At 44.3% G+C, this 114,634-nt stretch overlaps 1 protein-coding gene across 2 annotated transcripts; it reads left to right on the top strand.

Moving 5' to 3' along the window:
- The first annotated feature begins 53,247 nt into the window (after positions 1-53,247).
- On the top strand, positions 53,248-88,062 carry LOC144510104 (golgin subfamily A member 7-like). Of its 2 annotated transcripts, none has more exons than XM_078239379.1 (6): positions 53,248-53,281; positions 65,372-65,497; positions 67,778-67,930; positions 71,593-71,694; positions 78,196-78,260; positions 83,680-88,062. In XM_078239379.1, exons 1-5 carry the CDS (start codon positions 53,273-53,275, stop codon positions 78,241-78,243), a joined length of 438 nt encoding a protein of 145 aa, XP_078095505.1. In that variant the 5' UTR covers positions 53,248-53,272; the 3' UTR covers positions 78,244-78,260; positions 83,680-88,062. The 2 variants fall into 2 exon arrangements, with proteins under 2 accessions (XP_078095505.1, XP_078095504.1); XM_078239378.1 differs by lacking the exon at positions 53,248-53,281 and adding an exon at positions 62,612-62,834.
- Positions 88,063-114,634: the final 26,572 nt, after the last annotated feature.

Genomic DNA, 114,634 nt, shown 5'->3' with positions numbered 1-114,634 from the left:
TTTGGGAAAAGATATTGACTATCTAGCTGATCTGTGCCCCTCATTATTTTATAGACCTCTATAAGATCACCCCTAAGCCTCCTACACTCCAGGGAAAAAAGTCCCAGTCTATCCAGCCTCTCCTTATAATTCAATCCATCAAGTCCCGGTAGCATCCTAGTAAATTTTTTCTGCACTCTTTCTAGTTTAATAATATCCCTTCTATAATAAGGTGACCAGAACTGTACACAGTGTCGAACGTTTCTATGGTGATGATGACCTACTCCAGGGCATTGTCACCATAATCTAGGCTGAGGGTGCCACATTGTCACATAACATATTGAACCAAAGCTCTAACCATATGATTCCAGTGTTATCAGTCCCATGACCATAGAAACATAGAAACTAGAGGCAGGAGTAGGCCATTTGGCCCTTCAAGCCTGCTCCACCATTCATTTTGATCATGGCTGATCATCAAATTCAATATCCTGATCCTACCTTCTCCCCCCATATCCCTTGATCCCTTTAGCCCCAAGAGCTATATCTAATTTCTTCTTAAAATCAGACAATGTTTTGGCCTCAACTACATTCTGTGGTCGTGAATTCCACACATTCACCACCCTCTTGGTGAAGAAATTTCTCCTCACCCCAGTTCTAAAAGATTTACCCCTTATCCTCAAACTATGACCCCTAGTTCTGGACTCCCCCACATTGGGAACATTCTTTCTGAATCTACCCTGTTTAACCCTGTTAGAATTTTATAAGTTTCTATGAGATCCCCTCTCACTCTTCTAAACTTCAGTGAATATAATCCTAACTGACTTAGTCTCTCCTCATATGACAGACCTGCCATTCCAGGAATCAGCTGGTAAACCTTCGCTGTGCTCCCTGTATACCAAGGACATCCTTCCTCAGATAAGGACACCAAAACTGCACACAATACTCCTGGTGTGGCCTCTACAAAACCCTATACAATTGCAGCAAAACATCCCTATCCCTGTACTCAAATCCTTTCGCAATGAAGGTCAACATACCATTTGCCTTCTTTCCTACCTGCTGTACCTGCGCGCTTACTTTCAGCGATTGATGCACGAGGACTCCAATGTCTCCTTGAGTATCTTTCTGCAAGACGGACTCAGCAATGAATAGATTAAGCACTGGTGTACTTTTAGGCGGGATTCTGTCTTCGAGGCGTTCAGTCGTAATCCCACAGATGGTCGCTTCGCACCATTGGCCTCTCAGCCAATACACCAAATGTCTGAACCTATGGTTCCTCTCATGCTGAGCAGGATTACTATTGCAACAACACTTTGTAATCATCAGAAGGGTAAAACTAACCTGTCCCATGACGGTCTAAACTCAGCTCACGTTCTGAGTATAAGCCGCTCTCAATTTACACCCATTCAAGTAATAATCTGTCTTCCTATTATTGCTACCAAAGTGGATAACCTCTCATTTATCCACATTATTCTGCATCTGCCAATGATTTGATTCTCTTGATGTCCTGGCCTCAAGCAACACCACCCAAAACCAATTAACTGGTCATTCGTCTCGTTGCAGTTTGGGGGATTTTACGATGCTCAGATGCATTTTACCTGAAACTGTTGACGCATTTCAGAACTGAGTCAATCAGTGTGAAATGCTTCAAGACGACTATGAGATATGGCATGGCGTGATAGAATTTCAAATCCTTCTGCAAGACAGACTCAGCAATGAATAGGTTAAACACTGGTGTACAATTACATTTTCAACCTACTGCACAACTGTGAGGGGTGGGTTTGATTTGTTACTTTCTGAAAATCAAAACCAGACCACGTCTCAAAGGCTCCTTCAGCTTTGCTTGTCCCAAATGCCAGGGTTATTGGAAAGCAGCATGGGCAGTCATGCTTATCACAGCAGGGTAACTTACTTGCATCATGTCAGCACGCTGGGAGATCATCAGTCTCCTCTCTAATACTGTGGCGAGGAAGCATTGCCCGCAAATCAAGCTGTCCTGAGTGGAACGTTGCTTGCTGTGCAATAATGATCCAAGTAGCAACCGATTGTAACGTTAAACTGCACTCACTGCTTGGCCCAGCCAAATGAATCAGCCCTCGCAACAAACATGGTTCCTGTTCTCTACCACTACTAATCAGAACCAGGAGCCGAGGATGATGCCTTTCCTCTTCCCCAGTCTATTAATACTGAGGCCAACTGTAGATCCACGCCCACTTCTAAGCTGAGGCCAATGGGAGACCTACCGTGGGACCTTCCTTATCTGCCGGGCGGCATGGTGGCACAGTGGCTAGCACTGCTGCCTCACAGCGCTAGGGAACCATGTTCAATTCCAGCTTTGGGTGACTGTGTGGAGTTTGCACATTCCCCCCGGGTCTGTGTGCGTTTTCTCTGGGTGCTCTGCTTTCCTCCCACACTCCAAGATATGTGGGTTAGGTTAGTTAGACATGTTAAATTTCCCCTTCGTGTCAGGGGGTATTAGCAGCGTAAAGATGTGGGCTTACGGGTATCAGGGGCCTGGGTGGGATTGTTGTCGGTGCAGGATTGATGGGTCTTCTTCTGCAACATAGAGATTCTATAACCCAACAACACAAAGGCAGATACAGATTCTTGAAATTATAAGAAGGAGGCTACTCAGCCCATTGCATCGATGATGGCTCTCTGTAGAGCAATCCAGTCAGTCTAATTATCCCACTCTATCCTTTCAGCCTTGCTTGTATAGTTCCCTCAAGTTCCTATCCAATTTACTTTTGAAATCATTGATTGTCTCTGCTTCCACCACCCGCTTAGCTAGTGAGTTTCCCATTCGATGTGTAAAATCGTCCTTCCTCACATTCGCTGGGCCTCCCTTACCCAAGACCTTGAATCAATGTTCCCTAATGTTTAACCACCAGCTAATGGGGCTGCACGATGGCACAGTGGGTTAGCACTGCTGCCTCACAGCGCCAGGGACCTGGGTTCGATTCCCGGCTTGGGTCACTGTCTGTGTGGAGTTTGCACGTTCTCCCTGTGCCTGCGTGGGTTCCCTTTCGGTGCTCTGGTTTCCTCCCACGATCTGGAAGATGTGCTGGTTAGGGTGCATTGACCCGAACAGGCACCAGAGTGTGGCGACTGGGGGAATTTCACAGTAACTTCATTGCAGTGTTAATGTAAGCCTTACTTGTAACTAATAAATAAACTAGATAAGCTAATGGAAGCAGCTTTCCTTTGACTACCTTAAGTAACCTTGGCACAGCCTCTGACCAATCTCCCCTCAGCTCCCTTTGTTCCAGGGAGAACAAACCCAGCTTCGCCAACCTAACATTATAGCGAAAAGTCGCTCAGCCCCATAACCATTCTGATAAATCTCCTCTTGTTTTTATTAACTGAGGTACCATGGGATGCAGAGTGCCATGGGTGCTCAAGCTTTGCCTCTGCCTTGGCAGGATGGTTGTACGCTTGTTGACATCAGTCCATATTATTTCTGGCCCTGTACTGATGTATAGGCTGTTAGTGCTAAAAATAACTTAATTTATTTTGCCTTCATAGCTCCATTTGTCAATAGCTTATTGTTCTGCACAGTGTCTTGAAATTTTACAATGATACCGAGGGTGGCACAGTGATTAGCACTGCCACCTCACAGCTTTAGGGACCCGGGTTCGATTCTGGCCTCGGATCAACGTCTGCGTCTAAGTTTTGCATGTTCTCCCCGTGTCTGCTTGGGCTTCCTCCGGGTATGCTAGTTTCCTCCTCCCACAGTCCAAAGATGTGCGGGTTAGGTGGATTGGCCATGCTAAATTGTCCCACAGTGTCCCAAAATGTATAGGTTGGATGGATTAGCCATGGGAAATGTGTGGGACTATGAGGATAGGGGAGAGGGCCTGGGTAAGATACTCTGTCAGCGAGTCGGTGCTGACTTGATGGGCTGAATGGCCTCCTCTGCACTGTAGGGATTCTATTAGATTCTGAATGCTTAACCTATTTGTAGGAACTTTGTTTATCAATAATCTAATTTCCTTTAATGTTAAGCCTCTGTTGAAACAGCAGGCAAAGTAACTTCATATTGCAATCTTTGTAAGCACAACATTACTGTACGGTGAGGATTATTTTCTCCACTTTTAGGCTGTTCAGTGGCAGTTCCACAGCAATAGGTTCCTCCACCATCTTAACATGTCAACAACATGTAACTAATTAACCGTTCCGTCATACTTGAGTGAGCAGCTGACATATGATTGGCTGAAAGGGCTTGTCATAACATTTGACAGGGAGTGATTAAGGGCACCCCTCACTTTAACAACGTTTTAATGGATTTAAACAGTCGGGGGCTGAGAGGGCCAGTGTGAGCAGGCCACTGTTTGGGAAGTTCATTAAAAATAAATTAATTAGGCTCCTCTGAGTCGTGCAACCACCAGCAAAGTGAAACTTGCGATGTGGGGCACCCTGCCATTCCCACTCAGCCGTGATGCTTTTTAGTTGCAATGTGTTCTAAAATGTACTACTGACTGATGATTTAAAAAATTTCTCAAATGTCTATTTTGAGTTGTATTTTGTCAGCAATGTTCCACTGCTCTTGAGGAATATTCTCTGCGCATGATTTTGAGATGCATTAAATATTCATGACTATTTATTAATGTCGCTTACTATCATCACAGCTTCAATTGACCTTTCTTTCTTCCTTGTGCTTTGCTCTGAACATGGGCCAATTGCCATTATCTAGCAATGAATGTGTTGAAACTCTTTGGCACTTTATTTCCTCATCGAGATGGCAAAAAACAGTTTTACATTTATTAAGTACATGCTCAGAACAATGCAAGGTCCTGCACAGACAAATTAAGTTTATTTATTAGTGTCACAAGCAGGTTTAAGCTTAATTTAAGTTTATTTATTAGTGTCACAAGTCGGCTTACATTAACATTGCAATGAAGGTACTGTGAAAATGCCCTAGTCGCCACACTCCGGCGCCTGTTCGGGTACACTGAAGGAGAATTTAGCACAGCCAATGCACCCTAACCAGCACATCTTTCGGACGGTGGGAGGAAACTGGAGCACCCGGAGGAAACCCACGCAGACAACATACAGACTCTGATGGCACCCAAGGCGGGAATTGAACCCGGGTCTCTGGCGCTGTGAGGCAGCAGTGCTAACCACTGTGCCACTGTACGAATTACTTTTGCACTGCAGCTGCTTTTAGGCAGGCAACTAAAGGTGGGGGCTAGTTTGTCCGCAGAGATATCCCTGGAACAGCAAAGCTGTGATAAATATCAGTTTTTCTTGTGCTTTGCATGAAACATTTCGCTCACCTTGGCCAGTGGTAGCACTCTCACCTTTCCCACCATCTGATTGTCGGTCCAATATTAAGGCCCACTCCAGGGACTTCCAACACATATTGCAGGCTGTGTGAAACAGAGTGGGAGGAAGAGGGGGGGAGGGTGTTGTGAGTGGTGTCTGTCTTATGCAGCAAGAGAATATTTAACCCATTATGCAATTTGAAAAAGTATCCATTAGTCCTGCATTTTTCCCATAACCCTGCAGTTTTTCCCAAGCATATATCCAATTCTGTTTTGGAAGTTACTGCTGACTATTCCCACCAGCCTTCCTTGAAACGAAAACACTCTCACAATATTTGGGGAATATAGTGGCGGAAACCCGCACTGTAGTCCTGATTTAATGCCAGCATATTCATTGCTCAAAGATAATCTCCCAGATGGTATTGATTCTGTTACAATAAACCCATCTTCAGTTAATCCCATTACTCTCCCACATGCTTGTATTACTCAAAATATTATTCTTTTGTTAGAAGTACAGATCAGGAGTCTTAAATAAGCAAGCACAGGAAAATCTTTTTTTTAAAAAAAAACTCTTGTAAACTTAGCGACATTCCTAATCCAGATGGAATCTATAAAGGTTTGGTTCTTCATTCTGCTGCAGTGGAGCATTATATAGAATCCCTACGGTGCAGAAGGAAGCCATTTGGCCCATTGAGTCTGCACCGACAACAATCCCACCCAGGACCTATTCTTATAACCTTACCTATTTACCCTGCTAGTCCCCCTAAGGTGCAATTTACCATGGCCAATCTACCTAACCTGCACATCTTTGAACTGAGAGGAAAACAGGACTTGGAGGACACCCACGCAGACACGAGGAGAACATGCAAACTCCACACAGATAGTGATCCAAGCCGGGAATTGAACCCGGGTCCCTGGCGCTGTGAAACAGCAGTGCTGACCACTGTGCCACGATGCACGCTTTCTCCCCACCTCTCGTGAAAGTGTTGACTCAATGATGGGTTGTAGTTCCACGGCCACTGAGCTCTTCCCCATTCTTAATCTTGGAGGCCCATTGGTGGTGAGTGTGGATAGGCTTTTCTGCCACAGTGGCATCACACTCCAATCTTGGAATGCCAACAAAATGAGTGCAGCAGTGGGCCCAACACCTGGAGAGACTGGGCAGAGGCCATTCCATTGACAAACTGGTATGTTCTTTGCCCAAAAAATATTGGATGTAAACAGATGCCAATTTTTACCCCAGCATGTCCGGATGCACAAAGAGGAGCTTTGCATCTTGTATCACACAGTTTGATTTGCAGCACAGCACTGGACTAGTAATCCAGAGACCCGGGGTAAGGCTCTGGGGACCTGTGTTCGAATGCCACCACAGCAGATGGTGAACTTTGAATTCAGTAAATATCGGAAATTTTAAAAGTCTAATGATGACCATGAAACCATTGTCGATTGTCAGAAAAACCCATCTGCTTCACTAAAGTCCTTTAGGGAAGGAAATCTGCCGTCCTTATCCAGTCTGGCCTACATGTGACTTCAGAGCCACAGCAATGTGGTTGGCTCTTCAATGCCCTCAGGGATGGGCAGTAAATGATGGGCAGCCAGCGACACCCACATCCAATGTATGAATAAATAAAAAAAAGAATTAATAAAGGTGGCATCGTGACACAGTGGTTAGCACTGCTGGCTCGCAGCTCCAGGGACCCTGGTTCGATTCCTGGCTTGGGTCACTTCTGTGTGGCGTTTGCACGTTATCCCCGTGTCTGCATGGGTTTCCGCCGGGTGCTCCAGTTTCCTCCCACAGTCCGAAAGACATGCTGTTTAGGTGCATCGGCCATGCTGAATTGCCCCTTAGTGTGTCCCGGGATGCATAGGTTAGAAAGAATAACAGGTAAATACATGGGGTTACGGGTGTGGGGCCTGGGTGCAGCTCGATGGGTCGAATGGCCTCCTTCTGCACTGTAGAGATTCTATGATTCTATAAAAAAAGCAGGAAGATGATAACATAGAGATGTGTGATTAGTCAAGTAAGGAAAGTTGCATCAAAGTCACGCTGGAATGTTGTATGCAATTCATTACTGATGGTGTAAAACATGATGGACACATTCATTAAAAAAAGATGCAACATTGTGGTATCAAATATTGCATCTTTTGTTATGATCACCATGGTAATACAAAACATGGTCATTGCTGCTGCATGCAAAAATGTACATGGCCACAATAGTCAGCTAAGCTGATGGATGAAAGGTTGACTTACATTTCCACAAAAGCAGGATTGCTTATATTTATTAATTGAATCATTCATATAACCCATATATGATTGCCCAATGATCGGTTCAGGTTGAAAATATAGCAATAGACCATTTGCACTTGTAGAGTATCACAGAGTATTGGAATTCATGTCCCATTCTCTTACCTTGATTGAGGACATGCCCCTTTTTGGTTTCCCCTGATCTCCGAGGTGAGCCCAGGTCTCAGCCTTGGCAAGTCCTGAGCTGACCCCACACGCTGCGCAAAACGTGCTTGATTACAATGTGCCTCACCTTTCCACCCACAACTGCCTTCCACACTTCGAAGAACCCTTCAACTCAATTGACCTATCGGCAAGCTATCCATCCCGTCAATTTATAGAACCATCTTGGTGTAATAATCGAACGTAGCATGTGGAGCTGGAGGGACTACATAATTAAAATTATATAGGCCTCACATTGGTTCGCAGCTGTATTGATCTGTGTACTTGCCAGTCATACCTCCGTGTACAAGAAAGAACCATCTGGGCCGATAGGAAGAATGGTGAGTTGTTATGGTCTGAAAACCCCAGCTGAAGAGGTGGTGGGAGCAGATTCAATAGTAATAGGATGGCTGGTGTAAAAAACGACAAGTCTCCCAGCTTTCTGAGCATAGAATCATAGAATCGTAGGATCCCTACAGTGCAGAAAGAAGCCATTTGGCTGCACTGACAATAATCCCACTCAGGCCCTATCCCCGTAACCCCATGCATTTACCCTGCTGACCTCCCTGACGTTAAGAGGCAATTTAGCATGGCCAATCCACCTAACCCGCACATCTTTGGATTGTGCTGGGAAACTGGAGACCTGGAGAAAACCCAGGCAGACACGGGGAGAAGATACAAGCTCCAGACAGACAGTCATCCAAGGCCGGAATCGAACCCAGGTCCCTGGTGCTGTGAGGCAGCAGTGCTCGCCACTGTGCCACTGTGCCGCCCATGGCATTGAGACAGGAACGAAAATTGGACTTAGCCAAACCCTGGCTGCCTCAAGTGGAGAAGTGAAGTGTCAAGTTGTTGAGCTAGGTGTTCAGTGGTTTTTGTTTTAATTCATTCGTAGGACATGGGTGTCACTGGCTGGCCAGCATTTATTGCCCAACTCTAGTTTCACTTGAAACTGAATAGCTTGCTCGGCCATTTCAGAGGGCAGTTGAGAGTCAACCACATTGCTGTGGCTCTGGAGTCACATGTAGGCCAGACCAGGTAAGGACGGCAGATTTCCTTCCCTCAAGGACATGAGTGAACCAGATGTGTTTTTCCAACAATCGGCAATGGTTTCAGGCAGACACGGGGAGAAGATACAAGCTCCAGACGTGTCACCAGAACATTAGCCAAGTTTCTATATTAATAGTCTAGTGATAATACCATTAGGCCATCACCTCCCCATACACGTGCCATGGTGGCATAGTGGTTAGTACTGCTGCCTCACAACACCAGTGACCGGGGTTCAATTCCCGGCTTGGGTCACTGTCTGTGCAGAGTCAGCACGTTCTCCTTGTGTCTGCGTGGGTTTCCTCTGGGTGCTCCGGTTTCCTCCCACAGCCTGAAAGATGTATAGGTTAGGTGGATTGGCCAAGCTAAATTCTCCCTCAGTGAACCCGGAGTGTGGCGACTAGGGGATTTTCACAGTAACTTCATTGCAGTGTTAATGTAAGCCTACTTGTGACACTAATAAATAAACTTTAAACTTTAAAAATGTGATGTAGCAGTCACTGTGAGCACTGAAGAACCAGATGGGCACTTGAAGACTCAATACAGTCAAATGCTTTAAAACATCTTCAAACGCTTGGATTAATATTTACTGATGCTCTGCCTGCTCTGGGAAACCAGGAATCAAACTGAGCTCAAGTTCATCAGAATGATTACATTGAAATTTATGCCTCAGGCTCAGAAAAATGTTTTAAAGCAGTTGACTATGCTTTTGCATGCAGTCCTATTTTCTGTCTTAAAAGCCATTTAATACTAATTGACATTATCCAACTCATCAGCCAAATGAGGGAAAAGGTGTTGAAGGACAAGTAACCCCAAGGCCTGGTGTTCCATCCAAATGATGTCAGTTCACACCACAAGAACACAAAGGATTCAATCTTCTCATTTCCCTTTGACTTTCAGCTCATTAATCTCCATGTAGTTCACATCTTGCAGATCTTGGTTCTCTTGGCTCTCTCTCTCTCTCCGCATCCTTCCCCCGTTCTTACCAAAGTCGACTCTCATTGAATTGTGGCCTTTGGCTTTTCACCCAACCCTCCTGGCACGGTGGCACAGGGGGAGTGGCACGGTAGCACAGCGGTTAGCACTGCTGCTTCACAGCGCCAGGGACCTGGGTTTGACCTGGGTTCAATTCCCGGCTTGGGTCACTGTCTGTGTGGAGTCTGCACGTTCTCCCCGCTTCTGTGGGTTTCCTCCAGGTGCTCCAGTTTCCTCCCACATTCTGAAAGACATACTGGTTAGGTGGATTGGCAATACTAAACTGCCCCTTAGTGTCAGAGGGACTCGCTAGGCTAAATATATGGGGATAGAGCCTGGGTGGGTTTGTGGTTGATGGGCCAAATGGCCTCCTTCTGCAGGATTCTAAGATTTGAAGTCAGTTGGCGTGCTCAATGATGATTTTCACTCTGGCATTGGGAGTTCATGTTGTTTTCTGGACTCCAACTCACGTCCATAGACAGACGTATCTGCTCACCATTAGTGCTGACAATGCAGCACTCCCTCAGTACTGCACCCAGAGTGTCAGCCGACACTTTGTGCTCAAGTCTCTAGAGTGGGATGAAGGCAGAACCTTGCAGACTCGGAGGTGAATGCAATGGCTGAAACTGGAGCATGAAGCTGGCATTTTTGCTCTCAGCTTAATTATCTGAATTGTGATACATGCCTCAGACCCACTGTATTAGCAAATGAGAAACATGTGCAAAAAAAGATTCAGTCCACTACTATTCTTCCTCAATCATCATTCCACCAAGGCATAGGCCACACAGCATTGTTTACTGCAGCTCGTAATGCAGCCGACTCAATTCACTCACCTGGTCTGCAGAACGCCAGAGTAATTAGGTGAGTGCTTATGAAAGGGCAAAGATGGACGAGGTTTGGAGTGGAGTGAACAGTAGTAACAACTGTCAATGAAAAATGTGTGCATAATGGCTAAAGCTGGCCTGTCCGTCTATCCTCAATTGGCTGTAACAAAATACACTGACTTCTGTCTGTGCTGCTCAGAAAATTGCGTGCAGAATCCTTAAACTAACAGCCTGACTGACAGCTCAAAAGAGCCTCTTTGCCATTCAGTCACAATGAAGACAGTCAGGACTAGAGTTATGGATAGAGATACACAAAACACTGAATCTGCATTGAATCAACACTCGGATAACATAATAGCAGCCCAGATCAATCAGCACTTATGGAATTGATACATGTTACTTGGTTCAAATTGGCTTCCTTCCATTAGCACCATTCTCTCAAGCACTCCTTTGGCAATGTGAACAAAGTTCTGCAAAAACAAGAAAGTGGAGGACTCTCATCTATATATATATATGTATATATAATATATACATTTTCTCTTTTGCATTGTTAAAACAGCTAGATCCTTGTCTGTAACAGCAGAACCTGTATGTGTGAGAACGAGTTGTAAATAAAGGACATATGTTGAGATACTTGTTGGATTCCATTTTCCAATCAGCCAACTCTGCAAAATAACACGCAGCGGTACTGAATCACCAAGGGTTCGACGAATTGGTATCCGCTTGGAGCAGTTCATTTCTGATGTACTCCCGAAGGTTTCTGTGGAAAAAGTAATGGAGAGGTACCTTGTGCTCCAAGTTTGTTAGGTCACTTAAATTATACTTGCAGTGGAATGCTCATACCTTATTGAACTAAGATTTATGGCAGTGACACTCATATCCAGTCAGTCAGGAGACCCAGAGAACAGTCTTATTCTCTTTGGAGCCTGGTTATGATTTAACATTCCGAGATTGTGAGATTTTCAGTAAAAATTGGCTTTATTTCAACCAGTGGGTATTGCAAGTCAGCCTGGGATACTGTCATTTGCTATTACCATATTACTTTGTAACTCTGTTCTTGGACTGGCTCATCCAACTTATTAAGGCATTTAAACCTCAGTTTGACTCAGTCAGTTAAAAAAAAATTCATTTGTGGGACACGGATGTCACAGGCTGGCCAGCATTTATTATGTGGAGATGCATTAGCTGAGTTGCTGGATTAATAGTCTAGCGATAACACCACTAGGCCATCACCTTCTCCTATGGTGTTGGGAAGACTTCTTTCTCCACTTTTGGAACTGGGAGCCCAAAGGCATTTATTGACCAACCCTAGTTGTCCTTGTACAAATGAGTGGCTTGCTAAGCCATTTCAGTGGACAGTTGAGAGTCAACCACGTTGCTGTGGCTCTGGAGTCACATGTAGGCCAGACCAGGTAAGGATGGCAGATTTCCTTCCCTAAAGGACATTAGTGAACCAGATGGGTTTTTCCTACAATCCACAATGGTTTGTTTCATGGTCATCAGCAGATTCTTAACTTTTTATTAAATTCAAGTTCCAACATCTGCCGTGGCGGGATTCAAACCCGGGTCCCCAGAGCATTAGCTGAGTTGCTGGATTAATAGTCTAGCGATAATACCACTAGGCCATCACCTTCTCCTATGGTGTTGGGAAGACTTCTTTCTCCACTTTTGGAACTGGGAGCCCAAAGGCAGAGGCAGTATTTGGAGTGTGGTTTTAAGGTGGATTTGGCAGTGTGTCACTGTTTGATGACCGCACACAGTTAATCATTTCAAGTTATGAGTTTATCTCAAATCCTAGAAGCTTTTATGTCCAGTGCACCTGTTCTGATTTCCTCTGTGTATGTATGGCTTGCTTTAAGAAGAGAAGAGAGAGTCGTAAAGTTTAAAGTTAAAGTATTAGTATCACAAGTAGGCTTACATCAACACTGCAGTGAAGTTACTGTGAAAATCCCCTAGTTGCCACACTCCGGCGCATGTTCAGGTACCACTGAGGGGGAATTTAGCATGGCAAATGAACCTAACCAGCACGTCTTTCGAACTGTGGGAGGAAACCGGAGCACCTGGAGGAAACCCACACAGACACTGGGAGAACGTGCAAACTCACTCAGGCAATGACCCAAACTGGAATCGAACCCGGGTCCCTGGCATTGTGAGGCAGCGGTGCTAACCACTGTGTTGCCGTGCAGCTCAGACCTGCTTACCCCTTCCTGGATAACCACATTGCCATATCTTTATACTGCCAGACTCAGCTTGCAAGCTGCTGAAGGGCAGTCACTGAACATGATGTCACAAAAAAACAACTGGAACTACACAAAGGCGAGACATTTACCTTCGGTGTTGTTGTCAGAAGATGCAACCATAAATTTCAATAGGACGAAACACGAGTTCATTCTGCCCAAGGAATATCTGCAAGATTCTACCGCTCTGAGTTCAAGTCCCACTACTGATTTCGCATCAATGCAAGGTTGCAGGAGTGCTGTGCTGCCTTTCCGATGATACCTCAAACTACCTGGCTAATCAGGTTAGGGTAAAAGATCCTGTGGCACTTTTCAAAGCAGTCAGGTACTTGTCCGAGCTTCAAAAAAATTCCTCTTCAACCGCAGGCAATGAAAGCAGTCTAACTACAGGCGTTCATCTCATGTGTTATTTGTTATACCTTGCTGTGTGAAAACTGGCTCTAATATTAAAAAAAACAATCATAGAATCCCTACAGTGCAGAAGAAGGCCATTCAGCCCATCAAGTGTGCACCGACCACAATCCCACCCAGGCTGCATCGTCATAACCCCATGTATTTTACTTTAGCTAGTCCCCCTGACACTAAGAGGCATAGCCAATCCACCTAACCCGCACATCTTTTGACTGTGGGAGGAAACTGGAGCACCCGGAGGAAACCCACGCAGACACGCGGTGAACATGCAGACTCCGCACAGACAGTGACCCAAGCTGGAAATCGAACCCGGGTCCCTGGCACTGTGAGGCAGCAGTACTAACCACTGTGCCACCGTGCCTGACTTTAATGATGTGGACCTCTTAAAATACGAGCTCCTAGATTAAGGCAGTAATGGCCTGTCTAATCAGGGAACCCTGTATGTGTACATGATGTGGAGTGTCAGTGTTACTGGGTCTCTGGGTTTATACTCTGTACGAGGAAGTACCTGTCTGAGTGTTGCTTACTATGTAAACAAATCTAAATTTGTTGAAGGGGTATCGGCCTCGGAGGAGTTATTTCATTGGTGACGAGGTAAGGCACGATCCCGAAGGAACTCACTCGCAACAGTTGACCTAAATTGGGGTAAGGCATTCTTGTGCATCATGCCTTTGTTTGGAAGACTGGACACGTTTGACTCTGCTGCCGAGGACTGGGCCCAATATGTGGAACGCATGCGTTACTTTTTTCAGGCAAATGATAATATAACAGACCAAAAACATTTCGTAATTCCCCTGACTGCCTGTAACACTACAGCATTTGCTGTCATTCGGAATTTAACTTTCCCTGAGGCACCTTTCAAGAGTTGACTGAACCAGTTAGAGAATACTGTGACCCCAAGCCACCTCTAATTCTGAGATGTTATCATTTTTACTCAGCAATCTGAGGGAATCTATTACGGGTTTCCTAAACAGGTTAAGACAACTGGCGGAAGTATGTGAATCTGGTTCAACCCTTAATGAGATGCTTTGAGACCGTCTGGTATGTGGGATTAATAATGTAACTACTCAAAAACATCTATTAGCTGAAGCTCACCTGGAAGCCCCTTCAGAATTCTGCCTGGTAGTGCATTGCAGTTGTTGCTAGTATGCAGAGTCTAAACATCAAAGTAGCCCGACAAGACCTAGGTTTAGAAAAACAACATGTAGGCTGGTATCCAGGAGAGTTCACACCCTGGAAGGTCCACCTACATCTGATTTAGAACAATCAAATTGCATAGCAATGTCCAAATCAGATGCAATCAAGAAAAAAGAATGGTTAAGTGGGCATCTTGTATTAATGGAGCTCAACACCAGCGTGGCCATCAGTGGTCAGAGAATCAGTGTTCCATAAAATTCACTCTGGGCTCCAACCCTTAACTTTACTCAAGACCGCAGCAAAGCTGAGGGCAGCACAGTGGCACAGTGGTTAGCACTGCTGCCTCACAGTGCCAAGGACACAGGTTCAATTCTGGTCTCGGGTCACTGTTTGTGTGGAATTGGCACTTTCTCCCCGTGGCTGCATGGGTTTCCTCCGGATGCTCGGGTTTCCTCCCACAATCCAAAGATGTGTAGGTTAGGTTACTTGGCCATGCTAAGTTAACGCTCATGTCAGGGGGATTAGCAAGGTAAGTGTGTGGAGTTATGGTAATAGGGCCTGGGTGGGATTGTGGTCGGGACAGACTTGATGGGCCGCACTGTACTGTAGGGAATTCTATGATTCTAAGGCCGAGAACCTATAAAGGGGAATCTATGTGAATTCTGGGTACAACCTCTGTCCCTGGCAGCTATTTTGGTTACCAATGATTGTAGTGGAGGTCTCGGGGCCAAGTCTAATGGGACAAAATTGGTTGCGAGAGATCCACCTGGATTGGCTCAACATTTTTCAGCTGGAGAATGGCCATGTGAGTGAAGTCCTGCTTAAATACCCTGAAGTTTTCCAGGAAGGTCTAGGGAGCCAAAGCGACGTTACATGTTGACCAGGAAGCAATTGCGCAATTTTGCAAGGTCGGCCCAGTACCATTTGCCTGATGGGAAAAAGTTGAAGCAGAAATCCGAAGACTGGAACATGAAAGGATCAGCAAACTCGTCCAATTTGCGGAATGGGCAGTGTTTTGTTACAAGCAGTCAGTTTGTCTGGTAGGAATACAGATGCTGGAAAGCAGGATAATTACTCATTTTAGCCATGTGTTTATTTAGCAGAATGCTTAAAGAGCTTTGCTTACACCTTTGGGGTGTTTTGTTGAATAGTGATGAAAGGTGCGATAGGTATTCAGGGTCATATGGTCATGTGATACCAGAAATGAGAGGAGCTAGGCTTGGAGCTGAGAAAAACAGCTTTCTGAGTTCAGTTATTGAAGAAGGCTGATTAAAGAAAGAAGTCGACAAGCAGCTCTCTCCACAAGATCTCTCTGGAAGCTCCAAAGCTGTTAACAAAGGTTAAAGCAAGTATGCCTGGATTTGCCTATTTTAAAGTGGGGTTTAAGTCTATAAGAGAAATATTGCTGAATTGGAACTGAATAGTAATAAGTTAGAAGTTGAGAGTTAACTATTTTAAAGTGGGGTTTAAATCCATAAGAGAAATATTGCTTAGTTGGCACTGAGCAGTAATAAGTTAAAAGTTAAGAGTAGTTTTGTTTCATGTCTAAAGATTGCTCAACGAATAAGAGTTAAACTGTTTCATTTTGTTAGAGGTATATTTAAACTCTGTTATGAATAAAGCTTGTTTTGATTAAAAAGAAATTCCTAATTTGTCAGTGGAATCACTCCTGAGGTGAAGTGCCCTTTCCTCGCGTTCATGCTAAAACAAAAAAAAACTGTTGGAGGTCTAATCTGGCTACACGTAACACTGAGCATGTGCCAAAGTGCTATGTAAACACAGGTTCTTTCTCATATATAAACCGTAGAATAATTCTTGTCCAACTTGCCTGAAATGTAATTATATTAGGGGTAATTCTGACTTTTGCTGACAATGCAGAACAGGCCATATTGCTTTGAATACCAAATATAAACCTCTTCCAGTCTCTACTTTCTCAGGAGGCTGAGGAAATTCAGCACGTCTGCTGTGACTCACACCAGATCCACCATAGAAAGCATCCTTTCCGGATGTATGACAGCTTGGCATGCCCCCTGCTCTGACCAAGACCTGCATGAAACCACAAAGGGTCATGGACGTAGCCCAGTCCATCACTCAAACCATCCTCCTACCCATTGATTCTGTCTACACTTCCCGCTGCCTCACCTCGGAAAAGCAGCCAGCATAATCAAGGACTCCAGACAGCCCGGACATACTCTCTTCCACCTTCTTCTGTCAGGAAAAAGATACAAAAGTCTAAGAACATGTACCGACCGCAGTTTCTTCCCTGCTGCCATCAGACTTTTGGATGGACCTACCTTGCACTAAATTGATCTTTCTCTCCACCCTATCTGTAACTAGATGAGAGGTCACACAACACCAGGTTATAGTCCAACAGGTTTATTTGAAATCACAAGCTTTTGGAGCACTGCTCCTTCATCAGGTGAAGTGTATCTGTAACTGCAACACTATATTCTGCACCCTCAATATTACTTCTCTCCTAACTACTCTATGAATGGTATGCTTTGTATAGCATGCAAGAAACAATACTTTTCATTGTATCCCTATACGTGTGACAATAATAAATCAAATCAAAACAAACTGTCTCCATTTTGGCCAATCAGAATAAAAATAGGGCTCAACTGATGAGCGTCTAAAACTAGAATTGTCACCATGGACTTAGGGGAACCAAAAGATTATAGTTTGGGATGGGGAGGAAGGCATAACTTTTACACACGATTATAATGCAGCATTAAAACCTTGATACTGAACACAATGAAACTTCAAGGGCCACGGGACTATTATAAGATTTGGGAGTGACAGGACCTCTTTGACACCTCCCCCCGAGGGATTGAAATTCTTGTTCAATACTTAACATGGGGGCATCAGATTCCTGTCTGTGCTACTTTAATGAAGTTGTTAGCCCATTTAAAATAAACTTTGCCGTAACGGGGCACAGAGGAATTGGACTCAAGCAAGTCAGCCAGCGAAGTGAAAGCAGTATGAAAAGAATTCCGACTGCCAGATGGAATGACAATAGGGGTGAAATGTTTTAATGAAAACCAGGGGAGAATGACCGTATTTCTTTGTAATTAAAACCTGCTAACCAAACGACGGTCTCAGAAATCGCATTTCCACTTGGCGCATTCCTGCGATTTCATCAGTGGCTCATTAATTAGAAGTCAGACAAACCCACATTTTTCCCTTTGGTCGAAAGAAAAATTTGCCCCGTGCCGCTGTGGAAGTTATTCGCAAAAAAGTGAGCAAAAGGGCTGAAACTTTAGAGAAAGTCACTCATGGATCTGACATGCAGAAAGATGGTCCAGTCGTAAATTTAACTGGGGGACCCGTTGATAGAAAGGAGCCTTGAAAGATAAAATGTAGCAAACCTTGTGGGAGACTCCAACACACTTCTGATTTGACCATGAATGACACATGTGCTCTATGTTTGCCCATAATCAGGGCCTGTGAATGACATTTGTGATATATTTGCACAAGGTTGTATTTGTGTGAGATTTCACTATCTGTGAATTAAAGGTGACCCCTCCATTTGAAGCACATTTGCTTCAATGTTTCCAAGTCCACATTGGTGTGACGAGGCTCACCCACAGTCAATGCCTGCAGTACAAGGCTGGGGGCAGGTGGGAGGAGAGGGGGGGAGGGAGGGGGTGTGGGGGGGTGGCGGTGGTGGTACACTGCTGGTGGCCCAAAACACCAAGGGGAAATTCATCCCACTAACGCATTCGTGCAACAAAGTTGCAGGACACTGCAGCATCATCTCAGCCCTTTTCAACTTTTTCGTCACCCGCCTTCTATCCACTCTGAGGTCAAGAGTGGGGTCTATTCGCTGATGACTGCAGCAGCTAGCTCCATTCACAATTCCCCTTAGAGCAGGACTAGGATAACGCTGGAGCTTGCATTGACAAGTGTCAAATAACAGTTGTGCCACACACATAGAATCACATACAGTGCAGAAGGAGGCCATTTGGCCTATTGGGTCTGCTCCGACCACAATCCCACTCAGGTCCTATCTCCCTAACCCTGACACTGAGGAAAGCAGTCAAACATCCGTGCTGCCTGAAAGCAGGTCTGGACCCTCAAGGTCCCACCACGAGGGGATGCCCGCCAAGGTTGGCTCAGGCAAAAGGGTGTGGTCATGAGCAGGCCACCTCAACCTCAGCTGTGGATCTTAGGGATGGACCTGGACATAATGGGAGGGTCAGGAAGATAAAGAAACCGGAGGTACTTAGTGGACATGGGTGAATATAGGCACCAGTGTAGATCAGTCACCATTTTGTTATTAAAGTTCACTTTGTTCACCCACAGAGCCTCCACCAAGCTTGGGGGAACCACCGTGCTCACCCATTGCCTCATCCCTGTGGAGTGTGAGAATGGCAGTACCATGTGATTCCAACCCTCTTGCCAGTCCCCACTAAGGAAGGGCACTCCCTCAGCTGGGATATGGACAGAAACCCAGGAAGGAGGACACAGGGAACACTGCTTGCATACCAACCTTCACAACCCCTTTAAAGCAAGGAGTGCCCCGACATGAAGAGGAAGTAAGGCCCACAAGTGATCCCCCCTGACCTCTCTGCCATAAGTGGCGATTCTGGGACCCCCACCCACAGTGTCACTGACCTGTATCCCCCACGTACTCTCCTGTGCCCCCTGAGCAGTGCACACCACGGAGGGTTCTGGTTGCCTTAGCGCTCACCTCCATTATCCCCCTTGGAGGTGAAGGCGCCTGGTTCACGCTGATGTAGAGCTGTTGTACATAACGCTGGTGTGACGAGGGGGAGTCCCAGATAGAATGCTCACTAATGACATGTTCATGTATTAAAATGATCTTCCGGGAGTCCCACGGTGTGTCTCACGCCATTCCACCAGCGAGGGGCCAGAAAGATTGGAACTCGGGAGCACGAATCCCACTTTCTGGATTTTGAGCGCACGCCGCCATTCCCGCAGACGGAGAGTGCGGGCTCAAAATCATCCCCTGGGTATTCTGTTATAATTGGCTCTCTTCTTGATGCCTCAGAGGCACTCATCCCCTGTCTATACGGGTGCAGCCACGGAACCAGTCAACAGTCAGCACAGCAGGAGACAACAGTTTGCTCGATGGGGCCCTGTGCCACTGGATGGAGAATCCACCCCTCCAGCACTGTGCAATCCACAACATCCACTGTAGCGATTCACCAAAGTTATTCTGTTGCGGGATTGTTTGAAAGTGTGCCAACTCTCCCAATGGCTGAAGGCAGGGTGCAGATGAAAAGGATCATAAGAACATAAGAAATAGGAGCAGGAGTAGGCCATCTAGCCCCTCGAGCCTGCCCCGCCATTCAATAAGATCATGGCTGATCTGAAGTGGATCAGTTCCACTTACCCGCCTGATCCCTATAACCCCTAATTCCCTTACCGATCAGGAATCCATCTATCCGTGATTTAAATATATTCAATGAGGTAGCCTCCACCACTTCAGTGGGCAGAGAATTCCAGAGATTCACCACCCTCTGAGAGGAGAAGTTCCTCCTCAACTCTGGCCGAAACTGACCCCCCTTTATTTTGAGGCTGTGCCCTCTAGTTCAGCTTCCTTTCTGAGTGGAAAGAATCTCTCCACCTCTACCCTATCCAGCCCCTTCATTATCTTATAGGTCCCTATACTATCTCCCCTCGGCCTTCTAAATTCCAATGAGTACAAACCCAATCTGCTCAGTCTCTCCTCATAATCAACACCCCTCATCTCTGGTATCAACCTGGTGAACCTTCTCTGCACTCCCTCCAAGGCCAATATATCCTTCTGCAAATAAGGGGACCAACACTGCACACAGTATTCCAGCTGCGGCCTCACCAATGCCCTGTACAGATGCAGCAAGACATCTCTGCTTTTATATTCTATCCCCCTTGCGATATAGGCCAACATCCCATTTGCCTTCTTGATCACCTGTTGCACCTGCAGACTGAGTTTTTGTGTCTCATGCACAAGGACCCCCAGGTCCCTTTGCACAGTAGCATGTTATAATTTTTTTACATTTAGATAATAATCCAATTTGCTATTATTTCCTTCAAAGTGAATAACCTCGCATTTGTCAACGTTATACTCCATCTGCCAGATCCTCGTCCACTCACTCAGCCTGTCCAAATCTCTCTGCAGACCTTCTACGCCCTCCACACGATTCACTTTTCCACTTATCTTTGTGTCGTCTGCAAACTTTGTTACCCTACACTCAGTCCCCTCCTCCAGATCTTCTGTATAAATGGTAAATAGTTGAGCCCCAGTACTGATCCCTGCGGCACGCCACTAGTTACCATCCGCCAACCATAAAAGCACCCATTTATTCCGACTCTCTGCTTCCTGTCGGATAGCCAATCCCCAATCCATGCTAACACCCTACCCCCAACTCCGTGTGACCCAATCTTCTTCAGCAACCTTTTGTGAGGCACCTTATCAAACGCCTTTTGGAAATCCAAAAACACCGCATCCACCGGTTCCCCTCCGTCAACCGCACTAGTCACATCTTCTTAAAAATCCAACAAGTTCGTCAAGCACGACTTTCCCCTTATGAATCCATGCTGCGTCTGCTTAATCGAACCATTCTTATCCAGATGGCCTGCTATTTCTTCTTTAATGATGGATTCCAGCATTTTCCCAACAACAGACGTTAAGCTAACCAGCCTGTAGTTACCTGCCTTTTGTCTATTTCCTTTTTTAAACAGCGGCGTAACATTAGCCGCTTTCCAATCCGCCGGCACTACCCCAGAATCCAACGAATTTTGATAAATAACCACTAACGCATCCGCCATTACCTCTGACATTTCTTTCAGTACCCTGGGATGCATTCCATCCAGGCCCGGGGACTTGTCCACCTTCAGTCCCGTTAGTCTACCAAGCACTGCCTCCCTGGTAACATTAATTGTATTGAGTACCTCTCCTCCTACCAACCCTCTATCGTTAATATTACACACAAAAAACGTATTTAAAGTTTCAGCCATTTCCTAATTTCCCACTATTAAATCCCGCCTCTCGTCCTCCAAGGGTCCAACATTCACTATTGCCACTCTATTCCTTTTTATATATTTGTAAAAGCTTTTACTATCATTTTTTATATTTAGAGCTAGCCTAGCTTCATAACCTATCTTTCCTTTCTTTATCGCTTTCTTAGTCGTTCTTTGTTGTTTCTTAAAGTTTTCCAAATCTTCCGATTCTCCACTATTTTTGGCCACTCTGTACGCATTGGTCTTTAATTTAATACTCTCCTTAATTTCCTTCGTTATCGGCTGGTTATCCCTTTTCTTACAGTCCTTCTTTATCACCGGAATATATTGTTGCTGAGTACTGAAAAGGATCTCCTTAAAAATCCTCCACTGTTCCTCAGCTGTCCTATCTACCAGTCTGCTCTCCCAGTCCACCTTAACCAATTCAGCCCTCATCCTATCATACTTCCCTCTGTTCAAACAGAGGACTCTGGTATGGGACCCTACTTTCTCCTCTTCCATTTGTATCAGAAATTCGACCATATTGTGATCACTTGACCCAAGAGGGTCCTTCACAAGAACATCCTTAATTCTACCTACCTCGTTACACATTACCAGATCTAAGATAACTCGTTCCCTCGTCGGTTCTGTAACATACTGTTCAAGGTAACTATCCCGACAGCATTCTAAGAACTCTTCCTCCATCCCACTCCTTCCAACTTGAGTCAGCCAATCAATATGCAGGTTGAAGTCCCCCATGATTATTGGCGTTCCGTTTTTGCACGCATCCATTATTTGCTTGTTTATAGTCCTCCCCACCTCAACATTATTATTTGGGGGTCTATAGACCACGCCTACTAGTGTCTTTCTCCCCCTGCTATTCCTTATCTCTACCCATAACGATTCCACGTTTTGTTCCTTCGAGCCTATGTCATCCCTCACTACTACCCTGATATTATCTTTTATTAACAGAGCTACCCCACCACCTTTTCCTTCCTGTCTATTCTTCCTAAATGCCTGATACCGCCGGATATTCATCTCCCAGTCTTGGTCTCCCTGCAGCCACGTTTCTGTAATGGCCACTAGATCATACCCATTTGTGCTGATTTGCACCATCAACTCATTAACTTTGTTCCAAATGCTTCGTGCATTCAGGCAAAGTGTCTTTATTCCAGCTTTTATCTGGACCCGATTTGATGAAACGCTATCAACCTCTCCCTCGCCCTCTACTCCTTTAACTACTTGAATGCCCTCATTCACTTGCACTCGCTCCCTCTCCTCTACCATTGATTTCGTAATTCCTCTTACCTCTGCACCCTCCCCCCCATAAATTAGTTTAAAGCCCTATCTACAGCCCTAGTGATACGATTCGCTAGGACTCTGGTTCCAGCACGGTTCAAACGGAGACCATTCCATCTTTACAGGTCCCATCTGTCCAAATACTGGTGCCAATGCCCCATGAATTCGAACCCATTCCTCCCACACCAATCCTTGAACCACGCATTTGTTTCCTTAATCCTATTAACCCTGTGCCAATTCGCGCGTGGCTCAGGTAGTAATCCAGAGATTACCACCTTGTTGGTTCTGCTTTTTAATTTGTTCCCTAGCTCTTCGTACTCCCTCTGCTGATCCTTAGTTCCTGTTTTGTCTATGTCATTGGCACCTACATGGACCACGACAACTGGATTTTCACCCTCCCACTCCAAATTCCTCTGCAGCCCAGATGATACATCCTGGACCCGAGCACCAGGCAGGCAACACAACCTACGGTATTCCTTCTCCTGGTCACAGAGAACAGTGTCTATGCCCTTAATTATACTATCCCCAATTACTACTACATTTCTCTTTGATTTCTCCGTTGCAGCAGCACCCTGCACCCTGGTACTGCCGACAGTTTGCTCATCCTTCTCGCAGTCGTTTTTCCCATCTACACTGGTGGCAAGAACCTCAAATCTGTTGCACAGATTTAAGGGCTGAGGTTCTTGGGACTTCATCTCCCGCAAACTACTTCCTTTCTTCCCCCCACTGCCCACCTTCTTCCCCCCACTGCCCGCCTCACCCGCAGCCACTCCCTGTTGTCCCTGACCCCCAGCTAAGTTAGTCAGTCTAAGGGGCGTGACTTTCTCTTTATACACATTATCCAGATAGCTCTCCCCTTCCCTGATAAGCCTCAGTGTCTGTAGCTCAGAATCCAGTTCATCTATCTTGAGCTGGCGATCCTCCAGCAACCAGCACTTACTGTAGACATGGTCCCTGGGGTCTACCTTGGGGTCCACTTGCTCCCACATCATGCAGAAACAGCACATTACATATCCCTCCATACCAATTTACCTTGTATAAGTTGGTGCAATTTAAAAGTGAAACCCTCTCCTGCCTCTGCCTGTCCTCGCCGAAGCCCTGTGAGCCAAAGCCCTTACAGTTCACACTCTACTCCCCACTCACTCCACTGCCTGCTCCCGACGCTGCCCGCTGTATAGAGTGACTTTTATACAAAAATAGACACACAATCTCCCAGAATTCCCTGCGGCCTACTCCTACTTCCCTTAGTTTAAACCCTTAAAAAAAAGCCCCCGAAAAAAACGGATTAAATAAATAAATAAATAAATAAATCACAGTCAGTCTTCCTTAATGTAATCTTCACTGATTGTGCTTCCAATGGCCCCTTGTGCCTCTGGGTCAGCAAAATAAAATGCTAATTGTATCTAATCCTCATTGTTTCCGCAAGGAGGAAGGGTGAGACTGGGATGCGTCTCCACCATGGTGCTCTGGGGCGGCACAGTGGTTAGCACTGCTGCCTCACAGCGCCAGGGACCCGGGTTCGATTCCTGGCTCAGGTCACTGTCTGTGTGAAGTTTGCACGTTCTCCCCGTGTCTGCGTGGGTTTCCTCCCACAGTCCGGAAGACGTGCTGGTTAGGTGCTAAATTCTCCCTCAGTGAACCCAAACAAGTGCCAGAGTGTGGCGACTGGGGGATTTTCACAGTGACTTCATTGCAGTGTTAATGTAAGCCCACTAAGCCCACATGAGACACAGATCAGTGACACGAATAAATAAACTTTACTTTGACTTTACTTTACTCTTCGACCATCACCGTCTGCTTCTCGGTGAAAAATAACCAGGTGTCAGAGAGCTTCTGGCATTGGTGCAGCCTGGCAAGAGTCAGGCTCGGGGGTGAGTAAAATTCAACATCTAGTGACTGGGTGGCACTGAAGGGCAGTGACAGATCAGCCGTCCTTTATACACCCGGCCTGCTTTGCTTTTTGTTGCAGTGCAGCCAGTGAAAATTCCCACGAGGTACATCAGGGGGAGTGGGGGAACCGAAATCAGCTACTGGCAATTTTATAGCTCCCAGTCAGAGCCAGATTTTAATTCCAGTCAGTAAAACAAATAGAAGTTCTCCACTCTGGAATGTGCACAGAATGCTGCATCCAAGAGAGGAAAAAAAGGTTAAGCACTTCCATATTAAAATACTGTGGTGAGCAAAAAAATCTCTGGGAATAATTTAATAAGAGCATGCCATTTCCTTAATACGAGATCTGTGCTCCAGAAGAAATCCGGAGACTTTCACAACATGTGCCATAATTATGCATTAAATGTGAAAATGTAGCCGATTCCAAGCAAAACATTAGAACCTTATGAAAATAATAGTAAATCCTCTGATTAATCCCAGAATAATATCTTAATACAATTATTATAATACTACATTTAAGTTAATTCTTGGCCCATGGTGACATCAGTTCTGTGGAGCATATATGTTCAGCCTTTGATTAATATCTTGTGGATTGCGGAAATTGCCGGAAATGTCATTGCTGTCATTATTATTTTTATTTTTCATATCCCTGCATGTGGTGAAGTTGAATAACACTGGTACGAAGCAACTCGGCCAAGTTATGTACCTTTTGACTCCTGGCTTAATTTGCTTCTCTAGAGAAAATACCGTAGCTTTTATTTTTTTTGAAGAAAAGTGTACACTTCAGTAAGAAAAGATTGTGACCTTGCAATGGAATTCTCAGCACTGCTGTCTCACAGCGCCAGGGACCCGGGTTCGATTCCCGGCTTGGGTCACTGTCTGTGCGGAGTCTGCACGTTCTCCCCCGTTTCTGTGTGGGTTTCCTCTGGGTGCTTTGGTTTCCTCCCACAGTCTGAAAGACATACTGGTTAGGGTGCATTGACCATGCTAAATTCTCCCTCGGTGTACCCGAACAGGCGCCGGAGTGTGGCAACTGGGGAATTTTCACAGCAACTTCATTGCAGTGTTAATGTAAGCCGACTGATAATGTCTCAACCATGATGGTTTGAAATGAGCACCATTCATGTTGAGGGTGTGATGTCCGGGTAGCCTCAGTCGACCCACTGACTCTGCTAGCAAGGTCGGTTTATCAAATGCAAATGGCAACCCTGAAACTCACTTTGAAATTGGCCAAACAGTCCCGGGTTATCTTTTAGAAGCTCCCTACGCATAACGAGGGGTGACATTCCAAAAACTACGAGAATTATTTCATTCTTGAGAAAAAGTCCAGTTTAAAAATAAAAAATAGCTCAATGATAATGTTTTTAAAATATATACGGTGATGAGGCTTTTCAATGCCAGAGGAACTTCACAAGGCACATTCCAGGAGGAGCAGTGAGGTGGCTTCTTGGCCCACCACAGCTGCTTCAAGGGCAGCATATGGTTAGGCTGAGACTCAAGGTGTGCATGATGGATACAATAAGGAAGGCCCTTCTTACCACCAGTCAAAGTAAGTCTCGGTGCCTGTTTGAAAGTTCTGGCACTAAGCCAAGTGATTGATGCTTTTAATAGTCCTCTACTGCCTCACCCAAGGGGTTATTCTTCATGTGAGAGCCTTGATTGTGAGTCTTTTTCCCTGCACGGGCATTTGTGTGGATTGCCAGCAAGAACTCTGGGATAGAAAGAAAGAACTTACTTTCTTATAGTGCCTATCAAAACCTCAGGATATCTCAAATTGCTTCACAGGCAAAGTACTTTTGAAGTGTAATAATTCTTCTAATCACAAACTCCTTGGGGGAATCTTACAGAAGACTGCATCTTGAGTTGGACTTTGCCAAGAACATTCACATCTTGTCCAGTAAACACAAATTCTGGCAACCGCTGTTGATTACAGCTCAATTTGCAATTCCTCGGATAATGGAACAGTGCAAGGCCACAAGCAAGAAGACTGAGGTAATTGTTAGGCTTGGGCAGATGAGTAGCAAGTAAGATTTATGCCACACGACCGATGGGGCAGTAGCCATCTCCAATAAAAGGGAGCTCTAACCTCCTCCCCTTTGCACTCAATGGCAGTACCGTCACCAAATCCACTCTTCACCAATCTCCCAGTGGTCACCATTAACCATAATCTAAACTAAATAAGTCACATAAAAGTCGCGACAATTGCAAGTCAGAGGCTGGGTAATCTGTACCATATGACTCAACTCCTGACTCCCCGGAGCCCCACCATCTCCAAGACACAAGTCAGGAGTGTGTTGGATTACTCATCACTTGCCTGGGGGAGTGCAGCTGCAACAACTTAAAAAGCTCGACACCATCCAGGACAAGCAGACCGCTTGATTGGCAGCCAAACCACCGACTTTAAACTTCAACTGCAACCGCGAAGGGAGCACAGTGACTGCGGTGTGTGGTATCTACAGGGATGCATTGCAACAATCCGGCAAGGCCCCTTCAATATTACCCTCACAAGCCATGGGGTGGGATTCTATGGCCTCGCTCGTCCCGAGATCGTAAACCTCCGCCTGAGATCAACGGACCTTCCCATAGTCCGCCCCTCGCCCGCTCCGATTCCCGTGGCGGGCAGGGCGGTAAAGTTCCAGCCATGATCTCTACCACCTGATTTGATTTGATTTGATTTATTATTGTCACATGTATTAGTAAACAGTGAAAAGTATTGTTTCTTGCGTGCTATACGGACAAGGCATATTGTTCAAAGAGAAGGGAAGGAGAGGATGCAGAATGTAGTGTTACAGTCATAGCTAGGGTGTAGAGAAAGATCAGCTTAATGCGAGGTAGGAACATAAGAAATAGGAGCAGGAGTAGGCCATCTAGCCCCTCGAGCCTGCCCCGCCATTCAGTAAGATCATGGCTGATCTGAAGTGGATCAGTTCCACTTACCCGCCTGATCCCTATAACCCCTAATTCCCTTACCGATCTGGAATCCATCTATCCATGATTTAAACATATTCAATGAGGTAGCCTCCACCACTCTAGTGGGCAGAGAATTCCAGAGATTCACCACCCTCTGAGAGAAACTGAGAGTCCAAAGATGTGCGGGTTAGGTTGATTGGCCAGGTTAAAAAATTGCCCCTTAGAGTCCTGGGATGTGTAGGTTAGAGGGATTGGCGGGTAAAATATGTGGGGATAGGGCCTGGGTGGGATTGTGGTCGGTGCAGACTCGATGGGCCGAATGGCCTCCTTCTGCACTGTAGGGTTTCTATCTATGATTCTATGAGAAGAAGTTCCTCCTCAACTCTGTCCTAAACTGACCCCCCTTTATTTTGAGGCTGTGCCCTCTAGTTCTAGTTTCCTTTCTAAGTGGAAAGAATCTCTCCATCTCTACCCTATCCAGCCCCTTCATTATCTTATAGGTCTCTATAAGATCCCCCCTCACCCTTCTAAATTCCAACGAATACAAACCCAATCTGCTCAGTCTCTCTTCATAATCAACACCCCTCATCTCTGGTATCAACCTGGTGAACCTTCTCTGCACTCCCTCCAAGGCCAATATATCCTTCCGCAAATAAGGGGACCAATACTGCACACAGTATTCCAGCTGCGGCCTCACCAATGCCCTGTACAGATGCAGCAAGACATCTCTGTTTTTATATTCTATCCCCCTTGCGATATAGGCCAACATCCCATTTGCCTTCTTGATCACCTGTTGCACCTGCAGACTGGGTTTTTGGGTCTCATGCACAAGGACTCCCAGGTCCCTTTGCACAGCAGCATGTTGTAATTCTTTTCCATTTAGATAATAATCCAATTTGCTATTATTTCTTCCAAAGTGAATAACCTCGCATTTGTTAACGTTATACTCCATCTGCCAGATCCTCGCCCACTCACTCAGCCTGTCCAAATCTCTCTGCAGCCCTTCTACGCCCTCCACACGATTCACTTTTCCACTTATCTTTGTGTCGTCTGCAAACTTTGTTACCCTACACTCAGTCCCCTCCTCCAGATCGTCTATATAAATGGTAAATAGTTGAGGCCCCAGTACAGATCCCTGCGGCACGCCACTAGTTACCATCCGCCAACCATAAAAGCACCCATTTATTCCGACTCTCTGCTTCCTGTCGGATAGCCAATCCCCAATCCATGCTAACACCCTACCCCCAACTCTATGTGACCCAATCGTCTTCAGCAACCTTTTGTGAGGCACCTTATCAAACGCCTTTTGGAAATCCAAAAACACCGCATCCACCGGTTCCCCTCCGTCAACTGCACTAGTCACATCTTCATAAAAATCCAACAAGTTTGTCAAGCACGACTTTCCCCTCATGAATCCATGCTGCGTCTGCTTAATCGAACCATTCTTATCCAGATGGCCTGCTATTTCTTCTTTAATGATGGATTCCAGCATTTTCCCAACTACAGACGTTAAGCTCACCGGCCTGTAGTTACCCGCCTTTTGTCTATTTCCTTTTTTAAACAGCGGCGTAACATTAGCCGTTTTCCAATCCGCCGGCACTACCCCAGAATCCAACGAATTTTGATAAATAACCACTAACGCATCCACTATTACCTCTGACATTTCTTTCAGTACCCTGGGATGCATTCCATCTGGGCTCGGGTACTTGTTCACCTTCAGTCCCGTTAGTCTACCAAGCACTGCCTCCCTGGTAACATTAATTGTATTGAGTACCTCTCCTCCTACCAACCCTCTATCGTTAATATTCGCTAAACTATTTGTGTCTTCCACCGTGAAGACTGACACAAAAAACTTATTTAAAGTTTTTTAAAGAGGTAGGTCCATTCAAAAGCCTGACAGCAGCAGGGAAGAAGCTGTTCTTGAGTCGGTTGATACGTGATCTCCTCAGACTTTTGTATCTTTTTCCAATGGAAGAAGGTGGATGAGAGAATGTCCAGGGTGTGTGGAGTCCTTAATTATGCTGGCTGCTTTTCCGAGGCAGCGGAAAATGTAGAGTGAAAGGATGGGAGGCTGGCTTGCGTGATGGACTGGGCTTCATTCACGACCTTTTGTAGTTTCTTGCGGGTCTTTGGCAGAGCAGGAGCCATACCTAGCTGTGAATCAACCAATAGAATGCTTCCTATGGGTGCATCTATAAAAGTTGATGAGAGTTGTAGTGGACATGCCAAATTTCCTTAGTCTTCTAAGAAAGTAATGGCGTTGGAGGGCTTTCTTAACTATAGTTGTTGGTGATCTGGACACCTAAAAACCTGAAGCTCTCAACCATTTCTATTTCATCCCCGTTGATGGAGACAGGGGCATGTTCTCCACTATGCTTCCTGATGTCGATGACTATCTCCTTCATTTTGTTGACATTGACGGAGAGATTATTGTTGTCGCACCTAAATGAACAAGGGTAGCACCATCACCTCTAAGCTTCTCTCCTGGTCACTCATCATGCAGCCTCGGAACTATGTGACTATTGCTTTATCACTGCTGGGTCAAAATCAGAAATCTTTTTAACAGGGCAGTGAATCAGGAAGAAGGCTGCCACCCACATTCCCTCACAATGGGCGATGAATTCTGGCCTTGCCTGCAATTCCCAAGTCATTGCTGCACTCAATATGCACTATCTTTCTGTCGAGGTAAACCGGGAGTTAATGGATTCACTTTTAGTAATCTCTTTGTGGAAGGGACATAAAGTTTGTAAACACAGAGATTAATGCCATGAGGCCGCTCTTGATTCAACACATCTTATTTTACGTTATTTCTGCAACTTCTTATCTCGAAATGGGGGCTTACAATATCACTGTGGAGAGAGGCGGGGGGGCGGGGGGGGCGGGGTGTGGGGGTAGAGTGACAGCAATCCCTCGAAGGCCTGAGTTCTCCATTTCTCCTTCTTCATTCTGACACAGCTCTCACAGCAACAGCAGAACAAATCTTTCTCAAATGACATTTGTCGGAGAGCAAAATTATGACCTGCTGAATAGATTTGGAGGAGCACTTTTCTGCAAATCTCACATCGGTGCATCACAATGGATGTTAGGGAAGTTCGACAGGCTGGATGACTTCCAGCAGTGTCTGTGGAATATGAGAGGCAAGATTTACCTGATAATTCTGTCACCCGAATTTCTAAATTCAGTTTCATGTTGCTTCTGTCAGCTAATGACTGAAATATTAGAACCACTTTGTTGTGCATTAATATATCATCAGAAGAGATTAGCTTTTATCTGCTATTTGATTATATCTCTCTTGTACATCCAAAGACACCTCAGACACAATGAGTTGCTTTGAAGTGCAGAGATGATTATATGAGCATATCATTATGTGATTATATGCCATAGCAAACAGCAATGTGACGAGTGACTAATTCTATGTTTGTGGTGCTGCTGGTCGGGGGAGGAATGTTGTCCGGGAGAACTTTGCACTTTTTTGAGTAGCACCGTGAGATCTTTATCGATTGCAGTATTGTAGATTTAACCTTTTCAACACGACTCCGTGTCTCGACAATCAACGTGAACATTGCAGGTTTATGCTAAAGGTCTTGAGTATTTCCAGCTTATCATTCCCAAAATGCACTTTATTCATAACATATGCAACAATACATTGAGGGTATTAGCTATGAGGAGAGATTGAATAAACTGGGATTGTTCTCTCTGGAAAGACAGGGGCTGAGGGGGCGACCTGACAGAAGTTTATAAAATTATGAGGGGCACAGATAAGGTGAATGGTTGGAAGCTTTTTCCCAGGGCAGAAATGACAATCACAAGGGGGCACAAGTTCAAGGTAAGAGGGGAGAGGTTCAGCAGAGATGTGCGGGGCAAGCTTTTTACACTGAGGATGGTGGGGGCCTGGAATGCACTGCCAAGTGAGGTGGTTGAGGCAGATACGTTAACAACATTTAAGACTTAACTGGATAGGCACATGAACAGGCGGGGTATAGAGGGATACAGGGAGTTGCTCTAGGTAGAACAACATGATCGACACAGGCTTGATGGGCTGAAGGGCCTGTTCCTGTGATATACTGTTCTTTGTTCTTTGTTCCTTTATTACAACAGATAAGTGTAAGGTGTTGCATTTCACTAGGACAAACCAGGGCAGGACTTACACCGTTAATGGTACGGCCCTGGGACTGCTCTTGAACAGACAGACCTAGGGGTGCAGGGACATAGTTCCTTGAAAGTGGTGTCACAGGAAGGCAGGGTGGTGAAGAAGGCATTTGGCACACTTGCCTTCATCAGTCAGAGCATTGAGTACAGAAGTTGCGACATTATGTTACAACTGTAAAAGACATTGGTAAGGCCACATTTAGAGTACTGCGTACAATTCTGGTCGCCCTGTTATAGGAAGGATGTTATTAAACTGGAAATGGTGCAAAAAGATGTACAAGGATGTTACTAGGACTGGATGGTTTGAATTGTAAGGAGAGGCTGGATAGGCTGGGACTTTTTCCCCTGGTGTGTAGAAGGATGAGGGGTGATTTTATAGAGGCTTATAAAATCACCAGGGGCATAGATAAGGTAAATAGTCAAGGTCTTTTCCCCAGGGTAAGGGAATCCAAAACTAGAGGGTACAAGTTTAAGGTGAGAGGGGAAAGATTTAAAAGGAACCCGAGGGGCAACTTTTTCACAAGAGGGCGGTGCGTATATAGAATGAGCTGCCGGAGGAGGTGGTAGAGGCGGGTACAATTACAACATTTAAAAGACATTTGGACAGGTACATGGATGGGAAAGGTTTAGAGGGATATGGGCCAAGCATAGACCAATGGGATGAGTTCAGTTTAGAAAACCTGGTTGGCATGGATGAGTTGGGCCGAAGGGCCTGTTTCCGTGCTGGATATCTCTATGACTCTATGATCTGATGCAGGTGGATGGAGCCCCATGTTTAACAGTTCAGACAGCAATTCAACCTCACTCAGGCCATGCAGTATTGGCCCAGCTCCCATGCTGAAGTTATGGAACAAGGTTAACTCGCCCAGCTTTCAGACTCGGGGCAAAAATATTTTCAACTCAGGTGGACTGTGTTAGAGGGGAACTGAAATAGCTGAGGGGGGATGAGGGGTATACTGAGGCGTGTTTTCCTGGGTTTTTAGGGAGATGTCTTTGGTCACTAATGGATCTGAAGATCAGGCATGGTCCTCCTTGAGCGCAGGTCTTCAGACACCTTGTCACAGTGGCCAGTTCATTCGTGCATGTTCATTTCAATAGGTTTGTGTCTGTCTCTGTCAATCATGTTGCTCAGATATCTAATCTGCATGCCAGAATACTCCAACTTGGGTCACTCTTGTTATTCATCCCTTCAATAAAACCAATCATGGCTTTGGAAGAGCTTATACTGCGGTTAAAAGTTAGAATTAATCTTAGGGAATAGGGTCAGCTTATTTCAGGGCCAACTTAATTTTGCTTGAAGACAAGTATTTATTTTGAGGTGGGGCAGTGCCTAATTGGGGCAAAGAAAGAGAATGAAGGAACTATCTGAATGGCCATAAGTTAGGAGAGGAGAATGTGCAACAAGACCTGGGTGTCCTTGTGCCACAGAAGGTAAGCATGCAGGTGCAGCAGGCAGTAAAAAAGAAAATGGTGTGTTGGCCTTCATAGTGAGAGGATTCGAATACAGGAATAGGGATATCTTGATGCAATTTTACAGGACCTTGGTGAGGCCGCACCTGGAATATTGTGTGTCCTTTTGGTCTCCTTATCTGAGGAAGGATGTTCTTGTTCTAGAGGGACTGCAGCGAAGCTTTACCAGGACTAATATATAAGCAGAGATTGAGTAAGTTAGGATTGTATTCACACTGGAATTCAGAAGAATGAGAGGGGATCTCATAGAAACTCATAAAATTCTAACAGGACTAGACAGGGTAGATGCAAGAAGGATGTTCTAGATGGTGGGGGTGTCCAGAACCAGGGGTCACGGTCTGAAGATACAGGGTAGACCATTTAGGACAGAGATGAGCAGAAATTTCTTCACCCAGAGAGTGGTCAGCCCATGGAATTCGCTACCACAGGAAGCAGTTGTGGCCAAAACATTGTTTGTTTTCAAGAAGCAATTAGATGTCGCACTTGAGGTGAAGGGGATCAAAGGATATGGGAGAGGCGGGATCAGGTTATTGATTTGGATGATCAGCCATGATCGTGATGAGTGGCAGAGCTGTCGTGAAGGGCCAAATGGTCTCCTCCTGCTCCTATTTTCTTTGTTTTTATGTTAACCTGTTGTGCATGAATTGCAAATCTGCACTTCAGAAGTAATCCATTGGCCACAGAGGATTTTGGGATGTGGTGAGATGTTGCATGAATTCTGATTGTTTCTTTCAGAACAAATTCTTTGTTAACTACTCTGTGTGTGGCTCTGGGTGGAGAGGTCTACTTGTGATGAAATTTGCAAGTTGCTTGTCGGCAGATGGCTGGTGAGGAGATTGTTCCTATGTAGCTGCATAATATAGATTAATCCAGCTGCCAACCACATATCATGGATACTGATTAATCTTTCCTTTCCTCTTCTGAGAGAAAAATGAGCTACAACTTTCATCAATTTGGTCATGGCTGATCAACAAGTTCAATATCCTGATCCCCCGCTTCCCCCCATATCCCCAACAGCCGTATCTAATTTCTTCTTGAAATCAGACAACATTTTAGCCTCAACTGTGATCTTGAATTCCACACATTCACCACCCTCTGTGTGAAGAAATTTCTCCTCACTTCAGTTCTAAAATGCTTACCCCTTATGACCCCTATTTCTGGACTTACCCACCATTGGAAACATTTTTTCACCATTTAAGATCATGAGAATCCCTACAGTGTAAAAGGAGGCCATTCAGCTCATCGAGTCTGCACTGACTCTCTGACAGAGCATCTTACCCAAGCCCAACCCCCCCGCCCTATCCCTGTAACCCCACACACGTACCCCACTAATCCTACACATCTTGGGATACGAAGGGGCAATTGAGCATGGCCAATCGACCTAACCTGCACATCTTTGGACACTAAAGGGCAATTTAGCATGGCCAATCTAAATGGCACCTGACCTGCACATCTTTGGACTGTGGGAGGAAACCCATGCAGACACGGGGAGAATGTGCAAACTCCACACAGATAAACTGGAATCCGACACGCGACCCTGGCACTGTGTGACAGCAGTGCTAACCATAGTGCCACCGTGCCACCTCTGAACAATTTACCTGAACAATTATTTGGGGGGGAGGGGATTTTTGGGGAGAATTTGTCTTGTTTTACCAGAAAATGGGGTAATGGTGAGGTCAAAGTTACATGGAGGATTGAACACCTGACTGGCTGCTGGTTCTCCATACATTCCAGAGTTTAGGCAGATCTCAACATAGGTGACCAAATTGTCCACCAGAAGCAGATAAATGATTTAAAAATACAAATCGAAGTCCCGTCACATAGTTAGAAGCTCACCGCCATTTTCACCTCCACTTACATTGCTATCGCCAGTTTCGTAACCTGTCCACAAAACCAGGGTGAAAAGAAATGGTCTTCTGCCAAGCTTCCTTGCATTGGTCATTTCCGAAACTCCTTCAAGCACCATTCAACATGCAAAGAAAAATTGTGTAAAACCAGTAATTTCAGGTGTCAAAATTAATCTGCTCTTTGCACCAACTTAATAGCTAATAGTGTTCACAGAGAGGAATTAATTGTAAGTTAATAAATGACTAACACCAAGTCACAGGACTACAATTAAATCTGTGCTTGTGCCAACATTATAAACCAAGAGATGGTGAATATTATTAACTTTACAGATTGTATTGTCAGTTTGTTTACCCTTGTAAATGAAACTTACTGGTTTGTATTTTGTTTCGTTGGCAGGCGCTCTGACCACAATGGATACTCTGTGGTCTCAAAGGAAGGGGAAGAGAGGTTGTAGCTGGGTGATTTGAACCAGACAGGTTTGATCAGTGTTCCGCACTGGGTAAACTTGTGTCAACCTCAACCTTCTTAAACCAAGAGGAGGAAAGATCAGGCTGGGTTGCCACTCCTGATTCCGATCCAGGGAAGGGACTCGGTAGGAACTATGTACGCTTGGAAATAAAAGTAAGGAAGAGCTTACTCTTATACAATCACAATTTAAAGTTTATTTATTAAGTCAGGCTTACATTAACACTGCTATGAAGTTGCTGTGAAAATCCCCTAGTGGCCACACTCTGGCGCCTGTTCGGCTCCACTGAGGGAGAATTTAGCAAGGCCAATGCACCTAACCAGCACGTCTTTTGGATTGTGGGAGGAAACCGGAGCAGCCGGAGGAAACCCATGCAGACACGGGGAGAACGTGCAGACTCCGCACAGTCACCCAAACCGGGAATCGAACCCAGGTCCCTGGAGCTGAGGCGGCAGTGCTAACCACTGTGCCACCATGCCGCCCCCATTCACATTATCAGTACATGCTGAAGCAGTCGCACCCAATGAGTTGCTTCCAGAGTTTTGTTGTGAAGACAACTGCAGCGAACAATTTTCACACAGCAAGATCCCAGAAACAGTAAACAGATGTGGTATCAAGTAAAGGAGAGATGCTGGTCTCAAAATCAATCTTTCTAAGATTCCTGACCTGGAATGAGGCAGAGAAGAACCTTCCCTTGGTAAGAGGGGTGCAGGGTGGGGCGGTTCCTCATGTCTGTGGGGCACGGGGGAGGTGGGGGGTGGGGAGACAGTGCTTTGAATACATTGTGCTTTCAGATACAGAATTTTTTGTTTTATTCTTTTTATAACCTCTGGTCTCATCTGTTAATTTACTGTTAGATTTGTATTCTCGATCCCTTCCTCTCACTGTCTATTGTTCATTTCCCATAATCATACTTTTTTTTGCCTTGTCTCTGCTCTTTGATCTTCCCAAATTAGACCTCTTTCCCCCACTATTTAGTTTAAAATCCTCTCTACTTCCCTGGTGATGTGGCTCACAAGAATACCGGTCCCAGCATGGTTCCAGTGTAGGCCGTCCCAACTGTACAGATCCCACTTTCCCCAGTACTGGTTCCAGATCCCCACGAACCGGAACCACCTCTCCCTCACCAGTCTTTGAGCCACACCTTTACCCCTCCTAATCTGATTTGTCCTGTGCCAATTTGCACACAGCTCAGATAACAATCCAGACCTTTGAAATTCTGCTTCATAATTTGGTGCCAAGTTCCTCATTACTGATTACTCTTCTGAGATTTGACTTGCTCAGCCAATACCATCTACTGTGGCCATGACAGAGGTGCTGTCTTTTGGATGTGATGTTAACCAATGCCTATGTCGGCTTGTTTCAGTGGATGTAAATGATCTAGCCCATGGCACTATTTTAAATTGAATTTATATATTATTGTCACATTTATTGGGATACAGTGAAAAGTATTGTTTCTTGCGCGCTTAGAGACAAAGCATACCATTCATCGAGTACATAGGGGAGCTAAAGGACAGGGTGCAGAAGCTAGTGTTGCAGTTACCGATAGGGAGATGTGAAAGATCAACTTAATGTTGACAGGATCATTCTAAAGTCTGATGGCAGCAGGGAAGAAACTGTTCTTGAGTCGGTTGGTACGTGTTTTTAGACCTTTGTATCCTTTTCCTGATGGAAGAATTTGGAAGAGAGAATGTCCGGGGTGCGTGGGGTCCTTAATTATTCTGGCTGCTTTTCCGAGGTGAGGCAGTGGGAGGTGTAGACAGAGTCAAGGGATGGGAAGCTGGTTTGCGTGATGGATTGGGCTACATTCTAGTTTCTTGCAGTTTTGGTCAGAGCAGGAGCCTTACCAAACTGTGGTACATCCAGGAAAGATGCTTCCTACGGTGCATCTGTAAAATTGATGAGAGTCGTAGTGGGCATGCTGAAATTTTTTTCTGAATGAAAGAACAGAGGAGTTACCATGTATTCTGGAAAGTACTTGTCCCTCAGACGACAGCAGAAAAACAGGTCCTCTTGTCATTAGCATGTTGCGGATTGTGGAAGTTGTCTGTACACAAATTAGTTGTCACATTTCCTACATTAGAACAGTGACCATTCAAAAAAACAATACTTCATTGGCTGTAAAGGACTTTGAGGTCCATTGGTTCTGAAAACTGTTAAATAAATGAACATCTTTCTTTCTTTATAGATGGTTAAGGATAACGGCACTGTGGGTGCAAGGAGCTGTAACGTTTTTTGAACAGTGGCTCATACCACCTTCTCAAGGGCAATTATAGATGGGCAATAAACATTGGCCTTGCCAGCCAGGCTTGCATCGCATGAGAGAATCTAAAGGCAAGCAGCAGAAGCATCAGCAAACATCATTCATTTGAAATTCCAAGCATTGACAATGTTAGTAATTCCAGAGAAGTGATCTCATTCTGATGCCCAGGTGATAAACTGCAAAGATTTATCATCCATCAAAACCCTAAAGTCAGATTACTACCTCAGCAGCAGTTGTTTGCAATGACCTGCATTAAGAAGCTTCAGGGTGGTTTTGCTGTGTTTTCATTTTCGGAGCCGGTGGCAGTTGTCAGGAGATGTGTCCAATTGATATACATGACACCCACACACATGTTTAACAATCACTATAGAGATAATCTGCTGTTGATTACGGGGACAATCCATGCTGAAGTCTCCCCAGACAGATACCTACAGAGAGCATATAAATTTGTAATCCAAATGTCTTCCTTTTTACTCTAATATTCATAAATTACAGGGGTTTGTAGTCATCACTTGTCAATCTTTGACAGAAATGCAATCCTATAAGGAAAAGCTGTCTTCACAACTCTTGAAACAGGATCTAGAAATGCTTTTGAGCAGTGGGAGAGATGTTGCAATTCATCCCTGTGCCCCCCGGGGAAGGATAGATAATTATCAAGGGTTGCTGTCCATTGAGCCTTGCTGAAAGTCGGGAGATCATAGAATCTCTACGATGCGGAAGGAGGCCATTCAGCCCATAGAGCCTGCACCAACAACAATCCCACCCAGACCCTATCCCCGTAATCCCAGGTATACCCTGCTAATCCCCTTGACACTGAGGGGCAATTTAGCATGCCCTATCCATCTTTCTGACTGTGGGAGGAAACCGGAGCACCTGGAGGAAACCCACACAGACACTGGGAGTACGTGCAAACTCTGCACAGACACGACCCGAGGCCAGAATTGAATCTGTGTCCCTGGCGCTGTGAGGCAGCAATGCTAACCACTGTGCCACCGTGGTGCCTAATAGGATGGAATAGGATTTAGTTGTAATGTGTCCCATGGTTGAATAACCTTTGACCTTCGTCATACCCTTAATTGATTCTCCATTGCAGAACATTTTCATAGATGATGGACTCCCTCAAGTACCTCACCTATAATATTATAGTATGATACAGTTTGCAAAAAGGCTATTAAGCCTTAATGGCCTTTTTGCCGGTCTTATGCTGGCTGCTTTTCCAAGGCAGCAGGAAGTATAGACAGAGTCATTGCATGGGAGGCTGGTTTGCATGATGGATTGGGCTCCATTTATGACCTTTTGTAGTTTCTTGTGGTCTTGGGAAGAGCAGGAGCCATACCAAGCTGTGAGATAACCAGAAAGAATGCTTTCTATGGTGCATCTGTAAAAGTTGGTGAGAGTCGTAGCTGACATGCCAAATTTCCTTGCAACATTTCCTGAGAAAGTAGAGGCGTTGGTGGGCTTTCTTAACCATAATGTTGGCATGGGGGGACCAGGACAAGTTGTTGGTGATCTGGACACCTAAACATTTGAAGCTCTCAACCATTTCCCCATGGTCCCCATTGATGTAGGCAGGGGTATGTTCTCTACTATGCTTATGAAGTCGATGACAATCTCCTTCATTTTGTTGACATTGAGGGAGAGATTATTGTTGCCGCACCAGTTCACCAGATTCTCTATCTCATTCCTGTACTCTGAATCGTCATTGTTTGAGATCTGACCCACTATAGTGGTGTCAACAGCAAACTTGAAAATCGAGTTGCAGGGGAATTTGGCCACACAGTCATAGGTGTATAAGGAGTATAGTAGGGGGCTGAGAACACAGCCTTGTGGGGCACCAGTGTTGAGGATGATCATGGGGGAGGTGTTGTTGCCTATGCTTACTGATTGTGGTCTGTGGGTTAGGAAGTTCAGGATCCAGTAGCAGAGAGAGGAACCGAGGCCCAGGCCACAGAGTTTGGAGATGAGTTTCATCTGAATCATGGTTTTGAAGGCGCACTGTACAGATTCTATTCTATTGTATTCTAAGTGTCTTGCTGCACTTCTGATCAATGGTGATTATATTGACACAAGTATTGTGCACAGATGGGCAGGAAAACACACGCCAACTTGTTTCTCTCATGTCACAGTGTTTCCAAAGTGTCAACAGAACAGTGTTATCCCAAACTGTTTACTCCCACAGATGCACTTCCTAGGCAGCTTGATCTTTGACCCCTCTTGAAATCCTTGGCACCAGCAGAACTCACAAGGTCAGGAAGTTAATTAGCTAGTGCCGATGATATGTTGATTATCAAAATAAATCGTTGGCAAAATACCTGACAAGGGTCAACCCATATTCACTGAATCAGATTTCTAAATTTACAGGAAGTTACTAGAGACCATGTGAAAGAGATAAAGGAAAAAGTATCAGAGGTCGATGAAGATAAAAAGCACCCAGATATCCTGGATTATTTTACACTCACAATCAAAGGATATATCAAAGAGCTGGGAGATTACAGGTTAACAGGTTGAAAATGACCTAAGATCATTTCGAAGTTCAGATCAGATATTAGTGATGATTATGTTCAAAGATTTCTAACCTCACTGTCCGTGAGTCAGGGGATATGCTGCTTTATAACAAGACTGTTACACCCAATAACACAGCCTGGATTAGGGCTTGCCTTTGTGAAAGAAGAGGTATTTATATTTTACATTGTTCTGGTTTTTATTTCCATTGACATTTCCAGACATAATTCAATTGAAAGCACTCTCGCCTCTGAATCAAAGGTCAATGTTGCACAAGGAAGGCAGTGTCATTGTAATCCAGAGACCCAGGGCAATGCTCTGGGGTCCCAGATTCAAATCCCACCACTGCAGATGGAGAAATGTCAATTCAATAAAAATCTGGAATTGAAAGTCTACTGATGACTATGAAACCATTATGAATTGTTGTAAAAACCCTTCTGGTTCACTATGGTCCTTTAGGGAAGGAAATCTACTGTCCTTACCAGGTCTTGCCTACATGTGATTCCAGATCCACATTCATGGGACATGAGCGTCACTGGCTGGCCAGCATTTATTATCTATCCCTAGTTGCCCGAGGGCACTTGAGAGTCAACAACGTTGCTGAGGCTCTGGAGTCACATGCGGACCTGACCAGGGAAGGACGGGAGATTTTCTTCCCTGAAGGACATTGGTGAATCAGATGGGTTTTCCCTGACAATCGAGAATGGTTTCACGGCCATCAGTAGATTCTTGATTCCAGATTTTTTTCATTGAATTCAAATTCCACCATCTGCCATGGCAGGATTCGAACCCAGGTCCCCAGAACATTAGTTGAGTTTCTGCATGAGTAGTCTAGCAATAATACCACTATGCCATCACCTCCCCTCTAATGTGGCTGACTCTTAACCGCACCTTGGAGGGCAATGAGGAATAGGCAAGTAATGCTGGCCCAGTCAGCATTACCCACGCCCCATGAACGAATTAAAATACAAACTCCAAAGAATTGCGCACAGAATCCAGGTTGACTCTCCAATGATGTACTGAGCACTGCCCAGTTGTAAGTGCAGCCTTTGGATAAGTTAAACCGAGGCCTCATTCCCTCATGTATTGTAAAAGATTCCCCAGCCCTACTTTGAAGTAGAACAGTGGAGTTATTCCTGGTGCTCTTGACAATATTTATCCCTCGTGTCACGAAAACAGATTATTTGACTTTTATCATATTGCTGTTTGAAGGAGCTTGCTGTGTGCAAATTGACTGTCGTACTTCCTGCATTGCAACAATGGCTGCACTTAGAGTCATAGAGGTTTACAGCATGGAAACAGGCCCTTCGGCCCAACTTGTCCATGCCGCCCTTTTTCTTTAAACCCCGAAGCTAATCCCAATTGCCCGCATTTGGCCCATATCCCTCTATACCCATCGTACCCATATAACTATCGAAATGCTTTTTAAAAGACAAAATTGTACCCGCCTCTACTACTACCTGTGGCAGCTTGTTCCAGATACATACTTCAGAAGTATTTCATTGGCTGTAAAGTTTGGGATGTCCTGAGGTCATGAAAAGCTAGCATTCCTTTCAGTCAATGCAAGTAAAAGGTATGAGAGATATAAAATTGGTTGCTGATTCACTTTTACCCACTTTACATGGTTGCACGGAGTTAAAATCTACTCCACAGTGGGACAGTTTCATCTTTTTAAGATATATGGTCATCTTTCCTAAATGATTCTTGATGTGGCTTAATGTTAAAATGTTTCTTGAATTGAACTGAATTGATTTATTATTGTCACATGTATTGTGATGAAGTGAGCTATATAGACAAAACATACTGCACATAAAGTAAATAGGGGAGAAAGAAAGGAGAGGGTGTTGCAGTTACCGATAGGGTGAGGAAAAAGATCAGCTTAATATGTGATAGAACCAGTCTGATGGCAGCAGGGAAGAAGCTGTACTTGAGTCGGTTGGCACGTGACCGCAGACTTTTGTGTCTTTTTTCAAAAGTTGTTTGGATAATTGCTCCTGCAAAGTGCTTTGCGTTGCATTGTTATAGGTGCTACATAATCGTCACTTGTTGTTGCCTCACAGAAGAAATTCTGTTCCCTCCCACGCCCCCACTCCCCAGTTACTGTTTATATGCTTCCCGGATCTCTAGCCTCACTGATAAGTGAACCATTTTGACTGCGCAGACATGAGTAACAGATTTAAATGATCAGATGCGAAGCATAACTTTTTTTTGGTCAAACTGAGATGTGCGGCAACCTCAACTCTTTTTTGAAAAGGATCTAAAAATATAGATAGACACAGAAAAGCAGACAGTGCGACACATGTTCTCCAGCCATGGCCCCACGGGAGCCGTGGGAACTGTTGAGTCCTGACTACCAGGGTCAGTCAAGCCCTTAGTCACTTGGTGAATAGACAGTGGGGGCATGGGTCAGCGAGGCTTTTTTCTCTGCCGTGTGGATGGCTTCTCTGAATTGCACAAGTGCAAGAAGTCCTTAGTGCTGCTGGAAAAGTGGGTTGATTCTTTACAGCGGAGAATAATAATTATAAAAAAACCCAAAGGCCGATGGGAAAGTTTTCACAATGAATTATGACGCTATTTGAAACCATCAATGCCCCTTTGTCAGCTCTGACAACTATCAGTCAATGAGCTCTTTATTTTCACTGTGTCTGATCAACAACTTCTCCCATTTATAAGTCTCTTCAGAAGGGGGCGGCACGGTGGCACAGTGGTTAGCACTGCTGCCTCACGGCACCAGGGACCTGGGTTCGATTCCCGGCTTCGGTCACTGTCTGCGTGGAGTCTGCACGTTCTCCCTGTGTCTGTGTGGGTTTCCACCGGGTGCTCCGGTTTCCTCCCACAGTCCAAAAGACATGCTGTTTAGGGGCATTGGCCGTGCTAAATTCTGCCCCCATGTACCCAAACAGGTGCCAGAGTGTGGCAACAAGGGGATTTTCACAGTAACTTCATTGCAGTGTTAATGTAAGCCTTTTACTTGTGACACGAATAAATAAAAATAAAGTTTAGACCTAAATGTGAAAAGCAAGACTTTTTTTAACAAGAGCATCCTTGGGATGTACGAGGTTTTAGCTTCTGTGCTTGGCATAGATGTGTTAAATTGAACTTCAGAATCTGCATCGAGACCTAGGCCATGTGAGGGGGGGTTGTGGGGGAAGAGGGGGAGTGGTGTGCTGTGATTGAGAAATATGTAGACCAAGGCCCGGAGAAGTTTTGACTCCCGGGGCTCATTTCCATATCCAGACTTTGACACACTTCTCCACCGCCAACCCCATTAAAGTTCATTTATTTATTAGAAACAAATAAGGCTTACATTAACGCTACAATGAAGTTACTGTGAAATTCCCCACGCCACCAGCTGCACCCAATGGGAATCATTGCCTACAATCCGGCGGGAAAGAGTGGGAATTCCAAAGGCGGAACGCTGCTTGTCAAGGATCTGAGGAATTCCACGCAGCTATCCGGTAAGTCTCGCAGAGAGGAGTTGGAAAACATGGGGCGCTGGGGGAGTGGGCATGGTTTCATTGCGGGACCCTCCCATTTAAAATGAAATGTACATCATTGAGCTGGTCTGGCCCAGTAATTTACTTGAGTGAATCTCTTCTGATCCACGTTACAGCTTCTGACAGGCTTGGCCTGGCTGGGAAGAAACTGCTGAGGCCTTGGGATAAAATTGCAGATTAGACCACACTGTCTCAAAGGTTTAAGGGAAGTGTGCGGGGGGGGGAATTTTTTCTTGCAGTGAGTGATGGGTGCCTGGAACGCGCTGCCAGAGAAGGTGGTGTAAGCAGGCACATTAGTAACATTTAAGAGACATCTGAATGGGTGCATGAATAGTGAGGGGATAGAGGGATACAGACCAAGAAAGGGCAGAAGTTTTTTTTTAGTTAGTTAGGGCATCATGATCGACACAGGCTTGGAGGGCTCTAAGGCCTGTATCTGCTGGATTGTTCTTTGTCCTTTGTTCTTTGTCATTATGGGCAGCACAGCACTGCTGCCTCACAGTGCCAGAGACCCAGGTTTGATTCTGGCCTTGGGTGACTGTCTGTGTGGAGTCTGCACATTCTCTCCGTGTCTGCATAGGTCTCCTCCGGGTGCTCCAGTTTCTTCCCACACTCGAAAGATATGCAGGTTAGGCGGATTAGCCATGGTAAATGTGCGGGATTAGGGGGATTGGTGGGGGAGAGGTGGGCCTGAGTAAGATGCTCTTTCAGAGGGTCAGTGCAGCCTTGATGAGCTGAAAGTCCTGCTTCTGCACTGTAGAAATTCTATGATGGGTTCCCTCTGCATGTTGTTTTTTTGTTTATTCTTTCATGGAATGTGGGGGCACCTCTGGCAAGACCAGCATTTGTTGCCCATCCCTATTTGCCCTTGAACTGATTGACTTGACAGAGACAACCACATTTCTGTGGGTCCGCTAAGGACTGTAGATTTCCTTCCCTGAAAGACCAGATGGTTTTTTTTCTGGCAATCGATGATGGTTTCACAGTCACTATCCCTGAGACCAGCTTTTAATTCCAGATTTACTCATTGAATTTAAACTCCACCAGATTAGTGGGATTTGATCCCAGTGCACAGATCATATAGAGTCATAGAGGTTTACAGCATGGAAACAGGCCCTTTTGCCCAACTTGTCCATGCCGCCCTTTTTTTTAAACCACAAAACTAGTCCCAATTGCTAGCATTTGGCCCATATCCCTCTATACCCATCTTATCCATGCAACCATCTAAATGCTGTTTAAAGACAAAATTGTACCCGCCTCTACTACTACCTCTGGCAGCTTGTTCCAGACACTCACCACCCTCTGTGTGAAAAGAGTTGCCCTTCTGGACACTTTTGTATCTCTCCCCTCTCACCTTAAACCCGTGTCCTCTAGTTTTAGACTCCCCTACCTTTGGGAAAAGATGTTGACTATCTAACTGATCGATGACCCTCATTATTTTATAGACCTCTATAAGATCACCCCTCAGCCTCCTACGCTCCAGGGAAAAAAGTCCCAGTCTATCCAGCCCCTCCTTATAACTCAAACCATCAAGTCCCACCTGGTTCTGGATTATGGCCATGCCACCACTATCTTCCTGCGGGTTTATAGAGGACCACAGAGGACCACAAGGAGTGAGTGTCCTTGCTGCCTTAAACTTGAAATTGCAGATTGTACCCACCTCCACCATGCCAGCACCATTCTCCAGTGGGCTCGGGAAGTTAAAATTAAGGCCACAAATTCTTAGTCTTAAGTTAAGTGTATTTTTTGCACATTTTAATTCATAGAGGGTTTTGTTGGAATAAATAAAGAGAAACTGTTTCCAATTGGTGAATATTCTCTGATCAGCAGGTACAGATTGTTGGAGATTTAGGATGGCACAGTGGCATAGTGGTTAGCACTGCTGCCTCACAGCGCGGGGGACCCAAGCTCAATTCCAGCCTCGGGTCACTGTGTGGAGTCTGCACATTCTCCCAGTGTCTGCGTGGGTTTCCTCCGGGAGCTCCGGTTTCCTCCCACACTCCAAAGATGTGCGGGTTAGGTTGATTGACCATGCTAAATTGTCCCTTAGTGTCAGGGGATTAGTAGGGTAAAAAGTGAAGTTATGGGCCTAGGGCCTGGGTAGGATTGTTGTCGGTGCAGTTTTGATGGGCCAAAAGGCCTCCTTCTGCACTGCATGGATTCTATGATTCTATGAGATTGGCAAAAGAACCAGAGGCATCGTGACGAAAAGTTGAAGGGCCAAATGGTCTCATTCTGTGTTGTACTATTCTATAACTCCATGATTTTAAAGTTTGTAGATTTACCCTGGGCTGAAGGAGAGCCCCTTCCAAACTCCATGAAATTCAAACAGGATAAAGCAGTGTTTAAAAGATAGCGCCACAAACAGGACTTGAGTTGTGTCAGAGCGGGACTTAAGGGTCACATCCTGAACGTCCCTGATTTATCTTCCTTGTCATGTTGGAAATGCTACATTTTTTGGAGTCCAGAACTGTGAAATAGCCCCGTTATCCCACGCAGTATCCGAACGATTTACCCTTTCCATGAGCACAAATGAACTATCTGTTATTATTTATCTATGAGAATCTACTGGGACTGCCTCCCATCCATCATCACTGTCTGCTCCCACCAGGAATTAAAGTGTCCCTGGAGGATATGCTGCTTTCTAACAATAGGGGTATTATGTCAGGTCACATGCAATGTATTATCAGAAGTACTGGTTCATGGTGACTGAACAAGACATTTGTAGTTTTGTTACATACGCCCAGGAATTTGTACTAGTGGCTCGGGATCAAATTCCATGAATTTTAAATTGTCCCATAAAAGCTTTAATCTGATGTAAGTGAATACTAATATAGGCTTCTTTATGTATTTAGAAAAACGTGGATTCGTGTAACACCTTTTATCAGCTGAGGACATCCAAAAGAGCTTTACAGTCAAAGAAGTTATTTTTTCCAGTGTTGTTGTCGAATCATTACAGCACAAAATGAGGCCATTCATCCCATTGTGCCTGTGCCAGCTTTTGATTAATCAGTCCCACTCCCTTGCTTTTTCCCCATGGCAAGTGTAAGAATTCAGCTGACACCAGTTTCCCATCACCATCACCCTTTATTCTGCGCCACAGGAAAGGGCTACGAAAGGGGGGACATGGTGGCAAAGTAGTTAGCACTGCTGCCTCACAGCGCTCGGGACCCGGGTTCAATTCCAGTCTCGGTCACTGTCTGTGTGGAGTTTGCACATTCTCCCCGTGCCTGCGTGGGTTTCCTCCGGGTGCTCCGGTTTCCTCCCACAGTCCAAAGATGTCCGTGTTCAGTTGATTGGCCATGCTAAATTGACCCTTAGTGTCAGGGGGGGTTAGCAGGGTAAATATGTGGGGGTTACGGGAATAGGACATGGGTGGGATTGTGGTTGGTACAGATTCAGGGGGTCGAATGGCTTTCAGGGCCAACATAACAGTAAGTATGACTCTGTTGTAATGCAAAAACCATGGCCGGGATTCTCCCAAAACAAAACTAAGTGCCCAACGGGCAGGAAAACGGGACAATTTCCTGCCGGTTTTTTTGGGCGTACTTACCTGAATGAATCTCCGACATTCTGTGAAATGTGGAGTGTCTGAGAGAGATTCACGCTGAAAAGTGGTGGACGGTGCCTCACTCCACCCGAGAGGCCAGCAGCATAGTGCTGAACTGGCCACTGGGCATGCGCCAATCTGTCAGTGCAGAGATCGGGGCATGTGCACGGCCCCCCAAAGCCGGCCTCCTGATCACTGGCCTCCCCGATGCTCCTGAAACATCCTGATTGCTGGCCTACTGGACCACTCCCGCTGATCACTGGCCTCCCCCCTCCCCCCCACCCCCCACTCCCACCCACCCTCACCACCCGACCCAACCTCGATCTCCCCCAGTGTAGTAATGTTCAAAATTAGGAATGAGTGAGACGAATGTAGAACATCGGTAGTGGTTGAGGAAAGATAAAATGCAATCAAAGTGGAAGAAAGTCTTGAGTAGCAGAGACAGGAAAGAATGGAACACTTGAATTGGGTGATCAACAGAAGTGAAAAGAAATATGTTCCTCAAAAAACCAAAACCAGTAAGGTAATGATGTGGCACCAGCGATGGATCATGAATGAGAGCAAAAGGAGACAACAAATAAGTTAAAGTTTATTTACTAGTGTTACAAGAATGTTTACATTAACACTGCAATGAAGTTACTGTGAAAATCCCCCAGTCGCCACACTCCTGTTCGGGTACACTGAGGGAGAATTTAACATCGCCAACGCACCTAACCAGCGCATCTTTCGGACTGTGCGAGGAAACCAGAGCACCTGGAGGAAACCCACGCAGACACGAGGAGAATGTGCAGACTCCACACAGATAGTCGCCCAAGCCAGGAATAGAACCCAGGTCCCTGGAACTGTGAGGCAGCAGTGCTAACCACTGTGCCACCATAAAGTAGTTGGATACTAAACCAGCGGGAGACAAAAGGGAATATATAGAATCCAGGAGAACATAAAGAAGAATATCACAAAGACAAAAAGGAATTACAAAACAAAATTATCAAAGAAGTAAAAAGAAATAATGTATTGAACAGATACATAACTAAAAAAAATGAAAAGTAACGGAGGGATGAGTGAGATAAACTCATGAGTAATGACAGAAATATGAAGAACTACTTCAGTTTTTATTGAAGGTAATTAAATAGATGTTTAATTAGAGGATAGGCTTGAAAGAGTACAACTGGGATAGAAAGGGAAATGATTGACAAATCAGTAAAACTAAAATAGTCAGATAGGAAAGATTAGGGTGTGCAGAGTCAGAGGACAAATTGTTGATTGGATTGCAAATTGGCTAAAAGCTGAAGTAGAGAGTCAGGGTAAAGGGCAGTTGTTTGGGGTAGAATTCTTCCATCCCGCCCATGGTGGGGCTTTGTGGTGGGCAGGAGCAGAGAATCTAGCGGGAACCAGAAAGCCGGAAACCCACTGACATAAAATCACATTAAGAAGTCGAACAACACCAGGTTAAAGTCCAACAGGTTTATTTGGTAGCAAAAGCCGGCATCTCCACATCATAAAATCGCATTGCAGTTCTCCTGATGATGGGCCGGTCTGTCCGTGGCTGGTGGGGTGAGTGCCCATTTACATTCAGTTGCATCGCATGAATGTCCCAACAGGTCATCCAATCGTGGGTCACTCCAGTGGGAAATTATGTCGCTTTGAAACACAATGGATAAAAATTGGCCTGCAAAAGGAGGCCTTCAGTTCACAAGAGACTTTGAGCTGAGTGCAACAAAAGGCATCGAACCCGCCAGCTGACGACGGGAGGGGAGAGGAATCAGCTGCCAGCCCGCCAGGAGGTTCGGAGGGGAACCTGCCTGAGAATAATTAATGAGGTTCCAAGAGCAGAATCTGGCCTGCCAGATCCCACCATTATGGCCAGCAGGAAAGGCGCTTCCGGAATCATCCACCATTTGGTCGCAAAGATGGAGAATTTCACCCTTGGATTGGAGGAAGGTAGAAATCAGGATCAGTGCCGGGAACACTGTTGTTCATTACTGATCTGGACTTAGGGACAAGTAACTCAACTTAAATGTTGCAGATAATTCCGAACAGGAGGATATAGCTGTCGCTGAGGAAGAATGCAACACCTCACAGGGAGACATAGAAATCATAGAAACCCTACAGTGCAGAAGGAGGCCATTCGGCCCATCGAGTCTGCACCGACCACAATCCCACCCAGGCCCTACGCCCATATCCCTACATATTTACCCGCTAATCCCTCTAACCTACACATCTCAGGACACTAAGGGGCAATTTTAGCATGGCCAATCAACCTAACCCGCACATCTTTGGACTGTGGGAGGAAACCGGAGCACCTGGAGGAAACCCACGCAGATACGAGGAGAATGTGCAAACTCCACACAGACAGTGACCCAAGCCGGGAATCGAACCCAGGTCCCTGGAGCTGTGAAGCAGCAGTGCTAACCACTGTGCTACCGTGCCGCCACATCAGAGAACTTGCAGACTGAGAAGTTAAATGACAAATCAACTTTAACATAGATAAACGTGAGGTGATGCACTTTGGTGGGGAAAACAGAAACATCGGCCGGGTTTCTCCGACATTGTCCGCGCTGGGATTCTCCAGTCCCGCTGCTGTGAATGGAGATTTGGCTGAGTGCCGAATTCTCAGTTCTCGCTGGCAGTTGTGGCTCTGTCCATCATCAGCACCTTAGAAAATAGGAAACTGAATGTTGGGGTAAAAGCAAAGACATACAGATTGAACAGACCATTAAAAGCGGCTTTTCAGGTCAGCAGAGCCATAAAAACAACACTGGAATGTATTTCCAGTGAAATAGAATTCAAAAGTAGTGCAATTATGTTAAACTTGGATCAGAGCATGGGACTGCGTACGGTTTTAGTCCCCATACATGATGTTAAGGTACAAGATTAGAAATCCCAAGGTACATTATGAAGTCAGAGTCCACCCCAACAATTTGCTATTTTTGGCATTAATGTGAGGATACGATGTTTTACTCTAGGCGCGATTTTGCAGACATACTGGGAATCTTTTATCAAAACAAACTTTATTTAACAACAAAGTTAACTATATCAAATGAAATACCTGAACAATTGAACAATTAGGCATACAATTTTTAACTGCTAATCTATCACTATATAAGTTCCAATTCAAGTAATATTCCGCTTACAGATTTAAACCCATCTTCAAAATCAGTTAGCAAAACACTGGCTTATGTGCTTGTACTTAGGCTAACAGTCCGAGAGCTCTCAGAGAGGTCTTTTCAGAGAGAGAGAACCACAGTTGACTTCCAGCAGTCCAGGCTTGTTTTTTTAAAAGTGAAAAAGAAACTGGATAACTTCCTTGCATGCATAACTCCTCCCATTAGCACATGACTCGGTCCCTGTCAATCAACTCTACTCTGAAACACTGAGGGGAAAAACCCAAGTAAACACAAATGCATTAACTCTGTTTAGACAATTAGGCCATTGGCTAAAATGAGTTATTATCTTGCAATCTCAGCGTGAAGCTGCATGTTCTTTCAGATGTATTGACTCCTTGCAACAAAACACTGCCTCTCACAAGAAATATGATGTAAACATATTTCTTAAAGGCACAGTATCATCACAATAGAAGGGATGCAAAAACATTGCAAAAAACAGAAAAGCAATTTCCAAGGATGATACCCAGAATGGTAGCCATCAGGAAAATTGAAAAGCCTGTTGTTTTTTCAATTAGAAAAAATAGAAGGTATAGAGGAGACTTGACAGAGATCTTTGAAATCATGAATGTGTTTAATGAGACAGATGTGGAGAGAAAATGTCCACTTGTGGGAGAATACAAAACTAGGGCCCATAACTAGACAGTTAAAGTTTAAAGCTTATTTATTGCTGTCACAAGTCGGCTTACATTAACACTGAAATGAGGTTACTGTGAAAATCCCCTAGTCGCCACACTCCGACACCTGTTTGGGTACACTGAGGGAGAATTTAGCATGGCCAATGCAACTAACCAGCATGTCTTTCGGACTCTGGGAGGAAATCGGAGCACCCGGAGGAAACCCACGCAGACACGGGGGGAACGTGCAGACTCCGCACAGACAGTGACGCAAGCTAGGAATTGAATCATGGTTTCTGGCCCTGTGAGGCAGCAGTGCTAACCACTGTACCACTATTAATAAATTCAGCAAGGAAATATGGAGATCTTTATTTACTCAGAGAGCAATTGGAATGTGGAACTTGCTATCACAGGGAGCAATGGAACAGAAAGATATGCTGAAAAGTTGAGATGAAGTAGATGGAATAGCACTAGATTTGTGTGGGCTAGAAGCACCAGCTTGACTAGTTGAGCCAAATGGTCTGGTTCTGGCTGTTTTCCGAATAGGTAAAAATAAAACAGTTTGGACCAGTGTCCTTATTTCCCTGTTTTTTTATTCTGGGAAATTCTATGTTTCAAAGTTTATTTATTAATGTCGGCCTACATTAACACTGCAATGAAGTTACTGTTAAAATCCCCTAGTCACCACACTCCGGCACCTGTTCGGGTACACTGAGGGAGAATTAAGCATGGCCAATGCACCTAACCAGCACATCTTTTGGACTGCGGGAATAAACTGGAGCACCCAGAGGAAACCAACACAGACCATGACCAAAGCTGGGAGTTGAACCTGGTTCCCTGCCACTGTGAGGCAGCACTGTTTACTACTGTGCCACTGTGAAGGCTGAACATTTTTAAACAATTCATGTCCATAAATAGTAAATATTGACAATCTCGCAAATTATATCTGTAACAAGATGCTAATGAGTTTGTAATGTTTTAAATTATACGATCAAATTAAATATTAAATTAAATTATATACATTTTCTAAATTACTATTTCCTGGGTTGAGATGAGAGGTTTCTTTGTTTCTACTCCAAACGACTTTCCTGATGTAATAAATACAGAAACATATAAATAAAATAACTTTAAATCTGAACAGTGGTTAGCACTGCTACTTCACAGCGCCAGGGACCCGGGTTCGATTCCCGGCTTGGGTCACTGTCTGTGTGGAGTCTGCACGTTCTCCCCATGTCTGTGTGGGTTTCCTCTGGGTGCTCCGGTTTCCTCCCACGGTCCGAAAGACATGCTGGTTAGGTGCATTGGCCGTGCTAAATTCTCCCTCAGTGTACCCGAACAGGCACCGGAGTGTGGCGACTAGGGGATTTTCACAGTAACTTTACTGCAGTGTTAATGTAAGCCTACTTGTGACACGAATAAATATACTTAAATTTTTTTTAAAAACACAGGTTATATAACAATTTAAAGGTGTATATAAATCTGAACAATGTAAAGAAACAGGGTATTTAACAATTTAAAGGTGTATATGAATTTGAACAATGTAAAGAAACACAGTGGGCACAGTGGTTAGCACTGCTGCTTCACAGCGCCAGGGACCTGGAGTCAATTCTGGCCATGGGTCACTGTCTGTGTGGAGTTTGCACGTTCTCCCCGTGTCTGTGTGGGTTTCCTCCGGGCTCCGGTTTCCACCCACAGTCCAATGATGTGTGGGTTAGGCCTCTTTTCGGTCAAACCAAACAAACCAACTCAAATTTACTCAGGGACAAAGTAAAAGGGGCAGCTCCCCAAAAGGAGGGGGAACAGCCCGAACTTAACGGAAGTACAAAGGAAGCTTAAAACATCAAATCAAAATGTGATTATCGGGGTCTATAATGCACCCCAGCCCCTGTGGTGCCCAACGGGCGCGGACGGCGTCAACTGCGCCCGTGGAATGTGTGGGTTAGGTGGATTGGCTATGCTAAATTGACCCTAATGTTAGTGGGATTAGCAGGGTAAATGAGGGTTACGGGAATTGTAGTTGGTATAGACTCAATGAGCTGGATGCCTTTCTTCTGCACTGTAGGATTCTATGATATGGGGTATATAACAACGTGAAGGCGCATATAAATTTGAACAATGTAAAGAAACAGGATATATAATTTAAAGGTGTATGTAATTCTGAACAATGTTAAGAAACAAGATATTTAACAATCTAAAGGTGTATATAATTCTGAACAATGTAAAGAAACAGGGTATTTAACAAATTAAAGGTGCATTCAATGTTAATTGTGAAAGACTATTTGAGGTGGCAATGCTGTTCTTGGAGACACTGTGGAAGGCGGCCCTTTTGTTCCAGGCGGAACCCTGAGCGTGGGACCCAGCAACCCGGAAGCAAGGCGGCGGCTCAAGATGGCGGAGGTAAGGGAAGAGGAGATCGGGTGGATGGTAGCCCGGCGGCTGTGGGGGGGAGCGGAAAGGGAATGAGGGTGTTGGCGGTTCGGCGAGGGGACGGGCGGGTTGCGGAGGGCTCTGCAGTTGCTCGAAGGCCAAGGATAAACACTCCCCACCCCGGCCTCCCCACCTCCCCCATCCTTCCCCGGGGCAGGAGCAGCTGGGTGTCCCCGGGAAACCGCTCCGCCCTTCACTCCCAGAGCCTGATGGTGAATTTCAGCCGCCCTCTGAAACGCTGCTGATCAGATAATCACAAAAAAACGACCACGGAATAATCAAACTCATTTGGATGAGGCTTTAAACACGAACAAAATAAAATCCTAACGTTATTTCGACGAAGAACAGCCATCTCAAGAACAACTTCTCTGCTGCCATCAGACTTTTTGATTTGATTTATTACTGCCACATGCACTGAGATACAGTGAAAAGCATTGTTTCTTGTGTGCTAAACAGACAAGATATACCGTACGGAGAGAGTGCAGAATATAGTGTGACAGTCATAGCTCAGGTGGAGGGAAAGATCAGCTTAATATAAGGTAGGTCTGTTCAAAAGTCTGATAGTGGTTAGCACAGCTGCCTCATGGGACCAGGGTTCAATTCCTGGCTTGGGTCACTGCCTGTACGGAGTCTGCACGTTCTCCCCAAGTCTGCATGGGTTTCCTCCGGGTTCTCTGGTTTCCTCCCACAGTCCGAAAGATGTGCTGGTTAGGTGCATTGGCTGTGCTAAATTCTCCCTCGGCGTACCTGAACAGATGTCGGAGTGGTGACTGGGGGATTTTCACAGTAACTTCATTGCATCGTTAATGTAAACCTACTTGTGACACTAATAAATTTTTAAAATCTTTAAGAAGCTGTTCTTGAGCCTGACCACACATTAAGCAGAACTTTCTCCACGTTTTAGCTATAACTGTAAGACTACATTCTGCACTCTCTCTTTTCCTTCTATATCAGCTCTGAATGATATGTTTTGTCTGTATAGCTTGCACAAAACAATACTTTTCACTATATCCCAATACATGTGACAAATCAATTCAATTTAATCTATTCCCCCCCCGAGTCCTAGACAATATTCATCCCTTTCCAACCAACATTACTTTGAAAAGAAATGATCACATTGCTGGTTGCTTGTGTTCCCTGGAATACTCCTGTGGCTACCCTTTTGACAGCACTTTATGGGCTGTGAGCTCTGCTTTTGCAAGTGCCCTGGGGCTGTGAAAGTTGCCACATAAATACAAATCTCCCTTCTCTTTTTAAAATCGGTGACTTCCTCCTTGTTTGTATGCAGTCATTTTGCAAGGTTCAAGTTCAAAACAAATAGGGGTAGCAGAAGGAAGAGGAGACAAGGAAGTTTCCCTGTATTAATCAGTGTTATGATCTTTCACCTGATTTTACATAAAACTGTGTTCACTGTCCGGGGGGGGGTCTCATGTTGCTGATATTTAATTCAAAACTTCTTTGTGGGAAGGAGATTTTTTTCCCTCTATTCCACTTTTATGTGTGATATATTTGGCAAATGAAATGATGTGTGTCATGATGTTTTACATCTGAGGATACTGGACTTCATTTTTGAAGTTACTTTTAAAAGTGGTGATTGTTCTTTTAATTAATTGGACTTGTGTACTGTTGGCACAACTGCTCTTTTAGCTCCTCCTTTTGAGTGATGCATTTTGTTGTTCCTTGATCCTTGACTACAAATCTGATACACCCTGTGTTGAAGAGTGCCTGTTGCAACTGGCAGTTGAAGCCCACATTGCAATCTGCCTAGGGGACATGAGATTGCAACTGCCCTGGTCAATAATTTTATTCCCTTTTCCCTCCCCAACCTCCAATCACTGCCAAATCGACAACACCCATTCTCTTAAGGAAGAGATTTGCACTTGGAAATGCTTTAATTGTGCTGGCAGCATATCACATCTTACGATATTGTTTTTGGATAAAAATCTAAAAGCTTTTTTAATTGTGTTGCTGATTCATTGCATTTATTGAAGATGTGGTTGCCAGCAAATATGTGGCTATTCTCAGAAGTTGCCATGATGCTAAAGCTTCTGTGACAGTGGATTGATTGCTTTCTTTATGTGTGAGAGAGATACAGCCTGGAAGATAAATGAGTGGTTTAGCTGATCTCATGTTTCTTAACATCTGAAAATATGATTTCACAATTGTGCCAATGCTTCTAAATTCCCCTGCCCTTCACATTGCTGCTTAAGACTCTTTATGCTGTTCGCACCTTCAGACATGTGGACTATTTCTGTATTACATTCACCTCACCATGTTTTTTGGTGCTGTGAATGTCAGCAGTTTGATGTTTTGCAAGACTCTTGCAAAATAATGCTTGCAAAAATATTTGGTGTCAGATTTGCAAGATGTTACAGTGTGTAACTGTTGGGCCATTGTTTAGTTGTGGAACAGTTGATTGCATTCTGCCTTAAGAGTGCCTGTGACTATTGAACCGGGTAAATTCTGAACTTTTACTATGGATTTATTTTTGTTGTCCACTAAATTCTGTGACATGGTGATGGAAATGAGTAGTTTCACCCTCCAACCATCTGAGCTCACTGCATCCCTCCATATTGTCCACTTGCACAATCCCTATTTTCATCACTCCATTCACTGTTGGTGCCTGTGCTTTCCGCTCGCTGGTCCTTCAGCTCTGCAATTGCCTGGTTAGGCACATTGACCCGAACAGGCACCAGAATGTGGCAACTAGGGGAATTTCACAGCAACTTCACTGCAGTGTTAATGTAAGCCTTACTTGTAACTAATAAATAAACTTTTTACTTTATCTCTTCCTTTAGGGCAACCCCTAAAATCCACTGCCTCCACCAAGCTTTTGGTTATCTGTCCTAATATCTCATTATGTGCCTTGCTCTCAAAGTTGGTTTGACATTTTTGTGAAGCATCAGGTGCTCTGACGGAGGGTCATCTAGACTCAACGTTGGGCTCTATTCTCCACAGATGCTGTCAGGCCTGCTGAGATTTTCCAGCATTTTCTGTTGTTGTGTGGGTGTTTTACTATGTTCAAATCAGTATATAAGCTGTTATTGATTTTGTATAAGCTCTGTTGCCTCTCCTTCAATATAACATGAAAATCTGGTACTACCTCAAAACATCTGACATTTCAGTTTATTTCAACAGAAGATTTAATCAAGGGCTCTTAAAATGAAGTCTCGGTTCCACCCTCAAATTCAATTGAATAAAGGAGGAAACGAGTTTCGAAGTCACAATGTTTTGTTGAAATTATCCTGATAAATGGCCTGTTTAACTTTCCATCATCTGATGCCATTTTGAACCACTGTCAGTCCATGATACTTTGGTGCCTACACTTGTGTGCTACATGTGATGTCAAGTGCCCTTTCCCTCAACTTATGCCCACAGCCACATTTCCTTCCTTGCACTTCACAGTTGGTGCAGTAAGAAAAACCTGGTTCAAAGGGGCGGCACGGTAGCACAGTGGTTAGCACTGCTGCTTCACAGCTCCAGGGTCCCAGGTTCGATTCTCGGCTCGGGTCACTGTCTGTGTGGAGTTTGCACATTCTCCTCGTGTCTGCGTGGGTTTCCTCCGGGTGCTCCGGTTTCCTCCCACAGTCCAAAGATGTGCGGGTTAGGTTGATTGGCCAGGTTAAAAAAATTGCCCCTTAGAGTCCTGGGATGCGTAGGTTAGAGGGATTAGCGGGTAAATATGTGGGGGTAGGGCCTGGGTGGGATTGTGGTCGGTGCAGACTCGATGGGCCGAATGGCCTCCTTCTGCACTGTAGGGTTTCTATAAAAAGCATGGTTTGTTTCGTAAAGCTTGCTTTTTGGCACATTTTAGGAAGTGAGTCAGTCTCTTGTGTTCTATGGACATTGACAAATTGCTTCAAGTTTCATTGTGAAATGATGTGATGTCATCTGACAGGCTTGATGGCCTATCAGCCTTCTCTTGTTAAAATTAAATCCCTTTTTTAAAAAAAAACTGAAGAGCTAGCTTTGGACCAATTTATCTGCTGAGTCACCAAGAGTTATGATACAGGTTCAGTTTCAGCCTTGGGTGACTGTGTGGAGTCTGCACATTCTCCCCGTGTCTGTGAGGGTTTCCGCCGGCTGCTCCGGTTTCCTCCCACAGTCCAAAGATATGCGGGTTAGGTTGCTGGGCCATGCTGAATTAGCCCTTGGTGTCAGGGGGTTTGCAGGGTAAATATGTGGGGTTAAGGGGATACAGCCTGGGTGGGATTGTTGTTGGTGCAGGCTCAATGAGCTGAATGGCCTCATTCTGTACTGTAGAGATTCTAGGTGTACCTTGAACCACTTTTTGTTGCAAATTGAGAATGCAGTTGAGTGCCAAGATAAAGCAAGGTGTCTCAAAACAGTTTGGAACCTGCAATCACTTTTTTTTTTAGGAACTGAAGCAGCCATTTTGTGCCCAGTTTTACAGAGTGAAGGAGAAAAATGACCTTGTTCAGAGATACATGTTGGCTAGGGCACAGTGAGCACTCCTTTGCTCCTCTTTGGATAACGCCAAAGGATCTTATTAGGTTTACTGAACAGGCAGGCAAGACCTTGATTCAAGGTGAGGAAAAATTTCTTCACTCAGGGTGGTGAATGTGTGGAATTCACTACCCCAGAATGTAGTTGAGGCCAAAACGTTGTCTGATTTCAAGAAGAAATTAGATATAGCTCTTGGGGCTAAAAGGATCAAGGGATATGGGGGGGGAAATGAATGGGGCCAAGTGGCCTACTCTTGCTTCTAGTTTCTATGTTTTTAATAATTCAGTTGCAAGACTGGAGTTCCAATAATGCCAAATTCACTTAATATCGCACTGGAGTGTTCACCAGATTGTGTTGAAGGTTGTTAGTGGGGTTTGAACCCACAAGCTTTGGATCAGAGGGTAGATCTCTTTCACTGATTTGGTCTTTCTGGAGGTTTGCTGTGGTTTAAGGTGCTGCTCCTGGTTGGGATATTTTCAGCTGGGATATTGTTTGGGATATTTTCTTCTCCTTGACGGCAGGAAAGCCACCTCAGATCACGACAGCAGCTGCTGGCTAAAGCTTGGTTGAAGGTTGACTTGGCTTTTGGCGGGGTACTTGATGGAGCAAGGAGGAAATACAATGAGTTGAAGTTTGTAAGGAGGGGGGGGCGACAATGTTTTGCCAAGAGCGAACCAGTTGTGAGGAAGTTCTGCAGAAGGATTCTGTCATCAGTGTGAACCACTGTTGTGAAAAGCAAATGGAAAAGCCCAGACATGCTGTTGCAAAAAGGTTACATGACTTTAAGCTGAAGGTTTTTTGACTTCAGTATGTTTGAAGAAGAGTACTTTTTTTCTCTGTCTATTGATTTCTTTGCCACATGATCACCTCGGACTGTGACGGTTCGGAGGAAAACCCTCTGTGTTGATGAAAGTGAAGTTATTCTTCACAGTTGTCTGGTACCTTTCTGTTGAGGAAATACCACAATTCCTCCACCGGCACATTCCCACAGAATGCATGACCATGTATAAAGCAAGCATATCTCTTCATCCCCCCCCCACCCCTCCCCTTCCCCTTTCCCTTTCAGCATTCCCAAGAACCTATTCCTTCTGCAACATCCTCACCAATCACCCCCAACAATCACTTCTCTTCCTACGCACCTTCATGCAAGCACAGGGGATGCAACACCTGCCACTTTATCCCTGACCTTGCCCCAAAATGTTCCTTCAGGTAAAACAACGATTTACCTGTGCTTCTGTTTACCGTATTAGCTGCTCACAATACAGTCAGCTCGACATCCGGGAGACAGATGGAGATTTGTAATACGCCTCTGTTCAGTCCACCAGTGTGACCTTGAATTTCTGGCTACCTGCCATTTAAATTTGCTGTCCCACTCCCACGCTGACCTCTACCTCCTACACTGTTCATTGTTTGATGTAAGCTGCAGCAGCGCCTCATCTTTCCAGGATGCATTTACGGCCCTCTGATTCATTGAGTTCAACAGTTCAGGTCATAACTTCTGCTCCCATTTCTCTGGACAACACTCTTTTTTTTGTTTTGATTTGATTTATTATTGTCACATGTATTGGAATACAGTGAAAAGTATTGTTTCTTGCGCCCTATACAAACAAAATATATTGGTCATAGAGTACATAGAGGAGAAGGAAAGGAGAGAGGGTGCAGAAGAGATTTAAAAAGAGCATTATTAGGGAGAAAAGAGCTAGAGTTCAGTTTTAGGAGCATAGAACGAGAGTAAAAGATAGAATTAGAGGGCATGCTGGGGACAGCTTGCAAGAAGTTGCCTCACTCTGGCGCCATCTCAAAGTCATTGATTCTGCAGTTCCGATTTATAGATTTTTTTGCTTGCCTCGGTGCCGTCTCATTTGGCCTTCTGGTATTGTCTCCTTTGTCATGCAATTTCCTTGGATTGATGGATGGGCAGCATGGTGGCACAGTGGTTAGCACTGCTGCCTCATAGCGCCAGGAACCTGGGTTCGATTCACGGCTTAGGTCACTGTGTCTGTGTGGAGTTTGAACATTCTCCCTGTGCCTGTGTGGGTTTCTTCCCCGTGCTCCGGTTTCCTCCAAAGATATGCGGGTTAGGTGGATTGGCCATGCTAAATTTCCCCTTGGCGTCAGGGGGACGAGCTAGAGTCAATGCATGTGGTTATGAGGATAGGGCTTGGGTGGGATCGTGGTTGGTGTGGACTTGATGGACTGAATGGCCTCCTACTGCGTTGGAGGATTCAATAATTGTAGATGTAGCCTTCTGTACTTTGCATCCCCACCCACTTTCCCTGCTTCTGAAATTGCTTAAATCCTCTAATTTATTTCCTGTTCTGGTGAAAAGTCATCCGTTTGTTTTCCCATAGATGCTGCCTGATCTGCTGAGCATTTTCTGCTTATATTTCAGGATTAAGTATCTCTATGTCAGTATAGTATGAAAATGGGTACAACAAGAATACACCCCACCCCACTAATCTCTCTCTGGTGGAGCACTTGTTTTGGCGCTGAGGAAAGATAGTCATGCTGGTGGATTCAGTGCTCCTGCCTTTTCGGAAAAATAAAGCAAAGAAATATTTGTATTGGCTTGAGCTCCCAGGATGTTGAATTTGCCAAAAGGCAATGTGTGATCAAGCTGCACAGAATGGAAGGCCCCAGGCATGATTCTTATCTTGAGCTAAAGCAGGGCAACATATGGAATGGAACAGTTGAGAGTTCAGAGAGCAAGCTAGGGATTCTTGATCGCCAGCCAGTGATCAGGTTGCAGATGTCAAATGGGGGCACCATTGTCTGTGAGATCCCATTCCCACCCCCTCCAGCCCATCATATTCCCAACGGTCTGCTCACACATTCCTGTGGTTGCCAGAGCGCACATCTGGCTTTGGACTCTCATCATGGCAAGAAGCACAAAAATTATCTGGAAGAGTGATGGTGTTGTTGTCATGCCAGCATTGTGCAACCTGTATAATGTGGGTGTCTCATCCAAAGTCTGCATATCGCTGCACAGAGCAGGCCAGTTGAAACTGGAGTTCTTCAATTGGCTGTGCAACAGAGCTAGTTTGCTTCAAGCCTAGCCTCACCATGCTGGGTTCTACCTTCTTGCCTGGTCATTTCTGTCAGTTGAAACTGATTATCAGTTGAGGGTTTTGTACTTGAAAGCCCAGGCAACATGATATTTTTAAAAAAAAATCAGTATATGTATTTTATTTTCACTCTCTTGCTCGAGTACTTAGTGTTTTGGAGGGGGGTGAGGAGGCTGGTGGATATTGTCAGTGTATCACAGGTGCTCAGATATTAATTTAATGCCAGAGATTGGCTGCGACTGTAAAATTGAGCCAATGAGATTGACTGTTGGCTGGGAATGCCTGTGGCAGCAGGCCACAGCCAGGAGGGCGGATTGTGTATCCGGGTCTGAGAAACGGGGTTGAAGGGTTGGGTTGTTGGGAGATTGTGACTGGGCTTGTCGTTGTTTGATTATTGGAAGTGGGAGATGGGTGGAGAGGCAGGTACGCTGATCCAGCAGGTAAAGAGAAAGACATTTACATTTAAGATGCTCGCTTTCCTTGCGCTGCCAGGTTTACTGAGGACCATGGAACCTGATCGGCTTGGATGAAATTTAAAATGGAGGCCCAACCCAAGGCATGCAGCCTCATTAAGTTTGAAGTTCATTTATCAGTGTCACAAGTAGGCTTACATTAACACTGCAATGAAGTTACTGTGAAAATCCCCTGGCTGCCACACTCCGGCACCTGTTCGGGTACACTGAGGGAGAATTTAGCATGGCCAATGCACCTAACCAGCACGTCTTTCGGACTGTGGGAGGAAATCGGAGCACCCGGATGAAACCCACGCAGACACGGGGAGAATGTGCAGACTCCACACAGACAGTGACCTGAGGCTGGGAATCGAACCTGGGTCCCTGGCACTGTGAGGCAGCAGTGCTAACCACTGTGCCACCGTGCTGCCCCATTATAATATTTTAGTGACCAAACTGCTCTGCCCTTACTACTTTTAGACTGGAAGTGGGTGGTTAGGGTCAATTTGAAATTTCCTTGAGCATTTCTCACATCCGCCTGACAACATACCCTTTTTGTTTGAGGATTAAAATCCTCTCCAACCCACTGCCCCCAAAAGTGTCAACAGGTGACTCCATTGTATTTCTCCATGTGAAGATTTGATTGAATGTGGCATTGTAAGGGAAGTGTCAAAGAAACCAGGCTGCATTATGCAATTCGCACATGTATTTAGTTTTATTTACTGACAAACGATGTAGAATTGCTGGAGGATATATGACTTCATGGTTCTTTCCTAATGCATTAGTTGTGCTGATAAGGAATGAGCTTGTAGTGTGTCAAGTCATCATGCTGCTGGTTTCTACTTCATATGCTTTGGATGTACTCAACTTACACCAGCCAATATCTAGTGACTTCCAGCTCTTGTGACGTTCATATCATATTCCTGTGATTGGAAATTAATTTTCCTTTGATTTTGATTTATTATTGTCACATGTATTAACATACAGTGAAAAATATTGTTTCTTGCGCGCTATACAGACAAAGCATACCGTTCATAGAGAAGGAAACGAGAGAGTGAGAATGTAGTGTTACAGTCATAGCTAGGGTGTAGAGAAAGATCAACTTAATGCAAAGTAAGTCCATTCAAAAGTCTGGCAACAGCAGGGAAGAAGCTGTTCTTGAGTCGGTTGGTACGTGACCTCAGACTTTTGTATCTTTTTCCCGAAGGAAGAAGTTGGAAGAGAGAATGTCGGGGGTGCGTGGGGTCTTTAATTATGCTGGCTGCTTTGCCGAGTCAGTGGGAAGTGTAGACAGAGTCAATGGATGGGAGGCTGGTTTGCGTGATGGATTGGGCTACATTCACAACCTTGTGGGCATTTGTTTGAGGATAGTTGACCACATCACACAACACCTGCCTTTATTAGCACTTTATTGCAACGGCAGCGATTAGACTGGATTGAATGTTGAACTCTCTGCTGTATGTTTTGGTCCTTGCCCCTGGGGTATTCCTGTTGGGTTATGGTCTCACAGGAATACTCAACCTGGTGATACTTTGCCAGGTGAGTTATTTGTCTTCTAACCAGTTCTGCTGTTGGCGATCTATCTTTCCATGAACTCTTTGCTACTAAATGTTTGTGCTTTTTCTTTCACTTGTGTCGACTTAAATGTTTAACAACCTTCTAATTGATTGTTTTTCTTTAAGATTAGGCTCTTGGGATTTCTGTTTTTCTGAAACTTCACATTCAGTTCTCTCAGCCAGCGTTCCAGTTTGATTAACTTCCACATAGAACGCAATTGTATTCAGGACAGAACTCCCTGTTTAACACATGTAAGGGAAACATTGCGCACTTTTTGCTGCCTGGGGCTGGAGCCCTGTAGCAGGGAGCCAGCCTCCCCAAAGCCTTTTGTACCTCCACAAATCAAATGGTCCCAAAGGGACAGAAGATACAGAATTGTTGCTAGATCTGCTTGTTCAAATTTCCATGTGCTCAATCTCTCACTGTCAGATCACTGACTGCACTGACTTTATGTCTTTGAGAACTCAAGACTGTCATGCATCTAGGATTTTATTTTCCAAGGTGCAGCATTTGGCAGTAAGCTTGTAAAACTAAAATATTGCAAGGGTGGCACAGTGGCAGAGTGGTTAGCACTGCTGACTCACAGCGCCAAGGACCCGGGTTCGATTCCCGACTTGGGACACTGTCTGTGTGCAATCTGCACGCTCCTTCTCTGTCTGTGTGGGTTTCCTCCGGGTGTTCTGGTTTCCTCCCACAGTCCTGAAGACGTGCGGGTTAGGCCATGCTAAATTCTCCTCGGTGTACCCAAACAGGTGCCGGAGTGTGGCGACTAGGGGATTTTCACAGTAATTTCATTGCAGCATTAATGTAAGCCAACTTGTGACAATATATAAACTTTTTTTAAGAAAACATTAGGAAAAGAATTCTTGTGGTTCAAATGTTGTTTCAACTCGCCCTACGTTTGAGTGAATTGATGGGCTGAAAAGTTTGTCCCTTTGTTGGCTGTAAGAATCTATTGTGTAACAATAGAGACAAACCAATTTCAAGTGGGTGCAAGTTGACCTCACAATTGGTGATGATTTTGCGTGAAGTATGGATGTAGTTAAATCAAAATAGTGCAGTTGTGAAGTGGTCGGTTAAGACATTTTGGTTTTGCACCACAATGGCAATGTGCTTGCTGTTAGTTCTGCATGTGACAAGTGGACATGAGTTCTGTAGTCACAGTATGAAGTTATTCATGAAGGCCCTGCCTCCTCAACCATGCCCCTCGCCTGAAGTGATCATAGAAACCCTACAGTACAGTAGGAGGCCATTCAGCCCATCGAGTCTGCACCAATCACAGTCCCACACAGGCTCTATCCCCGTAACCCCACATATTTACTTCGCTAATCCCCTGACACGAGGGTCAATTTAGCATGGCCAGTTAACGTAACTTGCACATCTTTGGACTGTGGGAGGAAACCAGAACACCCGGAGGAAACCCACGATTTCCTCTGGTTAAAATCATTGCCCTCAAAGGAGAGATCCGGGACTATGGCGACTTTAACTTTTTTTTAAACCTTGTACTCGGTGACCACAGAAATGCAGCCCTCTTATCCTGCCTATTCGAAGAAAAACATTCAAATTTACCCCATCTTTACACTGTATTGTGTGTGTCTGAATGCAGAAAATTGTCTGTCTTCCATAATAATGCAGTTTGGCAGATGATTGTGATCACCAACTCCTGAAAATTTCCATGTATTGTACAAATGATAGAATTTAGATGTGTGTATACAAAATATTCAAGTATGCAAATATTTCTTACAAGCGTTGCATGTGTGTACTTTGTGCTATGGTATGTGTTACATCTTCTTGGAAGTTCATCCTTTAGTCAAAGTATCCCTCCAGTATAGAAAGAGGCTATTTGGCCCATTGAGCCTTTACTGACGACAATCCCACCCAGGCCCTATCCGCATCACCCCATGTATTTACCCTGCTCACCCCCTTGACGCTAAGTGGCAATTTGTCATGGTCAATCCACTCAACCCGCACATCTTTGGACTGTGGGAGGAAACCGGAGCACCCGGAGGGAACCCACGCTGACATGGGAAGAATATGCAGACTCCACACAGTCATCCGAGGCCGGAATTGAATCGGGTCCTTGAGGCTGTGAGGTAGCAGTGCTACTAACTGTGCCGCCTTTAGTCGCAAAATGTACTGATGGAATTACCTTCCATTTGGTTTGCCTTTTCCTTGTCCATCCACTTCCACCAATCGGAGAAAAGGCTGTTTATTCCATGTTTCTTCCTCTTTAGGTGGCACGATATGTGCTTGTGACCATCTCCGTCATCAGGTTACCCAGCCCACCACACTTTACTGCCATCCCCATCTCCAGTCACACTTGCGAAGTTCTGGGTATCTGTTTGGTGCTGGAGAAAGATCATCCTTATCTCTGTTCCTGAAATATATTATCGATAACGATACCCGGCATTATAATCACTTCTTTTGCTGAAGCGCTGTGAAATTGTTGTCAGTAACTTGTGATATTTTTGATGTGACTAATATTTGGAGTTTTCTTTTGATGTTTGCTGCTTTTGTAGACACATTGCTTGCAAGACCTGAGGCAGAACACAGCATTGGCATCCAAAGTCTTCATACAGAGAGACTACTCCAGTGGGACTGTGTGCCAGTTTCAGACGAAATTCCCTTCTGAGTTGGAGACCAGGGTAAGATGGAATGAGAGTGTTGTTTGATAACAGAGCAATGTTTAGGAATAGGTTAAAGCCACTTGCCACATTAAATGCTGCACCTGTTAATGTATCAACCTTTGCTTTCATCGTCTTATTTCTCTGCTGTCTCTTTCGTTCTTTTACATCGTGTGTTGTAGCTGTGCTTCCTGCCAACTTGTCCTGCAAGCTCATGTTCTTGATTCTGCCTCAATATTTCTCTCTTAGTCTGTCTTCTCTGGCACCCAAATCAGTTGTGACTGAGATGTCTCTTTCAAGTTCCTCACTTTTTTTCTTTGGACTAAATGTTTTGCTCCTTGATGCCTGCTGTGTGCACGGGCTGAAAACCATCTTAATTTAGCAGAAAGATGGATAGTAGAATGTGCTGAATCACCAGGAGTGGACACTTTTTTTTTGGTCTTTTAATCTGCTATGTATGGTTTGTCTTGAGTGGCTCCAAACATGTTTGCTTCTCCCCTCAGAAATACACAGTTACAATGGATTTGGCTTTGAATTGTCTTGCTATCACTGCTCAATATGAGCTTTGGCAGGGTCCATGCAACCAATGTAACTATAAATGTGGTACAGCTGACAAATGCGACAGATTATTCATTTAAAGGGCTGTTGTCTTTCAGTTGAGTGGTCCTTGATTACTGGAAGTTTACTACAGTAATAAGCCATTTAAGCTGACCACATCTGTTACAGGAAATTTTCTTGTGGATTGACCCTGCTGGTTTAAGGTGACCGAATGAATCTTGTCCATCCACTCGAGCGAGCGGGTTGCTGACCCTTCAGCCTTGTGCATAACTTGACTTTGATATTAACAGCTAAGACTCATGGTTGACAGCTTTGCCTGCACTGCCCCACTCATCTCCATAGTTCCATGGGTGGCAGGGTGGCACAGTGGTTAGCACTGTTGTCTCACAGTGCCAGGGAACCCAGGTTCGATTCCTGGCTTGGGTCACTGTCTGTGTAGAGTTTACACGTTCTCCCCTGTGTCTGCGTGGGTTTCCTCCGGGTGCTCCGGTTTCCTCCCATAGTCCGAAAGACACGCTGGTTTGGTGGATTGACCCGAACAGACGCCGGAGTGTGGCGACTTGGGGAATTTCACAGTAACTTCATTGCAGTATTAATGTAAGCCTTACTTGGGACTAATAAACTTTACTTTAAACTTTTCCCTTACCTTCTCAGTCAGTTGCAAAAACAGAAAATGCTGCGAAAAACTCAGCAGGCCTGGCAGCATCTGTGGAGAGAGTTAGTGTTTCAGGTCTTTCATCAGAACTCCTGCTGAGTATCTCCAGCACTTACTGTTTTTAATTCGGATTTCTCACATTTGCAGTCATTTGACTTTGTTTTTTCAGCCAGTCCTTGGACCTGGGTGCGAATGGAGATGTTTCTCGCAAGCTGGCTGAAGTGTCATTTGGGGGAAACTCCAGTCAGCTGACCTCTCTGCGACCAGAAGAGAAAATGCTGGAAAATCTCAACAGATCTGTCAAAGGGTCATCAGGACTCGAAACATTAGCTCTTTTCTCTCCTCTCAGATGCTGCCAGACCTGCTAAGATTTTCCAGCATTTTTTCCTTTGGTTTCAGATTCCAGCATCCGCAGTAATTTGCTTTTGTCCTCGCTGCTAGGTGGGAGAGATCATTTAGCTTATTGTGAGCTGCTTTTGACTGATGATGACGCCAAATGGCAGCATTTGGTGCTGTGGCAAACCTTTTATTCACTAGCCACAACATGATGGTTCTGCCACAATCTTTAGTACTGACTATTCTAAGCACAGGCTTTGATGTGGAAGCACGATCAGTTAGCAATTCTGTTCACACATATGTAGGTCGTCTTTTGTGTGCTTCTCCCTTCTGTGGCTGCCTAATCTTGGCTCCCTGGTTACAGTTATGGAATATTCCACAATGTGAACTTTTGCCCAGGCTGGTGACTGCAAACTGTTGAACTAGTTAGGGATTTCCCCCCCCCTCCCCCTCTATGAAGCTTCCCGGACTACATTTCAAAAATAAAAGCCAGGGAGGTAATCGGGCAACATGACTGGTTTTGATTTTCTTGGTTATTTTCTACATCAGGACTTTAGTGGATACCTACCCCCCACGGCCACTTGTAGTTGTGTTTATACTTGGGAGGTAAGTTTGAGGCAAAAAAACCTGGTGAGCTTAAGTTTAGTTAGTTTCCAGTGAACAATAGCCTGTTTGTTTGGGAGTGGAGCTTGAATGAAAGGTGCCTTTTTGTATTCCTTATGACCCCTGTGTGAATACTGTACTCTCCGCAGATTGACAGGCAGCAGTTCGAAGAAACCATCAGGGTACTAAACAACCTTTATGCGGAGGCCGAGAAGGTTGGGGGACAGTCCTATGTGGAGGGTTGCTTGGCATGCTTGACTGCCTACACCATTTTCTTGTGCATGGAGACCCATTATGAGAAGGTGAGTAGGTTTTCAGTGCGGCTATCAAGTTACGTCAATGGATAGGACTGCTCCAAGCCAAATACTGTACTTTTGTTGCTCCTGCAATTGGAATGGCAATAGGATAGTTGTAACCCTGAACCTTTCCCACCTAACCATCCGCAATGTTTGCAAATCATATTAAGGGTCGTTGACATTTTCAATACACAGTGTGGAGGTGGGAGAGTGAGTTTAATAATTCCAGAAATTGGAATCCAGTTCTTTGATTTGTTGGTAAGATTGTTACACATATAACTGCTCTGGCAGCATGCAATTTAATTTCTGTTGATATATTCATCAAAATGTTCTAAAATTAGGCCAACCCATGTGTTCGTCAAGTCTGTTGGCCATATGGCATTGGTTGTGCAGGGTGTAGGGTCAGATTATAAATTATTGATCATGGCCAGACTCATTGCAGCAGTATTTGTTTCTGGAAATGTTATGTTAAAAATGTTACAATGATGTCTGTGGTTTCTTTGAGTAAGCAGTGAGTCAGAGCACAGTGTGAAACCTGATCTAAGAACACAAGAACTAGGAGCAGGAGTAGGCCAGCTGGCCCCTTGAGCCTGCTCCGCCATTCAATAAGATCATGGCTGATCTTTTCGTGGACTCAGCTCCACTTACCCGCCCGCTCACCATAACCCTTAATTCCTTTACTGTTCAAAAATCTTTCCATCTTTGCCTTTAAAAACATTCAACGAGGTGGCCTCAACTGCTTCTCTGGGCAGGGAATTCCACAGATTCTCAACCCTTTGGGTGAAGTTCTTCCTCGATTTAGTCCTAAATCTGCTCCCCTTTATTTTGAAGCCATGCCCCCAAGTTCTAGTTTCATCTGCCACTGGAAACAACCCCCCTGGATCTACCTTATCTATTCACTTCATAATCTTTTATGTTTCTATAAGCCCCCCCCCCCCGCCTCATTCTTCTGAATTCCAATGAATATAGTCCCAGTCTACTCAGTCTCTCCTCAAAAGCCAACCCTCTCAACTCCAATCTATCAGGTTTGTTTTCTCCAAAACTGAGTGGCTTTCTTGCAGGTTGTTCTGTAATATTGCTCATTCATATCCTTCATAAAATTGGACCACTGGAAACTCAGCTCCATTTTGTTGTGAAAATAAAACTGAAAAGACTTGAAATATGAATGTGTTGATAAGCAAGAGGCGAAAAAAGCAGCTTGTGTTTGCGGGTGGAGGAGAGCTATCAGCCAATCTCGCCTCTGCAGATTCTGACTAACCTGCTGAATATTTTCTCATTTTGTACCACATTGGGATGGCACAGTGGTTAGCACTGCTACCTCACAGCGCCAGGGACCCAGGTTCAATTCCCGGCTCGGGTAACTGTCTGAGCGGAGTCCACAGGTTCTCCCCGTATCTGCATGGGTTTCCTCCAGGTGCGCTGGTTTTATTCCACAGACTGAAAGACGTGCTGGTTAAGTGCATTGACCATGCCAAATTCTCCCTCTGTGTGCCCGAACAGACACCAGAGTGTGGCAACTAGGGGATTTTCACAGTAACTTCATTGCAGTGTTAATGTAAGCCTACTTGTGACACTAATGAATAAACTTATTTTCAGCATTTGTGTTTTCTGCCACTTCTCGTTTGCAGAGCCTTGTGGTGGCATACTCTGCGTTGTTAGTGCAGTATTCTGCAATGTTAACTTTGTCTTGTGTAGACATTAATATAGGGTGGGTGGGCAACATGTTCCCAAACTTCTGTCCCTGCTTCTGTGCAAAGCCTGTGGTCCATGACCTGAATGAAGTCATTTCACATTGCTGTTCTCAAGTAGGCAAAGAAGAAAAGAATCAGTCATTTTTTTTAAGCTGTGAAAATTGTTTCACATACTGGCTGCCTTGCTGCTCATCTCCTGCCTATAATGTAAGTTTTGGATGGCTCCCAGACATCGTTTTCTTTTCTCGGGAGAATGTTACATTAGTCACTTGAAGCCTTTCTGACACTTGGCCTTTATAATGGAAGCTCTTTCGAGAAAAAAAAAATTCCCTTGCTAAAAATGTGGAAATTGTCCATCGTCCACAGATTATGTGATGGAAACTTGAATTCATACTGCAGGGACTGACTGACCAGGATTAAATCTGACTGACTGTGATTGTTTTGTGACCTGAAATAGTATGCATGAGCTAATTAGGCTATGAAGACTCCCTTTTATAAACAGGTATGAGAGTACTGGCCACATAATCTACCCGGTGAAAATATCTGCCACAAATTATTGATTTTGAAAAATGATCTGGCTTCTACCATTTCAGTTTTGGCCTGTCGTTGATATGGAGAATAGCGGGGTTGAAGTCACTCGAGACTGCAATTTGGCTGCCTCTCTGTCATTCATTGCCAGAGTAACCTACAGCAGCATTGACGAGTAGATAATACGCATTACATGCTGGCAGAGGCATGCTTCGTCCTTGCATTTAAAGAAACCTCCTTCTGCACCCCTCACATTCGCAAACAAACCCCCCACCATCTGTAAGAATAGATGCAGGTGATGAGTTGTGGAGCCCATTGTATTTTGTGCTTGAAGAGCAAACTGGACCACTGAAGAAAATACAACTTTTTTAAAGCAAATGACTGGACAAGAATGTGTCCTGGATTTAAATTCAGTCTTTTACTTTCTCCCACTCTCCTCTATTCCACTTCCCTGAACATGATACTCTTCTGTGGTGGAGAGAATGGGCCAATAACCTGATCACAGCTCTTTATTTCTCCTGATTCCGAAGAATGCGAGATCTGATTTTGATTTATTATTGTCACATATATTGGGATACAGTGAAAAATATTGTTTCATACATAGAAACTAGAAGCAGGAGTAGGCCATTCGGCCCTTTGAGCCTGTTCCACCATTCATTTTGATCAAGGCTGATCATTGAATTCAATACCCTCATCCTGCCTCCTTCCCCCCCCCCCCCCCCCCCCTCCCCCCAATCCCTTGATCACTTTCGTCCCAAAAGCTGTATCTAATTTATTCTTGAAATCACTTAACATTTTGGCCTCAACTGCTTTCTGTGGTAGTGAATTCTACAGACTCTCCACTCTCTGGGTAAAGAAATTTCTCCTCATCTCAGTCCTAAAAGGTTTACCCCTTTATCTTCAAACTATGACCCCTAGTTCTGGACGCTCCCACCATCAGGAACATTCTTTCTGAATCTACCCTGTCTAACCCTGTTAGAATTTTGTAAGTTTCTATGAGATCCCCTCTCACTTTTCTAAACTCCAATGAATATAATCCTAATCGACTTGGTCTCTCTTTATAGGACAAACCTGTCATACAGACAAGACATACTGTTCATAGAGTACATAGGGGAGAAGGAAGGAGAGGGTGTAGAATATAGTGTTACAGTCATAGCTTGGGTGCAGAGAAAAATCAGCTTAATATATGGTAGGTTCATTCAGAAATCTGTTGGCAGCAGGCTGTTCTTGAGTTGGTTGGTACTTGACCTCAGACTTTTGTATCTAGCATACCTCTTCTGATATTCATCTTAAACCCACAACATGCTCACTACCACTAAAAAGTGTAGGTGGTTGCAAAATTATGCACTGGCAGTCTTCTGTAGTAAGTGATATTTAAACAGATCCACATCAAATTGATTTTTAAAATTTATTTCCTGTGTTATTGAAGCTTTTTATTTTTGGCTACAGGTGTTGAAAAAGATCGCCAAATATATCCAGGAACAGAATGAGAAGATGTACGCACCGCGAGGCCTCATCATAGTCGATCCAATTGAAAGAGGATTGAGAGTTGTATCCTTTTCTGATTTTTACTGTTCCACACCTGCTGTTTCGTAATCCATCTACTCGCCTATTCTGAATATTAATCTTTCTTACATAGCTATATTATAAGGAGGCTTCCTAATGTTATGATGGTGTACTCAGCATGTTTTAAGTACAAAACTATTGCATTTCCTATCCTGATTTAAACTTTGACAAAAGCACTCCCTCTTTTACATGCAATTGACAAGGTTTAAGTTTATTTTAAAAAATAATCTCTAGAATTAGGGGCGGCATGATGGCGCAGTGGTTAGCACTGCTGCCTCGCAGTGGTTAGCACTGCTGCCTCGCAGTGCCAGGGACCTTGGGTGACTGTGTGGAGTGTGCACATTCTTCCCATGTCTGCGTGGGTTTCCTCCGGGTTCTCTGGTTTCCTCCCACAGTCCAACAATGTGCAAGTTGGGTGGATTGGCCATGCCAAATTTCCCCTTAGTGTCGAAAGATGTGTCGGTTAGGGGAATTAGCCCTGGTAAATGTGTGGGGTTATGGAGGCAGGTGTGGCTGAGTCTGGGTAAGATGTTCATTTGGGGAGTTGGTGCAGACTTGAAAGGCCGGATGACCTCCTTCTACACTATGGATCCAATGATTCTATGAATCTCCTGAAATAATGCAAGGAGCCTCTGTTTTTGGAGCGGGAAACTAGATTTGAGACGTTACTCACATTCTGGCCATCCAATATACACTTATCTGCTGCTCTTTTACCCAACCTCGTACATCACCCGTTTCATTAGCTGCAGAGGACAGTTAGGCAGCCTCCTGCTGGACCCACCGCATTGTCACTTCCTCTTAGTGAGCTGTTTCCCCCTGGCATAGGTGGACCTAAAACAAGGGATCTTTGTCTTAGGGTAAGAGTTTGAATTTTGGGTTGAGATAAGGAGAAATTTCTTCATGCGGAGGGTTGAGAAATTTTGGAATTCTCTACCACAGAGCTCTGAGTATTTCCAAGACTGAGGTTGGTAGATTTGTGGGCACTGATGGGTTAGAGTGGGAAAGGTAGAAGTTTAGTTAGAATCTTATTGAATGGTGGAGCAGATTTGAGGAGTCGCATTGCCTCCACCATTTTTTTTAAGGTGCTTTCTTCTTTCCCTGTCCTGGACCTCCTGTGCCTATTAACTGCAGTTTAAAGGTTTTGGAGAATTCTTAATTAACTCTCAATGCATCCTTTGTGTAAAGTGATATAAAAGTGACTGCAGTGCCTTTCATGTGTTAAACATAATGAGGTGCTTTGCAAGGTATCTGAGGACAATGAGCAGGAAATGAGTAAAGTTAATTTGCACCGTTGTCGATAACAGCTCAAGTAGAAGATCATGAGATTTGTTAATGTGCAGATGAAAGTTGCAATGTAAACAGGATTCTCAAGTGCCGGGTTGTGGCAGCTGAATGTCCTGCCAGCAATAATTAAAACAGAAATAAGGAATAGTTGAATGTAAGTAGCGTCCAAATCAAACAAGACATGGGCGGCACAGTGGTTAGCACTGCTGCCTCGCAGCTCCGAGGACCTGGGTTTGATTCCTGGCTTGGGTCATTGTCTGTGTGGTGTTCGCACATTCTCCCCGTGTCTGTGTGGGTTTCCTCCAGGTGCTCCAGTTTCCTCCCTCAGTCCAAAAATGTGCGGGTTAGGTTGATTGGCCATGCTAAATTGCCCCTTAGTGTCCTGGGATGCGTACCTCAGAAGGATTAGTGGGATAAATATATGGGGTCATGGGGATAGGGCCTGGTTGGGATAGTTGTCGGTGCAGACTCGATGGGCTGAATGGCCGCCTCCTGCACTGTAGGGATTCTACGATCCGAACTAATATGGAAATGTTTGGGGGTGTAGATGGCAGGCACAAAGTCATGAAAATAAAACGAGGCTTTTTGAGCAAGTGGCTGGATAGAGAGCGGGCAGTGAATTTGAGAAGAATTATGGTGTATGGCGAAGGGTTCAAGAGGTTTGTGAGGATGAGTTCGGTGTATGGGACTTAAATACAGATTAGGATAGCACCTGCATTCTTGATGAGTTTGGGAGACTGGGTATAGGGGGATGTGGGCCAAACGTGGGCAATTGGGACTAGCTTAGTGGTTAAATAAAAAGGCGGCATGGACAAGTTGGTCCGAAGGCCTGTTTCCATGCTGTAAACCTCTGACCCTATGACTGCTGATTAGGATGTTGAAAATATCAAGCCTTTCTTTGAGATAGGATTGCAGTAGGATGAGGTTAAGTTTGGCCATTGCAGGCATCATCCTTGATTTATATTTGCTTTCAGTCATTGTATCTGCTCAAATCTCTGGTGTTGATCTGTTCTGTTTGTATTATCCTTTTACCTACTTTCAAGAAAATACTTCGGAGTTTGCTTTATTTTTACTCAGTAAGCTCACCTTGCAGAAAACTCTTCGTCTAGATATCAAGCAAGAATGTGCAGCTCTGAAAAGAGGCTGCTTCATCTAGTATTCGGGAAGTTCATTGAAGTGACAAGGCACTGCTGTAAAAACTTTGGCATCTACTGAAGGAATTATATGTGAAACTTTCAGGCTGCTCCATTTTCTCGAAGTCCTGTGTAACGTTAATTGGAGAATCAAAAGTAGATTACTTCCCTGGCAGCCTTTTAAATAATAAAGTATCAAATTCCTTTCAATATGCCTGAACATAATGACCCATTTATAAGCTCAAACTCTGTCCGAGGCCACCTGCTTGACTGGCGAGTAATCTTGCTTTGACAAGTGGTCAGAAAATGCTGTCTGAGCTCTCGGTTGGTTTGGTCACTGGAGTGGTGAAATTCCTTCTGGTCAATTGGGTGGAAAAAAAGATCCGCCTTGGTTTTTAAAAAAAAAGTGCAATATTTACACTGAATTTATTTTTACTTAATGTAATGACAGGTGGAATTTATCCAATTGTGTGGTGTTGCAAGTATTGGCTCCCTGTTGGGGTTCAACCCTAGGTGGCATTGGGAGTTGCATAGAAAATCAAAGGCCATTCGACCCTATGAGCCTGCTCCGCCATTCATTTTGATCATGGCTGATCATCGAATTCAATATCCTGATTCCCCCCCCCCCCCCCCCTTCCCTTACATAACCCTTGATCCCTTTCGCCCCAAAAGCTATATCTAATTTCTTCTTGAAATCGGGCAACATTTTGGCCTCAGTTACTTTCTTTGATAGTGAACTCCACACATTCACCACTCTCTGGGTGAAGAAATTTCTCCTCACCTCAGTCCTAAAAGGTTTACCCCTTATCCTCAAACTATGACTCCCCCGCCATTGGGAACATTGTTTCTGAATCTACCCTGTCTCACCCCGTTAGATTTTTATAAGTTTCTATGAGCTCCCCTCTCTCTCTTCTAAACTCAGATGAATACAGTCCTAACCGACTTAGTTTCTCCTCATATGACGGACCTGCCATTCCAGGAATCAGCCTGGTAAACCTTCGCTGCACTCCCAATTATCATTCTACGGTGCCCTGCTTTTATAAGTTAATTCCAAAGCACAGTTGACTGTAGTGACTCCACTTATCAGAATGTAAGCCTACATCTACATGACAGGCTTTCAAATCCATCTTTCGACATAGTCATGTGATAATTTAATGTCAAAGATCTCAGCTGGTCTCCTGTATTTGATGATATCAACAAGTAGTCATTGTTGATTAAAATGGAAGTTTTGTGGTAAACTCCCCCATGGTGCTTGATTTGCCATGGATATGTATTGCTTCTCTAAAGGAGCTGTCAGCATTGTTGACGGTTGCTCATTGAAAGAGTAGCCACTCGTGATGTTTCACGGATGGTGGTGCATCCTTGGATCCCTGGCTATCTGGGCTCTTGGACTGTGTATAGATTACGATATTGTACAGTGACAGGATGGCCTTTAAATGATGTGGAAGAAGTTAAGACCCTCCCCACTCGCCCATGATTTGGGAATAGTTGTGCAATCGCTCACCACAAATTTAAATATATTTTTAAAAATGCTGCTAAAACATCTACCACTCCAGTGAAGACAGTAAAACAATTGTATAGTTCGGTTCTTTTTGATGATCAAGATTAAAACGTCATTCTGCCTCAGGTGCATTGTGCCATTCACGTCACTTAGTATCAAGAACAAGCAACAGGATGAAAATACTCATCTTTTGTGATTTAAAAAAAAAAAATTACTGTTGAGTTCTTGGGGGACCAGCAGTGTGACTTCTGCCCTTTGAAAAAAAATTATAACCCTTGCACTTATTAACATCCTGAAGTTACTTAATCTGAGAATATTACAGCAAATAAGCTTTTTTAAAAAATTCTTTAGTTGGAAAGTATTTGCTTTTTGTATTTGCACAAGCAAATCAGAAATTGGAGGGAAATTAGGGGAGACCAATGGAATGATTGAAGAAATGTTTTATGTTTTCAAGTGGGAGTACGGTGATGGCAGCAGACAGCAAACTACAGCACATTCGATGGGCTGAATGGCCTATTCTGCATCTATATCTTATGGGAAAGAGCTCCAGGGTTCAGGGTCAGGATGGCCGATGGCTCTACTGACTGACTCCTTGAGCTGCAAGTTCTTTTGCGCACTAAAACTTCCCCGTTGCTTTTTAGAAAAAAATCTTGGTACATCACACTCTGCCTTCTTTCTCAGCACCCCGCTCTCCTCCCCACTTCAACCAACTTCCTTTTCTGAAGATAGTGACTTAAGCTCTGGTACTTCTCGGCATCGACCCAGCAGGGCTTCTGCCAAGTAACCATTTTCATTTTGTCATGTGTGCATCAGCTTTGCACGTTTCCAAATGCAGGCATAGAAATGGAGCAGTGGAAGGCATTGCTGCCAAGCCTGATCCTGTCTTCAGAATGTCCGTGTGCATTCACTTGGAATCTCATCTCCCTGTTGTTGTGAAGCCTCTATTACGATCGGCCATCTAAATGGCTTGTTGGATCTTTCCAAATCTCCCTCGTTCAGGAATGTGCGAATCGTGCAATGCGCTTACCCCCTGAGAATACAGATTAATTGTTTTAATAAATGGCAGATTTTTGCAAATGGTTTCAAATGTTGCCAGTGGAATTGACTTGCCGCATTTAGTATGGTTAGTTACCTCTGCAACCCCTGCTGATCTTGGCGCGATATTCCAATTACTTGTGGCAATGTGCCTGCAACTACAGGGATCTTAATTTTAATTTTCTTGGACCATGAATTCGGCATGGTTGGGGAAGTGACTGAAGCAATTGGATCATCTTGTGGTTCAGATTCACATGACTGACTTGTGCTGTTGGAAAGTGAAAGGGTGTTGTGTTTGCGTGTGTGTCACACAGATGTTCACACGGACTGATTGATGCTTGGGACACATTCAACACATTGTACTTATTTAATATTTGACTAAAATACCACAGCAATTTCATGGTTTCTTTCACGTAGTGTGTTTTGAGTTATGGGCGTGTATGGCAAGCAGTACAAGAGGAATATGAGGAGACCAGCAGAAAAGCTGCGTAATTGGAAAGAAGAACACAGTAGACTGATTTTTATTGATGATGGCAATTGGTGTACTCCATATAAAAAGGGGAGAATTCTGCACCCCAGGTATCCAGTTTCCAACTTTCCTTGAATCATAACAGCTGTTGGAGATCATGCAAAAAGTACAGCTCCTTCCGATTGACTTTCTGAACCTGAAACGTTTGTTTCTCCCTCCACAGTTATTTGTTTGTTTAACTACAATTATTTTAATGGAAAAGAACTGGTTTAAAGGCAAAGACTAGTGATTTACTGGAAATCACCTGATAGAGGATCTTTAAGTTTTGAACCTGTTTTGAATTTCGATTTGGGGAAGAAGCTGAGAAGGAAGGCTGCCTTAACTCGCTTTCTCGCTGCCTTGTCCAAAATCCTGTATGTGGTTATAAAACTGCAGCCAGACAATCCTCATCTGAATATTCCTTTGCTTCTCCACTGCTTCATTTCTATGTCTGTATTTGGAAACCTGCAAAGCTGAGACAAGAAGAATTGGTTCAGCTCTGTTGGTGAAAATCTCCACAAATCTACTGGGACCAGCCCCAGATCTACAGCATCAAAACCCTGTGCACCTTATCCTTTATTTTATAATGGCTATCCTCCAAAGCCCATCTCTTCAGAGACCCAGTCTGTTTGTCCTTTGTGTGTGTGCATGTTGTGTCTGCTAGTGTATTTTTTTTAAAGGATAAATAGTTACACTTCCCGAGTACAACTGTGTGTTAGCTAATTCTTGCAACTTATGAAAAAAAATAGTTTTTTATAGTTATTAAATTATTCTATTTATGGAAAGAAACCTAGTTTAAAGTTTCTTTTATTCAATCATGAAGAAAAATAATTGGCGATTTTGGTGAGTGAATTAAACTTTTAAACTCAGGGTGCAATCTGTAGAGTAGTGGGACTAGATAAACTGTGCACACCGCTCACACAACTCTATATATCCCATTATTTACAAATGACTTCGGAGGAAATTCTAGTAATTCAGAGGTGCTTTCAAAACTACATTTGTTTCCTTAACTCTGGCTGCTGCAGATTGAGATCTCCATTTATGAAGATAGAAGTTTCAATAGTGCAAGATGAAGTTTGGAAAAACTAAGGTATGAACTTAGAGGATTGGCCACAGCTCTGTCTTAGGCAGCGACACAAAGTGAAGCTCTTATTCACTGAAGATCTTAATGTGCCATCACCTTTGAATGGCAGATTGGTGTTGGCAATGTGAAGTATGGAGTGATTCTGCAGCAGGATTCCCCTGTGGAGTGAATCAAAAGGGCTTCACTTGTTTTGATTCTGGTGGTTTAACATTGTCCTGGTTGGTATCTGGCAGCTGTGAAATAACCTCAGGAATCTGCAGTGTACAATTGTGCAAAAACAAACTCCCTCCCCCCTGCTGAAGAAATGTTTTGTGTCTCGAATTAATAGGTGGTTTGACATCACTGTAGATCTACAGTGAAATCTCTTCACAAGTTGCCGAATTGGCGACAAACCTTTTTGCAAAACTGATTTCACATCATTCAGTTTTTAATGAGGGCTTTGTTTAAGGCTTGCGTGAATCTGAAATTGACCCCAGTATGAAGTTTGTATGACGAGAGATTTTAGATGTTTGCACCCAGAGCATGTTTATGTCCATTGCCCTGTTTGGGCCAGGTAGGCAGTATTTACATTGTTTCTCTAACTTGGGTTTTAAATGGGCTCAAAGCCAATAATGTTTGGCTATCCTTGTTATGGGGGATTTTAACTTGACTAATATTGACTGGAATTGTTATAGCTCTAGCTCGTTAGAGGGGTCAGTTTTTGTTCAAAGCGTGCAGGAAGGTTTTTTGACTCAGTATGTAGACAGGCCAACTAGAGGTGAGGCTATATTGGATCTGGTGCTGGGAAATGAGCCAGACCAGGTGCTAGACTTGGAAGTTGGTGTGCATTTTGGTGATAGTGACCACAATTCGGTTACGTTCACCTTAGTGATGGAAAGGGATAGGCATGAACCTCGGGCCAGTGGTTTTAGCTGGGGGAAGGGTAATTATGAGGCTATTAGGAGAGAATTAGGAAACATAGGTTGGACTAGGAGATTACAGGGACTGGGAACGTCCGACATGTGGAGTTTTTTCAAGGAGCAGCTACTGCGAGTCTGTGATAGGTATGTCCCTGTCAGGCAAGGAGGAATTGGTAGGGCTAGGGAACCGTGGTGCACCAAAAAAGTTTCTTTGTTGGTTAAAAAGAAAAAGGAGGCTTATGTTCGGATGAGACGTGAGCACTCGGGTAGTGCACTAGAAAGCTTTAGATTGGCTAAGAGGGAGTTGAAGAGCGAGCTTAGAAGGGCTAAAAGGGGACATGAGAAGACTTTGGCGGATAGGGTTAAAGAGAATCCTAAGGCGTTCTATAGGTATGTCAAGAACAGAAGGTTGGTTAGGGCAAGTTTAGGGCCAGTTATAGATGGCAGAGGGAAGTTATGTGTGGAACCGGAGGAGATTGGTGAAGCATTGAACCAATATTTCTCTTCGGTGTTCACGCAAGGGGACATGAATATAGCTGAGGAGGACACTGGGTTGCAGGGGAGTAGAATAGACAGTATTACAGTTGATAAGGAGGATGTGCAGGATATTCTGGAGGGTCTGAAAATAGATAAATCCCCTGGTCCGGATGGGATTTATCCAAGGATTCTCTGGGAGGCAAGAGAAGTGATTGCAGAGCCTCTGGCTCTGATCTTCAGGTCGTCGTTGGCCTCTGGTATAGTACCAGAAGATTGGAGGTTAGCGAATGTTGTCCCATTGTTTAAGAAGGGGAACAGAGACTTCCCCGGGAATTATAGACCGGTGAGTCTCACTTCTGTTGTCGGCAAGATGTTGGAAAAAATTATAAGGGATAGGATTTATAGTTATTTGGAGAGTAATGAATTGATAGGTGATAGTCAGCATGGTTTTGTGGCAGGTAGGTCGTGCCTTACTAACCTTATTGAGTTTTTTGAGAAAGTGACCAAGGAGGTGGATGGGGGCAAGGCAGTGGACGTGGTATATATGGATTTTAGTAAGGCGTTTGATAAGGTTCACCATGGTAGGCTTCTGCAGAAAATGCAGATGTATGGGATTGGGGGTGATCTAGGAAATTGGATCAGGAATTGGCTAGCGGATAGGAAACAGAGGGTGGTGGTTGATAGTAAATATTCATCATGGAGTGCGGTTACAAGTGGTGTACCTCAGGGATCTGTTTTGGGGCCACTGCTGTTTGTAATATTTATTAACGATCTGGATGAGGGTATAGTTGGGTGGATTAGCAAATTTGCTGATGACACCAAAGTCGGTGGTGTGGTAGACAGTGAGGAAGGGTGTCGTAGTTTGCAGGAAGACTTAGACAGGTTGCAAAGTTGGGCCGAGAGGTGGCGGATGGAGTTTAATGCGGAGAAGTGTGAGGTAATTCACTTTGGTAGGAATAACAGATGTGTTGAGTATAGGGCTAACGGGAGGATTTTGAATAGTGTGGAGGAGCAGAGGGATCTAGGTGTATGTGTGCATAGATCCCTGAAAGTTGGGAATCAAGTAGATAAGGTTGTTAAGAAGGCATATGGTGTCTTGGCGTTTATTGGTAGGGGGATTGAATTTAGGAGTCGTAGCGTTATGTTGCAACTGTACACAACTCTGGTGCGGCCGCACTTGGAGTACTGTGTGCAGTTCTGGTCCCCACATTACAGGAAGGATGTGGAGGCTTTGGAGAGGGTGCAGAGGAGGTTTACCAGGATGTTGCCTGGTATGGAGGGGAGATCCTATGAGGAGAGGCTGAGGGATTTGGGATTGTTTTCGCTGGAAAGGCGGCGGCTAAGAGGGGATCTTATTGAAACATATAAGATGATTAGAGGTTTAGATAGGGTGGATAGTGATAGCCTTTTTCCTCTGATGGAGAAATCCAGCACGAGGGGGCATGGCTTTAAATTGAGGGGGGGTAGTTATAGAACCGATGTCAGGGGTAGGTTCTTTACCCAGAGGGTGGTGAGGGATTGGAATGCCCTGCCAGCATCAGTTGTAAATGCGCCTAGTTTGGGGGCGTTTAAGAGATCCGTAGATAGGTTCATGGACGAAAAGAAATTGGTTTAGGTTGGAGGGTCACAGTTTTTTTTTTTAACTGGTCGGTGCAACATCGTGGGCCGAAGGGCCTGTTCTGCGCTGTAATGTTCTATGTTCTATGTTCTATCCTCGTTTATTTTTTCATTTTTTGCTCACTCTGTTTCTGCTTTCCTCTTCCCAGTAGTGGTATTGTCATTGGGATGGTGACCCAGAGCAATGCTCTTGGGACCCGGGTTTGAATCCCACCATGGCAGATGGTGAAATTTAAATTCCATTTTTTAAAAAAATCTGGAATTAAAAGTCTGATGACCATGAAACCATTGTGGCTCATTTTAAAAACCCATCTGCTTCACTAATAACCTCCTAGGGAAGAACATTTGTCATTCTGCATATGATTCCAGACCCACAGCAATGTGGTTGACTCTGAAATGGCCCTATAGCAAACCACTTAGTTCAAGGGTAATTAGCGATGGGCAACACACACTGGCCCATCCAACAATGCCCACATCCCATGAACAAATAAGTTTTTTAAAAAAAAACAAAATCCTGCTACATCTCCTGACATTTTCCCTTTCTCAGCTTGTGATTTCACTTGTCTTGGGATCTTTCCCTGCCAGAGGGACTCGCTCTCCTCTGCTGGGATTGAGTGAGGGTCAGTGAGGGCTCCAGGTTGAGGATAAAGCTCTGAAGGTTTGTACTCGCCGTTCCCAGTAGGAGCTCCGAAGAGGGACAGAGAGAATATATGAGGACTAAAAACAATGCTTTTGTTGAGATCCATCAGATGTGCTTTTGGCCTTCTGTTAACACATGGACAGGAAGTACAATTTAGAAGTGATTAGAACACCTGCAGAACATTAATTTGTTTGCGTGCCACTTGTGGATTTTGTTTTACTTACAGCTGGATCTACAATATTTGGTTGTAATATGTTGCACTAATTCCACCCAGTCTGTTTTCTTGATGATTATGGTTGCTGACTTGGATTTTTAAAAAAAAAAACCAAATCTCACTAATGTTTTATTTGTTTGATTTAGAATTAAAATCACATGAACTTTCCCTGCTTTAACAAGTGCCAATTTATCCTTGAGTTCAAAGCATTTTTGTTTTGTTGCACCATGAAGTTGCCATGCCTGATGACTTTATTTTCAAAATGCTGTCTTTTAACAAACGTTTCCCGAGCATTACCGTATAAACTTGTGTCTCAGAAATCCTGCGTTACATTTCGGACTGTGTATGTGCAGTTTTGCTTTGTAGCTTCACTTCGCAGGATGATCACAGGCAAGGAATGCCCTTCCTTTCACCTTACTTTAGCCCATTCATTCTGAGAAATCTTTCTGGTTCTCAACTTGAGTCCACGGTTTTCTTTAAAAGTTTATTAGTGTCACAAGCTTCAGGAGGCGGCATGGTGGCTCAGTGGTTAGCACTGCTGCCTTTCAGCGCCAGGGGCCTGGGTTCAATTCCAGCCTCGGGTCACTGTCTGTGTATTCTCCCCATGTCTGCATGGGTTTCCTCCGGGTGCTCTGGTTTCCTCCCACAGTCCAAAGATGTGCAGGTTAGGTTGATTGGCCCTTGATTGCTAAATTGCCCCTTAGTGTTAGGGGGACTAGTAGGGTAAATAGATAGGGTTATGAGGATAGGGCCGAGGTGGGATTGTTGTCATTGCAGACTCGATGGGCCAAATGAACCCGTTCTGCACTGCAGGGATGCTATGATATGGATGAGAGAGCCCAGTGGGCCACAGACCTGATGAAGCAGGTTGAATAATGTGGTGAGTGTAGGAACATGGCTGGATTGTACAAAAGAAGTTGGGATTTTCTATCTGGCAGTGGTGACCTTGGGAGAAACCATTTTCAGAATCATAGAATTCCTACAGTGCAAAAGGAGGCCATCGAGTTTGTACCATCACAATGACACCCAGGCCCTATCCTCTCAACCCCACACTTTTACCCCGCTAATCTCTCCCTAACCTACATATCCCAGGGCAGGAAGGGGCAATTGAGCATGGCCAATCAACCTAACCCGCACATTCTTTGACTGTGGGAGGAAATCGGAGCACCCGGAGGAAACCCACGCAGACAACGGGGAGAATGTGCAAACTCCACACAGACAGTGACCCAAGCTGTGAATCGAACCCAGGTCCTGGAGCTGTGAGGCAGCCGTGCTAACCATTGTGCCACCGTGCCGCCCTGGTTTTAATAAAATATTTTAAAAATACAGGTAGATCGTAACTGACCCCCCTGTCACCCCCACCGCGATTGGAATTGATGCATATTAACAAGGCAAGAATTGAGGTAGCCTTACCTTGCTGGTCTGGATGAATGTGGTGCCTACAATTGAGTGGTGGAGAAGTGGTAAATTTACTGCCACGGACGCCTCTTGCTTTCAGTACTAAAGATGATTTGATGTGGAGCTGGATTATATTGTGATTGACAAATGTTCATTTATTTCTTTTACTTTGTTTACCAGTGGGACCAAGGCTGCAAAGGATACAGGCCACTTCTGCTGGGTATCAATTCTGCACCGAACACGTACCCTACCTCGTCTCTGGACTATCATTCCACAAACTCTTGAGGACCTTGGTGCCACTTTTTAAACATTGGATGTTTTGCAATCGACTGTATCCTCAAATGATGTACACTATATGAGGGATAGGTAGGGGGAAGCAAATAACTATTGTGATCAAATTGTAATTTTTCTGAATAGTTTTCTTTAACATCACTAGAAGACCGTAAGAAAGAGTCTAAGGAAGTGTTTGGTTGTACAGTGGTGATGCTCTCTGGTAGTGTAAGTTCATAGCTGTATGAAGCCTTGGCTAGTCATCTAACACTAATTGAAGATGTTTTTCTTTCCCAGTGCGCTGGGACAAGTTGAGTGTGCCAGTGCAACACAATTAACCCTAAGAGTACTGGAGGTTTTTGACACCTCAGTCAAAGGTTTTAATGATTTTTTTTTAATTCCAAGAAGGCTGCATCAAGTTGGCTTGGCAGGGGAGGATGCTACTATCAAAGCTAGGAGGTCCCGGGATAGCTGGCTAATCTAAGCTGAAGCAGCAGATCTAATGTCCTGACATCGAGAGGTGAGAATTAGTTTGGGCTCCTCCATCAATATCCCTGATAGAACTGGATGTAGAGATATTGGACAGGATCACGCTGTGATTGGGTATTTTAACCCATCACTAGCTGACCTTGCAGTGATCCTATGGTCAAGCATGGGTTAGAACCTGTGGAGAAGAATAATTGTGGAGTGCTGCGAATGCAGTGAGGACCCAAGAGATTGGGTCAGGTGATACAGTTGAGACAAAGGGAAACCTTGGGTGCTACAGGAGCTTTGTCACAGTGCATCGTTGAGTGAGAAATGAAGGCAGCTCAGGAGCACGCTTAAAAGCTGTGGAGACAGTGGAGCTGTTTGAGGGACATCCAAACCATGAAAATATAATCTTTGGTCACCAAACTCCGGGTGTTGGCACGGACCCCATTTGTGGTTTCTTTTTGTTCGTGACTCGGGCAGTTCAGATTTTAAGAAAAATAACATTTCTGTGAACTTTCTCAATAAAAGTTTCACTGTCGGCGTTTCTGACTGTGCAGCTGCCACACTTACCAAATGCTGCAGATACAACCACAAGGGGTAATTGCGTTACATCACTGAGATGGTAGATTAGGGATAAAGGATGAGGAAAGGATGGGTTTAGAGAGAAATAATTGCTTTACCGAAGCTTTTGCACTCGTGCGTGTGTGTATGTAATTAAAGGTTGAATGTTTGTGCAAGAAAGCTAATTCTTTTCCAGTTTTGTATATCTACATAAAAGCTTGGATTGTACTTTTACAGTGCTGAGCCAGATTTTTGAGTAGTACTATACTGGCCTCAGGTGCTACTTTTCTCTATACGTGTGAACCATAGCCCATTGACCATATACAAGCCAGAACCAGCTAGGGATATTCCATCCTCAAAAAAATGGGGTTTTGAAATCCAAGAGCTAAAACACTTGTGCACAACCCCGTAGACCCATTTTACAAGTCTTGAGAAGGAGCATTCAGTACTCTTAGTGGTTAATAACATATCAGTGCTCTGTTTAACTTCTTGGGTTTCTTCCCCCTGGGAGCTTTGTGGCGAAGCAAGATTAGCTCATTTGAAATGTTTTGCTTATTTGCGTTTTCTCTTGTAACTTGCAATGCAGAACAATATAGTTTGTGACAACTTTTAACAGCAATTTCTAGATCTGCAAAGTTTATAAAATACTTTTTTGATATAATTGATTTTTTTTTAAACAGTCCTTCGGGTTTACAAAGAAGTGACATGTGAGAAAATACTGGCTGTACTTTGTCGCAAACCAAACTGTGTTCAGTGTTGTGCAGACCGTTCTTAGCGGTTTTGCTGCTTGTTAGTGCATCTAAAGAAAAATACAAAGCCTGACCTTGATCCCCGGAAAATAATTTGAACAGAGTCCGAGACAATCGGCTGTCAATCATGTCTGACACTAAATCTAACCTTGTGTGACCTCGGGAGCACAAAAGTGAAGGGGTTTGAGTTGTGCATTGGAGTAGAACGAACAGAACATTGACCTTTCCAGTTCCACAAACCTGGGTTTCAATCCAGCTCAGACTGGCAGACTGAAGGGTGACTGTGAAGGGGAGGTGGAGGGGGCTGAGTTGGGTGCAGGAGGTAGGGATGGGGGGTGGGGGGGATGGTGTCAAGCCAGTTCCCAGTGGACACATGTCCCTCGCACAAAACTGCCTGTAATTTGACTGGCACTAATTGGGCAATCTCACTGAGAGGCCACGGGTAGGGTCAGGACAAATCAGCAGGAGATTTTTGTTTAAAAATCTGCAGAACTTTTCAATTTAACTCCACTGGTGTGTGCTGTTTCTCACATTCTCATTTATTTTCAAAAAAAAAACATGTTATATAACCTTTTTTAAAGGAACAAATGAGTCGACAATTGAGAAGTACCTTGCATTTTTCCACTCCAATCTTGTTCAATTTAACAGATTGAGGTTCTGAATTCAGTTTTGACTTTGGGTGAAGGTTTGTGCCGAGCTGGAGATAGGAATTTTCAAATGTCTGTAAGGTGATCAGTGAATGCACAGTCATAAAATGTTCTCCTCCTTGGAATAGGATATTTTTAAGACTCTGCGTTTTGCTATTTCAAAAATGATTTTAAGTTTTTGAGCAAGCAGTGTTGAAAGGGGAGAATTTGATTTGTGACACAAATCTATCTTGCTGCTGGCCCTGCGGGAATAAGGTGATGTGGGAAGTATGAATCTCCTCTTTGCTGTTAAAGTAGTGGTAATTTTGTTTGCGACAAGTGTGTCCCAAGTCTGTATCCCATGTCTTAACTGTGCATTACCTCACCCGGGAATGCTTGAAGATGTATCTGGATGCCAGAATTTCAAATTTACTCTCAAACTGCTGTCCTTTATGCCTTCCTTATCACAGAAGGAAATTCCCCTAAAAAATAAAGCAATGATTTGGCAGAACATCTGTTCTGTTACTGTTTGAGGCTGCTTATCTTGAGACGTCAATTTTTAAAGTAAGGTATTCTTCATTAATTCCATTTGAGGAAGAGTCTTGACGCTAGTTTTAAATCTTTGGTCTTGAGAGGGAAAATAAACTTCATAAGTGTAGAATCAGATGATGTGAAACTTTATTTTTTGCAGTTCCGACATGTCTGAATCTTGAAGTAAAAATTAAAAGACACACACTGATTACATGTGGACCATGAACCTTTGCAAGTTATGGTGTGGGCGTCCGTATTTATGTTTTTCTGCCTTGGGTGATGAGAGAAGACAAACTGCCCCTCATACTAAACTGTCAAAAGAATTCAGGCCACTTCCAACTCATTTCATCACTGTGGGGTGAGGTACAAGTGGCATCGTGACTTTGTGAGCGGCCTCAATGCATCTGAAGCTACACTCGAACTTCGAATAGAATATGGATGACTTCACAATTATTTTTTGATCCTGCAGTGGGCATATCCAGCTCTCGACTCAGTTCTGACTTGTGTCTTCCTAACTTTCGAGAATAGTCGCGTCAAATCCATTGACTTGGCCTTATGGAGAAAGGGGAATAAATTATTGCTTTCTGGTTGTTTTTAAGCAGTGGACTTTTAAAATCTTACTGTCTTGACCTACTTTATGGGGCACACCCCAACCCTTTTCCACCTGGAAAGAAAAAAAGTACCCTTCCTTCAATAGACCACACCACCTAGTTCATTTGCTTCAGTGCAAGTATGACCGTTCGGCATGTTGACATGGTGAGGACTTAGTTTTGAGTTATACAATCAAGCCAGGTGTGCTAGTTGCATATTTTTATATCCATTAAGTGTACCAGTTGTTGTGACTAGATTTCTGGGAGTTTTAAATGAAAACCAATGTGAAATAGGGGAGCAGATTTCTTGTGCGCAGGTGTCATTGAGGTTTTGGTGGAGGTACTGCCACGGAGGCAAGGCAAAGGACAGATGAAGCTTTGAAAAAATAAATGAACGGCAGCCTATATTTTTGAAGTACAAAACCATACCTATTTATACAATGTTGTCTGGATGACTACCAGTCCAATAAGCATTATTTGATATTTAAGCAAAATTGTGAATGACAAGCACTTGTGTCAGATCTTTTGACAGTTGTTCTGTGATTTGGGTGAAATTAGTGCAGCACCTTCTGAAACCGACCTTAACTCAAAGAACCTCATTGTTTATAATGTGTACCTGTCTCCAAGATGTTTTGATTCTATTTTATTACTGTATGCTGTTTTTAAAAACCTGTCCTTTGATACAAGTTCACTTGCTTGTTAATATATTGGTTCTTGTTTTCTATCTTTACTGATTAAAGTAAATAAAATGCTTCTACAAAAGTTCCTGAAGGTGTTTTGTAGTGGATGTCTCCCAAACAGCACTTAGTAGGTTTTGGAGGGGTTGGGGGAATTCTGAGGCACGAACAGTGGGTGGGTGGAGACCGGAGCACCCGGAGGACACCCACACAAACATGAGGAGAAAGTGCAGACTCTGCATAGACAGTGACCCAAGCCGGGAATTGAACCTGGGTCCCTGGTGTTGTGAGGCAGCAGTGCTAACCACTGTGTGATCTGCATGGCACGAAGAGAAAGACCTAGCTTTTATAGTAAGAATTGACCTTAATCCTGGTCACGGGGTAAGGAACACCTCTACCTTCGTGCTGCTTTCTGTTTCAATTTCGTACATACATGCACATTGATCAGTACCTCACCATTTACATCCTTGTTTAAATTTTACTGTAAATGGATGATGGCCTCGCAACATTGGATGGGATGTGAGAAGCCCAAACAAAATGCCTGGTGATTGATGGCCTCAAGTGTTTCATTAATTTCAACATCCAATACTCCCAAAAGCTACCAACATATTTAATCTGAAACCATATAACCAGCAAGAGTTTGTGTCAAAATTTACACAATGAAAAAAATCTTTGAGGGGGGAGTAACATCATTTCAGTTGGCAAATTTCTGCATGCCAGTTGGGGCAAGGTCCATACAGAACAGTAACGTGACAGTTATCAGTTGTGGCTTAATGAGTCTCTCACTCTCAGTAGGTATTGGGTTCTCGTCCCGCTCCAGAGACTTGGGTCAGGATTCTCCGATTCCATTCATTCCCACCCTGCTGCCAGCGAGAATGGAGAATTTGATGCCCAGCCAAAACGTCTTTCATTGCAGCGGCACCGGAAAATCCGAGAGGAGGTTTCCGGCATTAAGCGCACAATCTAGGCTACCACTCCGGCGCAGCACTGAGGCAGTGCTGCAATGTCAGAAGGACATTGGATGGGATGTTAAACTGAGATCCTGTCTGCCCCCTCGTACGTGTAAAAGATCCCATGGCCCTCTCAGAGTAGGTAAGTTTTCACCAGTGTCCTGGCCTATATTCATTCCTCAAGCACCATCATTACAACAGAAACTTGCATTTATATTGTGCATTTAATGTACTAAAATACCCCTAGGATTTTCACGGAAACATTACCAAATAAAATTTGATACAGAACCATATACTGGGCAGGTAACTTGGATGAAGAGGTAGATTCCAAGGAGAATGAGGTGGATATGGCAGAATTCTGCAACTTCAGGACTTTGCCAATTCTGGAATGGTTAAAATAGGGAATGCTCAAGAGGCCAAAATTGGGTGAGGGCTGGGGAGAATGAAGGATGGGAGGGCATGGAGGCAATTGAAGAGAATTCCAAATTCTAGGCATCATTTCACCAGCGAACATGGGTGACGGGTGAAGGAAGCTTGGTGTGAGTTGGAATATGGGCAGTAGAGTCTCGGATAATCTCGAGTTTAGGGAAGGTGTAAAGTTAGAGGCTGGTCAGGAGTGTATTGGAACAGTTAAGTCCAGTTGTTGCACTGGTGTGGGTGATTATACCAAAGTTATGAACACTATGGTTCAATCTCTGTCTCCAGGGAGAAGTTTAGAGTTACTCGGTGACTAGGGAGCAACATTTAGGATGAGGACCAAAATCAGTAGCTCTGACCCTCCCAAGGAAGAAGTTGCAACTCATCCAATACAGTGCATTGGAAAAGCAGTGTGACAATTTAGTGATCATTGACCATTATCTCGATTGGCTGCGCACATTCCCTGTATTATAACAATTATCAAAGTACTTCAATGATTGTACTTCATCAGTTGGAAAGCACTTCTCCTCAGTCTCCACAGAGATTTTGTGTTGATGAAAATGTATTGTTGTGCATGGCTATAGTGTGAGCTTCCCACCGACCTTGGATATGTTATGAATCAAACACCGAATGTGGACAAGGTAAAAAGCCAAAATGGCACCTTATCAGAAAAAAAAACCACGATCACAATGATTCGGTCTACTTTTTGCATCCAACTTACGTAGAGCTTTCTCACATGGCCGCATCTTGCAAGTTAAAATGGAATCTAGAGTTGGATGAGATTTCTTTTGCACACCGGATTTCCCCTTCCTGAGAGCCCTAAATGAATAAGCATGCCCTGACGCCTCCCAATACATTTGACACATGGAGTAAAAGTATTGTGAGCTATTAGTTACTTGATGCAGCAAAGTTCTGCCCTTAGTCTCAGAGTGCAAGCATTTGGTAATGAGTTACATTAGCTGATAGCTCTCACCTGGAACTTGTCTCTTTACAAAGCCCAGTCATTGAGAAAGCTTTCCTTATGCAATGTACTGGAACTACATGAGTGCCAGCAGTAGGTAACTGTAGTGTTTTGACTTGACCAAGAGGGAGAAATATGAGAAGTTTCATTTTTTTTTCATTGCACTAAGAAATTCAATCTGCCCTTTCTTGAGAGCTAAGATTTGATGGGAAGGTTTTACTTTTCCCTGTGGAAATAACGGTGCAGTGTTTTGCAGTGCAAGCTAATCTCTCTTCAGCAAGACTTGACTACGCTTCTCATGAAATGTTTGCAACAAGTGAATTGGAGTGAACTTAGCATCACCATTTCCAACAACATCAGTAAAAATATTGGTCTGAGCAATCGCCATGTTCAAAGGTAATCTTCGATTCACATTTTATTATGGGTTTTGGTCTTATATTTTCCAAATTGGTTTGAGGAATGATTTGATTTATTATTGTCACATGTATTAGGATATAGTGAAAAGTATTGTTTCTTGCACACTATACACACCAAACATACCATTCATAGAATACATGGGGAAAAGGAAAGCAGAGGGTGCAGAATGTAGTGTTGCAGTTACAGATAGGGTGAAGAGAATGATCAGCTTAATATAAGATAGGTCCATTCAAAAGTCTGATGGCAGCAGGGAAAAAGCTGTTTTTGAGTTGGTACGTGATCTCAGACTTTTGTATCTTTTTTCCGATGAAAGAAAATAGAAGAGAGTATGCCTGGGGTGCGTGGGGTCCTTCATTATGCTGGCTACTTTTCCGAGGCAGCGGGAAGTGTAGACAGAGTCAATGGATGGGAGGCTGATTTGTGTGACGGATGTGATGATGAATTGGCTTATCTTGAACTCTCAAAATCTTTTGTTGGAATTTCCTGCCTTAATAGCCCTTTTCTTTCCACAAAGAAAAACCTTCATTTGTATAGCACCTTCTGTGACCTCCCCAAAGTACTTCAGAGCCTATGAAAAGCTTGTGAAGTGAAATCACTTTGGAATGTGGGAGACAGCAACCAATTGGCACAAAACCAGCTCTCACAAACATCAATGTGGTTGCAACCAAATGATCTATTTTCTTTGTGCTATTGATGAAGGAATGAGCATTGGCCAAGACACCAGGGATAACTAACTAACTACTTCAAAATAGTGCCGTACATTACAGAAGAGGCCCTTTGGCCCATCAAATCTGCACTGACAAAACTGCACTAAATCCACTTTCCAGCACTTGGTTCATAGCCTCGAATGTATGACATTTAAGTGCTCATCCACCTACTTTTTAAAGGTTGTGAGGTATTCCAACTCTACTACCCTCGCAGGCAGTGCATTCCAGACGCCCTCCACCCTTTGGGTGAAACTTATTTTCCTCAAATCCCCCCTCAATCTCCTGCCCCTCACCTTAACATTATGCCTTCTTGTTATTGACCCTTCAACTAAGGGGAACAGCTGCCTCCTGTCCACCTTGTCCATTCCCCTCATAACCTTGTACGCCTCATTTAAGTCCCCCCTTAGCCTTCTCTGCTCTAAAGAAAACAACCCAAGCCTATCCAGCTTCTCTTCGTAGCTCAGACCCTCCATCCCTGGCAACATCCTGGTGTATCTCCTCTGTACCCTTCTAGTGCAATCACATCCTTCCTAATGTGAGGTGACCAGAACTGCACACAGTAACTCCGGCTGTGGCCTAACTAAAGTTTTGTACAGCTCCAACATAGCCTCCCTGCTCTTTATAATCTGTGCCACGACTGATGAGGGCAAATGTCCCATGTGCTGCCTTAACTACCCTATTAACCTTTCCTGCTAGCTTCTGAGGACAAACATCCCCAGATCCCTCTGTTCCTTTTGAGTTTCCTAGTATCCTGCCATTCATGGAGCACTCCCTTGTATTGTTACTCCTGCTAAAATGCAACACCTTGCATTTTTTCAAGGTTAAATTCCATCTGTCACTTATCTGCCCATCTGAACAATACATCTATATCTTCCTGCAACCTAAGACCTTCTTCCTCACTATTAACTACCCTGCCAATCTTTGTGTCATTTGCAAACTTACTTATTATTCCTCCTTCCCCATTCTCATCTATATTTGTGTATGTGTATGTATATATCAAACTGTAAGGAGCTGGCACTGATCTCTGTGATCCACCACTGGGCAACGGTCTCCAGTCACACAAGCAACCTTCTACCACCACTCTTCTACCACTAAGCCAGTTTGGATCCAACTCGCCAAGTTACCCTGGATTCCATATCATAGTCCTAGAGTCATAAAGGTTTACAGCATGGAAACAAGGCCCTTCAGCCCAACTTGTCCATGACGCTGAGTTTTTACCACTAAGCTAATCCCAATTGCCCACATTTGGCCCATATCCCTCGATACCATCTTGCCCACTTTTAATTGTCTAAATGCTTTTTAAAAGACAAAATTGTACCCACCTCTACTACTGTCTCTGGCATCTTGTTCCAGACACTCGCCACCCTCAATGAAAGAATTGCCCCTCTGAACCCTTTTGTATCTCTCCCTTCTCACCTTAAATCTTTGCCCTCTAGTTTTAGACTCCCCTCCCTTTGGGAAAAGATTTTGACTATCTACCTTATCTATGCCCCTCATTATTTTATAGTCCTCCATAAGGTCACCCCAAAGCCTCCTCCGCTCCAGGGAAAAAAGTCCCTGTCTATCCAGCCTCTCCTTTATAACTTAAACCATCAAGTCCCGGTAGCATCCTTGTAAATCTTTTCTGCACTCTTTCTAGTTTAATAATATCCTTACCATAATAGGGTGACCAGAATTGTACACATTATTCCACATGTGGCCTTACTAATGCCTTGTGCAATTTCAAAAGATCTGCTTTTACCTTCTTTATCAGTTTTCCACGTTGGACCTTGACAAAGTCTTTTGTTATAATCTAGATCAGAAACTCCACAATATTTTGTGAAGTCAACCAAGACCATAAGTTTTGCACTTTGAATTTTGCTAGGGTAAACATAAGATGCTTCACTGCAGGTATGATTCAAATGACCCACTAGGGAGCTTTTACCAAACAAAGTTTATTTAAGAATAGAGTTAACACATAGAAAGAAAATTAGCAATAACTTTTACCAATTACAAACAAGAGCAAAAAAACATGATATTATATAAACCTTAACAACTAAATGCACTGTTCCAATACAACAAACCTCCTTATAACCATACATCTGCACAGGTTTAGCATAGAAAATAAGAATGTACACATGGTTTTGCAGTTCAGCAATATCTGCTGTGAATTAGTCCTTTGGAGAGAGAATTGAAACTCTGACTTCTCCATTCTAGAAATCCCAACTCCTCAAGGTAGCGATAATGGCATTGCCGGCCTTCAGCTTTTAGCCAGCAAACCACTTCCAGCAAAGCTTTCACTCCAGGAAGGCAAGAAAAACTGCTTCCAACAGAGCAGAATTTCTAATAACAGGGAAAGAGACAAACACACTGTCTTCAGCCAGAACTCCACACGCACCTTATGAAATTTCCAACACTAGGGAGAGAGGCACAGAAATATTGCTTTTCATTCTGGAGTCGAACAGCTTCTCAAAACACCAGAGAGAGAGAGAGAGACAAAACCTGCTTGCAGCTTGAAAACCAGGCAGCCTCTGAAACTGAACCAAACTGAAAGTAAAACTTTAAAAAAACTGTCCCACCTGACCTGTCAATCAATCTCCCCCAACCCTTCAAAAGGTCGTAAACTCCCAGAATGTACATTAGGCCCAGAGTAAAAATAAACAAAACCCCATTTAAAGCATTTAAGCAGCAATAAAAGGACATCTAATTGGGCAGCCTGGTTTATAACTGCAGAGAGCATGATTAAAAACACAATTCTTAAAGGTACAGTACCGCCACACTTTGCTGAAATCCATATAAACTAGATCAACTGCACTACCCTCATCTACACACTCGGTCACCTTGTAAAATACAATCAAATTTGTTAGACATGACCTCTCTCTGACAAAGCCATGCTGACTATCCCTGATCAAATCTTGCCTCTCCCAAGTGGAGATTAATTTTCTTTTTCAGAATTTTCTCCAGTAGTGTCCCTATCACTGAAATAGCAATATCGGATCTTTGATGGGTGGCACAGTGGTTAGCACTGCTGCCTCACCGCGCCAGGGACCCGGGTTCGATTCCCTGCTGGGGTCGCAGTCTGTGCGGAGTCTGCACGTTCTCCCCGTGTCTGCATGGGTTTCCTCCGGGTGTTCTGGTTTCCTCCCACAGTCCGAAAGATGTGCTGGTTAGGTGCATTGGCCGTGCTAAGCTCTCCCTCAGTGTACCCGAACAGGCACCGGACTAGGGGCTTTTCACAGTAACTTCATTGCAGTGTTAATGTAAGCCTACTTGTGACACTAATAAATAAACTTACAAACTTTCATCCATTTTGGAGAGCACACAGCCTTGGTTTAATATCTTGTCTGAAAGATAGCACCTCTGGCAGTGTGACAGTAGCTCAGGAATGCCAACTTGATTTTTATATTCAAATCCTTGGAGTGGAACTTGAACCCACAGCCTTCTGATGCAGAGACACTGAGCCACAGTGAGCAGCTGCCTAGTTTACCTATTAGATAATGAGAGAGAGTGTTCAGCCCGCCAATGCTACTGATTTAAGTCTCAGTATCTTATCCCCCCACGTACTCTCCTATCTGGAGCACTTGCTAAAGTTTCCAGTTCATTTTAAAACTGGGGTACAATCCAATAGTGTTTCAGAAATAAATTAAAATCAGATCGAAGTTTTCAGGAGAGGGAGAATCAAGTGAATTTTCTGAAACGATTCGTGCTCGCAACCGAACTACTCAAAGTATGCAAAAATGAGGCGATCTTTGTGTAGATGTATGATTAGGAGCAATGATGCGTAAAATTACTTCAGTTTGTGTGGAGCACACTAAACATCTTGCTTACCAATTCCCCTATTAGACATCAGTTGTTAACAGAACCTTCTTGTCAACTCATCACTTTGTATCTATGTAGAGCCACATCAGCAGTGCTGTTCCAACCCTGTGCTTGTGACATTCGTTCATGATCCCAGAAACTTGGGACTTCCTGCCAGACCCAGTGTGAAGGCAAAGTTCATCGATCACCGCGGACATCTTTTTGGTTGTTTTACTTTTGCCTAAAGAAAACTGCTCTTCCAGCCGTTGCATGTGAATTTGCATAATGCTGAAATGTGCCCCTTTTTGCAGGAGGAGGGGGTAAAGTGGTGAGATGGAGAGCATCAGATAGCCACACCACTCTCTCCCAATTTTATTTGCTCTCTTGATGGAATCTTGTGTTTAAGAAATCTTCAGCTGAGCCGGAATTCTGACCCGTATTTGGATTTAATCCAATGACATTGATTTGGAACACAATTCCTTAAAGTTCTGTTGTCATATGTGCAAAATTCCTCTGGAAATACTGCTGATTTGATTTTGCTTTGATTTATTATTGTCATGTGTATTAGTATACAGTGAAAAGTATTGTTTCTTGCACGCTATACAGACAAAGCATACCGTTCGTAGAGAAGGAAAGGAGAGAGCGCAGAATGTAGTGTGACAGTCATAGCTAGAGTGTAGAGAAAGATCAACTTAGTGCGAGGTAGGTCCATTCAAAAACCTGATGGCAGCAGGGAAGAAACTGTTCTTGAGTCGGTTGGCTTGTGATCTCAGACTTTTGTATCTTTTTCCCAACGGAAGAAGGTGGAAGAGAGTGTGCCCGGTGTGTGGGGTCCTTAATTATGTTGGTTGCTTTTCTGAGGCAGCGGGAAGTGTAGACAGAGTCAATGGATGGGAGGCTGGTTTGAGTGATGGACTGGCTACATTCAAGACCCTTTTGTAGTTTCTTGTGACCTTGGTCAGAGCAGCAGCCACACCAAGCTGTGATACAACCAGAAAGAATGTTTCTGTGGTGCATCTGTAAACTGCCAATGCCATTGCTCCCTCGTGTCCATAAAGCTTAAAGTTTATTTATTAATGCTACAAATAGGCTTAATTTAAAACTGCATTGAAATTACTGTGAAAATTCCCGAGTCGCCACACTCAGGCGCCTGTTCAGATACACTGATGGAGAACTTAATATGGCCAATGCTCCGAACCAGCACGTCTGTCAGACTGAGAGAGGAAACCGGAGCACCCGGACACAGGAGAATGTGCAGACTCTGCACAGACAGTGACCCAAGCAGGGAATCGAAACTGGGTCCCAGGCGCTGTGAGGCAGCAGTGCTAACCACTGTGTCGCCGTGCTGCCCTGCCCTGCAAAAGTTCCATTTGAGGCCAAGGATAAGATTGATCAAAAGTCCTGGAGGATAACTGCCCTGGCACCTCCTCATCCTGTCTCTGAGCATAACAATCATTATCATCTTCTGGGGACAACTGTGGTGGATGTTGTCACACAGCATCAGCTCCAGTGTTATCGTGGGCTTTACCAAGCTGAGGTGTATATTTAACTTCTCGATGTGATCTTCACAAAATAGAGATTAGTAGGTTAATTTAAGACATCCATTTCTCATCCCACGGCATGGTGCCACAGTGGTTAGCACTGCTGCCTCACATTGCCTGGACTTCAGGTTCTGGGTGACGGTATGGAGTTTGCACATTCTCCCTGTGTCTGCCTGGGTTTCCTCCGTATGCTCTGGTTTCTCCTCGCAGTCCATAGCCGTGGAGGTTAGGTGGATTGGTCATGCTAAATTGCCCCTTAGTGTTATGGGGACTAGCATGTTAAATACATGGGGTTACGGAGATAGGGCTTGAGTGGGATTGTTGTTCATGCAGACTCGATGTGCCATATGGCCTCCTTTTGCACTGTAGGATTCTATGATTCAATGGGTTTTTAAAATTCAGTTGTGGGACATGGGCCTCCCTGGCTGTCCAGTATTTATTGCCCATCCCTAGTTGCCCCTGGAAGGCAGTTGAGAGCCAACACATTGCTGTGGCTCTAGAGTCACATGTAGGCCAGACAAGGTAAGGGCAACAGATTTCCTTCCCGAAAGGGCATTGTGAACCAGATGGGTTTTTCTGACAATCAACAATGGTTTCATGGTCATCAATAGATTCTTAATTCCAGATATTTTCTTTTATTGAATTCAAATTCCATCATCTGCTGTGGCGGGATTCGAACACGGGTCCCCAGAACATTAGCTGAGTTTCTGGATTAATAGTCTAACGTTAATACCACTAGGCCATCGTCTCCCTGAGGGTCCCCCCAGGTCCTCAAACTGGATCATGGCACCTCTATGGTATCACAGTCCTTCTTTTCCTTTACACGCCAAAGGTTTCCACTTACGCCCTTCATTTCCAGGCTTATCTTTCATCAGCTTTCTGCCTTGGTGTTATCTTGTACTTGTAGTTGACCCTTTAACCTGGCTGATATATTAAACAGAAACGTCTCTCTGCTTGGGTTCATCAGCCGGGTCCCAGTAATCAGTCCGTGGGACGGACCTGAAATCTGGCCAGCGATGAAGAAATGTGAGAAACTGAAATCTAAGCAACATCGATCTTGCAGCCACAGGGACATAGGAGCCCGGCCAATTCCGACAGGGTCCCCAAATCAGCACTTTGCCCTCAATTTCTGCAGAGCTCTGAATTAAATTCCGAGATTGCAACAAGGACAAGTAATGTTCTTGTGATAACCACGTTTATCAATATCTGTTTTGTGGCAAACATTTGTAACAGCAAGGCGCAGCCCAAGTCTTTATCTCGGGGCCCAACAGATGAATAAATTGCTGCTTGCTGTCACACCTGACTAATTACCATGTACCATTTATTTTTCTTCCAAGGTTTTTTTTTCTTTAATAAAGCACAGATGACTTACATTTACCGCAGAAATGTGCAGAATTTGCTGTAGTTTCATTGTTTTTCTAAGGCTGTGTGTTTTATGTAAAGGTTAAACGTAGAGTCAGATTCATCAATGTTCTGTGTTTGCCAAGAGTGGGGAGGTCAAAGTTCCACATAAATATGCCTAACGCTAACAGTTAAGTAGCAAATGAGTATTTACTCTTAACTGGAGTACTTGCAACTGTACAGGAAACGACTGGGGCAGAATTTTAACCGTTTGGGCCCTTTCTCAAAAAATGTATTCTCATTGAAGTATTTCTTATTTTTACAATATGCAAATGAATTCTTTTGATTGTAAATGCCCTGGAGTTTTGTCGACTGCATTGCAATTGGCAACTACCTCATTTAGATACTTGAGTAGCAAATTGATGCCTAAGCTAACACGACATCAGATGTTAATTTTCTAAATAGGAAGACTCAATATCGTGTTCCATTGATGCACCACCTTAGGTCATTGCAGTATCTCTGGCGTTGGAAGAAGACAAATAAAAAACAAAGAAAATTACAGCACGGGAACAGACCCTTCTGCCCTCCAAGCCTGCACCGACCATGCTGCCCAACTGAACTAAAACCCCCTACCCTTCCATGGACCATATCCCTCTATTCCCATCCTATTCATGTATTTGTCCAGACACCCCTTAAAACTCACTATTGTATCTGCTTCCGCTATCTCCCTCGGCAGCGAGTTCCAGGCACCCACCACCCTCTGTGTAATAAACCTGTCTCGTACATCTCCTTTAAACCTTGCCCCTCACACCTTAAACCTATGTCTCCCAGTAATTGACTCTTCCACCCTGGGGAAAAAGCTTCTGACTATCCACTCTGTCCATGCCCCTCATAATCTTGTAGCCTTCTATTAGGTTGCCCCTCAACCTCCGTTGTTCCAGTGAGAACAAACCAAGTTTCTCCAACCTCTCCTCATAGCTAATGCCCTCCATACCAGGCAACATCCTGGTAAATCTTTTTTGTACCCTCTCCAAAGCCTCCACATCTTTCTGGTAGTGTGGCAACTAGAATTGAACACTATATTCCAAGTGCAGCCTCACTAAGGTTCTATAAGGCTGCAACATGACCTTCCAATTTTTAAACTCAATGCCCCGGCCGATGAAGGCAAGCATGCCGTATGCCTTCTTGACTACCTTCTCCACCGGTGTTGCCACTTTCAGTGACCTGTGTACCTGTACACCCAGATCCCTCTGTCTATCTTAAATATTCTTAAAGGTTCTGCCATTTACTGTATATTTCCAAAATGCATTACCTCACATTTGTCCGGATTAAACTCCATCTGCTATCTCTCCACCCCAGCCTCCAACCAATCTATATCCTGCTGTATTCTCTGATGGTCCTCGTCGCTATCCGCAAATCCACCAACCTTTGTATCGTCTGCAAACTTACTAATCAAATCAGTTACATTTTCCTCCAAATCATTTATATATATTACAAACAGCAAAGGTCCCAGCACTGATCCCTGAGGAACGCCACTTGTCACAGCCCTCCATTCAGAAACGCAACCTTTCACTGCTACCCTCTGTCTTCTATGACCGAGCCAGTTTTGTATCCACCTTGCCAGCTCACCTCTGATCCCATGCGACTTCACCTTCTGCACCAGTCTGCCATGAGGGACCTTGTCAAAGGACTTACTGAAGTCCATGTAGACAACATCCACTGCCCTACCCTCATCAATCATCTTCGTCACTTCCTTGAAAAACTCGATCAAGTTAGTGAGACATGACCCCCCCCTTCACAAAAGCATGTTGCCATATGATCTCTCCCCAGTGTGGACTCGCTGGTGCCTCATCAGGCCGGATAACCGAGTGAATCCCTTCCCACAGGGAGAGCAGGTGAACGGCTCCTCCCCAGTGCAAAATGTTGCCTTCTTAATTGTGAGGGTCTTTCTTGTTGGAGGTGGAATTAGTGCTTTATGGTGTAACCATATTCGTAACCAGTGTGCTTGAAAGCTGAGTCAATGATTTAAGTATTGCTCTTTGAAAACAGCACTGCATTTCTGTGCGTGATGAGTCTATGTCTTCATTGAACACCATTCCTCAAGACTTTGAAAGGTTATTTAAATGTCTCTTGAAGATAGAATATCGTAAACAGCAACGAAGTTCTCCCCAGAGTGAATTAAACATGTCTCAGTGACTGCATTTGTCACCTCCTGTTACTGGTAACTGATAGATTTTGCCTTTTCCACATTTAAGTAAAGATTTAAAGTTTATTTATTAGTCACACATACGGCTTACATTAACACAGCAATGAAGTTACTGTGAAATTTCCCTAGTCGCCACAGTCCAGCACCTGTTCGGGTCAATGCACCGAACCAGCATGTCTTTCAGATTGTGGGAGGAAACCCATGCAGACATGGGGAGAACATGCAGACTCCACACGGACAGTAACCCAAGCCGGGAATCGAACCGGGGTCCCTGGTGCTGTGAGGCAACAGTGCTAACTGCCGTGCCACCGTGTCGCCCCATTTCGTACCATTCCGATAGTTCATAGTTTGCTTCAAAATGTATGCTAGATTATAATTTCCCTTTTATCTTTGACCTCAATGAGTTTAAAATAATTTAGTTTTTTTTATTCATTCATGGGACATGGGCGCTGCTGGTTGGGCCAGCATTTATTGCCCATCCCAAGTTGCCCTTGTTCAGAGGGTAGTTGAGAGTCAACCACATTGCTGTGGCTCTGGAGTCACATGTAGGCCAGGCCAGGTAAGGATGGTAGATTTCCTTCCCTAACATTACTGAACCAGATGGGTTTTTCTGACAATCAACAATGGTTTCATAGTCATCAGTAGATTCTTAATTCCAGATTTATTTTATTAAATTCAAATTCCACCAGCTGCCGTGGCGGGATTCGAACCGGGGTCCCCAGAACATTAGCTGAGTTTTTGGATTAATAGTCTAGCGATAATACCACTAGGCCATCACCTCCCTGTGATGACTGTTGCTCAGTTTGATATTGGAATGGTACGAGTGTGAGTATGGGTATGATTGTGTCTCAACTGGCCCTTTAGATAATTTGAATACAGGTTACTAAAACCTGATTCATGAGCTTTGATGGTGCTGAGGAAAGACCCACTTGCGACTTTTCAGTGAGTATTTAATCTCCCCTGATAGTGATGTTTCTAACAGGTGCAGGGAAGAGGATTGACTGGGTGTAGCGGAGGAAATGTACTCGTTACAAATGGCAGTGTGCGTCCCTAGAGGAAGGTGTCCTGGTCTGTTCTGTGTGTGTGTGTGTGTGTGTGCATGTGTGCATTTGGTCAAGTGAAGTTTGAGAAACCTTAAACATGACCTGCAGTGCAGGACAGCACCACAGTTCAAATGGGAAGGTACACAGGAAAAACACAAAGCTTGCTTTTATTTTAAATCAGTGAATCTTTGAGAATGGGAAGACAGAGTGAAGTAAGGAGTTGTAATTTGTTGATGTGCTGAGTTCTGATGATGAGACTCGATTTGAAAGGCTCACCCTTTATCCGCACTCTTTATTCTCTCTGTGGACAACCATTAGCAGCCTTTTCCCCTGGTTTCTGTGGCTATGACTCATCTTTCATTCCCTCACCCTGCAGTATAAATATCTCCCACTTTCTGTGCTTTTTAGTTTTGACAAAGGGTCATCTGGACTCGAAACGTCAGCTCTTTTCTCTCCTTACAGATGCTGCCAGACCCGCTGAGATTTTCCAGCGTTTTCTCTTTTAGTTTCAGATTCCAGCTTCCGCAGTCATTTGCTTTTATCCTCGATCTTGAAAATGGTGGGGACCCAGAGGGGCACAATAAGGTGAGGAACAATACGCCGTCCAAAGATGTGCAGGTTAGGTGGATTGGCCGGGTGGGGGGGGGGGAGGGAAATGTATGGAGTTACAGGGATAGGGTGAGACACTCTGTCAGAGAGTCGGTGCAGACTCGATGGGCCGAATGGCCTTTTCTGCTCTGTAGGGGTTCTATTCTTGCACCAAGGACACTGCATGACCTGTGCATGAAGATTGGTCACTCTCGTCACAAAGAATTTGCACTCAACAATGTCTCACAAATGGCATAATCCTAACCAGATCGTCTCATTTTGGTGGTATTTATGAGGGAAGAATGTTGGTCAGGATATTTGATTTGATTTGATTGATTATTGTCACATGTATTGGTATACAGTGAAAAGCATTGTTTCTTGCGAGCTATACAAACAAGATACCAGGATGTCCGCCTCTGCTCTTCTTTCAGTGCTGCTTTTAACATTTTTTTTTTGACCAGCTCGAAAGCAGGGACGTGGATTTAACAACACTGGCTTAAATATGCCACCTCCTCCAGTTTGGCACGCTCTCAATCTACACTGAAATGGCAGGCCAGATCACGAGGAGTGAGGTCTTATCCAACGACCTTCTGATTGAGAATAGGACAGGTTACTTGGGGTTTAATGGGAACCATTTTGCTGATTAAAATATCAGGGAAAGGGTGAGAACTGAGACAGGTATTTATCCTCAGTTATCACTGAATTGACAGCGCAAATACAATTAATGTCACTTCAAGGAGGAGGAAGCTTTGATTATTCGATGTTACTGCAACCTAATACTGATTAGAAACCTTAACATTGTTATTGTCTGTCTGTAATGAAGTCATCCTGATACAAGAGCACTCTTATGAATCATGTTATTGTCTAAGATTTGACACATTGAGCCAAAAGCAAAATGGCAAGGCCACCAGCAGTTAATTTTAATCACACGTGGAGAACCTTGAACAGTAACAGTGTCTTGAATGTTGCCCCTACAGATAAAAGGAAGCCAGACACTGCACTTGATGTTCAAGCATGATGAATGACTGCGACGTGAAGCAGCGAATGGCTGCTGGAAACACCTGAAAAAGAGATGACAGAAAGTGCCATTGTTGGAAGAACACTTGGTGGGACCCTGGACCTGGGAAACAAAAGCTGCTTTTCTCACTCTGGTCTTGAGCTACAGGTTCCTTTGCACAATGGGAGTTCAGAACTCTCCTCATAGAATCCCTACAGTGCAGAAGGAGGCCATTCGGCCCATCGAATCTGCACCGACCTCAATCCTGCCCAGGCCCTAGCCCCATGCATTTACCCTAGCTAGTTCCCCTGACACTAAGTGGCAATGTGGCATGGCCAATCCACCTAACCCGCACATCTTTTGGACTGTGGGAGGAAACCAGAAAACCCAGAGGAAACCCACACAGACACGGGGAGAATGTACAGACTCCGCACAGACAGTGACCCAAGCCGGGAATCGAACTAAGGTCCCTGGCGCTGTGAGACAGTAGTGCTAACCACTGTGCCACCGTGCCACCTGATGAAGGAAGGAGAGAGAGAGAGCTTGTTTCAGGTAGGGGAGACTGCATCACTTTGCCACTGCTTGTGTGTTGGTTGACCCTAATTCCATGTTACTGGTGACATGGATATAAAATATATGTTGGCACCAGTACATGAAGAGGGAGAGCTCCTTTTGGACACTGGCCAATGTTTAACCGGTCTAGCAACACAATTTAACTGGTCTTTTAACATGTCATTCACGGCACCTTGTCATGTATAAATTTGCTGTTGTCAATTTGCTAATAATGAATGCATTTCAAATAAATGTTAAGAAGTATCATGGGAATCAGTCAGTCAGCACTGGGGAGAAAAGCTATTTAACTAAAATAACGCTGAGAAACATTTTTGAGGGGAGGGAGGTGAGGCTTGATTCTCGGTTTAAGAGTAAGGACCGGGATTCTTTTGCTGACCTCCAGTTAACGTTGTGCCTTAAGAAAGAGGCAGGTGAAGTAATCCAAGGGAAAAGTGCGACACAGAAGGGGCAGATCTTTATTTGAACTGTTGCTGTTGTCATTGCAACAGTGTTAGCTGTGCAAGGGAGAGGTGTGGGAAGGCAGCTCCTGTAACTGGCTCTGTCGCTTCATCCAGAAAGCAGCAAAGTATTTCACTGAAGCGTCAGCCGAGAGTTTGTACTCAGGTGCCTGGAGTGAAGTGGGTTTGGATCCGGAGCAGCTCCTGTGGTGATGGTTTTCCCACAATGCAGGGATTTCAGGATATTTGATCTGATTTTTGATTTGATTGATTATTGTCACATGTATTGCGATACAGTATTGTTTCTTGCGCGTTGTACAGACAAGAGAGTACAGAGGGGAGAAGGAAAGGAGAGGATGCAGAATGTAGTGTTACAGTCATAGCTAGGGTGTAGAGAAAGATCAGCTTAATATAAGTTAGGTCCATTCAAAAGCCTGATGGCAGCAGGGAAGAAGCTGTTCTTGAGTCGGTTTGTTTTGTGATCTCAGACTTTTGTATTTTTTCTCCGACGGAAGAAAGAGTGTATGTCCAGAGTGCGTGGGGTCCTTGATTATGCTGGCTGCTTTTCCGAGGCAGCAGAAAGTGTAGACGGAGTCAATGGGTGGGATGCTGGTTTGCATGATGGACTGGGCTACGTTCACAATCGTTTGTAGTTTCTTGCGGTCTTGGTCAGAGCAGGATCCACACCAAGCTGTGATACATCCAGAAAGGATGCTTTCTATGGCGCATCTGTAAGCAGACATGCTGAATTTCCTTAGCCTCCTGAGCAAGTAAAGGCACTGGTGGGCTTTCATAGCTATAGCATTGGCGTGGAGGGACCAGGACAGGTTGCTGGTGATCTGGACACCTAGAAACTTGAAACTCTGGACCATTTCCACTTCACTCCCATTGATGGAGGCAGGGCATACCCGACACTACACTTCCTTAAGTTGGTGACTATCTCCTTCATTTTAATGACATTGAGGGAGAGATTACTGTCGTCGCACAAGTTCACCAGATTCTCCATCTCATTCCTGTACTCTGTCTCGTCATTGTTTGAGATCCGACCCACTACGGTGGTGTCGTCAGCAAACTTGAAAATTGAGTTGGAGGGGAATCTGGCCACAGTCATAGGTATATAAGGAGTATAGTAGGGGACTGAGAACATAGCCTTGTGGGGCACTGGTGTTGAGGATGATCGTGGAGGAGGTGTTGTTGCCTATCCTTACTGACTGCTATCTGTGGGTTAGGAAGTATCGGATCCAGTTGCAGAGTGAGGAGCCGAGCTCTAGGCCATGAGTTTGGAGATGAGTTTCATAGGAATAATGGTGTTGAAGGCTGAGCTGTAGTCTATATATAAGAGTCTGATATAAGTGTCCTTGTTATCCATATTGATCCAGTGACCGTGATATATGTCCACTTGAGGATGTTTTGAGAATAGAAGCTGTTTTTGGGGCTCTTGGCTTCAATACTTTGAAAGCTTGGATAATGTTCATGAAAATATTCGTGAAAAGCCAGGCAGTGTGCCTTAACGACTATCGTCCGGTGGCTCTGACATCTATTATTACGAAGTGCTTCAAAAGATTAATAATGGCACAAATCAATTCCGGCCTCCCAGACTGCCTGGATCCATTACAGTTCCCCTACACCGCAACAGATCCACAGCAGATGCCATCTCCCTGGCCCTACACTCAGCCTCGGAACACCTAGATAACAAAGACAGCTATGTCAGACTCCTATTCATAGACTACAGCTCAGCCTTCAACAACATTATTCATACGAGACTCATCTCCAAACTTTGTAGGACCTCAAAGGAAGTAATCTCAGGATTGCGACCAGTGCCACGTGCTGGTCAGAGTAGGAATAGTAAGAAGTCTCACAACACCAGGTTAAAGTCCAACAGGTTTATTTGGTAGCAAATACCATAAGCTTTCAGAGCTTGCTCCGAAAGCTTATGGTATTTGCTACCAAATAAACCTGTTGGACTTTAACCTGGTGTTGTGAGACTTCTTACTGTGCTTACCCCAGTCCAACGCCGGCATCTCCACATCAGAGTAGGAATGCCAGGATAGCTAAGATGAATACGTGGCTTGAGGGATGGTGCAAGAGGGACAAATTCAAATTCCTGGGACATTGGAACCGGTTCTGTGGGAGGTGGGACCCAGTACAAAGCGGACGGTCTGCACCTGGGCAGGACTGGAACCAATGCCCTAGGGGGAGTGTTTGCTCGTGCTGTTGGGGAGGGTTTATACTAATGTGGCAAGGGAATGGGAAGTGGGGACAGAAACAAAAAGCTGTAAGGGGAAAAGTGGAAGGCAGAGAAACCAAAGACAAAAATAAAAAAGGCCCAGAGTACAGAGTACAGATTCTGTGGAAAACTCAGTGAATGGGTCCAGTGAGGCTAAGAGAAATAAAACACAGGGAGAGTGTACAAAACATGACTGGGCAGATGGTCTGAGATGTCTTTGCTCCAAAGCAAGGAATATGACAAGTAATGCGGATGAACTTTAAGCTTGGATTACTACATGGAACTATGATATTGTGGCAATTATGGAGACTTGAATGAAAGAAGGGCAGGACTGACAGCTTAGCATTCCAGGATTTAGATACGTCAGGCAAGATAGAGAGGTGACAAAAGAGGTATGGGTATTGCTTTCCTGATTAGGGAGAATATCACAGCTATACAGAGGGAGGACACATTGGTGGGGTCATGCAGTTAGGCCATTTGGGTAGAACTCAGGAACAGGAGCAGTGCAATCACACTGTTGGGGTTGGACTACAGACCTCCCAACATCCAGCGCGAAGTAGAGGAACTGATATGTCAGCAGATTATGGGAAGATGTAAAAATAACAGGGCTGTTGTGATGGGTGATTTTCACTCCCCCAACATAGACTGGGATTCCTTTAGTGCCAGGGGCTTGGGTGGGGCAGAGTTTGTTCAGTGTGTCCAAGAATGCTTCTTGAGCCACTATGTAGCTAGTCCAATTCGGAAAGGCACTCTCTTAGACCTGGTTCTGGGAAATGAGCCTGGACAGGTGATAGATGTCTCAGTGGGGGACCATTTTGGGAACAGTAATCACAATTCTGTAAGTTGCAAGATACTTGTAGAAAAGGATAGAAGTAGTACCAGAGTGACAGTACTAAACTGGGGGAAGGCTAACTACGACAGTATTAGGCAGGAACTAGGGAATGTAGACTAGGGGCAGCTGTTTGAGGGTAAATCCACATCCGAAATGTGGGAGTCTTTTAAAAGTCAGTTGTTAACAATTCAGGACAATTATGTCCCTGTAAAAATGAAGGATAAAGATGGCAAGATTTGGGATGATGTGGAGAACCATGGATTTGGGAACCATGGATGACAAGAGAGATTGTGAGCTTTGTGAAAAAGAAGAAAGAGGCATACATAAATTTCAGGAATTTGAAAACCAATAAGGCTCTTGAGGAATGCAAAGACAGCAGGAAAGAGCTTAAACAGGGACTTGGGAGGGCAAAAAGAGGCCATGAAATGTCCCTGGCAGGCAGGATTAGGGAGAATCCCATGGCTTTTTATGTGTATACAGGGAGAAAGAGGGTAGCTAAGGAAAGGGTAGCTCCACTCAAGGACAGTGGAGCGAATTTGTGTGTGGAGCGAGATGAGGTGGGTGAGGTCCTTAATGAGTACTTTGCATCAGTATTCACAAAGGAGAAGGATCTGGTGGATGGTGAGTGTAGATAGGAGGATGTTGACATTTTAGGACATGTTGAGATAAAAAGGGAGGAGGTATTGGAGGTTTTGAAAAACATTAAGGTGGACAAGTCCCCAGGGCCAGTTAGGGTCTATCCCAGAATACTGAGAAAGGTGAATAAAGTGATTTGGAGGAAAATGTAGGTGGTCTGATTCGTAAATTTGCAGATGATACAAAAATTGGGGAAGTAACAGATAGTGAGGAGGATTGTCTGAGGATACAGCAGGATATAAATCAGCTGGAGACCTGGGCCGAAAGATGGCTGATGAAATTTAACCTGGACAAATGTGAGGTGATGCGATTTGGAAGGCCTACTGCAGAAGGAAAGTATACAGTAAATGGTAGAGCCCTTAGAAATATTACCATACAGAGCGATCGATGCATGCAGATCCACTGGCACTGTGATCCACTGAAGCTGGCAACTCAGGTGGACAATGTGGTCAAGAAGGCATATGGCATGCTAGCCTTCATCGGTCGGGACATTGAGCACAGGAATTGGAAAATCATGTTGCAGCTGTATAAGACGTTGGTTAGGCCACATTTGGAGTATTGTGTACAATTCTGGTCGCCACACTACCAGAAGGATGTTGATGCATTGGAAAGGGTGCAGAAGAAATTTACCAAGATGTTGCCTGGTTTGGAGGATATGAACTATGAAGGAAGGTTGAACAAACTTGGATTGTTTTCATTGAAGCATTGGAGGATGAGAGGGGACCTGATAGAGGTTTACAAGATTATGACAGGCTTGGATAGAGCGGATAGTCAGAGTCTTTTTCCCAGGCTGAAAGGGTCAATTACTTGGGGGCAAGGGTTGAAAATGAGAGGGGGAAAGTTTAAGAGATGGAAGGGGCAAGTTTTTCACTTAGAGGGTAGTGAATGCCTGGAACTCACTGCCGGAGGAGGTGGTGGAAGCAGATTCTATAACAACCTTCAAGGGGTATCTGGATAGATACATGAATAGGCCGGGAATAGAGGGACAAGGACCACGTAAAGGCAAGAAAATATTAGATTAGAGAGGCAACTGTGTCAGCACAGACTTGGTGGGCCGAAAGGCCACCTATGCTGTACTGTTCTTTGTTCTTTGTTTGTGGCCTGAGGCTCAGCTCCTCCCTCTGACTGGATCCTAGATTTCCTTACCCACAGACCACAAACAGTAAGGACAGGTAACAACATCACCTCAATTACCATTCTCAACACTGGTGTCCCACTAGGCTGAGTCCTCAGCCCCTTACTCTACTCCTTATACACTTCTGACTGTATGGCCAAATTCCCCTCCAACTTGATTTTCAAGTTAGTTGATGACGCCACCGTTGTGGGTCGGATCTCAAACACTGACGAGACACAGTACAGGAAAGAGAGAGAGAATCTGGTGAACTGGTGCGACAACAATAATCTCTCCCGCAATGTCAACAAAACAAAGAAGATAGTCATCGATCGACTTCAGGAAGTGTAGTGGAGAACATGCCCCTGTCTACATCAATGGGGACGAAGTAGAAAGGGTCGTGAGCTTCAGGTTTCTAGGTGTCCAGATCACCAACAACCTGTCCTGTTCCCTCCATGCCGATGCTATAGTTAAGAAAGCCTACCAATTTTCTCAGGAGACTAAGGAAATTTGGCATGTCAGCTACGACTCTCACCAACGTTTTACAGATGCACCACAGAAAACATCCTTTCTGTTTGAATCACAGCTTGGTATGGCTCCTGTTCTATCCAAGACCACAATAAACTATAAAGGGTCGTGAATGAAACCCAGGCCATCACTCAAACCAGCCTCCCACCCATTGATATTGTCCACACTTCTCGCTGCCTCAGCAAAGCAGCCAGATAATCAAGAACCCCACGCACCCAAGACATACTCTCTCCCACCTTCTTCTGTTGGGGAAAAAACACAGAAGTCTGAGGGCATGTACCAACCAACTCAAGAACAGCTTCTTCTCTGCTGCTGTCAGACTTTTGAATGGACCTACCTTACATTAAGCTGATCTTTCTCTACATCCTAGCTATGACTGTAACACTACATTCTGCATTCTCTTCTTTCCTTCTCTGTGAACGGGATGCTTTGTCTGTACAGCGCGCAAGAAACAATGCTTTTCACTGTATGTTAATACATGTGACAATAATAAATCAAATCTAAATATTTAGGAAGGAAATGTCCTTGGCAGCGTGGCTGGCCTTGGTTCAATGTGATATTTATTGCTACTGAAATTTTGAATTGAAGAGATCATAGAATCATAGGAGCTACGAAGAATCCTTTCAGCCCACTCATCAATGGGGCTCCCCAGCCAATCCCACTGCACTGCTCCTCTATATATCCTACATAAGTACTTACCCAATTCCCCTTTTGAAAGTCACTGCTTTCAGGAAACATGTTCTAAATCAAAACAATTCACCATGTCAGGGAAATATTCTTCATCGTCCCCTTTGTTTGGTTTACCAAAATTGCCTTCAATGTGTATCCGGTCGTTACCAAACCCTCCCGCCAAGAGAAACATTTTTTTCCTGCTTTTTAGTCTATCAAGAGGTGGGCAGCAGGGTGATACAGTGGTTAGCACCGCTGCCTCACAGTGCCAGGGACCCGGGTTCGATTCCTGGCCTTGGGTCACTGTATGGAGTCTGCACATTCTCCCAGTGTCTGCATGGGCTTCCTCCAGGTTTCCTCCCACAGTCCAAAGACATGTGGGTTAGGTTGATTGCCCATGCTAAATTGTCCCTCAGCGTCAGGGGGACTAGCAGGGTAATTACGTGGGGTTATGGGGATAGGGCCTGGGTGGGATTGTTGTCAATGCAGGCTCGATGGGCCGCATGGCCTCCTTTTGCACTGTAGGGATTCTATGAAAACCCTTCATAATTTTGAACACCTCTATTAAATCTCCCTTTAATCAGAAATCAATCCAACCTCTTTAGTAACAGCTCCCTCACGCACACACACATACACACTTTGACAATGACAGATAACATTCACTCGCTGTGTACATTATTTGCAAGCAAGTTGGATTCCATCTTTCAGACTCCGTGCCTCTTTTCACTGTGGATTAGTATTGCAGTAATGTAGCACCTCAGTTTCCTAACTCCCACGATAAGAATCATGAGGTCCCACCCTTAAAAAAAATATTTAGTCACTGGGAAATGGGAATCCTGACTGGTGCTGCTGATGGCTTGTGTGCGCCACCTGCTGTTTATATCAGTCATTTCGCTTGGGACCAGCGAAGCTCCTCTGTGTTTGACCATGTCAATATTTCCAGGGCCTTGTTCAGCTGGTGTAGGTAATGATCCAGGGTGGTTGAGGTGACAGTGGGACACTGAATGTCAAGGGCATGGTGAAACCCGAGTGTTCCAGCCAGAAGCCCGCTGTAGGGTTTCCCAAGAGTTGGAGGTTGGGAACGGAGAGAAATAACCCATGGCTTTGGGCTGCGCAGGTATTGCAGATAAACAATGTGCACTGTGTACTCAGCCAGGCATGTGAGAGGATCCATTTTTCTTTTCAATGGGGTCTCTGATACAGCAGGTTGGCTTATGTGTCGGGTGGCACGGTGGTGGAGTGGTTAGCACTGCTGCCTCAGAGCACCAGGGACCTGGGTTCAATTCCCGGCTTGGGTGGCTGTCTGTGTGGAGTCTGCACATTCTCCCCGTGTCTGCGTGGGTTTCCTCCGGGTGCTCTGGTTTCCTCCCACTGTCCAAAGGGCTGCAGGTCAGGTGGATTGGCCTTCTAAATTGCCCCTTAGTGTCCAAAGATGTGCGGGTTAGGTGGATTGGCCATGCTAAATTGCCCCTTGGTGTTAGGGGGACTAGATAGGATAAATGCATGGGGTTATGGGGATAGGCCTGGGTGGAATTGTTGTTGGTGCAGACTTGATGGGCTGAATGGCCTCCTTCTGCACTGTAGGATTCTATGATCTATGAGGAAAGCTTGCAGAGGTTGATTTATATCCATTGAAGTTTAGTAGATTGAGAGGTGACTTGAAACCTTTTAAGATCCTAAGAGATATTGATAGGGTGGGTGTGGATGGGATATTTCCTCTTGTCAGAGAATCTAAAAGTAGGGATCATGGTTTAAAAATAAGGGGTGACCCATTTAAGACGGAGATGAGGGGAATTTCTTTTCTCAGATATTTGTGAATCTTTGCAACTCTCTTCCTCAAAAGGAAATGCAACAAGAGTTTTTGAATATTTTTAAGGCAGAGCAGGATTGATTCTTGGTCAGTGCACGTTCTCCCTGTGTCTGCGTGGGTTTCCTCCGGGTGCTCCGGTTTCCTCCTGCAGTCCGAAAGATGTGCTGGTCAGGTGCATTGGCCGTGCTAAATTCTCCCTCAGTGTAACCCGAACAGGCGCCGGTTTGTGGCGACTAGGGGATTTTCACAGTAACTTCATTGCAGTGTTAATGTAAGCCTACTTGTGACGCTAATAAATCAATAGCAAAATGTTATCGGGGGTCGGCAGGAATGTGGGGTTGAGGTTACAATCAGATCAGTCATGAATGGTGGAGCAGGCTCGAGGGGCTGAATGGCCTACTCCTGTCCTAATTCCTGCATTTGTACGTATGTAATTCAGGTGAATGCAATGCTGTATGTTCAAGTACTGAAAATGTTGGTCCCATTTAGTTCTAAGGTATTAAAGTAAAAGAAAAGAAAATATATACAAAATATACACATTTGTATATAAAATATATTTTTTCGCAGATTGCTTTTATGTGGAAATAATAGTTTGTTGCATCGAATAGTAAATTGAAGATTGAGAAAAATAGATTTTTGAACATTAACAGTGCAAGGTGGCACAATGGTTAGCACTGTTGCCTCACAGCATCAGGGACCGTGTTTCAATTCTACACTGTCTACAGTGTCAGGGATGTGTTTCAATTCGACACTGTCAAATATTGAGTTTGCATGTTCTCCCCGTGTCTGCGTGGGTTTCCTCCGGGTGCTCTGGTTTCCTCCCACAGTCCAAAGATGTGCGGGTTAAGTGGATGGCCATGCTAAATTGCTCCTTGTCAGGGGGATTAATAGGGTAAATACACGAGGTTACGAGGATAGGGCCTGGGTGGGATTGTTGTCGGTGCAGGCTCGATGGACCAAATGGCCTCCTTCTGCACTGTAGTGTTCCTATGATCCTATGATTAAAGGGATTAAGGGATATGGAGGTGGAGCAGGAAGTGGGTTTGAGGTATCAGTGTCAACCATTGGGAGCGGGCTTGTTTGGCCACACACCCGATCCAGCTAAATTCAAAGAAACTTGAAAACAACAAGTATGATTGGATTTAACGGGTTGTGGAATTACAATTGAACAGAAGAAATAGAATAATAGCTTCAATACTGGACATGCAGAATAAAATTGAGTCCAAACTGTGACATCAGTGTACCTTTAAGAATTTTTTTTTGGAATCACATTCTCTTAAGCATACATTTTCAGTTTGTTTTTCTCATTGTTGCTGGGTGTTTGCCAGAAGTCCTTTTATTACACTTCAATGGGGTTTTGTTTATTTTTACTCTAGGATCTTTTATGACCTTGCATTGTGAGAGGAAGATTGATTGACAAATCAAAGTCAGGTGGTTCCTCCCCAGGAAAAAATCTGAGGATTCATTTTCAGTTTTAGTTTAGAATTGGGTGGACATCAAGCTGGAAAGCAATGTTTCTCTCTCTCTCTCTCTGGTATTGGAAGTTCTGCTGTTAGCTGGAAGCAAAATTCCTGGCCTTCCTGGAGTGGAAAATCTGCTGTTGGTGGTTGGCTTGACTGGAGTCTCCCTGGTGTTTTGGGAAGCTGTTCTGACTCCAAGCTTGTCTGTGTGTGCCTCATGAGAACTGCAGCATTCAACCAAAGGACTAAATTCCAGTGTCACGTGAGTATTAGTCTTTGCTGTGATAAACATGGGGAAAAGGGTTTTGTTTATGGGATTGGTTTGTTTGGGACATTTCCTATATTCATTAATGGTTATGCAATATCATGATTTTCTTTTCTGGTTTGTAATTGGTAAAAGTTATTGCTAATTTTCTTTCTCTACATGTTAACTGTATACTCAAATAAACTTTGATGGAAGCTCCTTAGGTCAGTTGAATCATACCTGAAGGGAACTATCTCATGCTCACCCTAGCCAAATTCCAAGTGCAAAACCTATGATCCGGGTGGACTTCATAAAACACTTTGGAGTTTCTGACCCGAATTATAACAATTGGGAGCTCTTTTGCAGAATTAAAATCTATACTTCTTGATTGATTTGAGGTGCAAATGAATGTACAGCCAAGGGAGTCAGGAGTTGACTAATAAGAAGGTGCCAGGTTTCTTTAAAGAATTTACATGTGTTGGTAAAGTTTACTCATGAATACCAGCCTTGCCCTTCACTCTAAAATGAATGTGCTTACCCTGAACTCTGGTTAACACTCTTCTGAAAGCTTTCCACTTACCAGTCATCCCTTTGCCTGCCAACAGATGCCCCCAAACAACTTTTGAAAGTTGCTGTCTAATGGCATCAAAATTGGCCTTGCCCCAATTTAGAATTTTAACTTTTGGGCTAGATTTATCGTTCTCCATAGCTATCTTAAAACTAATGGAATTATGGTCACTGGTCCCAAAGTGATTCCTCACTAACTCTTCTGTCACCTGTCCTTCCTTGTTTCCCAAAAGGAGGTCAAGTTTTGCCCCCTCTCTAGTCGGGCCATCCACATACTGACTAAGAAATTCCTCCTGAATACACTCAACAAATTTCTCTCCATCCAACCCTCTAATACTATGGCTGTCCCAGTCAATGTTGGGAAAGTTAAAGTCCCCTACTGTTACCACCCTATTTTTCTTGGAGCTATCTGTAATCTCCTTACATATTTGAATTTGATGACTTGATAACCGATGTTTTGATGCATCAATCCTATTGTGGGGGTTTTTGGTATGTCATCGGGGTATAAAACCAGCTCCCAGCTCCAGAGAATTGCCAGAAGACTGCCTGACTGCACCTGCCAAGTAACAGCTTAGTTCAGCTCTCAGAGAGAGAGACACAGACAGCAACTGTCTGCCAGTA

Source organism: Mustelus asterias, chromosome 22 (assembly GCF_964213995.1).
Source record: "Mustelus asterias chromosome 22, sMusAst1.hap1.1, whole genome shotgun sequence".
Lineage (NCBI taxonomy): Eukaryota > Metazoa > Chordata > Chondrichthyes > Carcharhiniformes > Triakidae > Mustelus > Mustelus asterias.
This window is presented reverse-complemented; position numbering and strand designations above follow the sequence as displayed.

Bases quoted from the DNA above. Each gene is read 5' to 3' on its own strand.
- LOC144510104 (XM_078239378.1), top strand. From the start codon at position 62,736: ATGTTGAACTCTCTGCTGTATGTTTTGGTCCTTGCCCCTGGGGTATTC. The intron at 62,835-65,371 runs GTGAGTTATTTG...CTGCTTTTGTAG, and splicing joins ACCTGGTGATACTTTGCCAG to ACACATTGCTTGCAAGACCT. The intron at 67,931-71,592 runs GTGAGTAGGTTT...TTTTGGCTACAG, and splicing joins TGGAGACCCATTATGAGAAG to GTGTTGAAAAAGATCGCCAA.